This window comes from Triticum urartu, chromosome 7A, assembly GCF_056163025.1.
Source record: "Triticum urartu cultivar PI428250 chromosome 7A, HENAU_Tu73, whole genome shotgun sequence".
NCBI lineage: Eukaryota > Viridiplantae > Streptophyta > Magnoliopsida > Poales > Poaceae > Triticum > Triticum urartu.
Genome location: NC_141879.1, coordinates 509056343 through 509200521, shown reverse-complemented (window position 1 = coordinate 509200521; position 144179 = coordinate 509056343). Strand labels below are relative to the sequence as shown.

Genomic DNA, 144179 nt, shown 5'->3' with positions numbered 1-144179 from the left:
CCAATCCCTTCGAGTGAAGCCATTGGAAATCTCATATAGTCCAGTCATATTCTTTAGCGACATAGACGAAGTTCTTCTGGTCTCTGAGGAATTTGTTCTGACTGAGGAGTTAGGAATTCGCCAGTGCGGATTTCCTACACAGTGAGTAACATCATAACCCTAAGGATTTTGCTACTCAAAATTCCAACCGTTGATGTGCTATGCGCCAGCTGTCCCAAAATATCTATCCATCTAACAGTCATATCATTGAAGGGCATTTATGTCTTATCATGTCGGGCTGCTCCCTAGGCTATAAATAGCCGCCCCCTACAACCACTAGCTGGTTGGCTGCTCCGAGAGAAACTGACACTTGTCATTTGAGAGCAACCCATCCTTTAAGGACTTTGAGCGAAAATCATCAAGTGAGGAAAAACCCAAAACCCAAACACCTACAAACCCTAAGTGATTGAGCATCACTGAAGAGATTGATCCTGCGTGGATCCGACGCTTGTTACCTTTGAAGACTGTGCTTCTTCCAGACGGTTAGGCGTCATGTTCTAGAGCATCCAAGAGGAATTGTGGATCGCCGAGTGACCAAGTTTGTGAAGGTTCGGTAGTCACCTAAAGACTTACCACGAGTGATTGGACGAGGTCTGTGTGACCTTAGTTCAAGGAGAATACGGTGAGGACTGGGTGTCCTGAGCTGCGTGTTCAGGACTGGGTGTCCGGGACTGTGTGTCCTCGAGTTTAAATACTCAGCCGCTCCAACCAGACATACAACTGAGACAGCAGTTGGAACTGGTCTACCAAATCACTATCTTTGCCAAGCTTACTAGTTCTATTTCCTCAACTCTTTCATTTCCTCATAACTGTGTTGTGTGCTTGTTCATATCTATGTTTGAAGACTTTGACTGAAGACTTTCTAAATTTCCTCAGTTCAATTTCTTCAGTCTGTTTGTCTTCATCCTGTGTTATCATGTGCTTACGCTTCATGTACTCTGTGCATGTCTTCATTTCATCATAATGACTATGCTTGTATTCTGTTATGTTTACTTTTGAGTACTTATTCCGCTGCTAGTAGTTATTCGCTAAGGAATTTCCTCAACGTCAATTTCCTCAGTGAAGAATTTCATAAAAATCACCTATTCACCCCCCTCTAGTCGATATAACGCACTTTCAATTGGTATCAGAGCAAGGTACTCCCTTGTTCTGTGTGATTTTGGTTTAACCGCCTGGAGTTTTAGTTATGTCGACCGCAGGTATGAAGAAAGTGACATGCCCCATCTTTGATGGTCACGAGTATCCCAAGTGGAAGGCCATGATGAAGAAACGCCTCATGGCGATGAACAGCGAGCTGTGGACTGTCACTGAGATTGGTCTGACCGATCTGTCCAAGAGGCGGAAGCAGATGACATTCGCAAGTACACTCTTCTCAACCTCATGGCGAAGGACGTCATAAGCTCCTGTCTGTCTCAAAATCAGTTCAGGAATATCATGCATCTCGATTATGCGAAGCTTATCTGGGACCGTCTCTCTGAGGTCTATGAAGGTCATCGAACCTGTCATGATCCTTGGTTTGAGGACTTCAAGGAATCTCTCAAAGAAATGACATTTGAACCAGAATCATCATCTTCTGCATCATGCCCTATGGCAAAAGATGCTGAGGTAACTGAATGCTACCTATCCGAGTCTAGTGATGATGAACCTCGTGATGAATTTGGACCCAGCTATGTCAAACTTGCTTCCCTTGCCACTAAACAACAAAGAGCTTTGGAAAAAGTTCACTACATGCTAAATAAGAGCGATGATATGTTGGGTGAAGAAATGGATCAGTCAAAAGCTTTGGCTGAAAGTCTTCAGAGACTTCATACTAAGTATGACACCCTTCAAGATCAACATAACACTCTCTTATCCGATCATGAGAAGCTTTCTTATGAATTTCTTCAAAGAAAGCAAGACCTTGAGAAGCTAAGAGTGAGTTATGAAGATCTTCAGAAGGAGCGCAATTCATTACTTGCTCAACAAATCAGCGCTTCTCAGGAAGAATTTGTTCCTCCATGTTTGAAATGCATTGAACGTGAATATGCTAATTCTTCACCTGAATGTTCAAATGCTGCTAATGTTTCAAATTCTTCACATGCCTCTGCTATCACTAATTCCTCATCTGAGGACATTGCTAGTATCACTGATGATGCAGGGCTGAAGGAATTGTACATGACAAGCATGTACAAAAGCCTCAAAAGGCATCAGACTCTTTGTGACGTGCTTAAAAAGCATATCCTCAACAGGAACCCTAGGAAAGAGGGTATTGCCTTTGAGAGGAAACTCAGTGCTGATGGTACATATTGGAAGCCTGAGCAGTACCCCAAAACTACATGGGTTGCTGCAAAGGGACCTCCAGTTGATCCATCTAACTTATCTGGATTTGCATGTGAATCTCCTTGTTCTGATGATGAGTCATTTGACTCCAACTATAAACCATTCAAAAATCAGAATGGTGAAGTATTTGCTAGATATGTTGGCACTAACTGCAGGAACGGTTCCCCTATGAAGAAAATCTGGGTTCCCAAAAGATGCCTTGAAAATCTTCAGGTGAATGTCATCATGACGCCGCCTGTGAAGAATAGGAACCCTAGATCAAATTCTTCATATGAACCAAATTCTTCATATGGATCCAAGTCCTCATATGGACCAAACTCCTCACATGGATCATACTCCTCAAAAGGATCAAAGTCCTCATATGAACATCATCGTGCTAACTCGTCTGTTTCGCAGGGAACATCATCGTGCTAACTCGTCTGCTTACTCTTATGCTTACTCTAACCCCTCTTATGTGAAACGAAATGGACTGGCTTCTATGCCATCCTTCTCGTATGGAGCTCGCAGAATGATGAACTCTTTGCCACCCCTTCAAATGTGGGTGGTGAAGAAAAAGAACTAATCTCTTCTGCAGGGTCAGGTCTCCAGACGTACGTAATCGTCTGAAGAATTTGCTGGAGACCTGAGCATGCCTGATAGGACGCAGGCTAATCATGAAGAAATGAACTTTCATTTCTCACGTCCTCATATTGCTTTATCTGTTCTTTTGCTTGATGAAATTGATCTGATGACTTAATGACATATTCTTCACTGATGAAGTATATGAGTTTGTAAGCTGCACTAATTCATCTGCAGGATGATCAACCCAAAGCCACTGAGTGGGTCCTCAATAGTGGATGTGCAAATCACATGACTGGTGACAAGAATCTATTGATGGATGCTCCATTATCTCCATCGCATCTGAAGCATATCATCTTTGCTGACAAAGGCAAAAGTCAGGTATTGAGTCTAGGTAAGGTTGCGATCACAAAGGATCGGCACATGGCCAAAGTCACGCTTGTTGAGTCCTTAGGATACAACCTTATGTCTGTCTCAATGCTTTGTGATCTTGATATGGTTGTTGTCTTTGGCAAATACCGTTGTGTTGTGGTTATGGAAGCTGACAATTCCAAAGTCTTTGAAGGCTTTAGGAGAGGAGACCTGTATATTGTTGATTTCTCTACAGGACCACAACCAGCCGTGTGTCTACTTGCAAAAGCTTCAGAAGGCTGTCTCTGGCATCGACGACTCGGTCATGCAGGCATGAGGAATTTGCACACGCTTGCAAAGAAGAAGCATGTCATTGGCATCGAGAATGTCAAATTCCTCAAGGATCACCTATGTGGAGCCTGTGAAGCTGGGAAGATGACAAAGGCCAAGCATCCAGCGAAGACTATCATGACCACTACTCGCCCATTTGAATTGCTTCACATGGATCTCTTCGGTCCTAATCATTATTCTACTGTTTCAAATGAAGCATCTCAATATGGATTTGTTATTGTTGATGATTACTCTCGTTACACATGGGTACACCTTGTTACTTACAAACATGAAGTGTAGGAAGTCTTCAAACGATTTTCCTCGAGGGCTTCAACCAACTTTGGTGTGAAGATCAAGCACATCAGAAGTGACAATGGCACTGAGTTCAAGAATTCTGGTCTCGATGACTATCTTGATGAACTTGGTATTACTCATGAATTATCTGCTCCTTATACTCCTCAGCAGAACGGCGTCATGGAGCGTAAGAACAGGACTCTTGCTGAGATGGCTCACACTATGCTTGATGAATATAACACGCCTCGTTGTTTCTGGACTGAGGCAATTGATACTGCATGCCACATCATCAACAGAGTATATCTTCACAAATTCTTCAAGAAGACTGCCTATGAACTCCTCACTAATAAGAAACCCAATGTAAGTTATTTCAAAGTCTTCGGTGCTAAATGTTGGATTAGAGATCCTCATCACAACTCAAAACTTGCACCGAAAGCACATGAAGGTTTTATGCTTGGTTACGGAAAGGACTCGCACACCTACAGAGTCTTCAACAACGTTCTTCACAAGGTTGTTGAAACTGTAGATGTGCGGTTCGATGAAACTAATGGCTCGCAAAGAGAGCACCTACCTACTGTGATAGATGAACCAGCACCTGAGGAAACTATCAAGTTCAAGGCTTCTGAGGATGTCATTCCTACTGAAGAATCTGCTGAAGAATTCATTCCAGAACATGAAGAACGTCGAGCTAATGCACCTGAAGAAAATGGTGCTGAAGAGAATGCTGATCAAATTCTTCAACGACAACCAGCTCATCCTCGCATTGCAAAAGAAGTGCAAGTTGAAAAAATCATCGATGACATCAAAGCACCAGGTCCTCTCACACGCTCAAAAGCTTCACATTTATCTAACTTTTGTGGGCACTATGCTTTTGTCTCTATTACAGAGCCCACTAAGGTAGATGAAGCATTTCTGGAGCCTGAGTGGATTCAGGCCATGCAAGAAGAATTACATCAGTTCGAGCTCAACAATGTCTGGGAAATGGTCAAACGTCCAGATCCTCGCAAGCACAATATCATTGGCACAAAGTGGATCTACCGCAACAAGCAAGATGAAAATGGCCTTGTGGTGAGGAATAAGGCACGGCTCGTAGCTCAAGGCTACACACAGGTTGAAGGAATTGATTTCGATGAAACTTTTGCACCTGTTGCTAGACTTGAGGCTATTCGCATATTACTTTCTTATGCTAACCATCATGATATCACTTTATATCAAATGGATGTGAAAAGTGCATTCCTCAATGGTAAGCTTGAGGAAGAAGTATATGTTGCTCAACCCCCAGGTTTTGAAGATCCAAAGAATCCTGACAAAGTCTTCAGACTCAACAAGGCCCTCTATGGCCTCAAGCAGGCCCCACGGGCGTGGTATGATACCTTGAAGGAATTCTTCATGAAGAAAGGCTTCAAACCCGGTTCACTCGATCCTACTCTTTTCACTAAATCTTATGATGGTGAATTGTTTGTGTGCCAAATATATGTTGATGATATTATCTTTGGCTGTACTGAGCAACGTTATAGTGATGAATTTGCCTATATGATGAGTGAAGAATATCAAATGTCTATGATGGGAGAGTTGAAATTCTTCTCAGGTCTTCAAATTCGTCAACAACGCAATGGCATATTCATATCCCAAGAGAAATACCTCAAGGATGTACTGAGGAAATTCGGCATGCAAGATTGCAAAGGCGTCAAAATTCCTATGCCCACAAATGGCCATCTATGCACTGATGAAAATGGTATTGACTTCGATCATAAGGTATACCGCTCCATGATTGGTTCTTTATTATACTTATGTGCATCTAGGCCAGATATAATGGTTAGTGTTTGCATGTGTGCCCGATTTCAAGCTACACCGAAGGAATCACACCATAAGGCTATGAAACATATTCTTCGATATCTAGCTCACACACCAACACTTGGATTATGGTACCCCAAGGGCTCGGCTTTTGATCTCATTGGATATTCTGACTCTGACTATGGCGAATAGCGCGTGCGTTGGCAGGCTTTCCTTGCCACGTGGCCCGCGGGGTGACGCGCGGTCAGCTCGCAGGCCGACCCACGTTCCCGCCTACAAGATACGGAGCTTCCCGAAGACGGCGCGCATAAGCAAAGCCGGCTCCTCAGGATAGGAAGCTGACCAAGCTTCTCGTCCCTTTGTCAGCCTCGAAGCTCGATTAGCTTCGGGGACTACTGTCGGAGTAAACAACCACGGGTAGCCTAGCCGGCTCCCCCTGGCCCTTCTGAAAAAATTACGAGCCGATCCGACCCTCAAGAATCCAAGACGTGGGGCCGCCTTCCCCTTGTCGGCTGTCTCCCAGGCCGACTATCGGAAGGCGGCCCGGCTTTAGCCCTCATGAAGAAAGCCGCGGGAGGGCCGGCTCCAAGAAGCCGGCCGCGAGAAGCCGACTCCCACAAAGCGGTCAAGATCGTACCCTCGAAGCCTGCATCCACATAACGGCGATGTGGCAGGGCGCGGCTACAGTAAAGCCTGCCACCCCCGAATCCCGGAGCACGCCTAGCACAGTGCACCGTACGGGGTGGCCATGACCCGTCCGGCGCGGCACTGTTGCCATGTTGACCCTGATGCCACCCACGACAGGCTGTCAGCACGGCCCACGGGTGGTGGGCCCCTTCAGGCAGAGAGACACCCGAAGGCGGCCAGGCCTCCCCCAGTCGGCCCAAGACAGGGCCGGCTCCCCCCAGCCGGCTTGCTTCCTCCCTCAAAGGAGACGCCCCATTAAGGAGACAAGACGAGGTGAGGCTACAGCGGTCGCCCGCCGGGCGGCGGCACTGTAGCCACGCTTACCTCAGCGAAGCCCTCGTCACCAGGTTTGAGGCAACAGTAACCAGCCACCGACAAGGCCCTTGACAGTGGGGCCTGCCTGTCGACCAAGGAGCCGGCAGCCAGCGGGACCCACCAGCCGGCGGGCCCCAGCAGCCGGCGCAGAAGCCGGCGAGCGTAGACATAGACGGCTAGGGCCCACGCCCAACCGGATTACCATTGTACCCCCGGGGGGTGGGCCTATATAAACCCCCCGGGGCACCCATGCAAAGGGTTGATCTGAGCTAGTTTTAGACACCACGTAGAGAGGAGAGGAGAGCTAGCCGTGCCCTTCTTCTTCTTCTCGCCAAACAGCTCAAGGAGCATCTTGTAGCCACTCGTTCATCTAGTGATCATGCGGAGACCCCGCAGAGCAGCAGTAGGGGTGTTATCTCCACGGAGAGCCCTGAAGCTGGGTAAGATTCGCCGGCGTGCATGTCTTCGCCTCATCCCGCTTCCAGGCACCGGCGACGTCTTACTGGCTCCCACAATGATAAGCCACCCATTGGCATATGTCGCACCTACCACCCGACATTTGGCGCCCACCGTGGGGCCAGGTGCACCGTTGTCCGGAGACCTGTTCTAGACGGGAACCCTCTTCCTCCCCAGCGAGCGTAGTCAGCCCGGCACGCCCGATGGCGCTTGCCATGACGCGCTGCAAGGCGTCACCAACGTCTGCGCAGCGAGCGGCCTCGCCGATCTCCTTGACGAGACCCTCATCTCCGATGGGCCCGCCTCTTACGCGGGCACCGACCACCTCGTCAACCTCCTCGGCCAGCTCCACGTCTCTGGCGAGCCTGCTGTGGACATGGAGTCTGTTGGCTCCACCGATCCGATGCCTGTCGACTCCGACACGGCCTCGCTCGACGCTTTCCCCACCGACATAGCGATCTTCAACAAACCGCTTCCCCGGGCCGATGGCTGCAATGGTGCCACCACCGAGGTGATGGTCATCGGCCACGGCGGCACTTCTGGCGAGAACGCCCTCGACGCCCTGCATGCGGCGGTCCACGACTTGTCCATCCCCTTCCCGGCCGATGCCGACGCCGAAGCACTGGAGGCTCGCCGCCTCGCCCTACTCACGGAGGGCCGGAAGTTGGCTTCCATGAGACGCCTCACTGAGGCCCACCAGCGCGAAGCCGACCGCGCCGCCTTTGGCACGCCGCCCCCAGGCGGGCCAAGCCGAGCCGGCGTTGTCAGACAGCGCGGCGCTGCCCTTGCCAACACGCTAGGAGTCGACTGCCAAGTCTACGCCACTCCACTCAAGAACCTGTGCGCCGCCCAGGCGGCCGTAGACGAGCTAGACGGACTGGGGGCCGAAGAACTCCCCCACATGACCAGACGCATCCAGCAACTAATCGATGCAGCCGCACAGCGGCATGAAGCCGACGCCCGCGCGGAAATCCCTCCCCCGCGCTGATAGCACGGTGCGACGTCCCGGACGCCGACTGCGGGTAAAACCCGCGCGCGACACGAGAAAGAGTCGGCTGCCAGTCGAAGCCGAACCCGGATCTCCATCGAGCGAGACACAGAAGGCCGTCCCCGGGCCGTGGAGCGGCGGGGCAACCCGCCTCCGCCTCCGCCTCGTGGGGAGAGATATCCCACCCCGCCGCCTGTCACGCATCCGACTCTCGGCGGCCGACTAGGTCGCCGCGAAGGAGTCGGCGAGAACGACGCCCGCCATTGGATCGACCGCCTAGCGCGATCCCTGGCGCTAGAAGAAGAAGATGATGTCGGCCCGCCTTGCTTCGTCCCCTGCATCCGCGACGAGCCTTTCCCCAAAGGGTTCTCGCTCCCAAGAGACACGCCCAAGTACAACGGCTCCGTGAAGTCGTAAGATTGGTTGATCGACTACTCCACAGCGGTTCGCATAGAAAACGGCAACAGGCGCGTTGCCGTGAAGTACGTGCCCCTCATGCTGCAAGGCACGACGCGGACCTGGCTCAACAGCCTCAGCCATACAGCATCAACAGCTGGCTAGACTTCATAGAAGCCTTCGTCCGCAACTTCACCAGCACCTACAAGCGGGCTCCCAAGCCCACACAGCTCTCCTTGTGCGTACAAGGCCCCGCCGAATCCACTCGCGACTACCTCACGCATTGGGCCGAGCTCCGCAACTCTTGCGAAGGGGTGCACGAGGTGCAAGCCATAGAATACTTCACTGTCGGGTGCCGAGAAGGCACCCTCCTCAAGCACAAGCTCCTCTGCGACGAGCCGACTACCCTCGACGAGCTTCTGGTCATAGCGGACAAGTACGCCACCGCCGACTCCTCAATGAAGACTGAACTCCGGGTAGACGCATCCGGGAAGGTACTCAACCCGGCGCCCAAGACGCCGGCTAGGGACTCCGGCCGACGCCTGTACCAGAACGACCACAAGAGCAAGGGCCCCGTGCCGCTCTCCACCAGTCGGCAGGTGGCCACAGTCGAAGACGAGCAGCCCGAAGGGCGGCCCGCACCCAAGAAGCAGAGGGGCAGCAGGCTGGCTTGGCAGCCGGCCTTCTCCTACGAGCAAACTCTCAATGCCCTATGCAAGTTCCACAGCGGCGCGAAGCCGTCCAACCACACAACCCGGAAGTGCCACTGGCTCACCCGAATCTCCAAAGGCGAAGGGCTCGCGCCGCCTCCGCCTGCTGGTCCGCCGCCTCCGGCTCCGCAGCTGCCGACCGCTCGGCCAGCAGTCGGAGCTGTGCACGATGAGTTCCCCGACGAGCATGCCGCCTATGTCGTCTTTACAAGCCAGCCCGAAGGCCGGCGCAGCAGACGCCGAGAGCACCAGGAAGTCAACGTGGTCGCTACCAACCCCGCCGAGCACATGCACTGGTCAGAAAAGCCTATCAGCTGGAGCCGGGTCGACCACCCAGAGGTGATGCCATCTCTCGGCTCTTATGCATTGGTTTTGGATGCCACCCTTGCAACGGACAGACGTGCCGCCCGTTTCTCCCGTGTGCTGATAGATGGCGGGAGCAGCATCAACATCCTGTACCGTGACACCCTGGAGAAGCTGAACGTCAAGACGAAGCAACTCATGCCTACTCGGACTGTGTTCCATGGCATTGTACCTGGCCTGTCCTGCGCCCCCATTGGCAAGATCAAGATTGATGTTCTCTTTGGGGACAAGGATCATTTCCGCCGGGAAGCGATCTGGTTTGAAGTGGTGGACCTGGAGAGCCCCTACCATGCATTGCTTGGCTGTCCTGCCTTAGCCAGATTCATGGCTGTTCCCCACTATGCTTACCTCAAGATGAAGATGCCGAGCGCCAAGGGCATCATCACCATAGCCGGCGATTACAAGAAATCTTCCGAGTGTGCAGAAGCCAGCAGCCGGCTGGCCGAGTCCCTTGTGATTGCCGAAGAAAAGAAGATGTTGGACCGAGTCGTGGCCATGGCCGGCAAACAGCCGGCCCTATCCCCCGATCCCAAGGAGTGTGATGCCCAAGGATCTTTCCAGCCGGCCAAGGAGACGAAGAAGATACCTCTTGACCCCGAGCACCCAGAAAGGTTTGCCGTCATCAGGGCAAACCTAAACAGCAAATAGGAAGGCGAGCTCGCCGATTTCCTCCGCGAGAATTGGGACATCTTTGCATGGTCCCCTAAGGACATGCCGGGTGTTCCGAAGGAATTCGCTGAGCACAAGCTACACGTCCGAGAAGGCGCAAAACCAGTCAAACAACCCCTCCGCCGACTGTCGGAGGAGAAAAGAAGGATTGTAGGAGAAGAGATAGCCCGGCTTCTGGCAGCCGGCTTCATCATGGAGGTTTTCTTTCCAGAGTGGCTCGCCAACCCAGTCCTCGTGCTAAAGAAGAAAAACAAGTGGCGCATGTGCATAGACTACACGAGCCTCAACAAGGCCTGCCCCAAAGATCCCTTTGCCCTGCCAAGGATTGATCAAGTGATAGACTCCACGGCCGGATGCGAGCTGTTGAGTTTCTTGGATGCTTACTTAGGATACCACCAGATAAAGCTAGATCCGGCTGACCGCCTGAAGACCGCCTTCATCACGCCATTCGGAGCTTTCTGCTACCTGACTATGACATTCGGCTTAAGAAATGCCGGTGCCACTTTTCAGCGTTGCATGCAGAAGTGCCTCCTCAAGCAGCTTGGCAGAAATGCCCACGTCTACGTAGACGACATTGTGGTGAAGACGGAGAAGCGCGACACCTTGCTGGAAGACCTCAAGGAAACATTTGAGAACCTGCGCGGTTCCAGATCAAGCTCAACCCCGAGAAATGCGTGTTCGGAGTGCCAGCCGGCCAGCTCCTAGGCTTCCTGGTCTCCGAACGTGGCATCGAATGCAACCCAGTAAAGATCAAGGCCATTGAGAGAATGGTGATTCCCACCAAACTTCGAGACGTCCAGAAGTTCACCGGGTGCTTGGCCTCCCTGAACCGCTTCATCAGCCAACTCGGAGAGAAAGCTCTCCCCCTCTACCGCCTCATGAAGAAGACCACTCACTTCGAGTGGAACGACCAAGCCGACCAAGCTTTTCACGAGCTGAAGAAGATGCTGGCCACGCCGCCTGTCCTGGCGGCGCCAACTGAGAAAGAGCCCATGCTCCTCTACATTGCTGCAACCAGCCGAGTGGTCAGCACCGTCACCGTAGTCCAGCACCCAGAAGAGGGCCGAGCCCAGCCGGTCCAGAGGCCGGTGTACTATTTGAGTGAGGTGCTGTCTACCTCGAAGCAGAACTACCCGCACTACCAGAAGATGTGCTATGGCGTGTACTTCGTCGCCAAGAAGCTGAAGCCCTACTTCCAAGAGCACCCCATCACGGTCGTATGCACCGCCCCGCTTGCCGAGATCATAGGCAGCTGGGATGCATCTGGCCGGGTGACGAAATGGGCCATCGAGCTGGCCCCCTACATGATCTTCTACCAGCCTCACACCGCCATCAAGTCCCAAGCATTGGCCGACTTCCTCGTCGACTGGGCCGAGACCTAGTACCTGCCGCCAGCTCCCGACTCCACTCATTGGCGCATGCACTTCATGGGTCCAAGATGCGCACCGGCTTGGGAGCCGGCGTCATCCTCACCTCTCCCAAAGGCGACAAGCTCAGATACACGCTGCAAATTCACTTTGCCGCCTCCAACAACGTGGCCGAGTACGAGGCGCTCATACACGGGCTCCAGCTTGCCAAAGAGCTCGGCATACGCCGGATCCTATGTTACGGCGACTCGGACTTGGTAGTCCAGCAATCATCCGGCGACTGGGACACCAAGGACGCAAATATGGCAAGCTACCACTTCCTCGTTCAGCAGATCAGCGGGTACTTTGAAGGATGCGAGTTCCTCCACGTACCGCAAGCCGACAACGAGCCAGCTGATACCCTGGCTCGAATAGGCTCCACTCAGCAGGCAATACCAACCGGTGTCTCTCTGCAACGCCTCCTCAAGCCGTCTATCAAGCCATATCCAGAGTCCGATTCCATCTTCGTACCGTCTGACCCTGACGCAGGCGGGTCCAGCTCGAAGAACCAAGTAGGTGACCCGGGGACTTCGATAGTCGACCCGGGGACGTCAGTAGGCGGCTCGAGGACTTCCGTAGTTACATCCGACCCGGGGACTGCCACACCCGGCTCGGGGACTGCGGTAGTCGGCCCGGGGACTGCACCAACACAACAGGCGGCGGCCGACTCCAGCATTTCACCACCCAGCCCGCCCGCCCTGGTCGCAGTAGCCGTGTTGGCAATAGAAGAAGTCGCAGCTCCATCATGGGCCCAGTCCATCCTCAACTTCCTAATAAACCAAGATCTGCCGGCTGACGAAACAGTGGCAAGACAAGTCCAACGCCGAGCCGGAGCATACACAATCGTCAACAGAGAGCTCGTCAGGCGTAGTGTCACTCGAGTCTTCCAGCGATGCGTCGAGTAAGAGAAGGGCATTGCAATCCTTAGAGACATCCACCAAGGAGAATGTGGCCACCATGCGGCCTCAAGATCACTCGTCGCCAAAGCTTTCCGCAATGGGTTCTTTTGGCCGACTGCTTTGGATGACGCCAAGGAGTTAGTTAAACATTGCAAACGGTGCCAAGTCTTCAGCTCCAAGCAACACATGCCAGCTTCGGCACTCAAGACCATTCCCCTCACTTGGCCCTTCGCCGTTTGCGGACTGGACATGGTGGGCCCATTCAAGACGGCGCACAGCGGCATGACACATCTGCTTGTCGCCGTGGACAAATTCACCAAATGGATTGAGGCAAAGCCGATCAAGAAGCTGAATGGGCCGACTGCCGTGACATTCGTCGCAGATATAACAACTCGGTACGGCGTGCCACACAGCATCATCACCGACAATGGCACGAATTTCGCCAAGGGAGCATTGGCACGTTTCTGCGTGACGCAGGGCATCCGGTTGGACTTAGAGTCCGTTGCCCACCCGCAGTCAAACGGCCAAGTCGAGCGAGCCAACGGCCTCATCCTTTTCGGCATCAAGCCCCGACTGGTCATACCACTGGAACGTTCGGCCGGCTGTTGGCTCGATGAGCTGCCGGCTGTCCTCTGGAGTCTGCGCACTACCCCAAACAAGTCAACCGGCTTCACTCCTTTCTTCCTCGTGTATGGTGCCGAGGCGGCCATCCGAACTGACATCGAGTTCGACTCGCCTCGGGTAACCATGTACGCGGAGGCGGAGGCCAAGGAAGCACGAGAAGACGGCGTCGACCTGCTGGAAGAAGGTCGGCTATTAGCCCTCAGCCGGTCCGCCATCTACCAGCAGGGCTTGCACCGCTACCACAGCCGGAAGGTCCGACCAAGATCTTTCCAAGAGGGCGACCTCATGCTCCGGCTGATCCAGCGAACAGCCGGCCAGCACAAGCTCTCGGCCCCTTGGGAAGGCCCCTTTGTCATCAGCAGAGCGCTGGGAAATGACTCCTACTACCTGATCGACGCACAGAAGCCGAAGGTACGAAAGAGAGACGACTCCGGCAAGGAGTCGGAACGACCATGGAACGCCAACCTCCTCCGAAGATTTTACAATTGAAATGCAGTATGTATCACGCTAACTTTTGTACTAAGTACGAGACAATAGGCCCCCCGAGGAGAGCTCGGGGACTGCCATCTTTTATCTATGAATGAAGAGTATCATGCTTATGATCATGTCATTACATTCACTTTTTTCATCCGGCACCGGGTTCGACTAGTCGTCCCGGGGACTGGCCGCCTTGAGTTATATTAGAAGTCCTACCCGCGGTCAGACAAGTAGTGTGCCGGCACCCAAGCCTTCTCTTGCCAAAAGTCGCAGTTCGAAGAACCGGCTGTCCGGCTGGCAAGAGTTAAAGGTAGGAAAGGACGCCCACACGAAAAACGGCTAGGGACTAACGGACTAATATAACAAAAGCCGGTTTTTCTCCCACCACCGACCGACTACCAGAGTAGCCAGCCGGCCGGCTTCCATTCACCTCACTTCAATCTAAGAAAGCTCGAGTACTTGCCTTCCCTAAAAAAATATAGCCAAGTTCTTCCCTAGCCACAGGCTGCAGAGCAGCTGCCGGTTGGGAAGGCAGCAGCCAGGGAAAGGCGGCAAAGGAAACAGCCTAAGGATAAAAAGCATACGCGAATGAAAGCCAAACACACACACGATCATATTTACAACAAAAGACCTTCGAAAGGCCAGCATTCAACATAGTTTGAATACAACCCCAGTGGGTGGAACTGCGCAAGTTTAATAAAAATTGTTCAAAGAGTAACAAGCAGGAAAAGCAAGGACGGCAGATTAAGCCAAGGGAACGACTAGCGAGTCGGGCAGGTCGGTAGAGACGGCAGTGCTGGCTGGAGGAGTGGCTGGCTGGCGAACATCGGCATGATCACCACCTCCCGCAGAGGGCGCGCTAGCACGTGCCTCGTTGCTGGAGGCACGGTCAAGCTGAGGCTGGCGGGCCGCTTCACCGGTCGGCTCGACGTCTTCGCCTTCCTCTCCTTCGTCCTCTTCACCTTCATCGCTGGAAGCGATCTCCTCCGCCGAGTCCTCCCCCTCTGCCGGGTCTAGCACGAACCATTCCTCCGGCTGGGCAACGCCGTCGTCATTTATCTCAGGAGCAAAGGCGCTGATGTTAGTGCACTCGGCGATCGTCGAGGCACGCTGAGCGACAGCCGGCCGCACCTCCTCCATCTCCTCGTCGGCTTCCAGCCGCCAGGTGCGCAGCTGGTCCAGGTTCAGCCCGGGATACCAGGCTCGGACGAACTCCAGCACCCGCCCAGCTCCAAGCCGGGCTGCCGATGCTGTCCAGGCCTCGAAGCGGCCAACCGCAACCTCCGGCCAGTCGGCAGTCCGACTCAGGGTGCGGGGAATCGCTTCGCCTGGCCAGAGGGCGGCCAACACCTGCGCCCCGGCGTGCTGGAGGCGGCGGAGCATGCGGTGAGCCGGCTGCAGCCGGGCTTGGACCACCAAGAGTTGCTCCTCAAGCGTCCGGCTCACGTCCAGCGCGATTTCAGCCCCCGCCTGCCGGCACGCCTCGCGGTGGGCCTCGATGGTCTGGGTGGCAATGACGGAGTAGCCGGGGAAGTAGTCTGCACAAAGAACAAAAAGAAGCACAAGTCAGGACACAAATCAGGGGGCAAGGGGCAAGCAAGGAGTGAGGAAGGCGGCTTACCATCGATTAGATCCTCAACCCGGCCATAGCCCTCGCTCAGCGCTTGTTTTGCCTCAGCCCAGCCCGCCGCTTCGGTCTCGAACTCAGCTTTGAGGGCGTCCTCGCTGTCCTGCGCCTTCTTCAGGGCCGCCTTGTGGCTCTCCTCCTAGTCGGCCAACTTCTTGGCCAGGCGGTCACGCTCCAGGACTAAGGCGTTGCACCCGGCTTCCTTGGCGCGAAGGGCGGTCTGGGCCCCGCTGAGCTGCTCCCTCAAGTCGGCATTAGCTCCTGCAAGCATGAAGACAAAGGAAAAATCAATAAGGAAGAAGTCGTCAGGGAAGATCCGACCCGGCTGCTCAGCAGTCGGCCCGAATCTCGGGGACTACACCTAGTGGGTGCGCTGACGCGCCCCACAGGAGATGAACGAGACAAAGCACGCAATCCGGCTGTTGGTCAGGTCCTCGGTTTTCTGGCCCAGCTCCTGAGCCTGGGAGTTGAAGGCAGCAGCGCAGAGGTTATGGTATTCCTGGAAGATCAGACAGGATGCAAGAATAAGATAGCTGTCAGGACCTAGTAAGTTCCAAGCCGCCTGCTCAGTAGCCGACTCGGAACTCGGGGACTACACCCAGTGGGTGCGCTGACGCGCCCCCACAGAAGAAATCAAAAAAGCAAAACAACCAAGGCCAGAAGGCTCACCTGAATGACGGCCCGCGTCGTGAGGAACTCTTGGGTATATCGCTACAGCGAAGCGGCCTGGGCTTGAAGCCGGTTCCGGACCTCCTGGGCCGCCGTGTTCAGCTCGGCCGTCCCCCCGCTGGGTGTCCACTCGGACGTGCAGGCGCTGGCCGCCTCCAGGGCCTCCTCCGTCCGGCTGGCGCCCGCATCTTTGTGCGGCTCCGGCGCGGAGGTAGCTCCCCCTGTGCGCCGGCGAAATGCCGGCTGCACCTCGAGGCCGACCCCTACCTCCGGCTCGCCCCCGGCCGGCTGCTCTGGCGCCGCGGCTGGTTGGCCGCTTTGGCCCGACCTCCTCCACGAAGACCACGTGGTCCTCCCTCCTCTCCATCACCGGAGGGTCTCGGTCGACCTCCTCCGACGGGGGCACGGGGATGTCGGGGGCCACGGCGCAGAGGGGAACGACGAGCTGCGGAGGCTGGTTGCGCGAGGCCTCCGCCTCCTTCTCCACGGCCGCCGCCTCCGCCCGGGCCTTGGCCGCCGCGTCGGCCTGCACCTTCGCTGCCTGGGCGGTCATTCGCTCCGCCGCATCCCGCTCCTCCCGCGCCTCCCGTGCGTTCCGCTCCGTGGCCTCCATGAGGTCGGCACAGGGTTCCACGCGGTAGGAGCCTGAGGACCCTCCAGTTGGCCTGACTACGGAGCCGCCAGGACCTCATTCAAGGAAAAGTGGTGCCCTGCCCGGCGAGCAAAGAAAAGTTTAGAAGAGCCTCAATTGAAGAGGACAACAAAAAATACAAGACATTTGACGCTTACGCCGAGATCGCCTGCGGCTGTTTCACCGCCTTGCGGAAGCGGGCCGCCTCATCCCGCTTGGTCGCCGCCGTGGAACCCTAGGATTTCTTCGGCCGGCTGCCGAAGTAGGTCGACGCGGCCCGGCGCTTCTGCGCGCCGCCACGGGCAGCCGGCGCGGCAGACGGGCCCGTGCCTTGATGATCAAGCGCCGGCTGGCGGTGCGGAACGACTTCGACCTCGTCATCGTCCGCCCAGTCCTCGAGGCCGGCCCCCAGCCCCGTGCCGCCTGCCTCGTCGCCTTCCCCCATGATGGCATCTTCCATGGCGGTCGCTCCCAGGTCCGGATCATCGACGTCGTCCACCATGCGGTCGGGGAGGAGCTGGCGCTCTACCCCTGCGGCCCTGGCCGTCGGTGGAAGAAGAGGGTTCTGCTGAGGACAAACCAATTGATCAGAAGTTGGCCATCATGAGGCCGGCTACAAAAAGGAAGAAAAGAAGAAAAACTTACAGCAGGCAGAGGGTTGGCGCGAGAATACGGCCCCTTGCCGTATCGCCAATCCTCGGCAAGCTTGCAGTTGGAGATGTAGTTCACCATGTAAGACACCTCGACATGAGGCATCTCCCTGGTGCTCAGCCGGCACGGGTCGAAGCGGCCGCTCATCTGACAAATCATGTGAGGCCGGCCTTGGAGTGGAAGTACTCGGCGCTCCATGAAGGCGGCCACAAGGTCGGCTCCGATCAGGCCCTCCGACTGGATCATCACCCGGAGCCGGGCGATGGCTGCGTTCCCGGCCTGAGACAACGACCTAGCCCGGTAGCTCCACGAGGGTTGCCTCCCAGCCGGCGGGCCGGCTACGTAAGCCGGCAGGTTGACGAAGTCGCCTTGCTGGGCGACGTTCTTCACATAAAAATAGGACTTCTGCCAAAGCTTCACCGACTGGATCAGCGGGATGGGCGGGAACGGATTGTTCTCGCCCGTCCGCCTCATGGCAATGAAGGCTCCGCAGGGGGCGGGCACGCCCGCGACAACGGTGCCGAGCTTGCACTGGAAGAATTCTCCACAGAGCTCAAGAGTGGGGAGAACCCCAAGAAACCCTCGCACAGGGTGACGAAAGCCGACAGCAGCATCACCGTGTTGGGTGTGAGGTGATGCGGCTGGAGGTGGTAAAACTCAAGAAAAGCACGAAGGAATCCGCTCACCGGGAGGCCGAAGCCGCGCAGGCAGTGCGAGCGGAAGATTACCCGCTCGCCCTCCTCCGGTGCCGGCGAAATCTCCCTCGCCGGCGCACGACGAACCCGCACGTAGTTCTCGCCCGGCAGACGCCGCGTCCGGCGGAGGAACTCAACGTGGTCCTCGTGGACGTTTGAGCCGTCCCACGAGCTCGACAACGCCATGGGAGCGACGCGGCGAGGAACAAGGCGATGCGACGGCGGAGACGCGCACGGCCCCGCCACGGCGGGACCGAAGGAACCGAGAGGTCCGACGGCAGAGCGGCGCGGCAATGGGTCGCTGCGGCGGCGGAAGGAAGGAGAAGGAAGGTGAGAAAGGGTGGAGCGAGGGAGAGCGTGCGAGCCTCTGCCGCTCCCTCTCCTCTCCCTATTTATAGACCCGCGCGGCGGAGCCGAGGAGGCGTGGTGTGGGGGAACGTGGGATCAACTGCGCCCACTCCCCCACGTCCCGCGATTATTGCGCCCTGAGGACGAAATGAAACCGCCGCGGGAAGGCGAGCGGTCCGTTGTGGGCCGCAGAAGATCCGCGCTTGGGCCGAGGCCTAGAAGTGGCGGGCCCGGGCCTGCGTCGGAGTCCCATCGCGCGCGTGCGTTGGCAGGCTTTCCTTGCCACGTGGCCCGCGGGGTGACGCGCGGTCAGCTCGCAGGCCGACCCACGTTCCGGCCTACAAGATACGGAGCTTTCCGAAGACGGCGCGCATAAGCAAAGCCGGCTCCTCAGGATAGGAAGCTGACCAAGCTTCTCGTCCCTTTGTCAGCCTCGAAGCTCGATTAGCTTCGGGGACTACTGTCGGAGTAAACAACCATGGGTAGCCTAGCCGGCTCCCCTTGGCCCTTCTGAAAAAATTACGAGCCGATCCGGCCCTCAAGAATCCAAGACGTGGGGCCGCCTTCCCCCTGCTGGCTGTCTCCCAGGCCGACTATCGGAAGGCGGCCCGGCTTTAGCCCTCATGAAGAAAGCCATGGGAGGGCCGGCTCCAAGAAGACGGCCGCGAGAAGCCGACTCCCACAAAGTGGTAGAGATCGTACCCTCGAAGTCTGCATCCACATAACGGCGATGTGGCAGGGCGTGGCTACAGTAAAGCCTGCCACCCCCGAATCCCGGAGCACGCCTGGCATAGTGCGCCGTACGGGGTGGCCATGACCCGTCCGGCACGGCACTGTTGCCATGTTGAACCTGATGCCACCCACGACGGGCTGTCAGCACGGCCCACGGGCGGTGGGCCCCTTCAGGCAGAGAGACACCCGAAGGCGGCCAGGCCTCCCCCAGTCGGCCCAAGACAGGGCCGGCTCCCCCCAGCCGGCTTGCTTCCTCCCTCGAAGGAGACGCCCCATTAAGGAGACAAGACGAGGTGAGGCTACAGCGGTCGCCCGCCGGGCGGCAGCACTGTAGCCACGCTTACCTCGGCGAAGCCCTCGTCACTAGGTTTGAGGCAACAGTAGCCAGGCACCGACAAGGCCCTTGACAGTGGGGCCTGCCTGTTGACCAAGGAGCCGGCAGCCGGTGGGACCCACTAGCCAGCGGGCCCCAGCAGCTGGCACAGAAGCCGACGAGCATAGACACAGACGGCTAGGCCCCACGCCCAGCCGGATTACCATTGTACCCCCGGGGGGTGGGCCTATATAAACCCCCCGGGGCACCCATGCAAAGGGTTGATCTGAGCTAGTTTTAAACACCACGTAGAGAGGAGAGGAGAGCTAGCCGTGCCCTTCTTCTTCTTCTCGCCAAATAGCTCAAGGAGCATCTTGTAGCCACTCGTTCATCCAGTGATCATGCGGAGACCCCGCAGAGCAGCAGTAGGGGTGTTATCTCCACGGAGAGCCCTGAAGCTGGGTAAGATTCGCCGGCGTGCATGTCTTCGCCTCATCCCGCTTCCAGGCACCGGCGACGTCTTACTGGCTCCCACAATGATAAGCCACCCGTTGGCATATGTCGCACCTACCACCCGACAAATAGTATCACTATATATATATATATGAGTTTATGTCCTCTACAGCATTCACTTATTGCTAATTCTTCAAGTTGGTTTTTCTGCTAAGTGAATGTGATCGGACCCTTCCCCTCTATGCTATACTCAACCCAAACTATTCACAAATTCTTCATGTGCGTTCTATTTGAAACTCGTTCAAAATCTTCACTGTGTCCTTGTCAGCTGAAGAAATTGCGAACGGAACTTTAAAACCTATATTATCTAAATTTTCGGCTTTGCCGCTCAAACCACTCTGCATCCCACGATATACTTATCCTTTCACCCACGATCGCACATGATCTCCACCTCTCAGTACGTGGGTGACACATGTCAAGCGAATGAGAAGGGTCAGGGACACATTCGTCCAAGTTCTTCAGGCGAACAGTTTTTCACCGTGGCTATAAATACCCCTCCTTCCCTTCCTCACTTCTTTTACTCCGCTCGACCTCTCTCCAGCTCGAGCTTCTCAAACCCTAGTGCCGTCGCTACTTCATCATCGCCGGTGAGGAAGAGCTTCACTGCCTCGACCTCGTCGCCGCCGTACTCGCGCTGACCGCAGAAATCTTCACTCCGCCGCCGCCGTAGCCGTCTTCCTTCACCGAGTTAGGGCGTGGAAGATCTACACAGACGAACTTCACCTCTCCACTTCACTGTTCATCATGTTCTTCATCCAGGGTAATTAAAAGTTACTTTTACTGCCCTCGTTGATTTGAATGATTATCTACAAAATCTTCAAAGGTGTTTTTCTTCATATCTTCACACATTAAACACCTCACAAGTCATCTGCTCTTGATTTGCTTCTCTAAGCATCATTTTTCTTGAAGATTCCTCAATTGTGTGGATCTTCGATCTATACAACTCTGGAACCTAAGACAAAGAACGCTTAATGAAATTCTTCAAGACTCCTCTGGTCAAATTCCTCAAACTGGTTCTTTTTGAAAAACCTTCTGAGAACGCATATGACCTCTCCAAATTCCTCGCAACTATACTCTGTTCACACGTACTCATGTCAGTTGCTGAATCACTAGGTTCTCATCAACTTAACTCATTTGCAGCGTTCCTCGAAGAAAATTTGCATACTTCTTTAGAAAATTCAATTGTCCAAATTCCTCAACTGAAGAAAATGGCTGACGGTAAGAAGCCACAGAAAGGAGGAAAGAGGCCTGAGGTCAATACAGCGTTTGAGGTCCCTGATGAAATATATGCTGGGTACTGCACACCTACTGAGGAAACCAAGAATGAGCGCAAGGTGCGCATTCAGAAGATAGAGAGGAGATGGGCTAGAGAGTGGAGGGAGTACATATATGTCACTCCCAAGTACATGAAGAAATTCACACTCAATCCTCCATGCCCAAGACCTCCATTGGCACCTGGCCAAATAGCTGATCCCACCAGCCTCAAGTGCGGTGAGGACTATCCTGATGAATGGGCCAAGCGCCAAGCCAAGTTGGCTAAGCAAGCCAGAGAAGCAGTGAGGAAATTCAATGAAGACTCTGCTGCTGCCTCTGCTGAGGCCTCTGTTGTCAAGCCGAAGAAGGCTATGTCAAAGAAGCCTGCGTGCAAGCCAAGTGCTTCATCAACAGTGCCCTCAAGGCCAAGTTACTCAGCAATGCCCTCATGGCCAGAATCCTCAAAGCCCTCACGGCAAATTCCTCATGCTGCTCCTGCTCCTTCAAAATCCTCAGCTCCTCCAAAGTCCTCAGCTGTTCTGACAAAGTCCTCAGCACCTGTGCATCTTGCCTCGTGCCAAAGGACTACAGGCATCTCAATTGCCTTAGGTGTCTCACCTAGTTCCTCAACGGGACCCTCTCTCCTGAAGACAAAGGCCACTGCTGGACGAGGTCCTCGCCCAAGTCCTCAGAAGAAGCAAGTCGCTTTCCAAGTGCCGTCTAAAGAAGACGAAGCTGATGATGATGAACTTGCAGAAATCATCAGAGATAGGCAAGTCAGGGCCGCTAGAGCCAAGGGAACAAATGTGCCACTTCTTTTGGATCCCAAGTTGATCCTCGAATACATTGACGTTTGGCACAAGGACCCCAACACTCCCATGCCTGACTTCAAGCTGACCCCTGGCCAAAGTCACATGCTGACTCACTTCATACAAGAAGATAAATGGAAATTTGAATAGGGGAGGAGGGTGAAGAAAGCGCAGTACAAGAAAGAGCACTTTCTGAAGAAAAACATTCTGAAATTTTCACCTGAAGAACTTGTTGCTCTCCAATCAGAAATCAAGAAACTGGGTGATGAATTTGATCGCTATTATGCTGACTGGCTGGGAGCCAAAGTCAGATCTGTAAAGATAACAGAACAGTTCACCTCCAATGTTGCAGCCCCAATGCAACAGGAAATTCCTCAGGCTGAAGCATCTGCTCAGCCTACTGAAGAAAATGCCAGCACCGCTGATGACAATCAGGCTGCTAAAGAAAACGTGAGTTCCAGGGCTGATGACTGCATTCCAGCCGCTGAAGAAATTGCCAGGGCATCCACTAGTGGTGCGCCTGAAGAAACTGAAGAAATCAGGGCAACTGCATCAGTTGTGCATGAAGAAAATCAACCAGATTCCTCTGCTCCTCCTGCGCCAACACCAACTCCGATCCTTCCATCTACATCAGATGTGAAGAAGACCAAGGCTGCAGAGCGTGCAGCAGTGAAGAAAAGGAAAGCATCAGCTACTTCAGATTTTTCAGCTCCAAAGAAGATGAAGCCCTGGACAAGTTCATTTGCTAAGCCCATTGATGTTGTTCCGATCTCAACCTTGCCATCAAAGGACCTTGTTCCTTTTGCTGAAGAATATGAGATCCCTAGCGGATCTGATGAAGAAAATCATTCTGCTGCTTCGTCAGAGCAGATTGATGAAGAAATTGAAGTGGATATGATCCCTTCAACACATATCATCTCCTCGCCCATGCCTCAGTTCACAGCTGAAGAGGCTGGCATTAAAGAAATTGAAGATGAAGATGTGGACGTTGGCTGCTCCACACCCGTAATAAGTGATGAATTCTGGGAAAATCAGCATCCAAACTCTCCAATGTTCACACCGTTGCAGCAAATACCTCAGTCACCTGCACACACTGTTCAAATGGGCTCTGAAGAAACTCACCCCACTTCATCTGTACATGAGGAAATTCCAGCCACTAGTGTTGAAGAAACTGCTGCTGCTGAACATCTGAAGACGCAGACTGCCACTGAAGAGGAACCAGAAATTCCTCAGCCTGAAGAACCTGAGATTGCGATTCCTGAGGTCATGATGCAACTCACTGACACTCCTTTGCCAAAGCCAAAGGATCCATCCTCACGCAAGAAAAATTTCAAGGCTGATGATTTCTTCGGCGAGCACGTATTTTTCGAAGACTACAACCCATATAACTCTGCTCGCATTAGGAAGAGGCATTTCTGGACTACTAGTCAAGCAAATTTCTATACCTCAGTGTTGTTCAACAAAGAGAAAATGTTCTACCATGAGCACATTCCTCACGTGGATATGGAATCTCTGTCGTGCTTCGCACCAGTCCTCAGTGTTCTTCACGATGCTGGACTGTTAAACTTTTGCTCTGACATCTGTGATTGGAATTAAGAACTGATTCTTCAATTCTATGCAATGCTGCACATCACAGGAGATTCTGAAGATGTGAATTCATGGGTGCTGGACTGGATGTCTGAAAACACCCACTACAGTGCACCGGCCTCTGAATTGCTTCGTGCCTTACCACTCAGCCCTCCCCTTGAAGAAGCTCGTTGCATCTACAGTGAACCTGAGCTTACAAATCACTACATGCAGGTGCTGAAGAAACCTTTGAAGCCAGGTCAGGTACCAAGAACCAAATTCCTCATGAAGGAATTGCTTTATGTGCCAAGAACTATCTATCGTATTCTTACGAGGACAATAAGTCCTATCAAAGGCCACGACTACTCTAATGAGGAAATTGTTGGCATCATAAAGAATCTGGTATTCAACATCATTCATGGCATTCCTGTCAATTATCACGATTTCTTCATGAGGACTCTGGCAAATGTTGCACTATCTCCGTTTGAGCTGAAGCCTTATGCACCTTGGATTATGAGATTCCTCAGGACAAGGTCTTCACTCAACTACAAAGCTGATTTTCAGAATCACCTCAGCTACTTTCCCCCGATTGAAGTCCTCAAGCAGACCTATTCCTCAGTTGATGGAAAGGGCAAGGCACCAACTATTATAGATGAAGGCATTCGTCCATTGGATGGTCAGTTTCGCAAAGCTGCCTCTTATTCCACCAATGATGACTCTGCCGCACATGACTCTACCAATGCACCCAAGTCTACTCCTCAAGCCACTGCTCCTCGTGTGATGACTGATCGTGAGCTTCTGCTTAGTCTTCACCAGAAGGTGGATCAAAATCATAAATGGGTTAAGCTCAGTTTGGTTCATTTCTTCACAACATGACTGCTACACACAATGCAGTGAAGAAAAACCATTACTACCTCCATGAAGTCTTCGATCGCACCTGGGCCATTCTGTCACATTTGTATGGTGAAGACGATATGAAGAAAATGGGTCTCAAGGAAGATTTTGACTGGTCTGCACCCCCACCGAAGAAATTCAAGAAGGTCAAGGTTCCTTCTCTGGTGGCCAACTCATATTCCTCATCACGCGACACTGATGAGAATGAAGACTTGGACAACACTACGGCAGGCCCTACTGCAACAAACGACCCCAACAACGCTGGCACTCCTTCATCAACTTGACATTCTTCAGGGGCGTTTAGTCCTCATATTCGATCCTTTTGGTCATTTGATGACAAAGGGGGAGAATTTTGAGTTAGTATTCAAGCGGGTCTTTCTATATGGGCGTTTTTTTTTCAAGTTACAACTCTCATTCTGCTGAGACTTTACTGGATCGAGTTGTAAACTTAAACCAGATGGTGCTCTGATACTCTTGAGTCATTTTTCTGCATGCTTATTCCTCGCTAATATTATTGCACGCATGCTGAATTATATCAGTCACCATATTTCATCATGCATTTCAAATTCTTCACTATTATATGTAAAATGCGTGTATGAATTACAAGATATAGGGGGAGATCTCCATGATTCAACTCTTCAAGTGTGCATTGCTTCAAAAGAAAATTCCTCACTATGCACATCTTCAGGGGGAGTTCTTCTATATCTTGCAATCAAATTCCTCAATATCAGTATTTACACTTCATATGTTTATCCCCGTTGATAACTTAACCTATATTGTCATCAATCACCAAAAAGGGGGAGATTGTAAGTGCATCTAGTGCCCCTTAGTGATTTTGGTGTATTGAAGACTTATAGGTTAAGGGACTAATGCGTTTGTGAGTGTACACATGTCCATAAGTCTATGAGGAGTTTGATATTTACAGAGAAAGTCGACCACTAAAAATGAAGTTCTTCGACTGAAGACTTTGGATTTCTGAAGACTTTCTTAAGACTTTGAAAGTGAAGAAATTGGTGTGACATTGAAGACTTGGTATTCATTCGAGGAACATGAAGCGTGAAGACTTTTGTTTTTGTAGTTTCATTTTCTCTTTCTTGAGTCATAGGAAACACCGTACTGTTAAAGGGGGTCGAGGAAATACTAAGGAAAATTTTCCATGTGATGATCAACGCAAAATCCTACACCTACCAATCCCTTCGAGTGAAGCCATTGGAAATCTCATACAGTCCAGGCATATTCTTCAGCGATAGAGACGAAGTTCTTCTGGTCTCTGAGGAATTTGTTCTGACTGAGGAGTTAGGAAGTCGCCAGTGCGGATTTCCTACACAGTGAGGAACATGATAGCCCTGAGGATTTTGCTACTCAAAATTCCAACCGTTGATGTGCTATGCGCAAGCTGTCCCAAAATATCTATCCATCTAACGGTCATATCATTGAAGGGCATTTATGTCTTATCATGTCGGGTTGCTCCCTAGGCTATAAATAGCTACCCCCTACAACCACTAGCTGGTTGGCTGCTCCGAAAGAAACTGACACTTGTCATTTGAGAGCAACCCATCCTCTGAGGACTTTGAGCGAAAATCATCAAGTGAGGAAAAACCCCAAACCCAAACACCTACAAACCCCAAGTGATTGAGCATCACTGAAGGGATTGATCCTGCATGGACCCGACGCTTGTTACCTTTGAAGACTGTGCTTCTTCCAGACGGTTAGGCATCATGGTCTAGAGCAACCAAGAGGAATTGTGGATCGCCGAGTGACCAAGTTTGTGAAGGTTCGGAAGTCACCTGAAGACTTACCACGAGTGATTGGACGAGGTCTGTGTGACCTTAGTTCAAGGAGAATACGGTGAGGACTAGGTGTCCTGAGCTGCGTGTTCAGGACTGGGTGTCCGGGACTGTGTGTCCTCGAGTTTAAATACTCAGCCGCTCCAACCAGACGTACAACTGAGACAGAAGTTGGAACTGGTCTACCAAATCATTGTCTTCACCAAGCTTACTGGTTCTATTTCCTCAACTCTTTCATTTCCTCATAACTGTGTTGTGTGCTTGTTCATATCTGTGTTTGAAGACTTTGACTGAAGACTTTCTCAATTTCCTCAGTTCAATTTCTTCAGTCTGTTTGTCTTCATCATGTGTTATCATGTGCTTACGCTTCCTGTACTCTGTGCCTGTCTTCATTTCATCATGATGACTATGCTTGTATTCTATTATGTTTACTTTTGAGTACTTATTCCGCTGCTAGTAGTTCTTCGCTAAGGAATTTCCTCACCGACAAATTCCTCAGTGAAGAATTTCATAAAAATCGCCTATTCACCCCCCCCTCTAGTCGATATAACGCACTTTCAGAAAGGCCAGGATGTATGTCCAATGAGATCAACACTTGTTCATGTTGGCCAATGTGGCACTGACCGTCGAAGGAGATAAAGATTGATACTTGTTCATGTGGGCCCATATTTTTTTTATATTTGGTGTCGATAGAACAAAAAAATAAACATGACTGTATGCTTTTAGGTCTTCACCCTCCCCAATTTGTTGGCCAACTCGGCAGGTTTTGCCTTAAGATGCCACCTCTTTCTGTAAGATGCAATTGTTGTGGTTTTGGAATGCTGGTTCTCTTTCCTGCAGAACAGGTATTTATAGCGACCATTATGCCGGTACACAGTCTTTGCAGGCACAAGCCACTTGAAGATTTTATTTCTGAAAGCTTCCCTTAGCTGTAGGTAGTTCTCCCATTCTTCCAAATCTGCAATCTGGTATTAGAAGAAAAAAATCTCATGCCAGCGAATTGTACATTATATCAAAGGCAGGCATAAATGGATTGTTTTTTCTTTGTATTGGTTTTCTAAAACTTTGGTTATATGAAAGACAGGCATAAAATGGAATAGAAATGATCCATTCATCTAAATTTGCAAACCCTTGGACTGATAACCGTACGATTAATAAAAAAAGCGAACAGTATGATTGTCTGTAAGAATAGCGAGGAATAACAAGAGAGCAATTTCTAGGGTTAACTTCGAGAAGGAAAATTCTAGGGTTAATCTCTATAGAGACTAACCGATTGGTCGTTGTTGGTGCTATGTTGGACCAGCTGCGGCTGCGAATCGGTGGCGATGACGTCCTTGTCGACCAGTTCCTTCATGGGGTCCAATTCGCCGCACGGAGCACACCAGCCACGCCCCCTCCTCCGGCAGGTAGGATCATCCTCGCCGGCAAAATGTGGGCTTTTTACCGACGGCGAGTAGTGGGCGGCGACGAATACGTGGGTGTATAGGCAGAGGCGATCGAACGCTAGAGGCGGGAGCGAGATTTGGGGAGTGAAAATTCAATTTGTTTGGGAGAGAGAGGTCAAGGCCGCGCACAATTCGCCACTTTTGAAATTTAGGTACGAACATGCACGTATACGGCATCGTGCACACCCAGAGATTTGCCCGAACCAACCAATCAACCAACCAAGCAAAAGAAAAGGCGCACAATGTCGGTCCACAAACGTGGCAACATAAACCGAACACCAAAATAGGGTGTTCAAAAAAAAAGAACACCAAAATAGGAGGGACATTTTTTTGTTTTGCGCAGTACTACTAAATACTAGAAGGGAGAACTACTGAAAAACAAAATACTAGAAGGGACAGTTGGCACATTTAATTTCACATGGCATCTAGCTTTTTTGTTCATCGCTAGCTATGTTGTACCAATTAGGTAAAATGAATGGATAATTAGTAAACCCTAGCTATTGTCAAGGTTTATCGGTGTGTGTGTCTACATGGCCAAGTGTGCTTGCACGGTGTGGGTCCAGGTGAGTGTGATGCACGGGACGGGCCTTTGTGGTTAGGGCCCACATCAAGCGGCACCGAATTTTGAAGAAAGTGAAGGAACGAGCCCCGCACACCGTCCGCATGCCGGACTTGTTCCCTCCCATTGGCTAGATCCAACATGCGATATGGCCTCGTTTACACTTAGCACGTGTGAGGGTTTATGCATGTCCCTCTCGGTGTTTGACCATACCCTTCATGGCTCATATGATGAGACCACGCCAGGCCCCCTGATGCACCGCCTAGGCACAAACCGGACGCGTTACCTCTCGGTAGCTAGATCCAAACCATGCACCCCCGCTGTTTAGACCCAAGTGGAGTAGCGCCTAGACACATGACCCGCGGCACTTGTGCCAGCCACCGAACCATGCATCCCCGCCGTGTAGACTCATACATGGCCATGTGTGCATGCATGTTGTGGTTCCAGCTGAGTGCGATGCATGGGACGGTCCTTGGTTACTAGGTCTAACATCACGCGGCAACGAGATTTGAGGCAAACTAAGGAACGGGCCCCGCACTCCCTTCATAGGATGGACGCATTCCCACTCTGTGGCTTGATCCAGCATGGGATATGGCCCCAGTTGCCCACAGCCTATGTGAGGGCCTATGCATGCTGCTCTCGATGTTTTACCACACCCCCTAGTGGTCGTATGATTACACTTGCGCTAGGTCCCGTGAATTTTTGGCCCCTCGTGAATTTGCATGGATTATAACGGCAGCTGGCGAGCATCATAGCCTAGGGAACGGCGTCGAGGCCACCCCTCCCTTTGGTACCATATGGTGCATATATGGACCAAAGATCTTAACATGGGCCTTTCATCCCAATCCTTGCTATGATTTCATGTGGCTGCCATAGATCTTGAAATTTCGAGGTTACAACCCTAGAAATGCGGTAAATGTCCCGAATATGGGAGTGAGGGGGGCGAGAAAGGCCATGCAATAAACTATCCCCATAATTTATGTTTGTTTTATATGGGAAGACAAACAAGTTCTTTTAAATAAGGATTTTTAGCATGTTTTAATAAGGATTTTAAAATTTCACATTATAAGGTGCTTATTTTTTCCTAAAACAATGGTGTTGTAAACGCACAAAGCTCCTCATTGAGCCTCTCACCATCATGTTCACGTTGAACTCACCCTAAAATCAAGGAGAGGTGGATCGAATCTCCCCACGGGGGGCAACCTCCACCTAGTAGCTAAATATGGTTAGTTGAGAATTTCCCCCAAGTCGTTTTTTGAGGCAAAATCACGTTCTTCTTTTTTCCTCCAATATTGTGGCGAAATACATGGAAGACAAATCGTGGGAGGCACGATGGAACGAGTGCACCTGTTTTCCCCCTCCAAAAGTGCACTAGTTGCCATATTGCATGTGAACGTGTCACCTGTACAAACAATTAAAATGTTGTTTTTATTTTGTTAACAATTCCTAAATATTGAATTTCAGCATGCACCTACCCCATGGTGGTTAGGTCAAATTTGTCTTATCCAAGCTCCACCAGCGACCATGCAAATTCTTGTACCATGCACGTGCTGCTCCGGGCCTCCGGCATCCGGTACCGGACAGGGGAATCTGGATATGATGCAATACAATTCATGTTGACCCATATCATGCACCCTTAGCCAACTAGGCCGACAACATGCACCGCTAGCGACCTCGATCTAGGCCATGCAGTAGTGTCCACGATGGGCAAAGATGCTCAGCTGGACATGTTTGCTGGCACTAGTGCATGATGCCCAATCTCGGTGTGCAAGACGGGTAGCCATGTGTCGCTTTGACATGCTTGGCATACGGAGGGAGGGACTTGTTGGAGAACTAACGAACTGATGTGGGGTCAAGGATGGTTGGATGGTGTAGGTTAACTTGGCTGAAGGGGAACGGTTTGAGGCCATTTGAACAATGTATGCCATGGTTATGGTCATGAGCTAGCTCACTTGCCTTGCCACAAAATTTTACATAAGGGGACAGTGTAAACTTAAACATTTTGAGTTTTATTTTTGGATATCCTATTTGTTACATTTATGGCACCGTGTACAACAAATTTGGGGTTATTTTGGAGATGGTCAAAAAAATCACTTCATTACAGACGGACCATTTGGTCTCTTAAGCGAGTTTTTCTAACAAGGTGGTTTTTTGACCACATCCAAATCACCTGAAATTTTGTACACGTGATCTCTTTCATTAAAATAGACAGAATATGAAAGTTTTCCATTTTTTAGAATTTTATATAATTTATAGTGGCTCAGTGAAACTCAGGTACATACCTCTGACTTTACCTTAAGGGGACAGTGTAAACTTCATTATTGTTGAATTTTCTTTGATAATCATGTTCATTACATGTATGTGACAATGTAAAAAAATGGGTGATTTGGAGATGGTCCAATCATAAACATGTGACCATATACAAAAGAAAAATCCCACCACTATTAGGAGATTTCAGACCCCACAACCTGCATACGACTAGAAACCCAACCATATGGGCCAGGATGCAGGCCCGTGGGATATTGATTTCTCCTGCTAGTAGGCCCCAACAGGGCATACACGGAACTGGATAGGGAACATGCTGTTTCAGTGAGAGAGGCTCATGCAAATGGTCTCTCGGCCGCGTATATAAGTAGGTGCGTGCGCTTCTCGCTTGGCGAGGTGGGACTAAACTCCCACCACCCGTCAGTTGCGCCCGGTGCGTCTCGTAGTTGGGCTATCCCAGGCAAACCTCACCGGTGTGCTGGACCACGCGTCCCTGTAGATGGTTGGCCTGGCCCATCTTGTATGCATATCCTTTTTGTTTTTTGATTTTCACATATTCTCTTTCATTTATTATTATACAGTTCTAAAACAAAGGTGCTCCTGGGTACCAGCAAGTCTGGCATGAGGATTTCCCTCTGAATGTAAATTGTGTCGTGACCGCCGATTTGGTCGGTCCTAGTAACTGGAATGCAAGGTGTTCCACGTCAAAAAAAAAACAAAGGTTGTTGTAAACGCACAAAACTCCTTCTTCAACCTCTCACCATCACATTCACGTTGAACTCACCCTAAAATCAAGGACAGGTCGATCTAATTCCCCATGGGGGGCAACCTCCACGGAGTAACTAAATATGGTTACTTGATATTTTCTTCCCAAGTCGTTTTTTGAGGGGAAAATACATTTTTCTTTTTTTCCTCCAATATTTCTGGTGAAATACATGGAACAAAAATCGTGGGAGGCACGGGGGCTGCCTATATTTTCCCCTCCAAAAGTGCACTTGTTGCCAAAATGCATGTGAACGTGTCATATTCCACATTTTCCTTACAACATGTTGTACACCTGCACAAACAATTGAATTGTCGTTTTCATTTTGTTATCAATTCCTAAATCTTGAATTTCAGCATGCACCTATCCCATGGCGTCTCATCCAAGCTCCCACATCAACCGCGCAGATTCTTCTACCATGCACGTGTGCTGCTCCGGTGTCCAGTACAAGAGAGGGGAATCTTGATCCGATGTGATGCGATTCATGTCTACCCATAGCATGCACCGCTAGGCAACCGGGCCGACAACATGCACCGCTAGCCGCCTCGATCCAGACAATGGGCAAAGATGCTCAGTTGGACATGTTTGTTGGCACTAGTGCATGATGCGGCAATCTCGGTGTGCAAGACGTGTAGCTGTGTGTCGTTTTAACATGTTTGGCATATCGAGGGAAGGGACTCGTCGGAGATCCAACGAACCGAGGTGGGGTCAAGGGTGGATGGATGGTGTGGGTCAACTTGGCTAAAGGTTTATGGTGGGTGTCTACGTGGCCAAGTGTGCATGCATGGTGTGAATCCAAATGTGTGTGATGCACTGGACGGGCCTTTTTGGATAGGGACCACATGAAGCGGCAACTAATTTTGAGGAAAATGAAGGAACAGGCCCCGCACTCCGTCTGCATGACGAACTCGTTCCCTCCATTGGCTAGATCTAGCATGTGATATGGCATCGTTTCCACATAGCCCGCGTTAGAGCTTATGCGTGTCGCTCTCGGTGTTTGACCACACCCTTCATGGGTCATACGACAAGGCCACGCCAGGCTCCGTGAAGCAACACCTAGGCACAAACCGGACGTGTTACCTCTTGGTAGCTATATCCAAACCACATGCAGACCCATCGTCTAGACGCACGTGTGGAGCATCACATAGACGTTTAGACTCATACGTGGACATGCATCCTCTTGGTAGACGTTTAGACTCATGTGTTACCTCTTGGTAGCTAGATTCAAACTGGACTCACACCACTTACGCCAGTCCCCGAACCATGCATCCCCGCCATTTAGACTCATATGTGGACATGTGTGCATGCATGTTGTGGGTCCAGTTGAGTGCGATGCATGAGATAGGCCTTGGTTACTAGGTCTAACATCATGTGGCATCGAAATTTGGGGCAAATGAAGGAACGGGCCCCGCACTCCTTTCATGGGCCGGACGCATTCTCTCTCGATGGCTTGATCCGACATGCGATATGGTCCCGTTTGCACACAGCCTATGCGAGGGCCAATGCATGCCGCTCTCGATGTTTTACCACACCCTCTAGGGGTTGTACGATGACACCATGCCAGGTCCGGTGAATTTTTAGCCCCTCACGAATTTGTATTGATTATAACGACAGCAAACGGGCATCATAGCCATAGAGAATGGCGTCGAGGCCATGCCTCCCGTTGGTATCATATGGCACATATATGGACCAAAGATCTTAACATGGGGCACTCATCCCATTCCCTGCTATGATTTAATGGTGGCCATGTAAGATCTTGAACTTTCAAGGTTACAACCATAGAAATGCCATAAATGGCCTGAATATGCGAAAGGGGCGAGAAAGGCGACACAATTACCTACCCCCATTATTGAAGTTTATTTTTTCTGGAAAGAAACATTTTTTTTATAAATAAGGAATTTTCAGCACTTATTAATAACGATTTTATAATTTCACATTCTAAGGTGCATTTTTTCTCTAAAACAAAGGTGTTGTAAATGCACAAAACTCCTCCTTGAGCCTCTCACCATCACGTTCACGTTGAACTCACCCAAAAGGATTTCCCTCTTTTTTACGATTTGTATTTGTTTTTGTTTTTTAGACAAAAGGATTTTGCTTTGTGTTTTTATTAGTAACATAGGGTTTTACTTTGTGACTAGTAAGCGGCATGTGGGCCTGTTTGGTTGTTTCTTTACGAACTGGACCCATGGGCCATTATTTTCTGTGCTTGACACGGATAGGGTCCGTTCATCACCCCATCGCCCACACACCCCCGCCCCCTCACCCCCACCCTCCCCACAAACCACCCTGCCGCCTACTCTCCTGGCCACTCTCGACGGTTGGAGCAGAAGAGCGTGGAATGAGATTGGGAGGCCTCCAGCAAGCACCTAGCGACTACCGGCGACTAGGTGAAGTGAGAAACCCTAACTTGTAATCTTCGACTTCTTTGTTCCTTGTTGTGTTGCCGTTTCGGAAGTTGGATATGGTTTTCAAAGTCAGAGATTAGATAGTTAGGATTTTTAAATCGGAGGTTAGATGGAAGGCGATGCAGAGATTGAAGGAAGTTGTCTACATCAGTGGCTTGCTGGGTATTTTTTTCTAGGGTTTTAGTATTCCAGGGTTTTCATAACAATGAACAAGTGCAGATGCGTAACACAATAGCAGAAAATTTCAGCAAACAGTCATTTAAAAACTTAAAAAATATTGGCCTTGTGCAGTGGCGAATCCAGGAAGAAACTAGAGGGTGGGCTCAAAACTTATAAGTTGGGCTAGTGGATTAAATTCCTTTTTAGGCCGAAATTAGGTTGGGTTTAGTAAGGTAGCCATTAACTTGTAGTCCTAGATTGCAAGTCAACTAAACATTTCTCAGAATAATATTTACTGCAGTGTTCGTTTTTTGCAGAATATGAAATTTTGATCCAAATATTTATATCTTTGTAGGGAAATAACAATAACCTCTTAATTCTGTTGCCTAAATTAGTTCATATTTTGAAGATTATAAATGTGAGGGCGTACAATATATCAGAGTTTTTAGGAATTATTTTAATCTTTATTTTGTGTGGTTATGTAGTACCAGGAAAAAGTGAAGTAAGTTCATTTTCTCCAATATGACACACAAGTGGCTAATTGAGTTGGTTACCCTGACGATCCTTCGTCCGTCCAGAACAGATTTTCTTTTCTTTTTCAAGGAACATATTGTTGGATGCGGATGTATGTAGATGGGCTGTATGTTGAAGCCGTGCGTGTGTACATTCGGGTGGGCCGAGTAACAGCATTAGTAGGATTTATGTTTTGATAGGACTTTTCTCAGAGATTACTGCTCAGTCTCAGGCACTACCTCATTTGTGCTGCAGAGGAGGAGGGGCCAATTCCGCGTGTCAGCGCTCGGGGTGAGCCCATGTTGCCAGTCGAGGATCAAGGGAAGGACATGTCTGAACAAGCTGTGGTGCGGCGGGCACGTGCTGCGTTGCGGGGTTATGAGGAGTGGAGGGCGAGCCACCCGCTCAGTTCAAGTATATGATTGTTGATTACTGATGCAGTACCTTCGTTGATTATACTATATGATTTTTGCCTAGTGTGTTTACATGCATAAGCCCTTTTCTTAAATTCTCATCCTTTGCTTTTCTTCATTTTATTTTGTTTACACAGGTGGTGTGCATAGCCTGTCGACAGGACTGCAACAGGCCCGATGCTGATGGGTTGACATTTACCATTAGGCTAGATGGGGACACTTCAGCTATGGTATAAATAATCATGTCAATTTTTACTTGTATTGTGTTTGTTCCCCTCTACTTTGAAGATTAACAAAATGTAGGAAATAAATATAAATTAAATTCTACATCTACAGATCGTGCCATGCTACGCATGGCACCAGTTCAGTGCCATCCCAGACAGTTCATTGCTTTTTCAAGCGACAGGGAGCCGCACATATGATTTTGGCGTGTCCAAAGGGAATTCAAGGGCGATCATCTGTGGTGAAAACTGGTGCAGGTTTGTTGAAGACTTCGACCTACGAGAAGGCGACCTTGTCTCCTTCGATTTGACTGAAGACATTCCTATGGTGTACTGCTGCAACCTGCCAAGGACATGCGATCAAAACAAAGAGTATAAAGATCCTCTAGAATAAGCTGTCATAACGAAGGGAATTAATCTGACTAAGCAAGAGGAGTGTAACCTACATGACCTTTTGGCGATGAAGAAAGGTTATATAGGTGCATTTTTTGTCCACCGCTTCACCAAGTCGAACATAGCAGGAAAGACAATGGTATGTTTTTGGTGTACTAGTATTTTCTATTTTGTATGCAATTTTCTTTGTTTTTTCATGGAGAGAAAGATTAATGATATGCTATTGTAGCTGGAACCAGTGAATACTAATGTGTGTTTTTGCGTATCCTTTTGTTTCCCGTAACTGAAGATCCTTATGTAATATATGTAGATGTAGCTGAAGATCCTTTTGTTTACTGCTCCTTCACATATTTGATAATTTTTCTTCCTATGATGGTGCATACAGAGATTACCGGTGAAAGTTGTCGATGCCCTGAAGACCCCAGGAGACGGTGAGATACCGGGAGATGGGCTTGCTGGCATTTGGCTGTGCAAGGACAGTTTCATGCCGGTCAAGTACCACAAGTGTGATGATGGCCGCACCATCTTCGGCAAGGGATGGAGTGCTTTTGTTGACAGTGAAGAGCTCAAGGTTCATAAAGCCGTTCTTTTCGGTTTCAAGACCACCACCCATTAAGATCTTCAGATCGAGGTGGTTATGAACATGCTAACCGAGGAGCCACAAATGTAGCACAACAACGCAAGTGTCCTTTACACTAGGTATAGTGCAAAAACTATGTTGATAGTAGTTATGCATCTATGGGGTTACGTCTGCATTATGTCTTGGGTGATGATGACTATGAAAGGAGGACATGTTGCCGTTAGAGGAAATGCTAGGATTGGGCCGTATTCAGGACTCAAAATAGGGCTTACATAGGTGGTTGCTTTATTGGCTGTTGTTTCCCTGGCTATAATCATGAACAATGGTAATGCAAATGGAATCGTTAAGGGGGTTTTATTAATATTTTAAATCATGGAGTTAAGATGTTAGAACTACCTATGAGTGTTTGCGTAGGAGATGCGGGAAAGGCATCAGTTGTGTTCTTGACTCTTTGGTAATGCAGGAATAATGTGAGATTACAAAATAAATGGTATAGTGATCTTATGATTCTTGTTTAGCTAATTTTCTTGTGGATCATGGGATGGTCTATATTGCAGATGAAGGTGGTAAACAAAGAGGTGCTGATGTTGGGAGCAAAGAGGTGCTGATGGTCTATATGCGCAGGCTAGAGCATGTAGCAGGTGAATTTTATACTTCATCGCAAGTGTGGAGTCACAGGGTACTGCGGTGTCGCTTGCGCATCTCTCAACTATATTTTCTATCCTCTGCCGTAGTTTTATTTTTTGGACCTTAACGTTAAGTCTGGCTGGGCTTGCTACCATGTATAATTTGTGCTGCTAGTTGATTACTTTAGTTTCTAGCTGTGGTTTGTATCAGAGGCTTGAAAGACCATGTGGTTTCTGTTAATGGAAAATCAAAGGGGGCGACCCTTCTTTTGATTAAAAAATGAACTTTCTCTATGCAATTAAAAAATAAAATTTCCCTATTTTCAAACCCAGTTGAGAACAGTATTCATTATAAATTTGAAATAATCTTTTGGTAAAAATGGCTATCGCATTCTGTATCATAGCTAGCGAAACCAAAACAAAATAAACGTCTTGATTATTCATTCATTATAATATCTTGTGAACGTGGATCAAATTAGGCAAGACAATTAGGATAAAGGATGATTCAACTTGCAGGAAATTTGAACTTACGACTTACTAGCAGTATAATAAAGTTTACATACTATTAGCTAGATAAATAGAAGAAACATTTTAGGTTGATTCATTCTTGCTTCCGGACTTCCTTGACCGCCTAGATGGTTTGGCGAGATGCTGGCACTGACTCTCGAACCCCTTCTGGAAGTTCACCAAGTGCCTGTATACATCGTAGGTGGCATACACGTCCCTGGAAGCATAGTAGATGTTCTTCAAGGGCAAGGGTGCTTCTGCCCATATATGGTGGTCATCTTCTGTGATAGCATCCTTCATCTTGTTGTAGCTGTGGTGGATGATGGAACCAGCGTAGTCAGCCAAGCCATACTTTGACTTAATCGTCACTGGATCAGGCACTCTCCACATATTTTGAATATCCACAAAGTTCTGTACCACCAGACCAATACGCTTGAGTTTTTTCTCTTCATTGTTGATGTCCACCCCAACAAAGGTGTACTCCTCGTCGACCAGGAAGGCGGCAAGCAGGCTGCAGTGCTCATCAGCAACGCTTATGTGGTACACGAGGATGTAGATGCCAACGCATAACTGGACCACGGCAGCCATCTGTGTCGGGCCACGAGTCTAGGTGTACTCCACAGCCAGTGCAACTATCTTCTGGTCGTCGTTCTACATGCAGTATTTGAATCTGCGAATGTTGTACTGAACACAACTAGCCTTGTTCTTGTACTTCACAAAAATTTCGGTATTTCCATCTGCCCTGACAGCATAATCTTCCACGAACGCCATGCCGAAGGACTTTAATTGATGAAACCAGTATAAGACATGAAGCATGACAATAACATGATAACAATAAGTCGAGATGAATATGACGGCAGATAGTATAGTAATTATGGTGCTATTGGAAGTTTATGTAAACAAGTGCATGAACAATTTAAACTAAACAAGTACTCCCTCTGTAAAGAAATCACTAAAGTAGTGAACCAAAAGTTGTTATATTTCCTTGCAGAGGGAGTATATGCGAATTAACAATCAAAATTTACGCTCTTGAAATATTTATCTAAACAACTGCATCAACAATCAAGAATAAACATGTATCTATGAATTGTTCATCACCCATGCAGATGAAACTATGTGTACAAACTAAAGAAGCAGGGGAAAATAAGAAATTGACAAGACAACAGACTGGATGTTGCATGCAGATGAATCTATGTGCAAAATTCTCATAAGGCAACAGACTACATGTTGTAGGCAGATGAATCTGTGCGCACAAAATAAAGAAGCAGGAGAACAAGAAATTGACAAGAAGAAGGCCATCGTATGTGCTTCTACCGGAGAACTACTAACAAAATTGACAGGAAGGAGAACTCACCGTTCTAGAAGCCAGATTGTTAGGAGAGTGGGCGACACAGAGGAAGAGCGAATCGAGAGGACACAGAGGTAGAGGAACCATTTTTGGAGAGTCGTGGCAGTGAGGACGAAGCGCCCTCACGCATGCCCGCCCTAAATAATTGGGATGGGGCTCGTCCCGCCTGTTGGAGTCCCCGCTTCCTTTCTCATGTTCACATTTAAAATGGGACCATCCCATTATAATAGGCCCGTATAAGAAAGCACAACAAGCACAAACGCTTCACGGTTGAGATTACTGATCTAAACTTGCTAAAAAATTCTCAAAATAAAAAAATAGCTAAAAAAACATTACGTGATCTAAAACTACCTCTTCGTGAGATCTCAAATTCCCAATATTTCCTTGTGGTCGGTTGTTAGAGAATCCCCTATAAATAAACATTACGTGATCTAAAACTACCTCTTCGTGAGATCCCAAATTCCCAATATTTCCTTGTGATCGGTTGTTAGAGAATCCCCTATAAATACAAAGCTTTTCATGGCATAGATCGTATACTCCACCCCATGCCTCCCACCCCACACCTCCCATACCTAGCCTTCCATGACTACACTGAATTACCACCCCACGCCGCCCAAAGTAGCTCCCAGGTCGGTGAAGCCGACGGAGCCGTCATCTTCGAAGCCTGCGTCAGCGAATCCTGAGATGAAAGAGAAGGGCACGTCAGAGAAGCCGACGAAAGAGATGGGCACGTCAGAGAAGCCGGTGAAGCAAAAGATGAAAGAGAACGACAATGGAGTCGGTCGCCATCGAGAGAATCCTCCGGTAACGATCGAGATCCTTATATTCTGTATACTCCCTCCTTCCCAAGTCTGCATGCAATCCCATTATTTATGGCGCACTTCCTTTTGATCTCATTTAGTTACAGCCATAATGAACTATCCCTATTTCACCGAAGGGAGATGGGTGTGTCTAGAAAGAAAAGAAAAAAGGACAAAAAAGGCTTGCACGAATCTTAGCGTAAAATCAATGACATAGGACTTAGATGTGCAATACTTAGAGCACATCTAGATGTGCTTTAGCAAAACTTAAGGGATATCGTGGATGCCTTCCTCTCTTAGGTTTTAGTCATGAATGCCTCTCTCTGTAATGAAACTTGCGCTAATTTTCGTGCTGGAAAGTTCTACGTGTAACGATATGGAAAGGAAGGACTAGTAATTTAACTTTGTTTAAACCAGCAACCGAATCAACAAAATAATCATAGTACTCCTAAATGCCTGATCAAATACGCAGTAGATAGAATACAAAGTAGTTTTGTACGTAAGTTGTTTTCTCTTTTTGTTGATTGGCCTGTTTTACACTAAACGTCTATAAATTCAAGACTAGTGTATGTAGTTAATTTGTTCACTATGAATCTGTGGTAACTGGTCCAATTTGTCAGTTATGCGTGTTTCAATGGTCACAATGTACATGATTTAGTAAAAACATGCAGAATTATGAGACATCTCACTTATTTGGCATTGAGAACATCAAATGTATGTACTATATTAAATTTTAGGTTGACGAGAAAGAAAGGAGAAAACTAAAGAGAAAGATGGACAGTAGGCTCACATGTTTCGGTCCATGTCAACATTTTTAGGCTGCTTGATGATGCCTAGTTGTGTTTTTGGTTTCTCGGGTCACTACTATGGTCATGTTTACTGGACATAAGGTTATCTTCTCTGTTTATATGCCTTAAAATTTGGAAATTGCTAATTTTTTGGCATAGGATTTCTAAATGAGTTCTTAGTCTCTAGTCATTGAAACTGTTGGTGATTGCCATTGAAACTGTTGGTGATTGCCCTTAATTTTGCATGGTCTTTACAAATTGATCTTTATGAATCTGATGGGAACTAAGGAGTATGTGCTCTTGAATGCTTGCAATGGAACTGCTACATTCTTTTTTTGAGATTATCTATAAACTATTGATCTTCTGATCATGTATGAAATTATTTTCGTAAGCGTGACGCCTGAAACTTTAGTAGTGTACATAGACCAAAGTCTGCTCTTTCTACTAAAAATCTATACTATTATCAGCAAATTTGCCGACAGAGATAGCTTGTTTTTCTATGTCTGGTGTTCATTATATGGCCTAGAAGCTCTATGATTTCATGCAGTACTGTAGATCATAATTTTGATATTGGCATAGATTAGATCTAGTCGGTTCTATGTGTGTTTAAATGAATACCATACAGAATCTAATCACACTATTTGTACATTCAGGGAACTCATGTTGCTTCATTGCTGCAATACGAGAAGTTCATAAAAGAATTAAACGCACAACAACTGACGTACATCAAGTTGATTGGACTGGGTGAACTTCTCAAGACTCCTGGCATGAGAATGAGACATCTACTATGCCAGGCCATCGCTTATTCATATGATGCAGAGCAGGATGCCTTTATAATTAATGGGAGATCATGTAGGATCACACTAAAAGATGTGGAGCATATAACAGGCCTGCCCTGCATGGGGAAGAATCATGTCTCTTCAAATCACAATGATACTTTGGAGTTGTGGAAGGAACTGAAAGACCCCAATGACACAAAAGTAACTTTGAAAGGATTTCTTGCCAAGATGAAAGGCGACAGCACACCTAATTTTGTCAGGCCATTTGTCTTGTACACCATAGGCAAATATGTATGCCCGACAACACAGCAGTATGTGGACAACAGATACCTTGGGATTGCTAGAAACATTGAGACAATAAAGAGCACCAATTTTGGACAGCTTACACTTGACCATCTTATGGCTAGCGTCAGGAAATTTGTAAATGGTGAAGCAAATCTGGAGGGCAACCTACCACTGCTGCAAGTAATACACTCATTATTAACATACCATACATTTAATTTTATGGAAAATTTTCTAAAATGTTTTTGTTGTAATGCAGACGTGGTACTACGAGAAGTGGAGGGTGCACCAATTGGACTCTACCATCTCGTATGCATCAAGGTTAAGGACGTTGATCCAAAACTGGAGTGACGAGAAGGCACAGAAGGTTGACAACATAATCAACAAAAATTATATAGGGGTTGGAGAGGTAAAGTGTTAGTACTATGTGACTGGATTATCTACCATATGTTTTGAATGATACTAACGACACTAACATGCAGTATGTCGATGACCTGTTGCGGCCTTTCAATCCTCCACTAGTTGGGACGCCGATCAAACCAAAGACTAACGGTCAGGTAAATGATGAACATCAGGCAGAAATATATATTGTAACTTTGCAAGTACAATCGAAGTCATATGCTTCTAACTGCTTGTAATTTGCACGATAAGGCACTCATGGGCCGTGTATTGGCTGATTTGAAAGAAGTTGCCTCCATTGTGCAGGAGGCCAGTGCACAACAATTTGATAGGATGTGCACCCTTGAAAAAAAATGGACGAGTGCCTTAGGCGTCCACTTGCGAACGACAGACGCACGGGCGACCTCATCACATAATTCAATGTAAGTATACCATTATGAGTTTCTATAAATAGTTTTACTATCAATACTCTCCACACTAACACATTTTTTTAAAAGAGCCGCCGCTATGGAATATTTGATTCTGATCGCCCAGGAGTAGAGGACATACAGCTATCTGACCTAGGAGTACTTGCGGACCCAATGGAGGTCCCATGAGAGAATACTAGTCACCAGCAAAAACAAAAAGATGACACGAAGGTCATTGCCAAAGGCATTTCTATTAAGGGAATACAAAAAGATAACATGGATCCCCCCATGAAGAACGTGGCTGAAGATTTGCAGCCTGCTCCTAGTTTGCAATCGCAAAAGCATTCAAAAACCACCGCAAGCCTTGAAGCATTCATGGTGATACACATTTCACATCTAACTGATTTTGTTTTAAGTTAATGCAGATTCATAGCTAACATATGATCTTCCATGTTCAGGATGAAGAAGACAGAGTTGTTGCTGCAGCTTGCAAGGAGAGTCTCAAGAATATTTCACAGCTTTATAAAGAGTTGGATGCTTCGCAGGGTGCTCCGAGTTTGGATTCACGAAAGCATTCCAAATACACCACAAGCCTTGAAGCTTTCTTGGTGATGCACATTTTACAATTAACTATTTTTGTTTTTTTATTTTGCATAGATTGCAAGCTAGCTAAAAAGTGCTTTATTTCGAATAACAGGATCCTCTGAATTTGAGGCACAATGAGAATGTGCAAAAGGCTGAAGAAAGAAGAGATCAAGATGATGAAGATGTCAGTATTGAGGTGGGGGGAGAGGCAGGTACCAAAAGCAATCACCGGTCTGCCAAGGCTAAGGGAATAAGGGAGCCGGAAGAGCCCCATGTCTTCCCAGTTGATGAGGACAACTATGATGATTCTTTAGCAAAGCAGCGACAAGACAGTGTGGTTGATTCCATGCTACCAACTCGTGCGAGTATCCGTAAAAGAGTGGCATCTTCATTATTGTGCAATGAAGATTATGTTCTGTACGATAGTGATAAGAAGAGAAAGAAAAACAGGACTCCATCGGAGTCTACCAACGATTCCAAGGACACAAAGAATACAAAGAGGAAAAATCGTGCAAGAAATTTAAAAGATACAGACATAGGTGCTTCGGGGCTGGAGACCGACCTTGACAAGTTTCGACAGATTTACGTGCCCGAAATTGTCAACACCTCAGATCTTGATAAACAGTTGGTGGTAATTGATGACATTGTTCTGCTACAGAAGCATTTGCAATGCCTCACCATGACAGATGGAGGCAAAGATGACAAATGGTTGGGTGACGAAGTAAGATATTTGCCAAATTATTTTATCAGTTTTCTTTTGCACGGTACAATTAACTTGATTTTTGTTTTAGTTGGTTGATGCTGTGATTCAAATCATGTGTCATGATCATCCTAAGGACATAAGGGACGGGTAACTAGTTTACATTGAGAGGGTGGCTGGCGTCGCTATGCTTGAAAGAGATGGTAAGGTAGAGAACTGCCACGAGGCCGCTTTGGTGGGCAGTCATGGAACAACAAAAGGAGACAACTACCTCAGACATGATCTGGTACCATCTAACCATGACATAAACACATTTATTTTTCTAATTATTATGCATGTTGATGTAATCATCTTTGCTGTCCAGGTTTTTCTACCTACAAACATGGCGAACACCCACTGGTTCCTTGTGGTCGTAAACCCCAGAAGGAGGGAGATTCAGATTCTTGATTCACTTTTCAGCTACGTAGTACGCACACAAGTGGTTCACGTGGTGAGATTTTAAACGTCTTTCAATATAACACAGGATTTAGCATCATACCTAACCATGAACCGTGAGCAACTTCTCATACCATGGACTTTGGCAGATATGTGGGGTGGAAGCACATCTGAGAGCATCGCTGCGAATCAATGGACCACAAAGCCATGTATGGCAAGACATTAACGTGACCCAATGGACAGTAAAGCATGTTCCTGTGCCAAGACAAGATGACAAGTCGGTCAACAGTATTAGCTTCTAATTATGTTTTTCATTGTTAATACGTAAAATTCTGCTAACAGAATTAATTGTTGTAGTTCTTCTTGTGCACTCTACATGTTGAAGAACATCAAATTCTTTACGGGAGAAGATCTTACGCTGCGTTATGACCAAGTACGTAGAGTAACACCTAAAATTCTGTCAATTTTGTAAACATATGGAACGATACTAACATATCCTCCCATGCAGGCATACATTGACAATTATAGAAGAGAGCTGCTTGTTGTCCTTCTTAATTCGCCCTACAACAAATTGAAGTCCATGAAAAGGCTGAAGACGTACAATGCTAGCCTATCGGATGCAGCTGCGATTAAAGATCACGAAGATGCAAGCAGTTAGTCCAGCAGTGGTTGATACTTAGATCTGGAGTGTACACTTGGTTATGAAGTGGTAGAGTAGGGTGTGTTTTGGTTTTAGTCCCGAAGAAGGTTTCGTAGCCATGTTCTTAGTCCAGTGTGGATTAATCAAGTTGTAATATTTCACAGTACTGGTTCCAAAATACTATTCTTGAAATAAATTTGGTCTGCATGGCAGACGCTAAAACATATATTTACTTTTCACAACCAAAACTTTTGAAGCTTAGGAAGGTTAACTGAATTCTTAAATTTATATTTAAGTTTCGTCGGAGTCTGGACAAGATTCAGAACAATTACATCGCTAGTTAGAAGTTTTAGAATTTTTTTAACATCGCTAGTTAGAAGTTTCAGAAAAATTTCAGTGAGTGCTGAAATATTTTGGCCGAAATTCAGTGGGGCTGAAATATTTTGGCTGAAAGGCAAATATTGTAGTTAGTACTGAAATGAATGAAGTTCAGTTATTTCATCGAAATCTCACCTAAATGAAAACCATGGTGTCGTGCCATCTTGAGCAGCACCAGACATGATTCAGTATTATTAACAAAATTTGGTCTCACGTATACGAGGAAAAAAGGTATGAGCATGAGCATGCAAGATCGGATGGGCAATAAAATAGCTTCACAAGAGAGTAAAATACTTCATGTGTGAAGACTCAATCCTAGTTGACTTTAGAACCAGATTTCATCCTAAAAGAGGTCCAGTGAACTACTTATAACCAATAATAAAAGCGGTCCAGTTCTTTTGGCTGATTTTCAAAGAAACGGGAACTATATCTTTCTGATGATCGTGATTCTCAGGAGACCTACGTGTTGTTACGCAACTTACCTTGGTTTTTTAAAACCATAACTTACCTTTGCTAAACTCTCCACGCCCCCCCCCCCCCAATATTCAACCAGGTGGGTCCCCTCCCTTGATTTCCTCCAATGGAAGAAATCTATACGTAGATATATGCCCGTGTTGTTACGATCCCTATAAATAGGGATCCTTTGAAACCTCATAGATCATAGTTCATCCTTCTGCGCCACCCAAACCAGCAAGACCGAAGGACGGAGCAACCCAAGAATCCAGCAAGACCGAATGAAGGAGCCAAACATGAATCCTCTGGTAACTCCCCACGATCTCCTGCTGCAGCCGCTGCTATTTTTCGTGCCACGATCTTCCTCCCATGATCTCTTGCTGCAACCCCACTCGTTGTTTGCATATTCATGTAACTTAGCATGTTTTTAAACAAATTAAGTTGGGACGTTAGGGGAGGGCCCTAGGATTTGTTTCCTACCAGATTGGCAGTTCATTGATTAATTCTAGGCTAAATCTTAGCGTCTGGTCTTGTCGATGCCAATTGGTGCAGCGGGCGATTGCCTTCTTTTTTTCCTTCTGCGCGAGTTATGGAAGGCATCGATGGCCCATGTTTTAATTCCATACTACTGACCATGATCAGCGCCTAGAGTTGAGGAGAGCACGGTTGGATAGTTTTTTATTTTCCAATCATTATTTTATTTCAGATAAGTGCCTTGCAATGCAGATTACCTTATATGACCATTCAAACGTTACCAAGCTGAATCTAATGATAGTATTTGCACATTCATGAAACTCAGCATGCTTGTACCTCATGAAGTAGCATAGAGCACAATTTTTATGTTGGTATATATAAGTTGTATTCGTTTGTATGAGTGTTTAAATTGTATACCATGCTGAATCTATTCACACTTGCACATCCATTGAACCCGGGATGCTTCTTTGCCGCCATATGAGGAGTTCATAAATGGATTAAACACGCAGCAAAGGATGTACATCCAGTTGATAGGACTGGGTGGACTTCTCAAGACACCAAGCATCAAAATTAGACGTGTACTGTGCCTGGCTATCGCTAATTCATATGATGCAGAGCAGGATGCCTTTATCATCAATGAGAGACCATGTAGGATCACACTAGAAGATGTAGCGCATATAACAGGCATGCCCTGCCATGGGAAGAAGCACGTCCCTTCAAATCTTGATGATAATATGGAGTTGTGGGAAAAACTGAAAGACCGTAATGACACCAAAATAACTTTCAAAGGGTTGCTAGACAAGATAAAAGGCGACAACACATCAAATTTTGTCAGGCCATTTGTCTTGTACACCATAGGCAAATATGTATGCCGAACAAAAGAGGAGTATGTGGATAAAAAATATATTGGGATTGTTGGAAACGTTGAGACGATAAAGGGGACAAATCTTGGACAGCTAACGCTTGACTATTTTATAGATAGCGTGAAGAATTTTGTAAATGGTGAGGCAATTCTGGAGGGGAATCTACCACTACTGCAGGTAATTCGTAGTAGTACAATTATCAGTTACCTAACATACATTACAAATGTACGATAACGTTTGTAAACTGCTTTTGTTGTCATGCAGACATGGTACTACGAGAAGTTCAAAGTTCACTAATTGGACTCTAGCATCTCATATGAATCAAGGTTAAGGCCGCTGTTCCAGAACTGGAGCGAGGAGAGGGCAAAAAGGTTGACAATGTAATCCAGAATAATTATCTAGGAGTTGGAGAGGTAAAATGTCAGCACAATTCCTGGATTATGTAACATATATATTTTCTAAATCATACTAACGACACTAAACTACAGTATGTTGAGGACCTGATGAGGCCTTTCATTCTAGCACGAGATGGTACGCTGGCCAAACCAAAGACTGGCGCTCAAGTAAATGAGTTACATCAGGCACAAATATATATTGTAACATTCCAACTAGTATGAAGTTATATGATTCTAACTGTTTCAAAGTCTCAGATTAAGGTACTTGTCGGACGTGTATTGACTGGTTTGCAAGAAGTTGCCTCCCTCGTGCGGGAGGCCGGTGCAGAACAAGTCGATAGGATATGCACCCTTGAAAATAAAATGGATGAGTGCCTTAGGCGTACCCGTACAAATGGCAAGCTCACGAAGGACCTAATCAAAGAATTGAACGTAAGCCTAGAATTATGATATTAGTATATATAATTGGAAATTTATGTGTACAAGTTTTTTTTCTAAATTAGTTTACTATGAAAACACCCCAGACTAACATGTATTTTTTAAAAGAAAAAACGCGATGGCATATTTCCAGGAGTGGAGGGCATACATCTATCTGACCTCGGGGCACCTTCACACCCAATGGAGGCCTCTGTTGAGAATGCTGAGCAGGCTTTTGACCAGGGGAAACAAAAGGATGTCACGGAGGTCGCTGCTAAGCACAATTGTAAGCAGGGAATAAAAAATGATGACATGGAGCCCCCCATGAAGAACCTTGATGAAGATTTTGACATACGCATGCATGTTAACTTAATTATGAAACAATCATTGTCGTTTCAAAAATAACATGTGGTCTTCCACGTACAAGATGAAGCATTTGAAAGAGCTACTATAAAAATCAAACAGGATTTCAATGGTGTTCATAAGCTTTTGAAAGAGATGGATGATATCCAGGGAGCTCCTAGTTTTGATAAGCAAATGCATTTCAAAGCCACCACAAGCCTTGAATATTTCCAGGTGATGCACATTTTACCTATAACTGAGCAAGAATCTGCTAAAGGCTAACTGCTGTCTACTACACAACCTTCCTCTTGTAGACGTTCTTGGGCCTCCAAGTGCAGAGGTTTGTAGGACAGTAGCAAATTTCCCTCAAGTGGATGACCTAAGGTTTATCAATCCGTAGGAGGCGTAGGATGAAGATGGTCTCTCTCAAGCAACCCTGCAACCAAATAACAAAGAGTCTCTTGTGTCCCCAACACACCCAATACAATGGTAAATTGTATAGGTGCACTAGTTCGGCGAAGAGATGGTGATACAAGTGGTATATGGATAGTAGATAATAGTATTTGTAATCTGAAATTATAAAAACAGCAAGGTAACTAATGATAAAAGTGAGCGTAAACGGTATTGCAATGTGTTGAAACAAGGCCTAGGGTTCATACTTTCGCTAGTGCGAGTTACCTCAACAATAATAACATAATTGGATCACATAACTATCCCTCGACATGCAACAAAGAGTCACTCAAAAATCACTAATAGCGGAGAACAAACGAAGAGATTATGGTAGGGTACGAAACGACCTCAAAGTTATTCTTTCCAATCAATCAGTTGGGCTATTCCTATAAGTGTCACAAACAGCCCTAGAGTTCATACTAGAATAACACCTTAAGACACAAATCAATCAAGACCCTAATGTCACCTAGATACTCCAATGTCACCTCAAGTATCCGTGGGTATGATTATACGATATGCATCACACAATCTCAGATTCATCTATTCAACCAACACATAGGACCTCAAAGAGTGCCCCAAAGTTCCTACCGGAGAATCAGGATGAAAACGTGTGCCAACCCCTATGCATGGGTTCATGGGCGAAACCCGCAAGTTGATCACCAAAACATACATCAAGTGAATCACGTGGTATCCCATTGTCACCACAGATACGCATGGCAAGACATACATCAAGTGTTCTCAAATCTATAAAGACTCAATCCAATAAGATAACTTCAAAGGGGAAACTCAATTCATTACAAGAGAGTAGAGAGGGGAGAAAACATCATAGGATCCAAATATAATAGCAAAGCTCGCGATACATCAAGATCGTATCACCTCAAGAACACGAGAGAGAGAGATCAAACACATAGCTACTGGTACATACCCTCAGCCTCGAGGGAGAACTACTCCCTCCTCGTCATGGAGAGCACCGGGATGATGAAGATAGCCACCGGAGAGGGATTGCCCCCTCCGGCAGGGTGCTGGAATGGGTCTTGATTGGTTTTCGGAGGCTACGGAGGCTTCTGGCGGCGGAACTCCCGATCTATTGTTCTCCCGGATGTTTTAGGGTATATGGAGATATATAGGCGGAAGAAATACGTCAGGGGGCCACGAGGGTGGAGGGCATGCCCAGGGGGTGGGCGCGCCCCCTACCTCGTGGCCTCCTTGAAGCTTCCCTTACGTGGACTCCAAATCTCCCGGGCTTCATCTGATCCAAAAATAAGTTCCGTGAAGTTTCAGGTCAATTGGACTCCGTTTGGTTTTCCTTTTCTGCGATATCCTAAAACAAGGTAAAAACAGAAATTGGCACTAGGCTCTGGGTTAATAGGTTAGTCCCAAAAAATGATATAAAAGTGTATAATAAAGCCCATAAACATCCAAAACAGTTGATAATATAGCATGGAGCAATCAAAAATTATAGATACATTGGAGACGTATCAGCATCCCCGAGTAGGTAAATGATAAAAACAGAATTTTTGATGCGGAGTGCTACTTGGCATAATTTCAATGTAATTCTTCTTAATTGTGGTATGAATGTTCAAATCCAAAAGATTCAAGAAAAAAGTTCATATTGACATAGAAACAATAATACTTCAAGCATACTAACTACGCAATCATGTCTTCTCAAAATAACATGGCCAAAGAAAGTTCATCCCTACAAAATCATATAGTTTAGTCATGCTCCATTTTCGTCACACAAGAATGCTCTCATCATGCACAACCCCGATGAAAAGCCAAGCAATTGTTTCATACTTTAGTAATCTCAAACCTATAAACTTTCACGCAATATATGAGCGCGAGCCATGGACATAGCACTATGGGTGGAATAGAATATGATGATGGGGGTTATGTGGAGAAGACGGAAAGGAGAAAGTCTCACATCAACGAGGCTAATCAAATGGGCTATGGAGATGCCCACCGATTGATGTTAATGCAAGGAGTAGGGATTGTCATGCAACGGATGCACTAGAGCTATAAATGTATGAAAGCTCAACAAAAGAAACTAGTGGGTGTGCATCCAACTTTCTTGCTCATGAAGACCTAGGGCACTTGAGGAGGCCCATTGTTGGAATATACAAGCCAAGTTCTATAATGAAAATTTCCCACTAGTGTATGAAAGTGACAAAACAAGAGACTCTCTAACATGAAGATTACGGTGCTACTTTGAAGCACAAGTGTGGCAAAGGATAGTAACATTGTTCCTTCTCTCTTTTTCTCTCATCTTTTTTTGGGCCCATCTCTTTTTTATGGCCTTTCGCTTCTTTTGGGCCTTCTCTTTTTTATGGCCTTTTTATTATTATTCCTCCCTTGGGACAATGCTCTAGAAAATGATGATCATCACACTTCTATTTATTTACAACTCAATGATTACAACTCGATACTAGAACAAAGATGACTCTATATGAATGCCTCCAGCGGTGTACCAGGATATGCAATGAATCAAGAGTGACATGTATGAAAATTATGAACGGTGGCTTTGCCACAAATACTATGTCAACTACATGATCATGCTCAGCAATATGACAATGATGAATGTGTCATGATAAACGGAATGGTGGAAAGTTGCATGGCAATATATCTCGGAATGGCTATGGAAATGCCATAATAGGTAGGTATGGTGGCTGTTTTGAGGAAGATATAAGGAGGTTTATGTGTGACAGAGCATATCATATCACGGGGTTTGGATGCACCGGCGAAGTTTGCACCAACTCTCAATGTGAGAAAGGGCAATGCACGGTACTGAAGAGGCTAGCAATGATGGAAGGGTGAGAGTGCGTATAATCCATGGACTCAACATTAGTCATAACGTACTCACATACTTATTGCAAAAATCTACAAGTCATCAAAAACCTCGGCACTACGCGCATGCTCCTAGGGGGATAGATTGGTAGGAAAAGACCATTGCTCGTCCCCGACCGCCACTCATAAGGAGGACAATCAAATAACACCTCATGTTTCAAATTTGTTACACAATGTTTACCATACGTGCATGCTACGAGACTTGCAAACTTCAACACAAGCATTTCTCAAATTCACAACAACTCAACTAGCACAATTTGATATTATTACCTCCATATCTCAAAACAATCATCAAGCATCAAACTTCTCTTAGTATTCAATACTCTATATGAAAGTTCTTACTATTCTTGGATGCCTAGCATATTAGGATTATTTAAGCAAATTACCATGCTATTCTAAAGACTCTAAAAATAATATAAGTGAAGCATGAGAGATCAATTATTTCTACAAAATAAAACCACCACCGTGCTCTAAAAGATATAAGTGAAGCACTAGAGCAAACGACAAACTACTCCGAAAGGTATAAGTGAAGATCAATGAGTAGTCAAACAATTATGCAACTATATGAAGACTCTCTAACATTTAATAATTTCAGATCTTGGTATTTTTTTCAAACATCAAGCAAAGAAAAAGAAAATGGCATTCTAAGAATAGCAAACATCATGTGAAGAAGCAAAAACTTAGGATCAACCGAAACTAACCGATAGTTGTTGAAGAAGAAAGGTGGGATGCCAACCGGGGCATCCCCAAGCTTAGATGCTTGAGACTTCTTGAAATATTATCTTGGGATGCCTTGGGCATCCCCAAGCTTGAGCTTTTGTGTCTCCTTAATTCCTCTCATATCACGGTCTCCCTAAATCTCAAAAGCTTCATCCACACAAAACTCAACAAGGACTCGTGAGATAAGTTAGTATAAAACATTCCAAAAACCTTATCATACTCTACTGTAGAAAATCACTAAAATTATTATTCAACATTTCATACTAAATGTCTCTGCATATTTAATAGTCCTATCCTTAAATAGAATCATTAAAGAAGCAAACATATGCAAACAATGCAAACATAACAGCAATCTGCCTAAACAGGACAGTCTGTAAAGAATGCAGCAACATCCATACTTCTCTAGCTCCAAAAATTATGAAAGAAAATTCCCGCTGTAGTAAATTTTATCAGATCTTAATATGCAAAAGGTTTCAACATTTTATCACATTCTGACTTTTCTAGGGAATTATTGCAACAGCGGGAAACTTTCTGTTTTCAAACAGCAACATGTGGGATTCTAAAATAGGCATAGTAAAGGCTATCAATGCCACTTTTATGGAAATAAAAGACGAAAAATATTGTTATGAATAACAGCAAGCAAATTCTAACAAAATAAATTGACGCTCCAAGCAAAACACATATCATGTGGCAAATAAAAATATAGCTCCAAGTAAAGTTACCAATGAACGAAGACGAAAGAGGGGATGCCTTCCGGGGCATCCCCAAGCTTAGGCTCTTGGCTATCCTTGAATATTACCTTGGGGTGCCTTGTGCATCCCCAATCTTAGGCTCTTGCCACTCCTTATTCCATAGTCCATCGAATCCTTACCTAAAACTTGAAAACTTCACAACAGAAAACTCGTAAGCTCCGTTAGCGAAAGAAAACAAAACACCACTTCAAGGTACTATAATGAACTCATTCTTTATTTATATTGGTGTTAAACCTACTGTATTCCAACTTCTCTATGGTTTATAAACTCTTTTACTAGCCATAGATTCATCAAAATAAGTAAACAACACACGAAAAACAGAATCTGTCAAAAATAGAACAGTCTGTAGTAATCTGTAACTAACGCAAACTTCTGGAACCCCAAAAATTCTAAAATAAATTTCTGGACGTGAGGAATTTATCTATTAATCATATTCAAAAAGAATTAACTAAATACCACTGTCCAATAAAAAATGGAAGCTGATGAAGCTACGTACCTAGGGTAGGGGCACGGACCTGTCTAAGGAGCCCTACCCAAGGACGTCCCTAGAGGAAGTCACCTTTCAATCGACTTGAAGGTATCCCACTCGACGGATTCAAGACACTCGACCAAGAAGCTATCACTCGACCACGAAGCCAACCACTCGACTGCCAGAAGACCTAAAGTCACTCCGCAGGCAAACGGTCGGCTATTGAGTAGTCTTTATGGTCATTGTAGCACTTTATTAGGGGCGTTACCAGTAACGCCCAACCTTAAATGTACCTTAAACCCTGCATTACTGAGGGCAGGAGGAGGCCGGCGAACTCTATATAAGCCACCCCCCTCCTCAGTATGAAGGGTTCGCACCCCTGTTATTCACACGCCAGTAATACAGTCGGCCGCCTCCGGGCACCGAGACGTAGGGCTGTTACTTCCTCCGCGAAGGGCCTGAACTCGTACATCTTGGTGTGTTTACAACTTCCCAATAGCTGAGATCTAGCCTCTCCATACATACCCCCCTACATCACTGTCAGAGTTAGAACCACGACAGTTGGCGCCCACCGTGGGGCAGGAATCTTAGCGCCTAGTTGGAGAAGTTGCGATTTTTCCGATCCCTTTGATCATGGTTTCATGCGGTGTTTTGGTGGAAGACCGCGAGATCCGCCTCGGCGCGCTCACGTTCATCGCCGACGACTCCGCCTGGCTTCAGGAGGCGCCACTCGACATTGACGCGCTCCCCGTCCGCGGTGCGATGCATTTCCGCGCATGCGTTCGTGGCGTCCTCCTGCGGCAGCCGTCGACCCAGTATCGGTCGGCCCCCGTATCGTCTCCCCGCTCTGTCTCCCACCGGCGCAAGCGCTCCGGTCAGTCGAGACTTCAGAGGTGGGTGAGGCATGTCGTGGCTCGCCAGTCGGCCGCCCCGCAAGTCAAGGCAATCGAGCCCGACGAATCCCTCTGCGGCCTGTTCGACCTGTCGACTAGCTCCGCGGAGACCGCATCTGAGTGCGACAACAGCGATCCAGCGGCTGAGATTCTGGCAGTCGATGGAACGCACAGTCCTCCCGGTTTCCCTCGCGCTGATGGAGGCGTGGGTGGGGGCGACCCGTCGCATCCCCACGATGAGTATCTCCCCGAACCTCTCACGTCATTACAGCGGGAGGAGCTTCGCCGCCGGAACATGGATGCACTCCGCACTCCTATCGTCGGAGAGACCCCCGAGGCCCGGGCCTTGGAGGACGCGCGCTTGGCTAACTTGGCCGAGCGCACTCGACTGGAGAATCTCCAGCGAGCACTCGACGAGCAAGCGCGTCAGCGGGCTCCCGAGTCTAGTCGACGCTAGCTCTTCCCGCCGACGCAGGTATATCGAACCCAGTTCAGAATTTGGCCGTCGCGGCCCGTATAGCAGAATCGATTCAGCCCTCCCAGTCGGAGGCTGGCAGGGGCTTGTTGCAGATCAGAGCGTTGCTCCGGGCGGCGGGAAACCAGAATTCCGCTGTTTCTCAGTCGCGGAACAGGATCCACAGTCGATCCGTTGTGACAGATACAGTCCAGTCGGCTCACAGCCCGAGGTCGCCCCCGAGGCGTGAGGGACGTGGTGACCGGCATGATTAGTACAGACGGAATGAGCAGTATGATCACCGATCCGATCGTGATGATCGACGTCGAGTGCCAACCCCTCCCCCGAGGAGTGGGTCATATGCGCCTCGACATCGAGATGACAGGCGCCCTCATAGCGTTGGGCAGAGGATTCCAGTCGACCCCAGGGACCCAGGCTTTGACGCGAGATCTGTCCTCGTTCAAGGCTTGGTTGACAGGAACAGGGCTCATCGGGAAGGCCAGAACAGAGATGCGCCCGCCAGCAGCAGAGTACGTGTTTCAGGGCCAGAGTGTTTCAGTTGAGCCATCAGGGCCGCGGTGATTCCTCCCAACTTTCGGTTGGCGACTGGAGTCAGCAAGTTCACCGGTGAGTCTAAGCCTGATACTTGGCTCGAAGATTACCGAGTGGCTGTACAGATTGGCGGTGGCAATGATGAGGTGGCCATGAAGCATTTGCCTCTCCTGTTAGAGGGCTCGGCCAGAGCGTGGTTGAATCAGTTAGCACCCAGCAGCATCTACACTTGGGAGGATCTCTCTCGAGTGTTTGTCACAACCTTTGAGGGAACATGCAAGCGACCCGCAGGCCTTACAGAATTGCGGTCTTGCGTGCAGAAGCCGAGTGAAACTCTGAGGGATTACATCCAGAGGTGGATCACTTTGCATCACACAGTCGAGAACGTACCGGATCACCAAGCAGTTTGTGCCTTTAAAGAAGGCGTCAAGAACAGAGAGTTGAACCTAAAGTTCGGTCGGACCGGAGAAATGTCCCTGAATCGGATGATGGAAATTGCCACCAAATACGCTAACGGAGAAGATGAAGATCGACTCCGGAGTGGCAAGCAGAAAGCAGTCGCCCAGGAAACGGGAGGCAATTCCAGTCGGAAGCAGAAGCAGAAGGCCGAGCCAGCCGCCCCTGGGGAGGCCCTGGCCGCAACCTAGGGAAATTTCAAGGGAAAACCCAAAGGCCCCTGGAAGCCCAAGAAAGTCAAGGATCAAGATGGAAATGATGTTTTGGATCTGCCATGTCACATCCACACCAAGAAAGATGAAGAGGGTAATTTCATTTACCCAAAGCATACCACTCGACAGTGCCGGCTCCTGATCCAGCAGTTTCAGGGCAAACAGCCCAAAGATAAGGAAAAAGAGTCGGGCAGAGTCGAGGACAAGGAAGATAGCGACGACGGATACCCCCAAATCAATTCCACCCTGATGATTTTTGCTAATGTCGAAAGCAAAAGTCGACTGAAAGTCATTAACCGTGAGGTGAATATGGTTGCTCCGGCGACACCCAGTTATCTGAAGTGGTCTCAGACTGCCATCACATTCGACCAGTCCGATCACCCTACGCACATTGCCACCCCTGGGAGGCAAGCTTTGGTGGTCGACCCAGTTGTCGAAGGCACTTGACTGACCAAAGTCCTGATGGATGGTGGCAGTGGCCTGAACATATTGTATGCTGAAACATTGAAAGGGATGGGCATTCCGATGTCCAGGCTCAGCGCCAGCAACATGAGCTTCCATGGAGTCATTCCTGGAAAGAAAGCCGAGTCACTCGGCCAGATTGCTCTCGACGTGGTTTTCGGTGATTCAAAGAATTACCGCAAGGAAAAGTTGACATTTGAGGTTGTGGACTTCCAAAGTGCTTATCATGCTATTCTGGGCCGGCCAGCTTATGCACGCTTCATGGCTCGACCGTGCTACGTGTATCTCAAGTTGAAGATGCCCGGCCCCAGAGGTGTGATCACCGTTACCGGCAATCGGAAGAAAGCAGAGGAGTGTTTTCAGAAAGGATCGAAGATTGCTGACGCTCAGATGGCAGTTGTTGAGCTACAAGAATACCAGAAGACTGCTGATCCGAGTGAATTGCTACGAGCCAAGAAGCCTGCTTCAGAATCTTCTTTTCAGTCGTCCGGTGAAACTAAGACAGCTCACATTCACCCGACCGACCCCGACGCTGCTCCGACTCACATCTCGACGACGCTCGACTCCAAATAGGAAGAAGCGCTCATCCAGTTCCTCCGTGAGAACTGGGACGTCTTCGCATGGAAGCCTTCTGACATGCCTGGAATTCCCAGGGGGCTGACTGAGCACCGTCTACGAGTCGACCCAAAGTTCAAGCCTATGAAAGAACATCTTCGACGGTCCGCCGTCCAGAAGAGGAAAGCTATTGGCGAGGAGGTGGCTCGGCTCTTAGCAGCGGAGTTCATCCGAGAGATTTACCACTCCGAGTCGCTCGCCAACGTTGTCATGGTCCCCAAGAAGGACAAGTCACTTCGCATGTTCATTGACTTCAAACACATCAATCGGGCCTGCCCGAAAGATCGTTTCCCTCTCCCCCGCATCGACCAGGTAGTGGACTCGACCGCGGGGTGTGAGCGTTTGTCTTTTCTAGATGCTTATTCAGGGTACCATCAGATCCGTCTGTATGGACCCGACGAGATCAAAACGGCTTTCATCACCCCATTTGGGTGCTTCTGTTATGTCACCATGCCCTTCGGCCTCAAGAATGCTGGAGCCACGTTCATGAGGATGATTCAGAAGTGTTTGCTCACTCAGATCAGTCGGAACGTAGAAGCATACATGGATGATATTGTGGTTAAGTCACAGAAAGGTTCCGACCTACTGACTGACCTTGCCGAAACCTTTGCTAACCTCAGGAGATATGATATCAAGCTCAATCCATCAAAGTGCACATTCGGAGTTCCAGGTGGAAAGTTACTCGGTTTTCTCGTTTCCGAACGAGGAATCGACGCCAATCTCGAGAAAGTTGGCACCATACTCCGGATGAAGCGCCCTGTGCGTGTACACGATGTCCAGAAGCTTACAGGTTGCTTGGCTACTCTAAGTCGATTCATTTCTCGTCTCGGTGAAAAGGTGTTGCCTCTTTACCGACTGATGAAGAAGTCTGACAAGTTCGAATGGACTCCAGAAGCTGACGCAGCGTTTGCAGAGCTCAAAGCTCTGCTCTCCACCCAGCAAGTGCTTGATGCCCCAATCAGTAAAGAGCCTCCGCTGCTGTACATCGCGGCAATGGGACAAGTTGTCAGTACAGTACTCATGGTCGAGCGGGAAGAAGAAGGAAAGGCCTTCAGAGTTCAGCGCCCAGTCTATTATGTGTCTGAAGTTTTGACCCCTTCAAAGCAAAGATATCCCCATTACCAGAAGCTTGTATATGGGATCTACATGACCACGAAGAAGGTTGCACACTACTTCTCTGACCATTCCATTACAGTCGTCAGCGACGCTCCACTGTCAGAGATCTTGCACAACAGAGATGCAACTGGTCGAGTGGCTAAGTGGGCGATTGAACTCCTTCCCCTAGATATCAAGTTCGAAGCAAAGAAGGCTATCAAGTCCCAAGCAATCGCAGATTTCGTCGCCGAGTGGATTGAACAGCAACTTCCGACTCAAGTTCACTCGGAGCACTGGACCATGTTCTTCGATGGATCTAAGATGCTGAATGGTTCCGGTGCTGGGGTAGTATTGGTCTCCCCCCGAGGAGATAAGCTCAGATACGTCCTCCAGATTCACTTCGATTCCTCCAACAATGAAGCAGAATATGAAGCACTCTTGTACGGGTTGCGCATGGCCATTTCACTTGGCGTCCGGCGCCTCATGGTCTACGGCGACTCAGATTTGGTGGTCAATTAGGTGATGAAGGAGTGGGACGTCAGAAGCCCAGCTATGACTGGCTATTGCAACGCAGTAAGAAAGCTAGAAAAGAAATTCGAGGGGTTAGAGCTTCATCACATCCCCCAACTGAAAAATCAAGCAGCAGATGATCTGGCAAAGATAGGCTCCAAGAGAGAAGCCATCCCCAGCAATGTGTTTTTGGAGCACATCCGCTTGCTGTCTGTCCAGGAGGATCCTTTCACAGAAGAAGCCCCGCAACCGAAAAGTGCCACAGATCCGACTGAAGTCGAAATTCCTGCTGTGGTCGACCTAGTCATGGAGGTCTTGGCTATCACTCCCGACTAGACGGTACCATACATCGCGTATATCTTGAGGAAAGAACTCCCGGAGGACGAGGAAGAGGCTCGACAGATCGTCCGCCGATCCAAGGCCTTCACAGTCATAAAGGGACAGTTGTATAGGGAGAGCGCGACTGGAATCGGTCAGAAATGCATAACACCAGAAGAGGGTCAGATGATCCTTAATGATATCCACTCGGGGACCTGTGGTCACCATGCGTCTTCTCGGACCATTGTGGCTAAAGCATACCGAGCAGGGTTTTACTGGCCAAGAGCAAATGAGATGGCAAAAGAGATAGTCGACAAGTGTGGAGGTTGCCAGTTCTACTCCAACATGTCACACAAGCCTGCATCAGCCCTGAAGACCATTCCACTCATCTGGCCCTTTGCTGTCTGGGGACTGGACATGGTCGGTCCACTGAGGACAGGCAGGAGCGGATTCACGCATGTGCTTGTGGCAGTCGACAAGTTCACCAAATGGATTGAAGCCAAGCCTATCAAGAATCTCGATGCTTGCACTGCTATCAGTTTCGTCAGAGGGCTAACGTTCAGATATGGGGTCCCGCATAGCATCATCACCGACAATGGGTCAAACTTCGATTCAGACAAGTTCAGAGATTTTTGCGCCTCTCAAGGCACACGAGTCGACTACGCGTCAGTCGCGCATCCTCAGTCGAATGGACAAGCTGAAAGAGCAAATGGTCTGATTCTCAAAGGATTGAAGCCTCGATTGATGCGTGATCTCAAGCACACAGCAGGCGCTTGGGTCGATGAACTTCCGTCGGTTTTGTGGGGGCTGAGGACCACCCCGAACCGGTCGACCGGAAGAACGCCATTTTTTCTAGTTTACGGAGCCGAAGCCGTCCTGCCGAGTGATCTACTTCACAACGCCCCCAGAGTCGAGCTTTATAACGAAGACGAAGTAGAGCAAGCCCAGCAAGACACAGTCGACCTCCTAGAGGAGGAGAGGGAAATGGCTATGATCAGATCGACCATCTATCAGCAAGACTTGCGTCGATTCCATGCCAGAAATGTGAAGAGCCGAGCCTTCCAGGAAGGAGATTTGGTCCTCCGAGTGGATCAACAGAAACCACACAAACTTGCTCCTACTTGGGAAGGCCCCTTCATCGTCACCAGAGTCCTCCACAATGGAGCATATCACCTCTACAATGTTGATCACCAGATCGACGAGCCACGAGCTTGGAATGCGGAATTGCTCCGCCCCTTTTACACTTGAGTTCTCCCTTGGACGAGATGTAATAAGAAAAAATTTCTGCAGTTCATTTTTACCAAAGACAAGAGTGTCCCAATAATTGCTGTCACTCTTGTTTGCATACGAAATCCCCCAGTGGGTGACTTGGCTGCGAATCCGTTTTGCCTAAGTTTGAAAAAAAATCCTACCGAGTGGAGAGCAATCCTCCCACTCGGGGGCTTAGCTGCAGTCCAGTACTCGCCTAAGTTCTCCCACTTAGAGACTTAGCTGCAGTCAGGCACTCGCCTAAGTTCGAAAAAATCCTACCGAGTGGAGAGCAATCCTCCCACTCGGGGGCTTAGCTGCAGTCTAGTACTCGCCTAAGTTCTCCCACTTAGAGACTTAGCTGCAGTCAGGCACTCGCCTAAGTTTGAAAAAATCCTACCGAGTGGAGAGCAATCCTCCCACTCGGGGGCTTAGCTGCAGTCCAGTACTCACCTAAGTTCTCCCACTTAGAGACTTAGCTGCAGTCAGGCACTCGCCTAAGTATTTGAAAATCCTACCGAGTGGAGAGCAAACCTCCCACTCAGAGGCTTAGCTGCAGCCCAGCGCTCGCCTAAGTGATTAGAAATCTTACCGAGTGGCGAGCCAGACTCCCACTCGGGGGCTTAGCTGCAGCCCAGTGCTCGCCTAAGTGTTTAAAAATCCTACCGAGTGGAGAGCAAACCTCCCACTCGGGGGCTTAGCTGCAGCCCAGTGCTCGCCTAAGTGTTTAAAAATCCCACCGAGTGGAGAGCAAACCTCCCACTCGGGGGCTTAGCTGCAGCCCAGCGCTCGCCTAAGTGTTTAAAAATCCCACCGAGTGGAGAGCAAACCTCCCACTCGGGGGCTTAGCTGCAGCCCAGCGCTCGCCTAAGTGTTTAAAAATTCCACCGAGTGGAGAGCAAACCTCCTACTCGGGGGCTTAGCTGCAGCCCAGCGCTCGCCTAAGTGTTTAAAAATCCCACCGAGTGGAGAGCAAACCTCCCACTCGGGGGCTTAGCTGCAGCCCAGCACTCGCCTAAGTGTTTGGAAATCCTACCGAGTGGCGAGCCAGACTCCCACTCGGGAGCTTAGCTGCAGCCCAGTGCTCGCCTAAGTGTTTAAAAAATCCTACCGAGTGGAGAGCAAACCTCCCACTCGGGGGCTTAGCTGCAGCCCAGCGCTCGCCTAAGTACAGGACACAACCCAATCCGCGAGTCGACTGCTACCTTCTCCTTCGGAGCTGCGCCGCAAATACAAGGTTATTCCGAGTGAAGATCAAGTTCCACTCGACGAATCAAACCATGAAGATATTCAATGAGAAATCAAGATCGGATAAAGCCTAAAAGGTCCCAGACCTCAGATCAAAGTACTCGAGCCCTCGGCTCGGCGGAGTTTAATGGTTAAAAATCCACTCGGCATTCCGAGGCAAATTTAAAGTGAAGCATAAAAGTTTTTCATTCCTCAGGAGGAGGACTGGAAGGGGCGACGAACTCGTCCAAGTCGATCCCGTCTGCAATACGAGTGACAGCAGCAATAAAAGTCTCCATGAAGTCCTGAAAGTTGTGCTTCCTGGTATTGCCTACTTGGATGGCGGCCAGCTTTTCTTCTCGCGCCTCCTTGCAATGGACGCGGACCAGAGACAGAGTGACATCAGCACCACATCTAGCAGAAGATTTCTTCCATTCCGCCACTCAACCCGGGACTTCATTCAGTCGGACCATCAGGGACTCGAGGTCGTTCTGAAGTGTCGTTCCGGGCCAGAGTGATGTGTCGATCCGCGACATCGCAACCTTCAGCCGAGCAAGATAATCAACAACGCTGGTAACACGAGACTCCAGTCGGAGCACGTTCATAGCAGCCTCGTCCTTCACGAGAGAATTGGCGGGATCCAAGCCTGGCTCCACTCGACTGGTTTCTTCTTCGAAGCTCTGGCAGAATTCTGCAAACACAATTCAAGAATAAGACAGTGGCCGTACGCGGGCTCGGCAACTACAAGACAGCCGGGTTGGAATAATTACCTTCGAGCATGACGAACAGCTTCTTGGCGAGTCCACCGAGATAAGCCTCCAGATCTTTTACCTTCCCCGCCAGCTCGCCTGCCCTGTCGTGCAGAGCCATCTTTTCTTTCTTCAGTCGACTGGCATCTCGATTAGCTGTCTCGAGAGCAGTTTTCAGTCTGGAGTTCTCCTGTTCAAGAGTTCCGACCGAAGCCAGTTTCTCTTCTGCGAGCTTCGTTTTGCTCGAGGCCTCCTTCTGTGCCTCTGCAAGATCTTGATCCTTCTTCTTCAGAGCTTCCTTCAGTTTATCTGCGGGGCGTCGAGTGGAACCAACATCAAGAATGGACAAGAAAGGAAAGCCACCCGTTAAGAATGGAGAACCTCACCAGCCATACCTTTTGCTTCTTCTTGCGCCTTCCTCAAATTCTCCTGAGCAAGCTTCAAGTTAAGGTTGAGCTGGATCTGCTAATTCTCCAACTCAGTATAGCGAGCTACAAGTTCGCAAGATTTCTGTAAAAAGAAAAATCAGTCGACAGGCGTCCAAGACAAGTTGCTTCCGAGCAACCAAGAGACAATGATGACGTTTCTAAGACTACAGCCGAATCAAGAACATTCGACAGTAGTCTCGGGGACTACACCCAGTGGGTGCACTCAGCGTGCCCCCACTGTAAAAAAAAGGAGAAGAAGTCGACTGCCCGCAGTCGACCGGATACAGTCCCATTCGACATGGCCTGACCAGACCGAATGAAGAAATACAGCTACAGCAACACAATATAAAGACTACAGTCGACTGCCCGCAGTCCACCGTAGTCTCGGGGACTACACCCAATGGGTGCACTTAGCGTGCCCCCACTCGTCCAAGAATTGGCAGACACACCCAGTGGGTGTACAGATACAAAGATCTTCGGAAAAGAGATTCTTCAAACAGCATATCATAACAGACCAAATGTTGAGTCGACTGACCTGGACGTTGCTCCGAAGGGCCGAGCTTGTGTCATAAGATGCTTGGCTGGCCTCCCGAGCCAACTTCACTTGCTCCATCATGATCCCCGCCTGACGTATAGCCTCTTTTGCAGCAGCCACTTGGTCCTCAGGGACGGGGTATGCGGCAAAAAGCAAAGACGGATCCGCACTCGACAACGAGGGCCGCGCACTCGCCAGAGGAACGGCGAAGGTCACAGAAGCCCGAGTGGTGTCACCACCACCCCGAGCCACGGCCTCGGACGCCGGAGCGGATTGGGGGGTCTTGTCAGCCGACGCCCTCTTGTGCCTCCTCACTCTCAACGGACCGTTGTCGTCGTCATCCGGGAGGTCGATAACATGAGGAGGGGCTACAAAGGAAACGTTCAATCGACCAGGGTTGCAATAAATGTTTAGTCGACTCGAAGCGGAACGTCAGTAATCATACCAGGGTTGGAGGTAACAGCATCCTCCATCTCTTGGTCGTCGTCCTTGGCGGAGATCTCAGAAGTAGCAGCACTGCAAGCCTCGAAAGTCAGTCGGTTGGCTCAATGGATCGACCAAGGATCCGTCCACGGTCGATAAAGGAAAACAAGTTTTATTATTACCCAGAAATGGTGGGGACGGCCATCTTCATCTTGGGCAGGGCCTTGGGCGGCTTGGACGGCGCTGCGCGCGGGTGCTTGGGAGCCTTTCCAGTTGGCGTAGGAGAAGAGGTCCGGGGGCGTTTCGACGACTGCCCAACAGGAGCAGTCGCACTACCACGCTCCCGCGCTGGATCGTGTGTGAGCTTGGATCGCCCCTCCGGGCGGGTGGGTTCAACCTCCTCCTCCTCCTCTTCGCTGGAGTCGACGTCGTCGCCTCCCTCTCCTTCACCGTCGGACTCCCACTCGCCTTGATCGTCCCTGCTCTCACCTCCACTCGCCTCCCCTTCCTTAGTTGGCCCCTGTGCCCCATTGGGCGTCGAGTACATCTCAGTAGTCGCCTGAAAAACAACAGATAAGACAAAGGTCAATCGACCAACTCAAAGAAGACCAATGAAGAAAAACAAGATCTCAGTCAGGAGCATAGAGACATACTTGGTCCACGTCGTACGAGTTGTCGAGTGGAATTACCCTCCTGGCTCCTCGGGGGTTGTCCTTGTTTCCTGTGATGCTCGACAGCCACCCCTCCAGCATCTCATCAGTGACCTCCTCCGGGTGGATCCGAGTGGTGTCGTCAAGACCCGAGTACAGCCACATCGGGTGGTCACAAGCCTGGAGCGGTTGGATGCGCCTCCGGAGGAAGACCTCCAACAAATCCATGCCCGTCACACCCTCACGGACAAGCTCAACCACTCGACCGGCCAGCACTTTGACTTGGGCCCTTTCCTCCGGCGCCACTTTCAGAGAAGCAGGTTTTTCAGCTCGGTCGAGGGAGAAAGGAGGAAGACCAGTCGACTGTCCTGGGGTCGCCTGGTCCTGACAGTAGAACCAGGTCGCCTGCCAGCCATGGACCGACTCCGGGAAAGTAATGGATGGAAAACAGCTCTTCCCCCTCGTCTGGATCGCCAAGCCCCCGCACAACTGGATCACCTGCGTCCTCTCGTCACTCGACTTGGCCTTCTTGACCGATTGAGAACGGCAGGTAAAGATGTGCTTGAAAAGTCCCCAATGGGGGCGGCAACCCAAGAAAGCCTCACACATGGAAATGAAAGCGGCAAGGTATACAATGGAGTTGGGAGTAAAGTGGTGGAGCTACGCTCCGAAGAAGTTCAAGAAGCTCCGGAAAAAAGGATGGGGCGGCAGAGAAAACCCTCGGTCGATGTGGGTGGCTAGGAGCACGCACTCACCATCGCGGGGCTGAGGTTCGATCTCTCTCCCCGGAAGACGCGCAGCCTCGTGGGGAATGACTCCCCCCTCGACCATGTCGTCGAGATCCTCTTGCCGGATCACTGACGGCATCCAATCTCCCTGGATCCAGCCCTTGGGCAGAGCGGACCTTGAGGAGGATCCACCCCGAGCAGATCTTTTCCCCTTCCCCTGCGTCGCCGCCTTCTTCACGCGCTCCAGAGTGGAGGTCTTGCCCTTCGTCATCGTCGCCGGCGAAGTCTCGCATGGGCCTGCTGCGCTGGGGCGAGAACGGAGGTGGCGGAAGGACTTGCGAAGGGAGAGAGGAAGAAGAAAGGAGGAGAAGAGAGCGCACTGCTTGGAAACCCCGAGCCGGCGATTTATAAGGGGCCGCTCCCGAGTGGCTGACTGGTAGGCCCAAACTATCCAGTCAAATCCCGCAGCGGACGCGCGTGCAGTACGTGGCGAAAAAGGCGACGCGGGGATCGAGGAGCTTCCGCTTTATCGCTTCCGATTACTGCGGCCGCTCCCGTCCCGCGCGCTTCCCAAAATCCGAAATCCCACGACATCCGCGAGCTGCAGAACAACTTGTCAAAACGGAAGACCCCGCCCGCGCCGACGCTTGGTATGTCACAAATAAAGAAATTCACTCGACGAAAGGCCTGGAATGGATCAAGGCGACTGAAAAAGGTTGACAACGTCATCCGTGACGATTGACCCAAAACGAGGCACTCATGTAGCCCAAAGAGCCAGTCGGAAAGTTCTCCAACCCTTTCCCCACTCAAAACCTCGATCCATTCGGGGGCTAATGATGAAGCTACGTACCTAGGGTAGGGGCACGGACCTGTCCAAGGAGCCCTACCCAAGGACGTCCCTAGAGGAAGTCACCTTTCAATCGACTTGAAGGTATCCCACTCGACAGATTCAAGACACTCGACCAAGAAGCTATCACTCGACCACGAAGCCAACCACTCGACTGCCAGAAGACCTAAAGTCACTCCGCAGGAAAACGGTCGGCTATTGAGTAGTCTTTATGGTCATTGTAGCACTTTATTAGGGGCGTTACCAGTAACGCCCAACCTTAAATGTACCTTAAACCCTGCATTACTGAGGGCAGGAGGGGGCCGGCGAACTCTATATAAGCCACCCCCTCCTCAGTATGAAGGGTTCGCACCCCTGTTATTCACACGCCAGTAATCCAGTCGACCGCCTCCGGGCACCGAGACGTAGGGCTGTTACTTCCTCCGCGAAGGGCCTGAACTCGTACATCTTGGTGTGTTTACAACTTCCCAATAGCTGAGATCTAGCCTCTCGATACATACCCCCCTACATCACTGTCAGAGTTAGAACCACGACAGAAGCAATTCTCGTGAGCGCTAAAGTTTCTGTTTTTTACAGCAAGATCAACAAGACTTTCCCCAAGTCTTCCCAACGGTTCTACTTGGCACAAACACTAATTAAAAGCATAAAACCACATATAAACAGAGGCTAGATGAATTATTTATTACTAAACAAGGAGAAAAATCAAGGAACAAAAATAAAATTGGGTTACCTCCCAACAAGCGCTATCGTTTAACGCCCCTAGATAGGTATGATGATTTCAATGATGCTCATATAAAAGATAAGAATTGGAACATAAAGAGAGCATCATGAAGAATATGACTAGCACATTTAAGTCTATCCCACTTCCTATGCATAGGGATTTTGTGAGAAAACAACTTATGGGAACAATAATCAACTAGCATAGGAAGGCAAAACAAGCATAACTTCAAAACTTTAAGCACATAGAGAGGAAACTTGATATTATTGCAATTACTACAAGCATATATTCCTCCCTCATAATAATTTTCAGTAGCATCATGAATGAATTCATCAATATAACCATCACATAAAGCATTCTTTTCATGATCTACAAGCATAGAAATTTTATTACTCTCCACATAAGCAAATTTCTTCTCATGAATAGTAGTGGGAGCAAGCTCAACAAAATAATTATCATGTGAGGCATAATCCAATTGAAAACTAAAATCATGATGACAAGTTTCATGGATATCATTATTCTTTATAGCATACAAGTCATCACAATAATCATCATAGATAGCAACTTTGTTCTCATAATCAATTGGAACCTCTTCCGGAATAGTGGATTCATCACTAAATAAAGTCATGACCTCTCCAAATCCACTTTCATCAATATAATCATCATAAATAGGAGGCATGCTTTCATCATAATAAATTTTCTCATCAAAACTTGGGGGAAAAAAATATCATCTTCATCAAACATAGCTTCCCCAAGCTTGTGGCTTTGCATATCATTAGCATCGTAGATATTCAACGAATTCATACTAATAACATTGCAATCATGCTCATCATTCAAAGATTTAGTGCCAAACATTTTAATGCATTCTTCTTCTAACACTTTGGCACAATTTTCCTTCCTGTCATACTCACGAAAGATATTAAAAAGATGAAGCATATGAGACAAACTCAATTCCATATTTTTGTAGTTTTCTTTTATAAACTAGACTAGTGATAAAACAAGAAACTAAAAGACTCGATTGCAAGATCTAAAGATATACCTTCAAGCACTCACCTCCCCGGCAATGGCGCCAGAAAAGAGCTTGATGTCTACTACACAACCTTCTTCTTGTAGACGTTGTTGGGACTCCAAGTGCAGAGGTTTGTAGGACAGTAGCAAATTTCCCTCAAGTGGATGACCTAGGTTTATCAATCTGTAGGAGGCGTAGGATGAAGATGGTCTCTCTCAAGCAACCCTGCAACCAAATAACAAAGAGTCTCTTGTGTCCCCAACACACCCAATACAATGGTAAATTGTATAGGTGCACTAGTTCGGTGAAGAGATGGTGATACAAGTGGTATATGGATAGTAGATAATAGTATTTGTAATCTGAAATTATAAAAACAGCAAGGTAAGAATGATAAAAGTGAGCGTAAACGGTATTGCAATGTGTTGAAACAAGGCCTAGGGTTCATACTTTCGCCAGTGCAAGTTCCCTCAACAATAATAACATGATTTGATCACATAACTATCCCTCAACATGCAACAAAGAGTCACTCCAAAGTCACTAATAGTGGAGAACGAACGAAGAGATTATGGTAGGGTACGAAACCACCTCAAAGTTATTCTTTCCAATCAATCCGTTGGGCTATTCCTATAAGTGTCACAAACAGCCCTAGAGTTCTTACTAGAATAACACCTTAAGACACAAATCCATCAAGACCCTAATTTCACCTAGATACTCCAATGTCACCTCAAGTATCTGTGGGTATGATTATATGATAGGCATCACACAATTTCAAATTCATCTATTCAACCAACACATAGGACCTCAAAGAGTGCCCCAAAGTTCCTACCGAAGAATCACGACGAAAAGGTGTGCCAACCCCTATGCATAGGTTCATGGGCGGAACCCACAAGTTGATCACCAAAACATACATCAAGTGAATCACGTGGTATCCCATTGTCACCACAGATACGCACGGCAAGACATACATCAAGTGTTCTCAAATCTATAAAGACTCAATCCGATAAGATAACTTCAAAAGGGAAACTCAATTCATTACAAGAGAGTAGAGGGGGGGAGAAAACATCATAGGGTCCAAATATAATAGCAAAGCTCGCGATACATCAAGATCGTATCACCTCAGGAACACGAGAGAGGGAGATCAAACACATAGCTACTGGTACATACCCTCAGCCCCGAGGGAGAACTACTCCCTCCTCGTCATGGAGAGCACCGGGATGATGAAGATAGCCACCGGAGAGGGATTGCCCCCTCCGGCAGGGTGCCGAAACGGGTCTTGATTAGTTTTTGGTGGCTACAGAGGCTTTTGGCGGCGGAACTCCCGATCTATTGTTCTCCTGGATGTTTTTAGGGTATATGGAGATATATAGGCGGAAGAAATACGTCAGGGGGGCCACGAGGGCCCATGAGGGTGGAGGGCGCGCCCAGGGGGGTGGGCGCGCCCCCTACCTCGTGGCCTCCTCGAAGCTTCCCTTACGTGGACTCCATGTCTCCCGGGCTTCTTCTGATCCAAAAATAAGTTCCGTGAAGTTTCAGGTCAATTGGACTCTGTTTGGTTTTCCTTTTCTGCGATATTCTAAAACAAGGTAAAAACAGAAACTGGCACTGGGCTCTGGGTTAATAGGTTAGTCCCAAAAAATGATATAAAAGTGTATAATAAAGCCCATAAACATCCAAAATAGTAGATAATATAGCATGGAGCAACCAAAAATTATAGATACGTTGGAGATGTATCACTAACACGCGGTTTATTTCGTATGACAGGATCCGCTCAACAGACGGAGTAAGCAGCACTCTGTGAAGGCTACGGGATCACGAGATCCTGAAGAGCCCCGTGCCTTCACAGATGATGACAGCCATGATGAATCCTTTCGAAAGCAGCAACAAGTAAGTGTGGTTGAATCGACGCCACCAAATCATGGGGGAGAAAAGAAAAGGGTGGTATTGCAATTATTTAAGAATGACGAGTATGCTTCGTACGACACTGAGAAGAAAAAAGGAAAAACAAGACTCCATCAGAGTGTATAAATGATTCCGAGGACACGAACAATAAAAAGAGGAAAATCGGCTCTAGCAACTTAAAAAAGAGGTCAGAAGTTCCTGAAACCTAGAGGGCCCAGCTAGACGTGGTTCGACAGGATTTCGTAGCGTCACTGATCAACACTACAAATCATGAAAAACAAATGGTCTTAGTTGATGACATTGTCGTGCTATCAAAGCATTTGCAATGCCTCACCCATAAAGATGAATCTGAAGATGGCGTATGGTTGGGTGATGAAGTAAGATAGTATTTCATAAATTAGTTTATGAAGTTTTATTTTTGTACAATACAATTAACTTGATTATTGTTGTAGGTGGTTGATGCGGCAATCCAGCTCATGCGTCATGATGAACCAATTGACACAAGGGACGGCCAACTAGTTTACATTGAGAGGGTGGCTGGCGTCGCTAAGCTCGAAAGAGATGGTAGGATAGAGGAGTGCTACGAGGACGCTTTGGCAGGCATTTCTGGAACAACACAAGGCACCACCTACCTGAAACATAATATGGTATTTTAACCTGACGTAGAACAATTTTTTTATTACTATAAACGTTGATATAATTATCTGTGCACTCCAGGTTTTCCTACCTATGAACAGTTTAAATGTCCACTGGTTCCTTGTGGTCGTAAACCCCAGAAGGAAGGAGATTCAGGTTCTTGATTCACTTTTCCACTGTATGGTACCCAGAGAAGTAAATAAAGTGGTGAGAATTTCAACATATATTTAATTATAAGAAAATATTTAACATCGTATGTAAGTATTAGTCGTAGGCAACTTCTCATTCCATTGGGCTTGCAGGTACGTGGGATGAAAGCACAGCTGAGAGCAGCGATGCGAGTCAATGGGATTGAAAGCAATGCATGGGAAGACATTAACATGACGCAATGGCCAGTACAGAATATTAATGTGCCAAAATCCGATGAGACGTCAGTCAACAATATTAGCTTTTGTTTTTGTTTTAGATTGTTAATATCTGAAATGTTGATCTAACAACATAAAATGTTGCAGTTCTTGTTGTGCACTATACATGCTGAAGAACATCGAATTATTTACGGGAGTAAAACTGAGGTTGCAATATGATGAAGTACGTAGAGTAACACCTAAAATTCTGTCATTTTCTGAAACGTGTGGAACGATACTAACATATCCTCGCATGCAGGCCTACATCGACAGATTCAGAAAAGAGCTACCTGTTGTGCTTGTCGATTCACCCTACAACAAAATGAAATACAGGAATAGGTTCAAGCAGTACCATGCTAGGGTATCGAATGCAGCTGCGGTTGAAGACGATGAGGATGCAAGCAGTTAGTCCAGCATTGTGGTTCATTCTTACATGTGGAGTGTACACTTGGCCATAAAGCGATAGAGTAGGGTGTGGTTGGATTTTAGTCCAGAAGAAGGTTTCCTACTCGTGTTCTTAGTCCATTGCGGATGAGTCAAGTTGTGAAACTTCAATAATATTGGTTATAATACTTTATTCAAATAAATTTGGTCTCTACGGGATCTCGTAGAAATCTATATTTGCTTTTTACAACCATGTGATAGTAACAGTACCTGGGCAAGGTTCGGATCAATTATAGTGCACGGGCAACCCTAGTAGAGTAATGGATTATGATATGTCTATTTTCATACGAGAGAAAAAGGTATGAGCATGAGCATAGCCTCACAACAGAAGAAAAAATACTTCATGAATCAACACGCAATCCCAGAAAACGGCACAGTCAATGTCTCATAGGCAGGCCGCAAAGCCAAAAAACAGAGCATCGGGATAACCAGAGTAAAGCACGTACCATAGGGGGCCTCTGCAGGTGCTGCAACGACCATGGTGTGGCACGGTAGGACGTGCGCTGAATTGAAGGGATCACCTTCAGGAGCACAGTAGGGTGGCCATGGTACATCCATCTTGCCTCAGGGAATCACATAGCATGTTCTGTCATAGCCCTACAAAACAGAGAAAAGATTACTACTTGTACTAACCTTGTCAAGTGTGTGCATGTAACAAATGTTGGACATAACTAAAGACGGAAGAATGGAATGCAACATATGTAAGAATGGAATGGTCATTCCTTTCTCTCTGCTTTTTGCGAGGATCATTACTCTCCCTTTAACAAGGCTAAATCATCATAATAAGAATTAACACCAATCTTCAAACAGTGGATATCCTATGTGAATCTAATTTTTCTTATAAAGCACATGCCAAGTCTGTTGATCCCAGTCCAGCAATTGCACAAGAAGAAGCGAGCATCATAAATATTGATCAACATAAACTATGAATTGTTTATAGTACATTCCAAAATTAATAGCTTATCATCTCTATTGATCTCCAAATCTCACCTATCAGCCAAATTAAAAGAATACATGTTGAATGAATGTATAAGTGTATGAATGCAACGATTGAACCTTCGTACATCTTACAGTCGGGGCTGGCCGTCTAGGCCGGCGGCCGGCTTCATCTAGTCCCGCAAAACATAATCCATACCCAACCACCTTGTCTTCGGACGAGATGCATAGCCAGATCAAAGTGCGGCCATAGCGGAGAGGCGTAGAGAACACAAACAACCAATTGGGATGTGGGAAAGAGGTTGCTATAACCTTGTGGCTATAGGCACCCGCATGGAGGACTGGGAGGTGGGATGGCGCCGAATCTTCGCCGGCGGCCGCCGCGGGGAGGGAAGTGCGCCTCCTGTCGTGTTCTTCGTTGAAAAGGTGATGCGAGATCGCGAGGGAATTGGGGTGGAGGGAGGGAGGGGCCGCGACGCGCGGCTAGATCCTGCCGGCGAGGATTTAAACCCTAGCGGCGGCGAGGAATAAACCCTAGCGAACGGGATAAAAATCGAACCGAAAATAGCCCTGAAATTCGTACCGAGAATACCCTCGAAATATTTGGAAGGGAAAATTTGATCAGTTCGAAATATTTTCTCTCTCGAAAATGCCCCTCGGGGTCTGATATAATACACGTGACATCAGCGTATTGCATCAGATCTGGACCATCGAATTCGCTCCGACAGACGGTCCATATTGTCTGGATGCACTGTAAAATGACTCAGTTTATATGGATTGTAGCTAGCACGTAAAGTTCTTGTAAAATTAATTACTATGATGATTGCTAAAAAGCACATGATATGTTAAAAACAACATGATTTTATGAAACGTTTCTAATTCTTAGAAGTCGGAGAACAATTTAATTGTCGTTCTACAACCATCGAATTCTACCATAGTTTTAGATAGTGGGTTGTGCCAAATAACGGCGGTCCTTCCAAATGAGCTATGGCGGGACTATAGCAAGGCTATAGCCGGCTATTTCATAACTTCATCAGATATACATGTTACTAGTCTAAATTACTCCCCACTTCTGTTAGTAGAATCATGTCATATTAATAGAAATCACGACAATATGATATCTCTCTTTTAATTATAATATATTTTATTAAAATATGTCAAATACATTAAAATTAGATTTTGAGCCCATTTCATGTCCTCTCAGAGGTTAACCATGTAAATAATGCATTTATAGTTGCCAATCTTCAATGTCTGGTGACCTATCTAGTTTAAAGTCCACACACATGAATGGCTGATGCTTTCACGGGGAAAGCTCATATGTTGTTGGTTTTGGTGTTATGGCTCGACTCGTTAAACTCGTGCTCGTTAAGGCTAAGCTTAATGAGCAAAAAACTCTCATCGGCTTTGTCCATTTAAAAATCGTTAAGCGTGTCAGTATTGGTTCACATTACCCCCTTTTGCTTTAGTTCTGTCCGTCTTTTTACAAAGAAAGATAGCAATCACATGACGAGGTATGCTAGTTATTATCTCATGTGGACTCGGTTGGATCGGTTGGATTGAACAGATAGATTGAAGTGCCAAGAAATGTTGCCACTTATAACATAGAAATATGTATTGTGTTGTATTAACGTGGCGCTCATGAAACTCGTTAGCTCACTTGTTAAGTTTAACGAGGAACCTGTGCTTAGCTTTGTTCATTAGAAAACGGACTATGAGCTTAACAAATCAAGTAACTCGTTAATCCGCCCTTAATCCTTAATCGACCTCCACCAAGGAAAAGGCATCTTTTTTTTCTACAGACAAAACGAGTGGCGAAGTATTGTTCTAAAGAAAATCTTTTCTCGAATATATAATAAAATAAAGAAAAGGAAGAAGAAAAAGGCGATCGCTTAGTGGGTTGCTGCCGAAGCCCACCACCACAGGTCGAGGTCCAACCCAGCCCAGCACACAGGACGCACCAATCCAAAACCACTTATTACTCAAAGTTGTCTCAAAAAAACTTATTACTCAAAAATTCCCTAAAAAAACCTTATTACTAAAAAAACAATCCAAAACCACTTTCCCTTTCCCTTGTCCCTGCCCACCCCACGCCGCGTTGCCGTCTCCGCCGCACCGCCGCCGTCCCGCTCCTTCTCCTCCGCCGGAACCCACCGGAGCACGCCTCGAAGAGGAGCAAATCTTTGTGCGCCTCTCTGCCGGATCTGTATCGGCTCCCGCGACTCCTCCCTCTGTCGGTAAGGAAACCCCCTAGCTTTGGTACAGCCTTTCGCGATGAAGAACCGAACCGAATCCAATCCAATCCAGGCGGATCTCTTTCGTCGAGACCGTCTGCTCTCACTTCCCGTCCGCAGTGTAGGCAGGGCTATCGTAACGAGGGGTTCTGAACTTCTGATGATGCATCCAACGATGTTAGCTTAGGAATCAAGGCACTTGCTCTTGCATGCATTCTATGCATTCGATCCCAATCCCGATCACGGGTTCGGTCTGCAGATGCTCTCAAGACGGGGAGGAAGGAGCCAAATATTTTTGTAGCACTGCATCGTAGGGAAGGGAGTAAATTAAATAACTTCACCCCTTGCAATAGCATATTAGGTTTCAAATTTTCATAGCACCAACGGCAAGGGGGACTGTGCAACGGTTAACCAACGTGGATTATAAATTTGCAAGCTCCCAAAAATGTAATCATGTTCTGTGCGAAGTGCGAACGACTGAACGAGGAATCGTGGAAGAACAAATATTCTAACTTCAAATTTTCTTTCAGTATGTCACCATGTCAGAATGCCAATTATCAGCGCTATGATAAATTGCATCATGTGTCGTTCACACATTTCAGCACAGTGGTCTATATAGATTTTCTTTTTCAACTTACATGTGCTCTATCGAAAGGGAATTGCTCTTCTCTGTACGTAGCATATGGAGAAACATGAAGAACTTAAGCTGGGGTCTCGAGTGCTTCATTTAGTCTTAAAAAGTTCACCCAACAAATCTCACACATGGCCCAGGTGAAGCTTTGAAACTGCATGTACAGTATTATTTAGTTTCCCTCTCGACTCATTTGATCCTTCTTGCTGACAAGTTCCAACACTATTTTTCACTCTGAAGTTGCTAACAAAGTAACAAGTAGACAGACCTTGTTAGAGTGCTCTGTACTGTATACACGAAAGCTGTTTCAGTAGTTCCTGTTTTGATATACAAATAATATTTATTTTATCTGGAAAGGCTACACATCAGTAATACCTCGATAAAACAGAATATTCTTTTAGGGTAACACCGAAGTCACATTTGAGTTGCTGCAGAACTACGAGTGTTAAAATTGTGTAACTGCTAGAGGGGAGCCAGAAGAAGGAAACCGAAGTCATGTGCTTGAATCTCTATGTTTATACTGTCACACATTTACATAGCCTTTGCATTTTGAATTGATATCAACATGTCCCACAAGTTGCCATAACATTTCCATATCTGTGTCCTGCATGCAGCAGCGCCGAGTTGCCGGAGCAGATGGTGGGATTCGGTAGCCTTGCTCCCAAGACCAAGAACCTGGTGGTGGGCGGTGGGTTGACGGGGTTCGTCTTTGGGGTGTACTATTACACCATGAGAGCAGTCGGCAGCACTGATGAGCTGCAGGTCGCCATCGACAAGTTCGAAGACCTGAAGAAGAAGGACGCCGACACCAACCCCGCCGCACACCCCTCCACCCCAGGCTCATCGTAGGAAAAAAACATGAACTTAAATTTTGTTTACCTGTACCAAGCTTGTAAACTAGTTACCTCACAACTAGAGCCCAGAACCATGGCTTGGTTTCTTTGATGATAATGGGTCATGTTAGATAGAGCTTTTTATGGCATGGGTGGAGTCCAGAATTAGTAATGCTTTTGTGTTTATGGTGGCCACGGTGCCTGGAAGTTTGATATACTTTTTTTTTGAAACGGAGGAAGTTTGATGTACTAGTACTGGAGTAGAATTTTTGGAGGCACATTATTGCAATTTGTTGCCATTACATCCATTCCGTTCTTTATCTCCAAGAACCTTGCAGGAACTCCCTGGCCAACCTCAGCTCCTGTGCAACATTTCGCCTCTCTAGAGGCCATCGAGCGTCGCTGCTAGGCTAGCCACGCTCCCACTCCCGCCGCTGGCTGCTCTGGGCCCGGTGGCCACCAAAACCGGCTGTATGGCCCGCTCCTCCGCCTGCAGCTCGCGGAGCCCCCCCTCCCCCCCCCCCCCCCCCCTGCGTCGCTGCTCCACCTCCCTGGGCGACCCCCCTTGGTACGGCGGTCCTTCACGGCCATCCACCCCTGGATCCGTTGCATCCACGACGGCTGCGTCAGATCCGGCCTCGACGTCGCGTATCCTGCAACGAGACGGCCGGCCATGGGCGGGGGCGCGCCTCGGACCGGCGGATCTGCGTAAGCCCCCCCCCCCCCCCCTCCCCCGCAGGAGGGTGGCCGCCTCAAATCCATTGTGGCTCTCCCTTCACCCCCGGTCAACCATTCCCTTCCGAGCCAAGCAGAGGGGGATGGCGAGGGGTGGACAGAGGTCACCTCGAGGAAGAACCGGAAGGCTGGCTCCCCCCCCCCACCCCGCTAGGTCATGCGCAGCGCCGCTCATCGCAGCGCTCGGACCGGCGCTGGGGCTTCAATGCGGTCGGCAGCCGGCGAGGCCTTCTTGAGCCAGTTCAGAGGCAAGTGTTTCCGCTGCCTTAGCAAGCTCCACCGCCGCGTCGACTGCAGAGACCCGCTGCGTTGCATCATCTGCAAGCGAGCCGGGCACTTCGGCAAGGAGTGTCCCCAAAATCCAAAGAACGGCGGTCCAGGAGGCTCCGCTCGTGCCAGGCTGGGGCCGCAGCCTCCTCGGATCCCCGTGCGAGACCGCCTGCGCTTCCCGCCGGCCCCGGTGCCGACGCCGATGGACCGTCTGCTCCACTGCGACCCCGCGCGGCGGCCACGCTTCAGCAACAGGGTGATCATGGCGACGCCGGCCCTCGAGCACGACGAGTTCATCCTGCACCAGCACGCCGTCACGCTCACCGCAGGTGACCGCCGCCACTCCACCAACGCGATGGCGGTCAGCAAGGCCATCATCGAGCAGCTCAGCACCCCGGCACACCTGCTCCGCGTCACTGCGCACCACCCGGAGGCCTTCCTCGTCCACTTCGACCTCCCTACGCACCGAGACGATGCGGTGCGGCGCGGTGTGCTCAAGATTGACGGTGGCAAGTACTTCGTCAGAGCATGGCATGAAGACGATCACGCGACGATCCTCAAGATGAACCTGCATGTGCGCGTCGTCGTCGAGGACCTGCCCATGCAGTTTTGGTCCCTGCAGGGGGCCGAGGAGGCCTTCGGCGACTTCGGCCGCATCGATCGCCTGGACTTGCACACGCTGGAGCGGGGGCACACCAAGCATTTCGCCTGCTAGCTCTGGGTCTGGGATGTGGCTCACATCCCCACGCAGCGCGCGCTCTACATGCTCAAGCGCGGAGCCGGCCATGTCGATGAGGTGATCGCACTACAAAAAAAAGACACATCCGTGACATTTTGGGCCGAACGATTTTTTTTCTGTCATACATATGACACTTCTATGACGATAATTGTGACAAAACCCGGTATAATCATAGATGTGGTGGGCTCCTACTTCTATGACAAGAAATCATGACAGAAAATGAGCTTTTCGTCCTAGGCGGGCCGGAGACGCAGCTGCATGACATTCTTTGAGTCGTCCATGACGGAAAAAACCATGGTAGAAGCGAGGGCGAGGAAAATTTCGGGGAGTTCCCGGTTACGGTGGGAGGTCGGGGGCCGAGCGATGCGCTCTTCTCTCGTACACGTATGCGCGTGTGTGCGAGGCGTTGGCTCTAACTGAACCCGAGTGAGGCGTTGGGCTCTAACTGAACCCGAGCGATTGCATTGCAGGCTACGCGTTACTGAACCCACGCGATTGATGGATGACTGTTAACTGAACCCGATCGAGCGATTTCTTTGCTACTGCTGCTAACTGAAGCTGATCAATGCTGCCTCTGGATGAACAGTGAGCATTGCCGGGGGGTGGATGAACAGTTCCCGGTGGGGGTGGATGAACAGGACCCCGTGGTGTTGCCTCTGGATGAACATGACCCCGATCGATCGAGCCGGTTGGGGCTGGATGAACAGGACCCCATGGAGGGCTGGATGAATAGGACCACCCCATGGAGGGCAGGATGAACAGTAGACGGTGGAGGGCAGGATGAACAGTAGCTCGTGGAGGGGTGGTTGAACAGGAGCCCGTGGAGAGGGCTGGTTGAACAGTAGCCGGTGGAGTAGCGCGCGGTGGAGGCTGGATGAACAGGAGCCCGTGGATGAACAGTCGCAGGTGAAGGCTGGAGGAGGTCGATGGTGGATGAACAGTAGCTCGTGGAGGCTGGAGGGGGTCGACGGTGGAGATAAAAAGTATCCCTTGGAGTCCCGTTTTGCGGTACCCACACCCCTCCCAATGAATAGGACCCCTGTTTCGACCGTAGCACTCCAACACAAGTCCGTTTCATCCGTTTTGCGGTACGCCACACCCCTCTCGATCAACAGGACCCTCGTTTCGACCATAGGAGGTCCGTTTCCTCCGTTTTGCGGTACGCCAGACCCCTCCCGATGAACAGGATCCCGTTTCGAACGTGGCCGGTCGAACACAAGGCCCTTTCCTCCGTTCTATGGTACGCCAGGCCTCGTTTCCATCGTCTGTTCCGTCCAAGCCCTCCCGATGAACAAGACGCATTCCGTTGCCTCCCCATGAACACGACGCATTCCGTTGCCTCCCCATGAACACGATGCACTCTGTTGCCACCCCATGAACACGATGACGATACTATTTCTCCGTTCCGACCCAGCCATGTACACGAGCCCTGGCCGTACGTATGCGCGAGTAGGCATTCGAGACCCCGCCCGTATGTACACATACGTGGCCGTATTTTCTTTCTTGCACCCTGGACGCTGTACGTACGTGTAAATGCTACGTGCGTGCCTCTACTACGACACGTGGCGCCTCTACATCGACCAGTATGTACGTACACGTTCGCGACCAGAATGACAACGCTACGTACGCTTCGACCAGGTGGGTCCCGACTGTCAGGCACTTCCTTGCGTGCGAAGATGTAGCTGGTGGGTCCTAGCAGTCAGGGGCAAACGTTTTTTCACGAAATACGGTGGCCCGTCCGGTGGGTCCCCGCTATCATGTGGAGGAATAATTATTTTGCGCGTGATAAGGAGGCACTTCCTTGCTGCGGCCGTGGACCCAGCTGTCAGTGTCTCCACGCACAGTACTCTTCCGATGGAAGTCGGTCATTGACCACATTGACCACGCCGCGCTGAGAGCACCACGACGGTGGACGACGGCGAGGCCTAGGAAGGGGACGACGCGGAGCCGGGGAAGACGCGACAGTGGAAGCCCGCGCGGAGAGGAGTACGAGGGTTCACTGGTTTGGCTGCGGTGTGAGGCTGCCGTCACCGCAGGGCCTGGCCAGCGGTGGGAATAGTAGGGGCGGTGAGGCCTTCGCGGCAGCACAGCCGGCCACGGGAGGCAGGAGCATGCGGCACGAGCGGCGCTGATTTGGGCGGCTGGAGCAAGAAGACCAGAGGTTGAAGAAGCACTACGGCCGTTGGATGGACATCGTACGGTCACTGGAGCTAGAATCGTTCATATTGACTAAGTTGACAAAGCCCTTCGTCCCCGTCAACTTAGTAGGCCCACAAGTCAGCCTCCCACCAAGGTGGGTCCCAGCTAGCTGGGGGAGTATTCATTTTTGTGCGTAATAAGGAGGCACTTCTGGTGGGTCCGAGCTGACAGCGGGGGGAACGTTTTTTTCACAAAATACGGTGGCCCGTCCGGTGGGTCCCAACAGTCAGAGGGAAACGATTTTTTTCACAAAATACTGGTGGCCCGTCCGGTGGGTCCCCGCTATCAGGTGGAGGAATAATTATTTTCCGTGTACTAAGGAGGCACTTCCTTGCGGCTGCCGTGGACCCAGCTGTCAGCCTCTCCACGTACAGTACTCTTCCGTTGGAAGTCGGTCGTTGACCACATTGACCACGCCGCACCGAGAGCACCACGGCGGTGGACGACGGTGAGGCATAGGAAGGGGACGACGCGGAGCCGGGGAAGACGCGGCAGTGGATGCCCACGCGGAGAGGAGTACGAGCGTTCACTGGTTCGGCTGCGGTGTGAGGCTGCCGTCGCCGCAGAATAACAGGGGGTGTGGGTGAGTGGAGGGATGCCCTGGCCAGCGGTGGGAGTAGTAGGGGCGCTGAGGCCTGTGCGGCAGCACAGCCGGCCACGGGAGGCGGGAGTAGGCGGTCCCGCCGGCGCTGCTTTGGCGGCTGGAGCAAGAAGATCAGAGATTGAAGAAACACGACGGTCGTTGGATTGACATCCAACGGTTACATCTGCTAGAATCGTTTGTTGACGTATATAATAACTAAAAAAATCTTGCATACGCGTCAACTAAACAGGCCCACAAGTCAGACCACTCCCTCTTTTTTTAATAGTTTATATATAGCTCATGGCAACTTCTTATGCAATTTATTGCAGTCATTTTTTTTGGTTGGCCAGGGCCAATTTTGCATATTTCTGTGGGTTCCAAACTATTTTTAATACCGAAATGTCCAGTCAGATTTAAAGTACTTTGAAGATATATTTAAATTAGGTTAATGCCCAGTGAAATAGGAATCTGAAAATGTAATAACATTCAGAAATTATAAAGTAATTGCCAATTTGTCATCTGTTTTTATATTTACAACCCATTTCATATTACTTTCAAGATTTGCAGGCGTCTTGAAAGAGTTGCAGCCCATCAGGGCGCAGAAAAATAAGTAGGCCTAGATTGGGTATTCTTCAAAAAAATAAACTGGGCTCATTTTCACAAAGAAAAAATAGCTGGGCTGGTCACATGGTGAACATAAAATATAAGCCTGGGCTAGACGGGCCAGAGCCCAGTTCAAACCCTGATCCGTCTCAACAATACCAAACAAAAAAAATACTGCTCGAGTAGCTACGTCCCAGGTGTCAGCCGATCTTGTGCTGTTCTCTTGTCTATTGACTATATACGCTCACAATGTCGTGGGTCCCAGATGTCAGGAAAACACTAGGAGGAAGCATTTTATTTTTCCATACGCTAACGTGGTGGGCCCCTACTGTCATCCTCTCCACGTACTTCTGTCTATTCCTGTTGTTTGTTGACCATGTTGACAACGCGAGAGGGCGGCGCCGCGGCGAGCCCACCAAAGCGCGCGGAGGACGTCGGTGTTAACGATTTAGGAGATGGTGGGGGCGGCGATGCGTGCGCTGAGGCGCAGCCAACCGTGGGAGGCGGAAGCAGGCGGCCCCGCCGGCGCTGGTTTGTTTTTGGCGGCTGGAGGAAGACAGGACTGAAGAAACACGACAGACTGTAAAAGCAGCAGGAGTACTTAACAACCTTAACTGAAACCAGCAGGGGCACTTAACAACCAAAGCTGAAAGTAGTATGAGTACTTATACAGGTTCAACCGTACAAAGCACGCCTCGAACAGTGCTACTTTGCCTGTAGTTAACCAAGGGTGAGGCCGCCAAGCCCCAGGACAAGGCCTAGGCGCCACCCCACGCATCCACAACCTTCTGAAAGCGGCTTCATCTCACAACGTGGTCAATAAACAGGATATTCGCTTTAGAGCCATGGAAAAGCATGAACATAATCTTATGTCCTATTCTCCAAGATGGACGGGCCTTCATTATTTGAGACCACCCATGAATAAGTATGTTTTCACCTCCAAGGGGAATTGAGTAGGTCGACATAAACATCATGTTGTGACCAAGCGCAAGTCTGACCCGGCCATGGTCAGGCATCTATATAGGAGCAATAGAACTCGGCAGTTCCTGTTTCAAGAAGATCACAACTGTAAAACTGTGTATAAGCAATAGTTTATGAACAACATATATAACAGAAAACAGCTCGTACCATAAGTTTCTCGACACAGTTGGACCTGTTCAACGAGTGCAGCAGTGACACACATATCCCACGTGGCCTTCCACCATTGAAACGCCCCACAGGGACCTCAAGACGATCAATAAAGTGTATGAACTTGTGGATGTCGATCCAGTCAACTTCAGTGCCATTAGTAACAGCCGAGTTATTACCAAGTAACAAACGAGCAGACTGCTTAACACTGAAAAAACCTACACGTGCCACCAATTATAAGAAAATATTAGTTAGAAGTAGCATCTTCGTGAGAGATTCGTTGCTACTTCTAAAGTTAAATTGTGATTAGTTAGATAGAATAGGTGGATTAAGAAGTAATCGAGGCAACAAGCAAGAACCAGATATAAAACTAACATGGATGAACAACTGGAACGACGCAGGGGTTGAAGATCGCAATGAAGATGAGACCAGGTTCTGCTATTTCCATCAACATTCGTGCGCCAACTTTCAGTCCGTAACACTTGAGAAAGTTTATCCAAGTTCGGCCATAAAAAAGCAGGGATCTTCTTGGTTCATGAACCCAACTCGGAACTTATATCCATGGCTTGTCTTCACTGTGACCATTAAACTAGTGTATTCGGTTATGGCAAGGCCGAGCATCTTGAGTACATGTGTTCTGGTAGAGCAAATAATACACTGTAGGAAAAATAATATGAGAACACAGCATGTTCAAAAAAACCCCACCCTCCCGGATAGAAAAGAGGATTCTAGGAACATACTGTGCGCGTTTCGAAATGCTGTGTTAGGATGAGAAGGAACAAGTGTGGCGTCTCGCCGAGGGCGCAGAAACCTGTAGGGTACTCGCACTTTGGGCACTGCAAATGAAACACACTAGATTCAATAGGAAGAAAAATTCATCAACAGCGGCAGCTGCCATCCTAGGATTACCTGCGACCAAGGGACTTGGGTTTATCGGGGATGGATGAAGAATTTGTACCTAGTTCTCCATGAGAAAACCCTATACAATCACCGAGAGGGGGTTTTCTCTAAACAAGCAGACGAGGGAGAAGGGGATTCAGGCCCAGTGAAATATTGCCGCTTCGTCCGTCCAGCTTACTGCTAAAGCTGGAAAGGGGGGTTGTGATTTGACGGCTCATTGGGCATTACTACGGCGCTATGACCGGGGTGTGTATACCGTGAAGTTGTGCACTCTAATTTGTGCATATGGCACGTGGACCCCGTTGCCTGTTGCCCCACATATCAGCGAAAGGAAGTAGAAAGACAGGAGTAGCTAGTTATACATAAATATATTTTTTGACAGAGAGATACTCCCTCTGTAAAGAAATATACAAATCTTTTATATCACAGGCTCACCTTGCCGAGAAATATACTCCCTCTGCAACGCACGGGCATTATGGGGGTTCAGCTTTTTGATGGGGGTTCAGCTGAGAATATAATACTCAAATAGGCTCACGGTTCTGGACTTTGGGCCGCAGGCCGACCCTGCATGTTTGGGGGCCCATGTGTTCTACCTCAGCGCTTTTCATATTGCAAGCGATCGGTACGATGCTGGTTTTAGATGCTGTCGCAAGGCGAATACACAAAATTGAATAAAGCACGGCAGCTGTTGGAATGAAATCGAACGATAGTTCCTAACCAGCAATCAGAGTTGCAATTCTATCAACGATATACCATGTGATAAATAATATTGTCATACTACTTATACACACAGGACACTTGTTTCACCATGCCAGATTATTACATCAAAATCTCTCGGAGGATAGATCAGTTCGGCAGTTGCGTGCTGCTACTGAAGAATTTCAAAGTTGATTTGGACCAGCTCTCCTTGCCGAGAAAGATCGATTTTGACATCATCCCCTACCGCAAGATATGATTTTGAATTGAACCTTGACCATCCTTTAGCATCAATCATCATGTGACCATCCTTTGTACTTATGGTATATTGAGTAGGTTCATTCACACCAAGGCTGCGCATGGTAAGAGAAACTTGGCCGCGATTGCCCAGATTGTTGAACGATTCCCTCGTTGCTCTAGAAATTCTTTGTTTGCAAACAAGAAGACATACCCAAACGGTTAGATCAACACAGTGAATCATGTGAAACAACATGGAAAGAAAATAGAACGAAGCACTTGGGCGGCCAATACTTACCAAGAAGGTGGACATGTCGGTTTTTGTAAGGACTTTGGTATATGAAGTGCGAACTGCATCCCAATCTGTTGCCGGTGCAACTGCACGGGTCGGAGCAGATGCAAGTGCAAGTGTTGGTGCAGGTGTCGAAGCTGCTGCTGCTACCGGAGATGGTGCTCCTTGTAGAGCTGGTGTCGGTGTCGGAGCAGGTGCCGGTGTCGATGCCCGATCCTCCGGTAGATCAGACTGATCCACTGACGCGGTCGATGCCCGATCCTCAGCTGGATTAGACTGAGTTGCTGGCGCTGTCAGTGCTAGAGCAACTGCCGGTGCTCGATCTATGCGAGACAGCGGCGATCGTGTCTGGTCTGCTATGATCAGCTTTCTAACTTGACTAGGATCCGTCACCATGATCCAGTCTTTTTCTTCATTTCTTTTAAATGCGAGAAGGACTAATTGTGGCGTTTTTGTTAAACCAAACTGCAATTCATCATAGGGATTCAGCTTGTACTCAGACAACAGACTGATCCAATTTTTTCCAGTAATATAAGTGATGGACGATGCCTTCGTTACTGACACGGCATAAGAAGTGAAAGCTGCAAAAATAGCCATTGTAGAGCAAACCAAACGGTTTATTCTGTGATGAATGTCACATGGCAAAACCTGCATAGTAAAATTGCAGGAAAAGAAAGAAAACATGACATTAAATCAGTAAGATTTAGACAGTAAATCAATAAGATTTACTTGATGTGACACGAGTGAATCCTTACCAGGAAATCACTATGTTGAAGTACTAAGCAGAAGATTGATCGTCCAACTACGCGTGGCATGCAGGGGCCCCACCTACTCCCACAAGCAGGACAGTTCAAAGGTCGTGACAAATCGTATGGACCGAACATCCATGGGGCTGGAAATCCTGGTGGGTGTGATAAACCCTGCAATGCATACAGATATTGGAGTGTAACCATAATGGATAGACCGTCCTCACAAAAAATATGATATGGATACTTCAAAATATACAGACTGAATTGAGTGGACAAACATTAACATAGACCGTTCTTAGGACTGACCACACACCAAAAGCGGCAGTACTAATAAACAATACAGGGTTCACAAACACAAATCAAGTACTGAACAATAGTACTTACTACAGACAAGCAAAGTTGCACTAACTAAACTCTGCAGACTATTTTTTGCCACCGACCTACGGGATGAACCCCGCATAACTGACTAGGCCATGGACTTCGTGTGAGATGTCTACATGCACCATCACCATCTTGTCAACCTTGGAGAACCTAACAGAGTGCTCTTTCCACTCATAAACATGATGATGACGACAGGCCGCATCAGGTTTGTTGGGAAGCTTTACAAGAACCACACCCTTCGTAATCGAAGGCACAGCCAGGAAATTGCTGTGGTCAAGTACAGCCTCGAGAACACGCCTGACAACAATGCTACAGGAAAACACTAGTTCAGGACACGTGGCGACAAGGACACAACAGTTGGATAGTTCAGCAGTAGAACTCATCATCAGGTCTTCCAGTTCACACGGCATGACTTTGAGAACTTCATCTCCACCGCGGACCTGGTTCTAATTCAAACAGAAACCATATTTTATTACTACCTCCGTTCAGAAGTATAAGATGATTTTCGATATTGTACTCCATATATGACTACATATACGCACAGAAATGAGTGAACAAAGACACCAGAACATGTCTTCAAAGGCATGAGAGCAGAGGGATTACATGCAATATCCATAACACAAGTTACTGAGGCAAATATACCCTCTTAAAAGTTAGCATTGATGTTCATAAAGTACTCCCTCCGTACCAAAATTCTTGTCTTAGATTTGTCTAGATACGGATGTATCAAGTCACATTTTAGTATTAGATACATCGGTATCTAGACAAATCTAAGACAAGAAATTTGGGACAGAGGGAGTAGTTGAAAGTAATCTATAAGAAATCAGTGTCAACCTCTCGCATGTTTTGGTCAAAAGAGGAATTTAGAACTGTCATTTGGCACACAAAAATCACATGCAAGATCACCCAAAAAGTTTTACTACTAGTACTAGTACTGCGTGTTAGATGAAAAAACACGATCAAGATCGAGAAAAAGATCGTCAAGAAGAGATATTACCTGGACTTGCTTAATGAGGGATCCCGGAGAGGGGGGCTTGGACAGGGCGATGGCTTTGAGCTTGTCTGCGGTAGTCTCGGCGGGGTGCTTGCGCTTCTTCGTACCATGAGCGTCGACGGTTTTGGCCAGAGCCATAGACATCACTTCGGCCGGTGCTCCAGCGTCCATCAAGAAACTGTCAAATAGAAATAAAATAAATTAAATTAAACCATAATCACAAACCCAAAAGAAGAAAAGAGATGGAGTTTTAGGATCAGTCTTGGGGTTGCAAGACCGGGCCTTGGCCAGAATCAACACCATTGATGTGCTCACCTTTCCTTCTTTGGGAGAGAAGAACAATGGCAGAAGCAGGTCGGGGTTTTCTTGAAGAAATGAGGAACAAGATGAGGCAGAAGCGAGGGTTGGATAGAGAGGAAGCTGAGAGAGAAGAGTGAAATGATGGTTGCTTCGTTCGTCCAACTTACTGCTGGAAAGGAGGGGGTTTTGTGATTTGACGGCTCATTGGGCATTACTGTGGCGCTTCGATCGGGGTAGTCTACCATCACTCTACTACGGAGTAATTTAGTGCATGGCTGGTGGACCCCGATGCTGGCCGTCCCACACGTCGGCGAAAGTGAGTAATTTAGTGTATGGCTGGAGGAGGATCCACACGGTAGAGCGTGTCCACTGTTTTTCAGAAGAAAAAAATGATTACAACAAGCATTTCCACTCTTACGATGGAGGAGTGCGAAACACGACAGCCACTTGAACATACACAGTGCTCCTACTACTAGGCATGTGCAGTGGTTCATACATCAGTACTACACAATCTTGTTGCTAGTGTAGTAAGATATGATGATAACAAATGATGTTGTGCGCATGTCAACTACTCCTATATGTAACATAGTACCGCTTTTTCGACTGTCCGGTCGAGAATGAACGGTGAGATCAATGTTAACAGAACTAGGTCCACAGCGCACGGAGAGTACGGTGCTACAGTACTCCATGAAACATGAACCATATGAAGCACGAATAGTGTTAGGCAGGGTGTATGAAGGGTGCACGGGATGGGAGCAAAAGTTCCCTTCTCAACCCACTTTTGGGTGTTTGGTAGAGTGCATGAGTCCACACTAGTAGGTTGACAAAAATACACGAAGAGGAAACTACTATATTGAGATGAGAATGCAACCAAACACACCCACACGCTTTGTGCTACAGTGACTGATCTGCACCGTCTGAGTTTGATCCAACGGTCATGTTGCGCCGAGACATGGACATGCCCATGCAGAGGGCGCCTAAACACCATCGAAGTCCCTCTGCTTCTCGAGGCGCACGACGTTGGTGATGCAGGGTGCAACCGCCCGCAGAGCCCGTTCCCGGTCGACGGGAGCCAGCTCGTCAAAGATGGCGTCCAATGGCACGTATGGATTCCGATGACGGAGCCCTGAAAGGATTCGCCCGGCAACGGCGACGGCAGCCCGCAACCCCTCCTTGTCCAGCTCAGCCCCCACCATCGCGCGGAGACGGCTCAGCTCCTCGAAAAAATAGATGAAGGAGACCAGGTCAGGAAGCCGCAGCTCATTGAAGTCGACCGGGTGGTCGAACGGGTTTAGCCCGATGGCCGGCATCGCCGCGCTGGCACAACGGTAGGCATAGCGCAGCCGCAACACGTGCGTGGCAACTTGGTTCACCAAGTGGCTGAGGCGATCCTGGACCTCGTCATGATCGGCCCGCTCGTGCTCCAGCCAGCTCCCCTGATGGCCTATCGTATCTCCCGCTTTCTGCAGCAATGCCGCCGATGCCTCGAGCATCCTTGTGGTGGACGCCTGCCGCTTTTGAAGCTCCGTGAACTCCCGCACATAACGGAGGAGCATGGCACTCCTCTTCTCCTTGAGCTCACGGAGCTCCACGTCCTTGGCCCTGAGCTCCGCATCCTTGGCATGGAGCTCCTGTGTCAGGAGCCTCACCTCGGACTCCGTGATCTGCTGCGCCGCCATGGCACCAAGTAGAAGCAATGGGGAGAGGAAGCAAAGGGGGCGAAATGGCTGAAAGGCAATGCAATCTACGGGAAGGCGGAGGGAGCGGGGAATCTTTTGGTTTTCACCACGGTAAAACACCAGTCGACGACTTCTCACATCAGGGAGCAGTGGGTACAAGCGGAGTCATCGTGACTAATTGCTGCCCGCCTGCTCCCGTCAATCAAAAAATTAAAAATCCTGTCGCGCCTACTCCCGTCAATCAAAAAATTAAAGATCCTGCCGCACCCAAACACCAGAGCAACGCCCCAGTGGATATTTAAATTTACCTGCCGGCAAGTAGATAAAAGAGGGGTGAAAAAACAAATGTGGCGGCGGCCTAGCTAATCGGTCGAACTAGCCCAACTAGCTAGCCACCGTGCTTCACTGATGTACTCAGCGGGAAAGGTGGTCTTTCGTGATTTGACGACTCATTTACTTGCTTCGGCGCTACGACCGAGGAGGACCCATAAAACGCGTGGTAGGGTGTCCCACGTCAGGAAGAATATATGCGTGCACCACCCGGGAGGACCCCGAAACCGCGCGGTAGGATGTGCCACATCTCGGCACGGAGGAAAAATGTGCGTGTAAAAATATACTGTATCAGACGTAGTACCTACGGTTCAACCTCGGGACCCAGCCAGTCGGTTGAAAACACCCCACTAGCCACACAGCTTCATCATGCAAACGTGGCACGGAGGATAGATGTGGTTAGCTCCGTCTCGACCAGCCACAACGTCTCTTGTTCTAGGCGATTCTTCTATTTTCCAAGTTTGTTTTAGTTGTAATAACACCACGGCAAGCTAGCGCCGCTCTTCGTGTGTGCCCGTGCAAAGGTTAGACAATGGAGAGAAGAGAGATTGAGATCGCACACTTGGGACCCACCAGTAAGTGAGATAACGGTCATGCACGTGTTGACGAGGCACTCCCTCTACTCTACTCAATGCAAGTACTGTATAAAATCAAGTTATGGGACAAAGCCAACAACCGTTCGTTTTTTAGGCTATCGACTTACGCTTTGTAGTCCAGGTTTCCAGTTCGAATCTCGTCTTTCAGATTTGTTAGTTTTAGGTCCAAATTTGATTAATGACAAGTGGGACCCCCGTGTGTTGTTCCGATATTTCAGTGTAGGATGGTTCTTTTGAACAAACACTTTGCACGGTTAGACAAGTAACGGCACGAGTTACACGTTTTTTGCAAGTTTACGAACAAAAATGACAGCGGCATAGAATATCACATCCACTCCGCAGCTTAGATACTATGGTGATACGAGTTTTTACACCGTTGGAAGTGAGATCCAATGGCTTGGGAGTAGTCTTTGTAATTATGCGCAATTTCCAAACTCTCCAAAGGTTTTTTTGCAAATAAAACATTCAGGCCTCGTGTGTGCAGCTGCATCTTCGATCCAACGGCTCCCCGATGCTCATATTAGGTGCTCCCCGTAGCTTAATTACCCTCTACGGTGATTGGAGTAGTTGTGGGCCGAATGCTACGAAAATATAATCTAAACTGACCGGAATAAATGCCTACACAAATTAATCCAAGGTTGGAGTGCCCCTCGCAATGTAAATAGCTCCGGCTTTGCGAGGGATGGAGAGGTAGTAGCTTTAACGCGTGGAAGATATGGTGTGAGAAAGCGATGTCAATCGAGAGACATATAGATAGAGAGACAAAGTGAGTGTGGTCCGACATTCGTTGAACAAATATATATGCTCTGGAGAGATATTGTCCGATTGAGCTTTTTGGCAAGGGTGAGGGCTGTAAGATAGAGCTTGAGAGATGATCCAGTCACAGACATGTAGATATATTTTGTGCGTGGGAGGAAGCAAGGTCAACCGATCACATAGGGTTGTCGTGCGATCGAAAGAGTGAGACGAGTTGGAGAGAGTGACCTAGATAGACGGTGTGCGTGAGAGAGTATACAATGTGAATAGGTCGAATTGGGCTCAAACATGGTGATATGTCGTTTTTGTCCGAGAAAGAGCGAGGTCAATCGAGACATACAAAGAGAGAGAGAGAGAGATATTGAGTAAGCGTGGCCCACCATGAGGTCGAAAGAGTGGTGGCGGCTTGGATGGACTGACCTAGATAGACAATCTGCGTGAGAGAGTATAGAGTGTGTCGATCGAGGCCCGAACAGGGAGATATATCATTTGTGTGTGAAAGAAAACAAGGTTAAATGAGACTCAGATAAAGAGAGCGAGATTGAGCGAGTGTGGCCCGCTGTGCGGAAGAAAGAGTGAGACAGTCTCGAGGGAGTGACCTAGATATACAACGTGCATGCGTGTGCATGCATGAGAGGTTGGGGGGCTAGATAGGCAATGCATGTATTTAGTGCGAGAGGGAGAGGGGAGAGAGAGAGAGAGCTCGGCATGGGGTGCAATGGCGGGTGTGTGAGGTAAATACATTTGGTAACAGAGTGGAAAAAGGGGTTGTGTAGTTGAGAGACTTAGATATCGAAACATGGAGAGAAAGAAGAACGTGTGTTGGAAACCGATAGCTTCCTAAGGTGGTTAGGAGAGGAAGATTGACCGATACAGGAAGTTTGTAGCGTTTGTGCGGGGGGGGGGGCTAAAAACAACATTTGAATGTACATAGTACGAGACTTAATATCGATGTTTCAATTCGGTGTACATTGTAAGATTTGAACCGAGGACCAGGCATACAGGTAATTATTTCAAATTCGTGCCATACTAAGTTTCGAAAAGTTGACATTGACTCAGTTTGTTGTGCTACTTTGTAGGTCATATGTTTGAATCCATCCAAAAGTTTTCTCACTACCATGGTGTTCATCATATACATATGAATTTGTATAAAAAATTAGCATGGATAAAGTGAAATGCGAAATCCACGTTAGAATTGGAGATCGCTATGTGACACACACTCTAATTCAAATAACTAACTACGCGACACACACTCTAATTCAAATAACTAATTATGTGACACACACTCTAATCCACGTTAGCGTGGGTACCTTTTCAATTTTTTTTCAAATAACTCCTCATTAATTAAATTATAGTACTCCCTATGTTCACTTTTATAAGACCTTGAAGACATTTCAAACAATGTGCAAAACAGTTCATTTTAAGTTGTCTGAAATGACTTACAAAAGTGAACGGATGGGGTATCTCGTTTCGAATGACTAATTATTGCAAGGAAAACACGGGCATGGTAATACATATAGATTCGTTTGCAAATGAAAGAAGATTCGTTTGCATTCTCAAATGTAGGCGCACCAGGCAAACCAGGGTTGTGTCGGGGTGGACGCTGCTTCGGTGCCTTAAAGGCAACTGCCTTTGGGTCACTGACATGTGGGCCAGCCACCTGTTGGGCCCATATGTCATGGACACAGAGGCAGGTACCTTAAGGCACCGAAGCATAGTCCTGTCGGGGTGGTTGCGTGTGTCGGACGGACGCGTAGCACCCAGCCACCCACCCCCTCCCCCCCCCAAAAGGACGACGACAATATAAGTTCGCGCTTCCACATTTCGGATTGAAATATCTGGCGGCCCCAATTCCAGCCCTGCAAAATCTCTCTTCTCCACCGTCCCCTTCCGCACCCAGATTGCTCAAATCCCTAATTCGCCGCCAACCCTCGAATCGCCCCTCGTCTCGTCTCTTTCCCCACCGTTCCCCACCTCTGTGTCGGATGAGAACGACGAAGACGACGGTCATGCTTCACCACCGCACCGGAGCTACCTCATCTACGCCCTCGTCCACCGCACCGGGTGGTCCACCGACAACGTCGGCCGCCGCAACCGACGTGCCTCACAGACACCGAGTTCCACCGCATCAGGTGCGCTTCACCGACGCCTTCTCCCAGCTCACCGGGGCTACTTCACCGAGCACATCGTCGCACCTCCGCCCCCCGAGGCCGTTGGGGCTTCACCAATAGTCTCGTCCACCGCATCGTAGCGCTCCGCTGCCACTCAAGATCTGCATCCGTGCGCGGCCAGCCAACGCCAGCGCATCACCCTCAACGGCTCTGAAGTGACCCGCACTCTAGCTAGGCGAGCATGCCCAAACGCCGGTCTGAACTAGGTATCCACACATCACTCCCTTGTGCACTGTTCCGACGATGTTTGGATATCCTTTCACCGCTCTCTTAGCTTACACGCCTATGCAACTCTGACCTTAACTCTTATTTCTTCTGGAGATATCATCTGAAACAAGCAAATCCATATTTTAGCGAAGCATGACGGCGCTACAGGATCTTGTACACATCCTGCACACCCGTATAACCTTGTAAGTATCTGTCCTCCGGTACAACATCAAGGTCGATTCCTCTTATTTGATCAACCATTCACCATGTCAAAAATGCAGAGGGGGATGCAAGGAGCACAAGGCCTGCACATCCAAGCAAGTGGTAACATGGACTTGTACATGGAACATCCCAAGCACAAGCAGAGCTGTAGTGAGCCTGTACAATGAGCTAGCGTAAGTCCCTGCATTTCATTTAATTCGTACTGGCATTCGTGTATGATTTGTGTGCAGTGGCTGATGCACGAATTCAAGTTTCCAGGGGCGAACATTTAACTTAAAAAATACGAAGGCACTTGCACTCCGGAAATCAACATAACTTGAGAAATGTGAAGCTACATGCACTTTGAAAACCAGGTAATGATCCAAAGTAGTTCAGATTATAACACTAAATGATGCAAGCACCAAAAAACACAAAATGCAACATGGTGTACAAGGACTACAAACATGGTCTATACCTGCTTGAATTATTCGTTCTTTTGCTGAAAATATCGAAGTGTAATTGCACGTATAACCAGTGCGCAAACTGCATATCAATATATCTATCCTGCACAAGTATGCCAATAGTTTCGAACAACAGATTAGAAAAGTATTTATGCTATGTTATCATGATACGGGGACTTTCTGGTAGATGGCCTCGATGTTTCCTCAAGCTATGAAAATGCACTATAATTTGCTTGTCATCAATGCCTGCAAATCTCTGTCTCTCTCAACATAGTAGATCATCATTAGACACTAAATCCTTCAATGAGCTTGCAAAATGCTTGCATTAGATCCCTCATTAGACACTATATGTTCATCACCAGGAGCATGTAAAATGTTTGCATCAAATCCTTCATTAGCAGTCTGTTCATTAGACACTTCAGGCTCAAGAACAACATGAGCTTGTATGTTTGCACCCGAAACTTGATTAGATACATCAGATTCAGTCAGTTCAGTATTGATTGGGGGAGTTATAAAATAAGTAGAAATTGGTTTCATTTTCTCATAGATTCCCTACATACAAGCAGTTTTACAACACCGCCAGGTTTAACTATTGGCCAGAAATTGAAGAGTTAAATTAGATATAATCAGGGATGTGATGTACCTGCTCGTTGCACATGCTACTCTTGCAAGCTGCAATTGTCCGTTTGCGCAAGCTCGATGCCATGCCCGTGCTGCCGCCGCTGCCTCCCACGCAGGCTACACCCAGGGTTGGATCTTCATCTTCTTGTCCTTCCGTTTGCTTGAAGCCCAGCGACCGCCCTCCAACGAGGGTGCAAGGAAGTGCTGTGTCGGTCTGTCCAGCGGCGGCTAGGTTAGGAGCGAACCAGACTGGAGGCTGGAGCGAATGAATTGGGATTTTTCCTGGTGTCGATCGATATGGGAGGCGCTTGTTTGGGCCGCGAGCTTGCTATAGGGCCTGCCTTGCACTTATGTTATTGGCCCATCCAAATTGAAACATTTTTCTTCATTTTTTACATTGCATGCTCGTGCGTTGGGATGAACAAAACTAGTGTGGGCCAACCTGGACGACTCAAACTAGGTGCACACTTTCCAGCCACCTGAGGCGGCCGCCCATACCAGCCCCTATGGTGGTGTCACCCCTTTTTGCGTGTATGATTGGATAGTGAAAAATATTCCGGTGGCGCTTTTGATTTACCCACAGAATGGTTGAATTGCTTGTTTCTATGAACTGAGTTCGCCAATAATGTGAAGGATGCCAGTCTTTTCATCCTATTATAGATTGCTTAGATCTTGATATGCCAAAAGTAATCGCATGAAATATACAGTAAAAGCCAGTGTGATGTGGTTGGCTACAACTAGTCTGACTACACATCCTCATATAACATATCAAGGACGCACCATCTTACCAGATTAACCATTCGACTTACCCATGCAATGTGGGAAGAAAGAAGTATTGGGACTGCGTATCCAATCAATTGATGCCATGGACTCCTTCGTACAACCTTGTAAGCGAAAAAAGAAGTTGCAGTGTGCCTGTACAAAGAACTAGCGTAAGTTCAGTTACCTGCTTCTCGGAATTTTAGTTAGCCACTTATTGCAAAATTGTTCAATTACGTTGCTTGGCTTAATTTAGTTTGCTACTGATTACATAATGGCACAGCCTGTTAATCATATTGTAGACTGCGCCTATCTATGTGTTTGATACTTACTGTTAAGAATTACCTGTTTGTCTTAACTTAAATATCTACTTGTTTGTTTAACTACTTTGCTGCTGCAACAGCGGGTTACAATGATGTTAATAACTACTTTTCAGCATCCAATTGAAACTCTTTAATTCCTTGTTTGTTTAACTGGTTTGCTGTTATAACTCCCAGTTGAGATGTTTTGCTAACTACAACTTTTCTGAATCCAATCGGAACTTTAATGGCAAAACAGGTTAGCCCAAGATCAAAGAGTGAGGTCCCCATGGACGTTGAATCATCCCGCAGCAGTGGCACCAGCCCAATCGTGCATTATGAATTGCCAACTTCTGATGCTCTAGAGGCTAAACTAGTGGTAGAAAGAGATTCTGCTTCTGCACTTAGAGATGAAGTTGACATGTTGAGGAAGCAAACAGCACAATCACAAGCAGTACTCAAGACAACCATTAAATACTTGGTGGATTTCAAAACGAAGCAAGCTGAGACTGACCAGATTGTTAAGGTCCTGAAGGAAAAAAGGAAATTAAATTCCTACTTGGTAAATCATAGGTGAAATGTTCTTTCCATAGTTGAATAACCTTTGTGTTGTCTGTTCATGTAATCAATCAAACCATTTGTTTTAGAGATCATGTAATGATTGTTTTTTTTGTTTGTAATTTTATTTGAGCATAAGTTTGTATTAATTGATAAGACTCGGAGACATTTCATTTGGATTGTTGTGCCAGACCTACAAATATGCCAATCGAGCTGAATGTGCATTCAGCAATAGTAGTATAGATGGACCATAAGTGGCACGCATCGGAAAGGGCCAAGATGCTGGCTAAAAAAAGGATGCTGTTGTAGCCAAAAAAAAGTACAGCGGCCTGGCTTATGTATGTTAGTTGATATTATTGATCCATATACTCTAGAAGTGTTTATATGTTTATTAGTTTCGTACATTCTTGGTTGATTGACTCGGTATTTGAATCTTGATACATCGCTTGTGTATATATCTAAATGGGAGTACACATTATGCTGCGTGTGACATTTGAGTTGGACATGAAGTGTTCCAAATATTCGAATTCACCTTAAACTGGATTCTAGTTTCTGAATTTGAGTATCCGCATTTGTAAACCATATTCATATATGACAGTGGACTACATCTTTGTCGTCCTTTTGAAGATATATAAAAACACATAGAATGATTTATAAAGATTCATATAGGAATACAAAATGGATTCGAATTTAGTTGCCAGGGTAAACGTGGATGCTTATTGTCCTAAAATTCGAAAGAAACAGCAAAATGTCCAGTCCCACATCGGCTTCCCGAAGCCAAGTGTTTGGGAGATGGACATTACTGTCTACCCATTACACGGACAATCCATCGGCCCAATTTCCACTGCTCTAAATAGGGGTAGGTTAGTAACTTCAATTAGACGTGACACGACCGCCTCTGAGCCCATTCCGACACGGTGGGCGTCAAACATGGGCAGCAAAACTCATTTGATTCAAGATCATCCGAAAGACCTCTGTTTCTCCCTCCATTCCCCATTCATACAGGGTGGGCGGCAAAACACCCTCTCCTCGTCCGAAATAGATGTAGGCTAATATTTTAAATAGGGGCAGATGTGTAACTTCCATCAGACGTGACACAACCGCCCTACCTGTCAGCCTCGTTCATACACCATGGGCGCCAACCGTGGGCGGCAAAACACCCTCTCCTCGCCCAAAAATCGATGTAGGCTAATATTTTAAATAGGGACAGATGTGTAACTTCCATCAGACGTGACACAACCGCCCTACCTGTCAGCCCCGTTCATACACCATGGGCGCCAACCGTGGGTAGAAAACCACCCTCTCCTCGCCCGAAATAGTTACCGGCAAATATTTGGGAGATGCGAGATTACCGTCCTATCCCCAACCGACGAGACGTCCATATTTGAAACGGGGGATAAGTTCGTAACTTTCCCATATTTCAGACAAGCGCGTCCCAAAAACATGGTTCCCCGTACCTCTCCCTCCATTTTCCCATTCATACACCATCCGCGCTAGAACACCCCATTCCCACACCAGCCTCCGTCCGCCACCCCATCCATCGCCGCCGTCCTCCACCACATCCATCGCCACCGTCCTCCACCATGCTGGAGCGCCTACCAAGACCGTGTCGTCCACTTCTAGAGATGGACGTTTCTCATCCACGGCGACAGACCAATAGCCTTGCATCGCGTCCTCTCGCTTCATCGGCGTCGTCGTCCTCTTTGTCGGGGCCGCTCACACGACCTTCTCTTCCACTGCAACGGGACTTATCCCCCGGTGCACCCGTCTACCGTCGCAGATCTGCTTCAACGCCACCGACAGCCATCGCACCCCCGATGCCTACACGGCGCCGCAAGAGAGGTGGTACTTCATATCTCCTCAACTTTTTGATCTCAACCAGAAAATAGATCTTAACTTGGTTACTCTACTTTCTTTTCAGCTCTTAGAATTTAGTTCTTAGTTCGAAGCAAACAATGGATGCTAAATATCATTTCTCCGGTTTGCAGCTTCAAATCTGCCATGGCAAAGCCATAATACGGTTTAATTGATCATGCTTAGGGTTTAATTGATCATGTTGGTTCCGTGGTGGTTTCTTTAATAGAAATCAGAGGGGAAACCCTCTTTTGCTAAAAAATATATGCTTAGAGTTTCCCCCTTTTATGATCACTATACGATCAGAATACATGCTTCGTGTCATAATAACACTGCTCCACCCATCAAGCTAAACAAGTTTAGTTGTTCAAATACGAATCTGATATTATTAAAACAGAGTTGTTTAATTGGTCAGGTAAATGTTCCTAAATTAGTTTCGAAAATGCATGTTCGCCGCTCGGGTGTGTATCTCTGTGTGGTCTGGTCAGCACCGTTGGGGAGGTGAACTTTGCATATGCAGGGGTTTATAGGGAGACACTCTCCGAGTTGAAACCGCAATGCATTCCATTGATAATCTGACTACTTTTTAGGTTTTCATGAATCTCAGATTCTGAACAACATCATAATGATTATGAGCTTGCGCGCATGAAAAGGATAAAGCAGAACAATGCCATGGCTGTCAAACTTGGCATTAAGGGACTGAAATCAAGTCTGGATGCAATGCAATGCAAACACTCTCCACCTACAGATTCATGCTCAGAATATGATCCTAACAGTGATTCTGAGCTAGAGGGAGACCTAAGTCAATGTAGCTCCCTAGTGGAGGAGTCAGAGGAAGATGCCCTATCTTATTCACCCATCAAGGTACTTGCTCTAACTTTCCAAGGTTACATTGCTCGCACATATCTTGCAACTAATGCTTTGCATTGCTTCTACTTTGTTGAACTGCCATTAGCTTAGTTTACACATCGTGTATGTCAATACGCCCTGCCTATCTATTTTCAGTACATATTCCATCTGCCATCATACCATATTTATCCATTCAAATGCTATTCTTGTGTATCAGACATTCAAAAAGAAGAGGGCAATTGCTGATCGTGGAGGAGCACAAGCAAAGTATTTGGAAAAGGTAGTGGCACCTGATAAATCAAATAGCCCATTAGGTGTAGTTGCAATATCACCTGACCCACAAAATACCCCAACTCTAGCAGACTCTAGCCCTACTACACTGGTCATTTCTGATGCCCCAACTCAGCAGACCACAACTGCAGCAAACAGTATGATTATGCCAGTTGACATAGCACCAGCTGTACGACGCAAAACCCCCATTCCAGCAAAGAGTACACCAAATCCAGTTGCCAAATCCCTTTTCGAACCAGAGAGAGTCCCAATTGTAGCAAATAGGACCCCTGTTCCATTTCTACCCAGTTTAGAAGACGAAGCTTATGTTGTTGTCAGGAACTTTCTACCCATCTTTCCTTCATGGAAAGATTATACCGCAGACACGGAACAATTTCAAGTCTTCCTACGTAACTTACGCGTAAGTAATGTACTAACGTTACTAGTCGTCAACCCGTGCATTCGCACGGCTAGGCCCATAGAAATTAATTGTAGTTGAATTTTACCTAATAATCATTTTATTTGAAACTATGCTCAAAGTTATGCAATGGTATATTTAAGTTGATTTTGCAACCAACTGGGATGGCTTTATACTTATTTTTGTTAGCCATGTGATGGAAATGTTTCATTTTTATGTAGAATACATTAACTTAGATGCTTCACATTCGGTTATAGTACTGCTACGGTTGTTCCATCTTAGTAGAATCAACATCATCACGCAATAGCTTTTGTGGTTCTAAAAAACAACAGTAGACAATTATCATCTTTTCTTCAACAAATTAATAAACCAAGTCAATCTAATACCAAAATTTATGCACCATATAAACTGATGCTAACATTAAATTATTGAATAATTTAGCACTAAAAATATGCAAGATACCATGCTTGTGTACAATATTGTTAAAGTTTACAAAAGTTGCAATCTTCTCATTAAATGATGTTGTGACCAAAGTCATCTTTGATGATAATTGTAACCCACAAAAGCTCAAAAATTAGTGCTGCTCAATAGATTTCTGTATCCCTATGTTTATTCATGAATATAATATAGCAAGAAACTTGTTGATTACTAATATTGTGGAAGTTGTCGGTCATCGTCAATTTTGTCTAGTCTATATGCACAGAAGCAGCAGAATTCGCAGTGTTGTTGTATATTCTAATATTAGTATAACCAAATCATTCTGCAATAGTTTGTGTTGTGGCAAATGCTTAAAATAATCATAATCTTATTAAACTTCATTTGGTAAATTTGAGCCAAATTGATACTCTTATATAATCTGATGCCAATATATGAATTTCATGAACAAATTAGCACACCGACCGATTGCACATAAAATGACCACACTTGTACACAACAATATTTGCAAATCGTCAAATGTAACAACCCAATCTAAAAGAAAAGTATACCTACATTTTTTTGTATCACAGTGTTTCATCATGGATGTCAACAGAACATTCTATCAACATGCACCAAGGAAAATGGCTATTAATACATAAATGTGTATATTTTCTGCTAGTTGACAATGTTCATGTAACAAAGTTTCAGGTAAAACCTTCACTGATACTATGTTTTACCTTCTCATGCCATCAATTTGGTTGCATGGAAACACTGTTGGTATAGAAATAGATAGCAATGAGGCATGCATATAATATATTGCCTGTTTCATTCATAATCAGCTATAAAGATAAAACAATACATCTATTGGAGAGCAGGTATACTTGATATGAGTGCCAACAACATCAATAGGTATGCTCGAAAAAATAATACTGGATTGATATTGTTTCCATGAAGTATTGCTTGTGTCCAGCTAGATGTACTAGCCGCCAACTTGTACGTCCAAGTAAATAGGAGGTACCTCCCGTAGCAGGTAGCTGTGTAGCAGTGCAATGTTAGATATCCGCCGGGAGAAGCTGGAGAAGTCAGATTTAGCGACATTAGGCAATAGAAAAAGATCAGAATGGCAGATGTTGACAGCGAGAAGAGAGGATTTTGGCACAGGGTACAACTCACATTGCACAGAAAGGCACGTACATGTAGGCACTACCCAAGCAGCTTGAATGATTCTGTCCAGATGCGCTAGTGGGTAAGTATGTACGTAACGACGACGGTGGTCAATTTCTTCCGGCTCGAAAGGCCTCGACGACGGCAGCAAAATGGCACGACACAGCGCCGAAGCAGCTTGTCGCCGGCATCCTGTCTGACGGCTTGTCCATGGTGGAAACATGCCACATTGTTGCCTCGGCTGACAGGAATACAGGATGTTCACGGCGGCTGTGCGTCAAGGTGTCGTTGCGGATGGCCGGACCAACTCCCCGTTGACAGCCCGCCCAGGCGGCAGCTGTATTGCTCTTTGCAACTACACCCGCTCGCGCCAGAGCTCGTCGCCTCCATAGCGGTGAAACGGACTGCAGTTCCATGGCGGCGCATGCCATGACTGCTGTCTGGCCGCACATTGTGTTTTTTCTTCTCATGAAATCATAATGAAATTGCTCGTGTCATTGTCTTTGTTGGGCGTCATAGGCTCACGGATTGACTCGTCCACCGTGTTGTTCGTCAATACAGGATGCAAGACTTCGTTATGCCTCGTCGCCATCAATGGTTTTTCCTGGGCATAGGTTCGGAAAATACCATATGTCCTTCCAGGCACTGGAACTGCATAATCTTTAACATCATTAGCTTAATCTCTTTCAAGATTAATTCTAGAACATCACGAAGTAGGCATGCATGAAGTCCTCTAATTGATCAACCAAGCTAGCGAATGGCTATTCACATGCATATTCTATGCGGGCATGCATCTCACGCTCACCCTGAGGAGTACGACCAGCCATCAGCATCGTCGTCTCATATCAGCATGCCTGCCGTCTCATGCTGTAGCAGTACGCACCTGCGGTCTTGGCGCGGACGCGTCGATGGGGAGTTGGTCCGGCCGTTCGCGACGACACCTTGGCGCACTGCCGCCGTGAACGTCTTGATCACCGGCCCAACAACTTGCCATGCATCCGTCATGGATGAGATGTGCTGCCGATTTGGATTGAGTCAGCAGCAACATGTGCTCACCTTTTGTTTCTTTCCTTTGCATGTACTGATCGCCACGATTTGGTTTTGAAGATGTAACAACAGAAAGTACCGACCATGCATGTTTTAAAATCAGGGCCAAGATATTAGAGATAGAGAAAAGATTACCATAATAAGTACCAATCAATTGGGGGCAGGCAGGGTAATAGCAGATTCTTTTTAAGGGATACGATGCTAGCCATCCTACGGATATAGATATATCATTGTTTAATTTGATGAAAAAATTGTCCTCTCGAAAGATCTACACCGTAATAATTTGGTCCCACCAGATTAACGGTCCATAAATTCTAATTAACGTGGGAATTTCTTGGAAGTCTGTAATTAGTATAGGTATAGATAGATAGATAGATTCATGGTCATTACTGCATATGTTTCTGCTGACAGAAGACACAAGATTTCATTCTTTTAAATAGGCGAGGCGCAAACTGGATTGTGATGACGAGTAAGGGTTGGTTGCGCTTTTCAAGCACTCGTTGATGAAGTATCGTTCCTACCTGAGGCAAGCGCACTTCGATGGCAAGCCTCTGAACGAAACTTCTGTAAAGTCTTCGGTGCTACATTTATCCGACGGTGACTGGAATAATCTTGTTACACATTGGTCTCGGCTGCAGCGTAAGGTACTGTCTATGATATCACATCACAATTTGAACTACATTTCTGCATTTGCCTTAATGTCTCACTTGTACAAAAACTGTTAGCAGAAGAACATTCGTTCTCAAGGGACCACAGAATCTCGCAACTATACTGCACACTGCATTGCTCTTGTGAGTACCACTTGCCCTGTATGACCATACTTACTTGCATAGCTGTTTGATTATATAGCATCACTGCACATGTTAGCCTCGTAATCGTCCATTTGGTGGACATTATAAGATCCGTATGGACTCTTACATAAATTTAGAATCAGCCCAATGCTTTTGAAGAGGTTTAGCTCTGTAGTCCTCTTGTAAGGACTGAACGTGGTCTATCACTGTACTTACATTAACAGCTACTCCCTTCGTCCCATAATATAAGAACGTTTTGTACAGTACACCAGTGTTCAAAACACTCTTGTATTATGGGAAGAGAGATTGGTTCGTTTTGTAGCATTCTGCATCTTATCTCCCTCGCCCACAATTTACTAAAAAAGATCAGATCTATATTTAATCTTACCAACAAGTAGAATACACAGACAATGCCAGTGCAGAAGTGTAGCCCATTGCTCTTGTCAGTACATTTTGTCCTGTAACGCTTGTACTTCCAGGGATTGGTAGTTGATTATGTAGCATCAATCTGCATCTTATCTTCATTATCCTCTATCCCTTCCAGTATTATCATATCTATAATTACTCTCTACAAAATGTAGAGTACATGCAATGCTTATGAAGAAGATTCTGTGCTGAAATTCTTGAGTTATCCTTCCCTTGCCATGGAGAAGGACATTGTAAAGCCGGTGTTAACTGTTAATGTAAGTCAGTCCTTCTAAAGCCTTTATCCTCAACTGCTGTTTAATTTTCTCATACTCCCTATCGTTTACTGCTGTTTAGTTTGCTGTTTCTACCAAAATGCATGTTCGTAAGAACCGTAAGTTCTAAGTTTTACTTGTAAAACCAAATTCCTTATTCATACCATGCACATTACTTAATACTCCCTATATGTATGCTTGTTTTTGTGGATCTATAATCCAGTGTGTGGTGAAGCAGCCCACGTTTGCACCTTGTCATCTCCTATTTTATCTTACTGATGTGGCTGATGATATGAACAACATGCCATGCACATTATCCAAAATAGATATAATGATTTTATTTGCCCTTCATCTATGCTTGTTATGTTGACATGGTAATCCAGTAGTGTGGTGAAGCTCCCCGCATTATGAACAATGCCAAATTATGCTATTGATATTTTGAACATACTCTTTATTTTCTAATTTGAAATTGGATAGAATTGACAAAACAGTTATCGTCTTTGTTTATACACGTGCAAAACCTGTCATCTCTCTGCTTTGCTTCAGGGTGATATGCCTGATGGCATGCACAAGTCTGCTGAAGGCTGTGAGACAAACCCAACATATATTGCAGCAAAGATGGCAAAACATCTTGAAGATAGCAAGACAACCCAAAAGTCTTGTCTTGATGCAGTGTTCAAGTTACTTAAGACTAACAGTCAGACAAGCTCACAGAATTCGTTGTCTGAATCAGTTCGACTTCTTCAGTCCCAAGTTCTAGCAGAAAGGCATTCTGCAACTCAACTTCGATTTGAAGTCCTATCTCTAAGAAAGATTGCGGAGAACACCAATGAGAACCTCATCGCTAAACAGCTACACCTGGAAGTTATGACCGACATGCTAGGCCGGTCTCACAGCCTTGCTCAGCAGCTTGCGCAGCAGTTCCCCCACAAGGCTAACCTTTCTTGAACTGTCTTGGAAGTGGTCTCGATTCAGTATTATTTTGTTACGCTGCAATGGTGCCCAGTTTTTGTAATCTGCTTCTTCGTTGCGCTTTATGATCACTGGTGGCGAACTTTGATGCCCAGTGGATGTAATATACTTTAAATCCTTTATTGTGTAGTGTAGGTTTATTCTTAGTTACTATGCCGTAATTTCTTCTTTATTGTATAGAGTAGGTTTGTTCTTAATTCCTACTAGTTACACAGCAGCCCGAAATGAACCCCGGCCCATGATTATGCGAATCAAATCACAGGCTTTTAACAGGCCAAAATTGTCTGGGTCCTTGTTTGGCCCAATCAGATATCGGCTGCGAGCAGGCCGGATGCAAACCGGGCCGTAGTTAGGCCCAACTATATGACGGGCTTTTAACAGGCCGAAATTAATATAGGGTTGAAATGTTAAACGGGCCCTTAACAGGCCAAAACTAATATCAGGCTGAATTACTAAGTGGGCCTTTAGCAAGTGGGCCCAAAAGCATAGTGTCCAGTTCACGGGCCGAATCTGATATGGGCCATAATTGAGCCCAAAGCCTCTTAAAGGGCCGAACCTGATCTGGGCCGTAATTTGGCCCAGAACGTGGTAGGCTTTTAACGGGCCGGATCTCATATGGGCCACTATTAGGCCCGGAGCGTGGCAGGCCATTAATGGACCGGATCAAATATGGGCCGGCATTTGGCCCAAAACATGGCAGCCAGTTAATGGGCCGACCTACTAGGGTCCTCAAAATCTTGTGGGCCTACAGCTGGGCCGGCCCATTAATGTCAGCGAAATCTCGTGGGCCTTTAGCTGGGCCGGCCCATTATGACCCGCAAGAATCTTGTGGGCCTTTACCTAGGCCGGCCCATTATGGCACACAAAAATCTTGTGGGTCTTTACCTGGGCCGGCCCATTATGGCCCGCAAAATCTTGTGGGCCTTTAGCTAGGCCAGCCCATTATGGTCCGCAAAATCTCGTGGGCCTTTAGCTGGGCCGGCCCATTATGGTCTGCAAAATCTTGTGGGCCTTTAGTTGGGACGGCCCATTTAAACTTGTTGGGCCGTGCCACGTGTCGACGTATCATAGGCGCCTTCTGTCCAGTGAGTGGATGACATCTGTCCCGACGATGAGCCGACACGTGTTTCCTCTAGCCAATGATGATTTTACACGTGGAAAATCCCCATTGGTCGGGGCTGTTAACGGGTTATCGGATCCAAAATCCAACCCGATAGCTTAACGGCGTTTTGTTACGTTGGATGCCACGTGTCGGTCACCCTTAACGAAAGCACTTCTGTGACGCGCGATTTATCGTCATGGAAGTGGACACTTCTGTGATGATAATTTTGGTAATGTCATGGAACACTTCTACGACAGCACAGGTATGACTATCTTGATTCTGTCATAAATTTGTCATGGATGTACATGCATGACAAAAAAGCGACCTACTGTGACAAACACGTATCATCACGGAAGTGTATTTTTTTGTAGTGTCGGCTTCGCCCTGCCGGATCGCCGTGTCCCTCCGCCTCCAGGCATGCACCGCTATGACCTCCTGGTGCACGTCGACTTGGTTGAGGACTGGACCCCCCCTCGCCACGCTCGTCGCACTCCGGGCAGAGCGGGCTCCCCTCCTCCTCCTCCTCTGACGACCGCCCCATGCCGCGCATCGAGCCGGGCACATGGGTGGCCCATGTCAAGGACGGCCAGGGCCCAGGCCGCCGCTCGATCCAGCGCGCCCCGGCCACTGGCTATGCCGGCTCTATCCTGGGGGCGTCAAGGCGCGACAACGAAGACGGCGACAACAACAGTGGCTCGGGGCGCTCTTGGAGGGACCACCTGCTCGGCCACGGGTGCCATGCCAAGGACAGCAGGGCAGATGTCATCAAGGGCGCCCACCGCCACCGCAGTCGCACGCCGGTGGGCAGGCGCCACGGGAGGCTAGATCGTGGCCAGTCGGCGTCGGGCTCGAGAGACGCTGCGCCCCCGCTACGCGCGACCCCACCGCTGCCCCTCCGCTCGACTCCTCCTCCAGTTGATGCTCCAGAAGACCCGGTGGCCCGTTTCTTCAGTTTCTCCAACTCAAGCTGTGCGCTTTACCCGCCCCCGCGCACGGACTGCATGCAGATGGAGCTGGAGAACGTCATGATCGACACGCTTTAGTCCCCGCTGGCCTTCGAACACGGCGAGCGATCCCCTCCCCTCCATCTGCCCGCGCACCAGGCCCCCGACAGCCCGGAGATGCTCCCCTGCCTGCTGCCCTGCATCAACACTCCGCCAGCGTCGACTGCGGGTTTCGAGCTCGCCGCGGTCACAGAGCGTGTGGGCGTCATGCAGGTCGAAGAGGGTAGTGGAGCGGCGCAGGTTGCCGCTGCCCTCTTCGCTCCCGTCCCCCGCTGATCATCGCCACTCAGCCGGCGCCGCGTCCTCGCCCCGCTGCGCCGCCCAAGTCGAGGGCCGTGTCGACTCCTTCGCGCCGTAGTGCCCGCCAGGCCGCGGCGGCAAACCCAACGCCGGTGCCCCAACGCGTAGTTCTCCGTCTGGTGCAAGAGCTGGGAGCGCTCGGCCCCAAAGACAAGATGACGCCGAAGGCGGCGGCCCTGCTCATGTAACGTTTCTAGGAGCCCCTGTCCGATGGCGACATTGCAGCCATTGCAAAGCTCACCGGGCTGGACCAAGGTGCCCTCAAGATTGCCGCCGGCATGGCTGGAATCGTCGGCGTGGAAGAGTCCATTGATGGTTGATCATGTTAGCTGCTCTTATGTTTAGTCTCCATCGACGTCTGGTCTTCTACCGGCTAGAGTTAGGTTTACCTTCCATGTGTAGTGCTTCGGGTAGGCGGTGCGCTCGACGACGACGGGGTTTTGGGCCTATTGGTGGCCGTCGTCGCCCCCAGGCTTGCTGTAAGGTGTTTTGTGCTTCTTCCATTAGTATGATTAGTCGATGGAGTAAGGATCTGTGTCTCCATGAGTGACAATAGCTTGATCTTCATGTCCTGGAATGTGCACGGCTTAAACTGCCCGGCAAAACGAACGGCGATCAGCGGCGTAGTGAAGGCAAATCGAGTAGTGATCCTTGCCTTGCAGGAGACCAAGGTCGAGACCTGGTCGCTTGGCGTATCAGCTTAGATAGGAGGTGGCGCTCTGGAGGGTTGCATAGTTCTGCCGGTGCATGGGACGAGGGGAGGTGCCACGTTCTTCTGGGATAAGTTAGTCGTCAACGTAGTTTTGCATTTCTTAGGCCGCTTCTCCATTACTGTCAGGGTAGAACCCTTTCGAACGGGCGATCCGTTTTGGCTTACCACTGTTTACGGGCCGATGGACGATGCTTAAAAATACGACTTCCTCTGAGACCTTGCGGCTGCTGCCCCGCCGGCTGGCGAGGCCTGGATGATCAACGGGGATTTCAACATGATCTACCAAGCAAGCAACAAAAACAACAACAACTTGAACCGAAGAATGATGGGTAAGTTCAGGCGCGCTCTTCACTGGGCCAGGATGAAGGAGCTGAAATGCAAGAATAGAAGATACACATGGAGCAATGAAAGGCAGGATCCCACGCTATGCAGCATTGACAAATTCTTCTGCAACGATCGGTGGGATCTGCTTCACCAGGATTACATCCTCATGGCAGCCTCGACGTCCTTCTCTGATCACTCCCGTTAATCCTTGCAAGGGCGACTACCCCTTTCAGGTAGGCACGCTTCAGATTCGAGAACTTTTGGCCCAAATTCCCTCATTTCAATGAGACTGTGCTGCGTGCGTGGCATCGACCAGTTTAGCATGACTATTCGTTCGTCAGGATCAAGAGGCGCATGGCGAGAGTGGCAGATGATTTGAAGATTTGGAGTAGAGGCATGTTTGGCAAGAGCAAGCAGCAGCTGCAGATCGCCAATGAGGTCATCTTTCAGCTTGACAGAGCGCAAGAGAGTAGATCATTATCAGACACTGAATTTAGCCTACGAAAAAAACCTGAAGCTGAAGGTACTCGGTATGGCAGCCATTGAAAGGGTTAGGAAACGCCAGGCCTCAAGGATCAGTTGGCTCTGAGCTGGGGATGCTAGCACCAAGCTGTTCCACGCAAAGATGAGGTCGCGCAGACGGAAAAACTTCATCCATGCACGCAACGTCAACAACAGAGTGCTTGTAGATCACAAGGCGAAAGAGCAGTCCATCTATGACCACTTCTCCGCCTCCTTAGGCCAGGGAGAGAGGCGCAGCTACACCCTGAATTGGGAGCAGCTCCATGTCCCGGTGGTGACCGCGCCCGAGCTGGACGACCCATTCACTATGGCCGAGGTATGGGCTGCGATCATTGCATCGCCGGCAGAAAAGGCGCTAGGCCCTGATGGTTTTACCGGCCAATTCTTTCGCTCATGCTGGCATATCATCAAGGACGAGATCATGGCTGTTTTTCAGAAGTTCTACCACATGGCATGAAGAAACTTCAGCGACATTAACACCGCTCTGATCGCTCTGCTACCGAAGCGCAATGAGGCCTCGGAGATTGGCCATTACAGGCCCATCAGCCTCATCCATTCCATCGTGAAGCTGATCGCAAAGGTGCTCACTTTAAGGCTCTCGACTGCCCTAGATGGAGTGATCTCGCAGGCTCAAACGACATTTCAGAGAGGAAAGTGCATACATGACAGTTTTCAGTACGTTCAGGGCTGCGTCAGAATGTTGCACAGAGAGAAAAGGCAAGCTTTGCTTTTCAAATTGGACTTCGCTCGAGCCTTCGACTCCGTCTCTTGGGCGTATTTGATCGAACTGCTGTGGCAAATGGGCTTCTCGCAGCGCTGGAGGAACTGGATCTCCTTGCTGCTATCATATTCGTCCTCCTCGTGCTTGCTCAATGGCATGTAGGGGCCAAGCTTCATCCACGCGTGTGGGCTATGGCAGGGTGACCCGCTATCACCGCTGTTGTTCATCCTGGCAATCGACCCCCTATACCGACTGCTAGAATCAGCCACTAGACAGAATTTGATCGCGCCGCCGCTAGGGCGGGGAGCAAGCATGAGGGTCAGCCTTTACGCTGACGACGCGGTAATCTTCGCAAACCCAATAAAGGAGGAGGTGGACTGCCTGCTGGAGCTGTTGCACGCCTTCGGAGAAGCCACTGGTCTCAAACTCAACCAGACCAAGTCCTCGGTCATCCCGATGAACTGCGATGCCCGGACGTTGGTGGAAGTGCTGCATGGCTTCGGCGGCCCCATAGCTAGCTTCCCCACATCCTACCTGGGGCTGCCTATCTCCCCTAAGCGATTGCGGATCGTGCACTTCCAGTTCCTTATTGACAGGATCAAATCATGCCTCGCAGGATGGAAGGGAAAGTTGATGTCGCTGGCCGGCCGAGGCGTCCTGGTGCGCGCAGTGCTCTCCGCCCTACCCACCTACGCCCTTTCTGTGCTAAAGGTGCCGAAGAAGGTTTTGAAGGAGATCGACAAAGCGAGGCGACACTTTCCGTGGGCGCAGGACGAAGAGCTGACGGGTGGCAAGTGCAAGGTGGCGTGGAGCTCTGTCTGCTCGCCGACGGAGAAGGGAGGGCTCGGGATCCTCCACCTACAGCTCTTCGCCTCTACGCTGCGGCTATGATGGCTCTGGTTGGCATGGCAACACCCATAGTGGCCATGGACGGCCTTTCCTCTTCCCTGTGACAAGATGGACCTCGCGGCATTCCAGAAGGCCACGCATGTCCTGGTCAGGAACGGCCAGCGGGCATGCTTCTGGACAAGCCACTGGTTGGGTGCGGCCCCTCTGGCTGCTGCCTTCCCGAGCCTCTACAACCACTCCAGGCACAAGAACCGCACAGTGGCCGCTGCGTTCGCCAATGACCAATGGATCATAGACCTTCATCATGGCAACACATCGCTTATTGTCGTCGAGTATCTGCAACTCTGGCGGCAAATTCAACAAGCTGGACTGATCCTTGGCAGTCACGTCCCACATCGGATTCAGTGGATAGCGGGCGGCGGTGATCGCTACTCAGCAAGGGTGGCGTACCGCATGCTCTTTCAGTCCAGGCCGAGCATGAGTGACGACAAGGTGATCTGGAAAAGCTGGGCACCGGGGACTGCCAAGGTGTTCTCATGGCTCATGCTCATGAACAGGATCTGGTGCAACGATCGGCTGCAAAGGCGAGGTTGGCCAAATGGATATTTCTGCAGTCTCTGCCTCCGAAACCTGGAGTCTGCGGTTCATCTCTTCTGGGAGTGTTCATTCTCCCGCCAAATTTGGGCGTACTTCTCCGTCAGAGCTGGCTACGAGGAAATGGCCACCTTCAAATCACCACTCCACTCTACCATGCAGCACTGCCTGCAAATGATCCGTCGCATGCCAGCGGGGGTGCGAAAGGGCTTCAGATCAATGCTCATCTTGATTGCCTGGAACATATGGAAGGAGAGAAATGCCTGCGTCTTTAGGGGGAAGATGCCATGCCTGAACGATGTCGCCCGTGCCATCATGCTCAACTGTGTCCAGTGGCGCACCGTCGGTGCAGCCTTCCTAGAGCCCCCGTTCAGGGTCTATTCTGTGAGATAACATCCCCACGATCGCTCCTAGTGAGCTCTAGTTTCTCTTTCCAGTTTTTTTCTCTCCTTTTTTCGCCCATGATCACTTGATCCTCCATGTACTTCCCGCTGCTTTCTCCTACATCAATGTAGCTGGCCAAACCGGGTCTTTCAAAAAACCTCAGCTCACACCTAGCAAGCTTGGATAGAAAACTGTTCCACCTCCATGAAACATAGCTCCCCATGTGCAAAGAAGTCTTTTGGAGATCCATTTCCAAACCAACATGGAAACACTCCTAACGCACTGACCAGAGTATTCACGCCAAAGCCTCGCCAGAAGATCTTCAAGAAACCTCCTCCGATCTTCAAAGGTTTGGCATGCAGCTCATCCTGGGGAAATGCGCCCTTGGAATCCATGGCGGAAAGTTCTTGCTTTTCTTGGTAATGAAGCAAGGAATTGAGGCCAGTCCTGAGAAGATCCATAGCATACTTGCATTGAGCAGCAATGCTAAGAGCATCTCCAGCCGTTCGGCTCCCAGGGGCTTAAAATAGTGCCGCCTGGGGGCAAACCGGCGATAAATTCGGCGTGGGGGCAGTACGTTTTCCAGCCATCGCCCCAAGGTCGCCTCAGACGATGTTTTTTTTTAAACCATACTCGACCAAAATTCGGCCGAACATGACACATAATTGGGCGGAATTTAGGCGTTCCATTGTTTGTTTACATATTGTTCCATTGTTTTTACATATTGGAAACATAATTTAAAAACAAAATGAAAACAACAACTACTACTATGCTGCGCCGCCTACACGCCGAAGAGCTTGCTGAAGGCGCTGTAGTCGCCGCCATCGTCGGCCTCCTCCTCCTTCACGCCGCCGCCGTCCTTACTACATCCCTGCCCTGGGTCATCTTGGCAGACCGGTTTGGTTGGCAGCGGTGCCTCGTCATCGTTGTCCTCGAGGATGATGACGACGTCCTCGTCGTGGCCGCGGCGCCGAGTGGCGATCTCCTCGAAGGCACGGCGCTTGCGCTCCATCTCCAGCCGGACGTAGTCCTCCTGCGCCCACTTGAGGCCTCGTCGGCGGCGGCCATGTCCTCGTGCTCCTTCTTCACGACGACGAGCCCCGACTCCGTCTTCGGCTTGACGAGGCGGGAGGAGGGAGCAGAGGGCCCACGGCTGCCCTCGTTGATAACGAGGGCACCGACGCGGGTGCGCTGCCCCCGCAGCGTCTCCACGGGCTCGACGAGCTCGGGGTTGACGTTGACGAGCGTCGGTGAACCAGAGGAGTGGGAGGAGGAGGAAGAGGACCCGCCCGCCATGTGCCTCGGCAGCTAAGGGCTGCCGCTCTGGCAGGGGACCGGGGCATGGGCCTGTCATGAGAACGGATCTGACAGTAGAGGTGAGGGGTACATAGGAGAGGGAAGAGCCTAGCTACGGTGAGGTTGTACACTTGGATTTACGAGTTCAGGCCCCTCTCGAAAGAGATAACAACCCTACGTGTCGGTGCTGCGGGTGCTTTGTTGTATGGAGTGTTGAGTTCCAGGGGATGCGAACCCTTGTGCAAGAGCGGAGGGGTGGCTTATATAGAGTTCGCTGGCCACTCATCAACCTCCATTGCGCAAGGGTTCAATGAGGCATTAAAAGTGCGAGTGTTACTAGAAACACCTATACTTAATAATCTTTACATCAACGCACTGATCGTCTGACCGTTGCCATCCTGGAGCGGCTCTAGGTCTTTTGTTCTCGAGTGAAATCAGGTACTCCGAATGAATTAGGACTGGTTGAGTGGTGGAGTAACCAAGTGGATCTTGTGTCGAGTGACTTGCATGCTGCAGTCATTCCAGTCGACACCTCCTTTCTAACTATGTAAATCTTGATTCTCATATGCAGTGTCCTTGGGTAGGTCATGTAGGTCAGGCCTAGGACCCTACCCTAGGTACATGTCATCGTCATTAGCCCCCAAATGGATCGAGGTTCGAGTGAGAAAGAACTGAAGCTGATTTCGACCAGACTTCACACCTTAGAGACATTTCTTTAGAGGTCTGTAAGTACACAAGCTGGTTAATCCTTTGTCAATCGCCTTGATCGATTCTGGCTTGTTAAGTGTCCAGGTGAGATAAGCTTCGAGTTGTAGAGCACTGGATCCGACCCAAATGAACGTGGATATCTCTAATGTGATCGGTTGCTCTGCTAGATCCCAAATTTCGTGGGATTTGAAAATTTGGAGAAGCGTGCGGGCCGGCTGTCGCGTTGTAAGTGGGGCAAGTGGGGAGAGACTCCTCAATTTTCGCTCCCCCTTTATTGCCACGTAACAAGCAGGCGCCGGTTGTGGGTGGGATCCTGCTGGCCCATAGGTCAGTGACTCGGGCGTGCGGGTATAAAGGATGACGCGGCCGAGGTGTGCAACTGTGCTCTCCTCTTTTCCCCTACTTCGGGCCGCCCCACTTGGCTCCGACGACCACCGCGGAGATGGTGAAGGACAAGACGGCAAAGCTGGAGCGGGCCAAGAAGGCAGCCAAGGGAATAAGGCGTCGAGCTCCCATCCCACTCTGCCGCTGGGCTAGATCCAGGGCGACTGGCTGCCCTCGACGGTCACGGCGGAGGACCTTGAGGGGCTCACCGCCGACGGCCTGCTGGCCCCTGGTTCTTGGAGGCTGCCGGAGGGGGAGGTCGAGCCCGCACCGTGCCCTGAAGAGCGGGTCCTCCTCCTCATGTGGAGAGAGGTTTTTCCTTGCCCCCTCATCTGTTTTTCTGTGGTTTCTTGAATTTCTTCGGTGCGCAATTCCACCACCTCCCTCTGAATGCCATATCATACCTTGTTGCCTTCATCTCAATGTGCGAAAATTTCTTGGGTTGTCGCCCCACTTGGGGTTGTTCAAACACATCTTCACACGCAGCTCTCAGTCGGTTGAGAAAGCGAATCCGAGTGATGCGAGGACCCATGTGATCCAGCTATGTGGGGGCTTACGTGTCCATATGAGAGGTAGAAGTGCCTTCCCTTCCATGACCATTCCCGAGCCAGTTAGGGGTTGGCAGTCGACCTGGTTTTACTGTAATGACGTTCCGACTCATGGCTCGTCGACTGGCCTTCCTCCTTTCTCGTTGGTGAGACTCAGTTCTCCTCGCTCGCTGACTGTCGACGAGGAGGAGAAAGCTGAGGTGGGGATCTTGGTAGAAGCTGTAGTTGAGTTGATTCGGTATGGGGTGACAGGTTTGGATCTGTTGGAGGTGTTCCTCAGTCGACGCATCCAGCTTCTACAAGCATGCGACCACCCCATGTGGTTATATTCAAGTGCAGACGACACCGCTCGGAACCATCTAGAGGAAGTCAGGGAGGAGACCATGGCACAGTGGCTCAGGAGCATCATTGGATCCCGTGACAACCCGCGTGGATCCAAACGAATTCTGCCCTTCGATGCCGAGCATCTTCTAGGGGAGGTGAGACATACCTTTTGTTTCCAATACGCAACTGTATTGAGAATCGACTGACTTTGATATTTGTGTTCTGTAGGCATTCACGAAGATGTATTCGCCCGTGCCAAACGGAGAACAACCCATTGAAGGATTAGAGAGCGAGGGCGGGAGTGCTAATATCGAGTACGCTAACGACAGTGAGGATGGCAGTGATGACTCTGATGACAGCAAGGAAGTCGAGTCACCTCCCCGCACCAAGCGTCGTACCAAGGTGAACCAAGACCCGATTGCTAGCCAGAGTAAGGCCCCGGAGTCGAGTGTCAGGAACCCCAAGCGCACTCAGATGGCAACCCCTGACCCGATTGAGAAGACTGCAAAGCAACCCATGACCGTTCCACCGAAACCTCAGAAGGCCTTACCCAGGATTAAGTTCGTCATGCCCAATGCTTCAACGTGACCGTCCTTTGCATCTTTCCTTTCTTTATTGTTGTAGGCCTTCATTGCTTTACTAACCGAGTGAAATTTGAATGCCAGAGTTGCCACTTCTGCGACGTCTCCCATGCAGATCGACAAAGAACATGCCGAAATGGATACTATGGACACAACCACTTCTCGGCCAGGTATGATCAACTTATATTCCACTCTGTCTCACTATTTGACCTGATGGTCGATTGAGTTTTCGCTGTCGGGTGACTGCAACACCAACGAATGTCATCCTCCTCGCATATGATGACGAAGACGAGCCTCAGAAGAGCACGGGAGGAGAAGGTAGAACCTCGACCGCCTCCCGAAGCTTCACTAGGAGAGTGCCGTTGGGCCAAACGTCTCGTGCGCTGCCTGAAGTTGTTCTTCAAGAGCAAGGTGGTTCATCTCAAGCTGGTGCTATCTTCGTTGCTCCTCTGTCGACTGCTTCGCCTTTAGTGTCGACTGCTACTGCTTCGGGTCCGACTAGACAACCTCAAGTGTTGATCCCTCCAGCTGCGTCGCCAACTCCTACATCAAATGTGTTCACTCTACATCATGTCCCTGAGGACCAGACTAGGGCTAGCTAGGAAGCTATGATTCAGGCTGACTTGATGTGATGTAGTGTTTGAAGGAAGGGTATGAAGCCAGCAAGATGGCTTATGATGCTAGTGCAGCTCTTTAGGAGAATGTCCGAGTAAGTGCGATTGTAAGTTGATTTCTGATTGGGTTTTTTCTTGCTCATCTTGACTCTGTACACCCACTGGGTGTTTTTTCAGTCTGTAGTCCTTCCACTCGGACCGGTCAGGCTGTGCCGAGTGGGAAATTGATCCAGTGGGGGCACGCTAAGTGCACCCACTGGGTTTACTCCTCGAGACCGCCATCGAATGTCTGATTCGGTCTCTTAGAACATTTTTCTCTGTAGCTCCCCACTCAGGCCGGTCAGGCCGCGCCGAGTGGGAAATTGGTCCAGTGGGGGCACTCAGCATGCCCCCACTTGGTGTAGTCCCCGAGACCGCCGTCGAATGTCTGATTCGGCGGAGGTCTTAGAACATTTTTTATGGCTCTTCACTCAGATCAGTCAATCTGAAGCCGAATGGAGATGAGTTCAGTGGGGGCATGCTGAGTGCACCCACTGGGTGTAGTCCCCAAGACCACGGTCAAATGTTCGATTCGGCAGGGGTCTTAGAATTGTTTGTTTGTAGCAGTTGGATTTGCTCTTCTCCACTCGGAAGTGGAGGAATATTTGAAACTCTTTATCATCGTCGACTGAATTGTTTCTTTGCTGATCTTAGAAAACTTGCGAGCTCAGGACCCAGTACGCCACCTTGGAGATGGACAAGATCCAACTTCAACTGGACTTGGATCTGGGAAAAAGGAACTTGGAGCGTGCTCAGATGGAGGCGAAGACCATGGGAGGTAAATCATGTTGACTGAACACATTGTTATTCTTTCTTTCTGTCCTTTGAGCCGAGTGGTTTCACTCGAACACATGTGCGTAATGAAAACTATAGACTTCAAGCGCAACTTAGGAATGTTATTTCTTTAGACACCATGAAGCATGCCTTGGAAAAGAAGGACGAAGAATTCGCGGGAGCTCAGAAGGTGGGTAAGGAGAAGACCGAAGCCGCTGAGGCAAAGTTGGCTTCAGTCGAAAAGCTAGAAGAAGAAAATGCATCTCTAAAGACTGTTGTTGAAGAGCTTAAGAAAGAACGGGCCGAGTGGGCCAAGAAAATGGAAGATCGAGGGAGTGCTTTTGAGTCTGAGAAGACTGCTCTAAACGACAAGGTGGACCAGCTCACATAGAAGAGGGATGCGCTGGAAAAATATCTGGGAGGTTTCGCGAAGATGTACGGCATGCTTGAATGTACTTCCCTTTGGTTGACTGAATCTCTATGGACTTTGAAAGCGATGACATAGCTAATCTTTTCTTTCTCCCTTGTGTAGAATTCTGTCAGAACTTTGAGGAGGAGATTGATTGGATCGAGACGGATCTAGATCCCACCAAGTCGTTGATACGTCCATTTTGCATCATGTTTTCTTACTATTATTTATGACGTTTTTATCGATAATAATGTTTTTTGGAGTAATTCTAATGCCTTTTCTCTCATAATATGCAAGGTACAAACCAAGGGGGAGAATTCTGGCAGCTGGAAATCTGGACCTGAAAAAGCTACGTTAGGCTACCTATTCTGCACAACTCCAAATGAGTTGAAACTTCATGAGGATTTTTATGGAATATATAAGAATTATTGGAGCAAATAACTACCAAAGGGGGGCCACCAGGTGGGCACAACCCACTTGGGCGCACAAGGGCCCCCTGGCGCACCCTCGGAGTTGTGGCCTCCTCGGCCCACCTCCGATGCCCATCTTTTGGTATATAAGTCATTTTGACCTAGAAAAAAAATAAGGGGAGGAATTTCGAGATGAAGCGCCGCCGCCTCGGGGCGGAACTTGGGCAGGAGCACTTTTACCCTCCGGTGGGGGGAACTTCCTCCCGGAGGGGGAATCATCGTCATCATTGTGACGCCCCCGGTTTGACCGTACACTAATCATACACACAAACGTGTATGATCAAGATCAGGGACTCACGGGAAGATATCACAACACAACTCTACAAAATAAAATAAGTCATACAAGCATCATATTACAAGCCAGGGGCCTCGAGGGCTCGAATACAAGAGCTCGATCATAGACGAGTCAGCGGAAGCAACAATATCTGAGTACAGACATAAGTTAAACAGTTTGCCTTAAGAAGGCTAGCACAAACTGGGATAAAGATTGAAAGAGGCGCAGGCCTCCTGCCTGGGATCCTCCTAACTACTCCTGGTCGTCGTCAGCAGGCTACTCGTAGTAGTAGGCACCTCCAGTGTAGTAGTAGTCGTCATTGACGGTGGCGTCTGGCTTCTGGGCTCCATCGTCTGGTCGCAGCAATCGGGTATAGGAAGGGGGAAAAGGGGGTAGTAAAGCAACCGTGAGTACTCATCCAAAGTACTCGCAAGCAAGGAGCTACACTACATATGTATGCATTGGTATCAAATGGATTAAGGGTATCATATGTGGACTGAACTGCAGAATGCCGGAATAAGAGGGGTATAGCTAGTCCTTTCAAAGACTACGCTTCTGGTAACCTCCATCTTGCAGCAGGAGAAGAGAGTAGATGGTAAGTTCACCAAGTATCATTGCATAGCATAATCCTAACCGATGATCCTCCCCTCGCCGCCTTGTGAGAGAGCGATCACCGGTTGTATCTGGCACTTGGAAGGGTGTGTTTTATTAAGTATCCGGTTCTAGTTGTCATAAGGTCAAGGTACAACTCCAAGTCGTCCTGTTACCGAAGATCACGACTATTCGAATAGATTAACTTCCCTGCAGGGGTGCACCACATTTCCCAACACGCTCGATCCGCTTTGTCCGGACACACTTTCCTGGGTCATGCCCGGCCTCGGAAGATCAACACGTCGCAGCCCTACCTAGGCACAACAGAGAGGTCAGCACGCTGGTCTAAATCCTATGGCGCAGGGGTCTGGGCCCATCGCCCATTGCACACCTGCACGTTGCGTACGCGACCGGTGAGCAGACCTAGCCTCCCTTATACAAGAGCAGGCGTTCCAGTCCAACCCGGCGCGCGCCGCTCAGTCGCTGACGTCACAAAGGCTTCGGCTGATATCACGATGTCGAGTGCCCATAACTGTCCCCGCATAGTTGGTTAGTGCGTATAGGCCAATAGCCAGACTCAGATCAAATACCTAGATCTCGTTAAGCGTGTTATTTTGAAGTAACCGCGAACGCCGACCAGGGCCAGGCCCACCTCTCTCCTAGGTGGTCTCAACCTGCCCTGTCACTTCGCCACAAAGTAACAGTCGGGGGCCGTCAGGAACCCATGCCCACCTCTACCGGGATGGAGCCACCTGCCCCTTCAGCCCCCAACTCCGAACAGTACCACAGGTAATGTAACAGTGTAAAGTATATAGCATATGCCCGTGATCACCTCTCAAAGTGATCACGGCTCAGTAGTATAGCATGGCAGGCGGACAAGAGTGTAGGGCCACTGATGGAACACTAGGATCCTATACTAAGCAGTAGGATAGCAGGTAAAGGTAACAACAGTAGTAGCAAGGACAGGCTATGCAGCAATATAGGATTAACTGAAAGCAGTAACATGCTACACTACTCTAATGCAAGCAGTATAGAGAAGAATAGGCGATATCTGGTGATCAAGGGGGGGCTTGCCTGGTTGCTCTGGCAAGAGAGAGGGGTCGTCAACACCGTAGTCGTACTGGGTAGCAGCGGTGTCGGTCTCGGTGTTTAGCAAGAGAAGAGGGGGAAAGAAACAATAAATATTGAGCAAATAGATGCATAGCAATGCATGACATGACAAGTAGCGATGCTAGGGGTGCCCTAACGCAATAAGGGGTGGTACCGGTGAAGGGGGGAAACATCCGGGAAAATATCCCCGGTGTTTCGCGTTTTCGGACAAATGAACCGGAGGGGGAAAGTTGCGTGTTTGCTATGTTAGGGAGGCGTGGAGGACGAATGGGCTGCGTATCCGGATTGGTCTCGTCGTTCTGAGCAACTTTCATGTACAAAGTTTTTCCATCCGAGCTACGATTTATTTTATATTAATTTTAAAAGATTTAAATCATTTTTAGGATTTATTTAATTAATTAAATCAACATTATCCAGAATAGTGTTAAATCAACATTATCATGACGTCAGCAGTTGACCTGGTCAACCTGACAGGTGGGTCCCGTTCGTCATACTATGTTTAATTAACTAATAGTTAATTAGGTTAATTAGTGATTAGGTTAATCTAATTATAATTAATTAACTTAATTAATTCTTTAGTTTAATTAATCAAAATTAATTCATTCATTCATTAATTAATTATTTTTATTATTCATTTATTTTATTTTATTTTTTTAACTGTTCTGGGGTGGGCCCTCGCTGTCATTGGCCTGGGGAGGCCTAGCGGGCATGCGGGCGACGGGTTAACGGGCGCGGGCACAGGGGAGCGCCCCTGACCGCACGGGCGCATGCCCAGGGCCGCAGCAGCGGCCACTGCAGGGGCGGGCGGGCGCCGACCGGCGAGCAAGAGGGGCGCGGGCGAGGACCGGTGACGTCGACCACCGTACGCAGCAGCACAGCGGAGGCGGGGCGATGAAGCAACGGCGGACGGGGTGGCGGGAGCGCGGGTGGAGGGGGCAGCGACGGGCGTGGAGCCAGGTGAGGTCAAGGCGAGGGGCGCGGAGGAAGGGATGGCCCTGGGTCGCAGTGACCACGGCCGGCGCAGGGGAAACGGTGCGGAGCACGCCTGCTGCAGCGAGGTGGGGCGCGGGCACGCGCATGAAGGACAGGGAGCGCGGCCTGCTGGCGCATTCGTCGCGAGCGTGGCACGAGCAGCGCGGGGCTTGGCCCGAGCACCGGCGTGGTCGGGCGCGGCGGATGGCGTCCGACAGGGGAAGAGGCGAGGCGCGGCGTCTCACCGATGGTTGCAGGGAAAAGGCAGTGGGCGCGGGGAGGAGGACGGGGAAGACGGCGACGAGGTCCAGCGACGGCGTGGTAGCTCCGGGACGGCAACGGTGAGGTGACGACGTCGGGGATGGGCGCCTGCGTCGGGGTCGGGTGCGACGGCGGCGGTTCACCGGGGTCGGCGAGGCACCGCGACGAGGGGGGTTCCGGGGAGCAGGGCGAGGCATCCGGCAAGGGGCGGCACCGAGGTGGGCGTCACTGTCCGGGAGCGGGGCGGCGCATTCGCCGGGGTCCTTGCCCCTCGATCTGGATCGGTGGAGGGGCAGCGGGAGTGAGGGGATCGTGGGAGGAGATCGTGCGGGGGGGGGGGGGGGAGTCACTCGAATTAGGTCACGGGGACCAGGGGATAAGGAGAGGGAGAGGTGGGTCGGCATCTTGGTTGGCCCATGGGGGTATGGTGGCCAGCTGGGCCGGCCAGTGGGGGGTGCTTGTTTCGTTTCATTTTCATTTTCTGTTTATCTATTTTTCCGTTTCTTTTAGTTTTACTTTATATTTAGTTTTATAATATATCAACTCAGTCCCTAAATTAGCATTATTAGTTAGGCCATTTTCATAATTAATTTGGCACTAAATAAAATAGTTTTACAATTGTTTATAATTTAGCCCCTGTTTAATTCATCTAGGAGCATTTAAAAACTTTATAAAAATGTGGTTTCAACCTGATAAATATCCCGGGATCATTTTCCACACTTTGAACATTTTAGTTTCCATGTTCGACAATTTCGAATTTTTGACTTTAACTTTGAATTTGAATTTGATCTCGGTTTGAAACAAGTGAGGTTTAGCAAAAGTTTAAATATGATGACCTGGCATGATTAGCAAGGGTTTACTGTAGCTTAACTATCGGGGTGTCACAATCATCATCACCAACAACTCTCCCATTTTGGGGAGGGCAATCTCCATCAACATCTTAAATAGCACCATCTCCTCTCAAACCCTAGTTCATCTCTTGTGTTCAATCTTGTTACCGGAACTATAGATTGGTAGTTGTGGGTGACTAGTAGTGTTGATTACATCTTATAGTTGATTACTATATGGTTTATTTGGTGGAAGATTATATGTTCAGATCCAATATGCTATTTAGTACTCCTCTGATCATGAGCATGTTTATCACTTGTGAGTAGTTACCTTAGTTCTTGAGGTCACGGGAGAAATCATGTTGCAAGTAATCATCTATATTTGATATGTGTTCAATATTTTGATAGTATGTATGTCGTGATTCCCTTAGTGGTGTCATGTGAACGTCGACTACATGACAATTCACCATATTTGGGCCTAAGGGAATGCATTGCGGAGTAGCAATTAGATGATGGGTTGCGAGAGTGACAGAAGCTTAAACCCCAGTTTATGCGCTATTCCGTAAGGGACCGATTGGATCCCAAAGTTTAATGCTATGGTTAGAATTTATTCTTAATACTTTTCTCGTAGTTGCGGATGCTTGCGGGAGGGTTAATCATAAGTATGAGGTTTGTTCAAGTAAGAACAGCACCTAAGCACCGGTCCACCCACATATTAAATTATCAAAGTAGCGAACATGAATTGAACCAACATGATGAAAGTGACTAGATGAAATTCCCGTGTACCCTCAAGAATGCTTTGCTTCTTATAAGAGAACGTTTTGGCCAGTCCTTTGCCTCAAAAGGATTGGGCTACCTTGTTGCACTCTAGTTACTACTATCGTTACTTGCTCGTTACAAATTATCTTGCTATCAAACTACCGTGCTACTTACAATTTCAGAACTTGCAGACATCACCTACTGGAAACTACTTGTCGTTTCCTTCTGCTCCTCGTTGGGTTCGACACTCTTACTTATCGAAAAGAGCTACAATTGATCCCCTATACTTGTGGGTCATCAAGGCTATTTCTAGCGTCGTTGCCAGGGAGTGAAGCGCCTTTGGTAAGTGGAATTTGGTAAGGAAACATTTATATAGTGTGCTAAAATTTATTGTTACTTGTTACTATGGAGAACAATCCTTTGAGGGGTTTGTTCGGGGTATCTTCACCTCGTCCGGAACCAAAATTAGCTACCCCTCAACCTACTGCACCTATTGAAAATATTGAATATGAAATTTCTTCGGGTATGATAGAAAAACTGCTAGCTAACCCTTATGCAGGAGATGGAACCGAACATCCTGATATGCACTTGATGTATGTGGAACAAATTTGTGGATTGTTTAAGCTTGCAGGTTTACACGGGGATAAAGTTATGAAGAAGGTTTTCCCTTTATCTTTGAAGGGAAAAGCATTGGCATGGTATAGGCTATGCGATGATATTGGATCATGGAATTGGAATCGTTTGAAATTGGAGTTCCACCAAAAAAATTATCCTATGCATCTAGTTCATCGTGATCGGAATTATATATATAATGTTTGTCCTCGTGAAGGATAAAGTATCGCTCTAGCTTGGGGGAGGCTTAAGTCAATGTTATATTCATGCCCCAATCATGAGCTTGAAGGAAATATGCCCTAGAGGCAATAATAAAGTTGTTATTTATATTTCCTTATATCTTGATAAATGTTTATTATTCATGCTAGAATTGTATTAACCGGAAACTTAGTACATGTGAATACATAAACAAACAGAGTGTCCCTAGTATGCCCCTACTTGACTAGCTTGTTAACCAAAGATGGTTAAGTTTCCTAGCCATGGACATGTGTTGTTGATAACCCACAAGTATAGGGGATCGCAACAGTTTTCGAGGGTAGAGTATTCAACCCAAATTTATTGATTCGACACAAGGGGAGCCAAAGAATATTCTCAAGTATTAGCAGCTGAGTTGTCAATTCAACCACACCTGGAAACTTAATATCTGCAGCAAAGTGTTTAGTAGCAAAGTAATATGATAGTAGCGGTAACGGTAGCAAAAGGTAATAGTGGCAAAAGTAATGTTTTTGGTATTTTGTAGTGATGATAGCAATAGCAATGGAAAAGTAAATAAGCGAAGAACAATATGTGGAAAGCTCGTAGGCAATGGATCAGTGATGGAGAATTATGCCGGATGCGGTTCATCATGTAACAATCATAACCTAGGGTGACACAGAACTAGATCCAGTTCATTGATGTAATGTAGGCATGTATTCCGAGTATAGTCATACGTGCTTATGGAAAAGAACTCGCATGACATCTTTTGTCCTACCCTCCTGTGGCAGCGGGGTCCTTACGGAAACTAAGGGATATTAAGGCCTCCTTTTAATAGAGTACTAGAACAAAGCATTAACACATAGTGAATACATGAACTCCTCAAACTACGGTCATCACCGGTAAGTATCCCGATTATTATCACTTCGGGGTTAATGGATCATAACACATAATGGGTGACTATAGACTTGAAAGATAGGATCAAGAACTCTCATATATTGATGAAAACATAATAGGTTCAGATCTGAAATCATGGCACTCGGGCCCTAGTGACAAGCATTAAGCATAGCAAAGTCATAGCAACATCAATCTCACAACATAGTGGATACTAGGGATCAAACCCTAACAAAACTAACTCGATAACATGATAGATCTCATCCAACCCATCACCGTCCAGCAAGCCTACGATGGAATTACTCACGCACGGCGGTGAGCATCATGAAATTGGTGATGGAGGATGGTTGATGATGACGATGGCGACGGATTCCCCTCTCCGGAGCCCCGAACGGACTCCAAATCAGCCCTCCCGAGAGGTTTTTGGGCTTGGCGGCGGCTCCGTATCGTAAAACGCGATGATTTCTTCTCTCTGATTTTTTTCTCCCCGAAAGCAAATATATAGAGTTGGAGTTGGAGTCGGAGGAGCTCCAGGGGGCCCACGAGGTAGGGGTCTCGCCCTAGGGGGGAAGGCGCGCCCCCCACCCTCGTGCACAGGTGGTGGGCCCCCTGGCCTTCATCTTTTGCAAAGATTTTTTTATTTCCAAAAAGTTGTTCCGTGAATTTTCAGGTCATTCCGAGAACATTTGTTTCTGCACATAAATAGCACCATGGTAATTCTGCTGAAAACAACGTCAGTCCAGGTTAGTTCCATTCAAATCATGCAAGTTAGAGTCCAAAACAAGGGCAAAAGTGTTTGGAAAAGTAGATACGACTGAGACGTATCAACTCCCCCAAGCTTAAACCTTTGCTTGTCCTCAAGCAATTTAGTTGATAAAGTGAAAGTGATAAAGAAAAAAATTTACAAACTCTGTTTGCTCTTGTTGTTGTAAATATGTAAAGCCAGCATTCAAGTTTTCAGCAAAGATTATAACTAACCACATTCACAATAATCCTTAGGTCTCAAGTTTACTCATATCAATGACATAATCAACTAGCGAGCAATAATAATAAATCTTGGATGACAACACTTTCTCAAAACAATCATAATATGATATAACAAGATGGTATCTCGCTAGCCCTTTCTGAGACCGCAAAACATAAATGCAGAGCACCTTTAAAGATCAAGGACTGACTAGACATTGTAATTCATGGTAAAAGAGATCCAGTCAAGTCATACCCAATGTAAACTAAGAATAATGAATGCAAATGACAGCGGTGCTCTCCAATTGGTGCTTTTTAGTAAGAGGATGATGACTCAGCATAAAAGTAAATAGATAGGCCCTTCGCAGAGGGAAGCAGGGATTTGTAGAGGTGCCAGAGCTCGGTTTTGAAATAGAGGTGAATAATATTTTGAGCGTTATACTTTCATTGTCAACATAACAACCAAGAGATGGCGATATCTTCCATGCTACACACATTATAGGCGGTTCCCAAACAGAATGGTAAAGTTTATACTCCCCCTTCCACCAACAAGCACCAATCCATGGCTTGCTCGAAACAACGAGTGTCTCCAACTAACAAGAGTCCTAGGGGGAGTTTTGTTTGCAATTATTTTGATTTAGTTTGCATAAAGCATGGGACTGGGCATCCCGGTGACCAGCCATTTTCTCGTGAGTGAGGAGCAGAGTCCACTCCTCTTGAGAATAACCCGCCTAACATGCAAGATACGGACAGCCCTAGTTGATACATGAGCTATTCGAGCATACAAAACAGGATATTTATTTGAAGGTTTAGAGTTTGGTACATACAAATTTACTTGGAACGGCAGGTAGATACCGTATATAGGTAGGTATGGTGGACTCATATGGAATAAGTTTGAGGTTTATGGAATTGGATGCACAAGCAGTATTCCCGCTTAGTACAAGTGAAGGCTAGCAAAAGACTGGAAAGCGACCAGCTAGAGAGCGACAATAGTCATGAACATGCATTAAAATTAATCAACACCTATCATTCAGAGGAGGATACCACGCTATCATACCACATCACAACCATTTTAATAGCATGTTGGCACGCAAGGTAAACCATTATAACTCATAGCTAATCAAGCATGGCACAAGAACTATGATCCCTAGTTGTCATTGCAAACATGTTTATTGATGACTCACAAGTATAGGGGATCTATCGTAGTCCTTTCAATAAGTAAGAGTGTCGAACCCAACGAGGAGCAGAAGGAAATGATAAGCGGTTTTCAGCAACGTATTCTCTGCAAGTACTGGAATAAGTGGTAACGGATAGTTTTGTGATAATATAGGTTGTAACGAGCAACAAGTAACAAAAGTAAATAAAGTGCAGCAAGGTGGCCCAATCCTTTTGTAGCAAAGGACAAGCCGAAACAAACTCTTATAATAGGAAAAGCACTCCCGAGGACACATGGGAATATCGTCAAGCTAGTTTTCATCATGTTCATATGATTCGCGTTCGATACTTTGATAATTTGATATGTGGGTGGACCGGTGCTTGGGAGCTGTTCTTACTTGAACAAGCATCCCACTTATGATTAACCTCTATTGCAAGCATCCGCAACTACAACAAAAGTATTAAGGTAAACCTAACCATAGCATGAAACATATGGATCCAAATCAGCCCCTTACGAAGCAACGCATAAACTAGGGTTTAAGCTTCTGTCACTCTAGCAACCCATCATCTACTTATTACTTCCCAATGCCTTCCTCTGGGCCCAAATAATGGTGAAGTGTTATGTAGTCGACATTCACATAACACCACTAGAGGCTAGACAACATACATCTTATCAAAATATCAAACGAATACCAAATTCACATGACTACTCATAGCAAGACTTCTCCCTTGTCCTCAGGAACGAACGTAATTACTCACAAAGCATATTCATGTTCATAATCAGAGGGGTAATAATATGCATATAGGATCTGAACATATGATCTTCCACCAAATAAACCAACTAGCATCAACTACAAGGAGTAATCAACACTACTAGCAACCTACTAGCACCAATCCCGGACTTTGAGACAAGAATTTGATACAAGAGATGAACTAGGGTTTGGAGATGAGATGGTGCTGGTGAGGATGTTGATGGAGATTGCCCTCTCCCGGTGAGAGGAGCGTTGGTGATGACGATGGTGATGATTTCCCCCTCCCGGAGGGAAGTATCCCCGGCAGAACAGCTCTGTCGGAGCTCTAGATTGGATCCGCCAAGGTTCCGCCTTGTGGCGGCTGAGTCTCGTCCCAAAAAGTTCCTTCCTATTTTTTCTCATCGAAAGACCTCATATAGGAGAAGATGGGTATCGGAGAGCCACCAGGGGGCCCACGAGGTAGGGGGCGCACCCTAGGGGGGCGCCCCCACCCTCGTGAGCAGGGTGTGGGCCCCCTGGCCTTCATCTTTTGCGTGTATTTTTCTTTATTTCTTTTAAGACGTTCCGTAGAGTTTCAGGACTTTTGGAGTTGCGCAGAATAGGTCTCTAATATTTGCTCCTTTTTCAGACCAGAATTCCAGCTGCCAGCATTCTCCCTCTTTATATAAACCTTGTAAAATAATAGAGAATAGCCATAAGTATTGTGACATAAAGTGAAATAACAGTCCATAATGCGATAAATATCAATATAAAAGCATGATGCAAAATGTACGTATCAACTCCCCCAAGCTTAGACCTCGCTTGTCCCCAAGTGAAAAGCCGATAACAATAAATATGTCCTCATGTTTAGAGGTAGAGGCGTCGATAAAAATAAAATACGGACATGAAGGCATCATGATTATTCTCATAACAGCAACATATATAGATTTTGTCATATGATTACTTATGTTCAAGTGATGATCTATTCACAATGCAAAAGTATAAATCATAAACCTTATTGGGCTCCGACAAACTATAATCTCAGTCATGAAGCAATTGCAATTTATCATAACATCGGAAAGAGTCTATGTCAGAGCTAAAAAGCAAGTCCACATACTCAACTATCATTTAGTCCTCCATAATTGCTAACACTCACGCGATACTTGTGGTTACGGAGTTTTAATCGGACACAGAGAAAGACAGGGGCTTATAGTTTTGCCCCACAACCTTTTACCTCAAGGGTAATGTCAACAATAATGGTTCATGCTCCCCTACATCCAATTAGATATATATATATCATGTTCTTTCCAACATGTTGAGCTTGCCAAAGGATAAAATGAAAAATAAAAGGTGAAGATCACCATGACTCTTGCATAAGGTAGAAGATAATAATAAAGGATAGGCCCTTCGCAGAGGGAAGCAGAGGTTGCCATGCGCTTTTATGGTTGGATATATAAAATCTCAATGTGAAAGAACGTCACTTTATATTGCCCCTTGTGATATGAACCTTTATTATGCAGTCCATCGCTTTTATTACTTCCACATCACAAGACCGTATAAAGCTTATTTCTCCCACACCAATCAATCATACATATTTAGAGCAATTTTTATTGCTTTGCACCGATGACTACTTACTTGAAGGATCTTACTCAATCCATAGGTAGATATGGTGGACTCTCATGGCAAAACTGGTTTAAGGATATTTGGAAGCACAAGTAGTATTTCTACTTGGTGCTGAGAATTTGGCTAGCATGAGGGGGAAAGGCGAGCTCAACAAGTTAGAGGATCCATGACAACATACTTTATCTCAGATATAAGAAAGACATGACTCATTACGTCGTCTTCCTTGTCCAACATCAACTCTTTAGCATGTCATATTTTAATGAGTGCTCCCAATCATAAAAGATGTCAATGATAATATATCTATATGTGAAACCTCTCTTTCTTTATTACTTCCTATTAATTGCAACAATGACCAAAGCTATGTCTGCCAACTCCCAACAACTTTTAATCATCATACTCTTTCTATGTGAAGTCATTACTCTCAATAAGATCAATATGAACTTTTTGTTTCTTTTTATTCTTTTTTCTCTTTTCTTTTATTCACCCAAGATCATGGCAAAATAATCAAGCCCTTGACTCAACACTAATCTTTATTATATATAGCTCACGGACTCGATTACATAGAGAGATCATAAAGCAAAACTCAAAACTAGATCATGCCATAAACTTTATTCTACTAGATCAAGATACTACTAATAGGATTGAACTAAGAAAAATGGTAAAGATAAGAGTTGTGATTGTGATACGATACCGGGGCACCTCCCCCAAGCTTGGCAGTTGCCAAGGGGAGTGCCCATACCCATGTGATCATGTCTCCTTGGTTGGTGAAGAAGGTGGAGGTGACGGATAATCGCACATCGAGCGTAAGAGGTCCTCCAGCTTGCGAATAATGCCCTTGAGTGCGACAATATGCTCCTTCAACAAAATATTTTCTTGTGTGAGATACTTGTTTTAAACACGAGCTAACTCAATCATCTTGAAAGCTTCAATCTCAGTTGGGGTAAGAAGGTTATGATCAATTTGAAGGGTGTCTTCTGCTGCTGGAGCTTGATCCTCCGTGGCCTTCTTGATCCTTTCATCCTTGTTGACCTTCGTGGGTTCCTCCCTCTTGAGATCTATTTTCATTAGCCAAGCATCGTTGTCACCATTGTTGGAGGAGGGAGACGACATGATGCCTAGCCTGGAAAACCCTGACAGAAAACAGCTCGAAACAAGAACAGAGGAGGTTTGCGTGATACGGGAGTCAAAACCTTCGGGAGAATATATAATGATTTTTTACCGACCAAAATACGTAATGTGCAAGAAAACGGAGTCCGGAAAGCACTCGAGGTGCTCACGAGGTAGGGGGGCGCGCCCACCACCCTCGTGGGGCCCTCGTGTCCTTCTCGGACTGCTACTTATTTTTTTATTTTTCTAAATATTCTAAAACGGAGAAATATTGCCTTAAAAACTGTTTTGGGGTCGGTTTACTTACCGTATCACATACCTATTCCTTTTCGGAGTCTGAAACGTTCCGGAAAGTGTCCCTTATGTATTCCTCCGGGGTTACGGTTTCAATAATATTGCTTTCAACATTTATGGGATTACCTAAGATATAATGTTTAATTATTTGACCGTTTACCACCTTCGGATTTGTGCCTTCGAAGTTGTTGATTTTTATGGCACCGGAACGATAGACCTCTTCGATAACATAGGGGCCTTCCCATTTAGAGAGAAGTTTTCCTGCAAAAAATCTTAAACGAGAGTTGTATAGCAATACATAATCACCTACATTAAACTCACGCTTTTGTATCCTTTTGTCATGCCATCTTTTAACTTTTTCTTTAAACAACTTGGCATTTTCATAAGCTTGGGTTCTCCATTCATCAAGTGAGATAATATCAAATAACCTCTTTTCACCGGCAAGTTTAAGATCATAGTTAAGCTCTTTAATAGCCCAATATGCCTTATGTTCTAGTTCGAGAGGTAAGTGACATGCTTTTCCATAGACCATTTTATACGGAGACATACCCATAGGATTTTTGTATGCAGTTCTATAAGCCCATAATGCATCATCAAGTTTCTTAGACCAATTCTTTCTAGACCTATTAACAGTCTTTTGCAAAATAAATTTGAGCTCTCTATTGCTCAGCTCTACTTGACCACTAGACTGAGGGTGATAAGGAGATGCAATTCTATGATTAACATCATATTTAGCAAGCATTTTATGGAAAGCACCATGAATAAAGTGTGAACCACCATCAGTCATTACATATCTAGGGACTCAAACCTCGGGAAAATAACTTCTTTAAGCATTTTAATAGAAGTTTTATGATCAGCACTACTAGTTGGAATAGCTTCTACCCACTTAGTAACGTAATCAACAGCAACTAGAATATGTGTGTATCCATTAGAGGCAGGAAAAGGTCCCATATAATCAAAGCCCCAAACATCAAACGGTTCAATAACAAGAGAATAATTCATAGGCATTTCTTGACATCTACTAATATTACCAATTCTTTGATATTCATCACAAGACAAGACAAACTTACGGGCATCCTTGAAGAGAGTAGGCCAATAGAAACCAGATTGCAATACCTTATGTGCAGTTCTATCTCTAGCGTGGTGTCCTCCATAAGACTCGGAATGACACTTGCGTAGGATCTATTCCTGTTCATGCTCAGGTACACAACGTCTAATAACACCATCTACCCCTTCTTTATAAAGATGTTGGTCATCCCAAAAGTAATGTCTTAAATCATAGAAAAACTTTTTCTTTTGTTGGTATGTGAAGCTAGGTGGTATAAACTTAGCAACAATATAATTAGCATAATCAGCATACCATGGAGTACTACGAGAAGTACTTATAACATTTAATTGTTCATCAGGAAAGCTATCATTAATAGGTGGTGGGTCATCAAGAATATTTTCTAACCTAGACAGGTTGTCTACAACGGGGTTCTCAGCTCCCTTTCTATCAACAATGAGCAAATCAAATTCTTGTAGCAAGAGAACCCATCTAATAAGTCTAGGTTTAGCATCTTTCTTTTCCATAAGATATTTAATAGCAGCATGATCAGTTTGAATAGTTACTTTAGAATCAACAATATAAGATCTGAACTTATCACAAGCAAATAAAACTGCTAAGAGTTCTTTTTTAGTAGTAGCATAATTTCTTTGAGCATTGTCTAGAGTCTTACTAGCATAATGAATAACATTTAATTTCTTATCAACTCTTTTCCCTAGAACAGCACCTACAGCATAATCACTAGCATCACACATAATTTCAAAGGGTAGGTTCCAATCAGGTGGCTGAACAACAGGTGCAGAGACTAATGCTTTCTTAAGTACTTCAAATGCTTCTACACAATCATCATCAAAGACAAATGGTATATCTTTTTGCAATAAATTAGTCAGAGGCCGAGAAATTTTTGAGAAGTCCTTAATGAACCTCCTATAAAATCCAGCGTGACCAAGGAAACTTCTTATACCTTTGATGTCCTTGGGACATGGCATCTTTTCAATAGCATCAACCTTGGCTTTATCAACTTCAATACATCTTTCAGAAACTTTGTGCCCCAAGACAATACATTCATTAACCATAAAGTGGAACTTTTCCCAATTCAAGACAAGATTAGTTTCTTCACATCTCTGCAAAACTCGATCAAGATTGCTCAAGCAATCATCAAATGAGGAACCATAGACGGAAAAGTCGTCCATGAAAACCTCACAAATCTTTTCACAAAAGTTAGAGAATATAGCCATCATGCATCTTTGAAAGGTAGCAGGTGCATTACATAAACCAAAAGGCATACGTCTATAAGCAAAAGTACCAAAAGGGCATGTAAAAGTAGTCTTTGATTGATCTCTAGCTGACATAGGTATTTGAGAGAAACCAGAATAACCATCTAGAAAGCAATAGTGTGTATGTTTGCATAATCTTTCTAGCATTTGATCAATAAAAGGTAAAGGGTAATGATCTTTCTTAGTAGCTTTATTTAATTTGTGGAAATCAATTACCATCCTATAACCTGTGATAATTCTTTGTGGAATCAATTCATCTTTATCATTAGGAACAACAGTAATACCTCCCTTCTTAGGGACACAATGGACAGGACTTAGCCACTCACTATCAGCAACGGGATAGATTATACCTGCCTCCAGAAGCTTTAGTATTTCTTTTCTTACCACTTCTTTCATTTTAGGATTCAGACGTCGTTGAGGATCACGAACTGGTTTGGCATCTGCTTCCAAATTTATTTTATGTTGACATAGAGTGGGACTAATGCCCTTAAGATCATCAAGAGTATATCCAATAGCAGCAAGGTGCCTCTTCAGAGTTTTCAATAATCTTTCTTCTTCATGCTCTGAAAGGTTAGCACTAATAATAACAGGATATATCTTCTTTTCATCAAGATAAGCATATTTAAGATTATCAAGCAAAGGTTTAAGCTCAAACACGGGATCACCCTTGGGTGGAGGAGGATCCCCTAAAATTTCAACATGCAAGTTGTGATGCAGAATAGGTTCATGTTTAAAGAATACTTCATCTATTTCCCTTCTTTCTTTCCTGAACATATCATTTTCATGGTCTAGCAGATAATGTTCTAAAGGATCTGTAACACCCCGAGAATCATGCTACAGTAATCTCCCCCTGATGGTTGCCATGTCACCATGTTTACCTTGCCAAATTTCCACTTGATTAAAATTCAAGTCAAATTCAAATTTGTATTGCAAGTCAAATATTTTACATCTTCAAAAATGCAAACAAAATAGTTCATAGTTTTGCAGATAATTCCTAATTGATTATGTTGGGGAAAACAACATCACCTAAACTCCCAAAATGCCCCTAGGATTTAAAACAGTGCCCAAAATAGCCCCGTTAATCTAATTTTCATTTATATAAGAACAAGATCATCTTGCCTCCAAACTTTTGTAGCAGTAGTACATAATGCCTAGTAGTTGTTTCAACAAGTTGCTTATTTTAAAAAAATTCGTTTTGGTGATCAAGTATTTTGCAACAGAAGTGAAAAGGCAAAACAGTAAAGATAAAAGAAAATATAACGCCCCCCTCCTTTTTGCACCTGGCCCAACTTGCATTATATCAGGCCTGACCCACCGCCCCGGCCTTTCCCTCACCTCTCGACATGAGGCAGAGGCCATGGCGCTGTCCGTCCACGCGCGACCGTCCATGCGTGGATCTCGCCCGTGTCAACCATCTGTCGGTGCCCCGAGACGGATAAGAGCATCCTCGACCCCCCTGCTAACCCTAGTGCCCCTTTTTCCTCTCTCCCGAGCTCAGCGTCGTCGCGCCGACACCGTTCACCGTGGCCACCGAGATCCTCTCGCAACGCTATCAATTCCAGAAGGTCCGCCGTGCTCCACCTCATCTCTCTGTGGAAGAATGTGAGCCGGGAAGCCCTGGTTCGTCGCCAGCGTCATCGTCTTCAATCTTCGGAGCCGACCACTGCCGCCTTCGATTCGCCACAAACAAGGCATCCCCGTGCTTGCCGTCCACTCCAGGAGTCGTGCCTCCTCCGTCTACATCGAGTACGCCAACGGGTCGGCCGGGATCGCCACTGCATCGACGCCACGATCCTCTTCTTCAACCTTGGTCGCCGGCGCCATCGCCCAATTACTCTGCTCCGACCACTCCGGCCTTCCCCGAGCACGCCTACGGCTCCGCTGTGAGCTCCTCTCCGTCGACTCTGACCGTCTCTGCGCTTCTAAGCCCTCAACGGGCCTCCATGTGCCTCCACGGTGAGTACCGCGTCCCAAATTCCCCTTCTCCTCTTCTATTTGGACACCGTAGGCTGCCATAACCGTCGTGCCTGAACCCCTCCTGTGTAGTGTGTACGCGTACGTGCGGCTGCTGCTCGTGCGCTGCGGCTGTACGCGCGCGCCCGCGTGTAGCTTCGCCGCGGCCTGCTGCTGCCGCGATGACCGCCGCGGCCCGTTGCTCCTCCCGTACTACTGCCGACGCCCGCGTGCACTGCCGCCCTGGTCGTGACCGCTCGCCGCTGCCTACCGCGCCTCACTGCTCGCGTGTCGCCGCTCGCCGCACCGGGCCGAACCCCGCGTGCGCCTACCCACGCTCTTGCCGCGCCCCGTCTCTGCTTGCGCCCGTGCGTGGCCTCACCATCGCCTGCTGCTGCTCGCAGAGCTGCTGCCTGTTGATGCACCTGCTACTGCATCCTACAGTTCCTACTACTACCGCTGCTTTCTATACTCTGTACTTCTAGCTACTGTAGCTACTAGCTAGCTTTTCTAATTTCACACCGTGTAACACCTGGACAGCCCCTAAACTCTGGCTAAACGACTACTAACAGGACTAAAACAATTATGGGGAGGTAGTACACTTGACATGGTCCAAATGTTTGCATTGGACCAAATCCATTTGATGCATGCATTAAATCCAATGAAAATCACAAAGTTCTATGTTCTGTTAATAGAAAAGCCGAAAACAGCTTTAATTTCATAGCTACTTCAGAGATGTTGATGATCAAGCAAATGCACACTAACAGAGATGAAAGTGCTACTATCTTGTAGATCACAGAAAAATGCTCAAAATTGATATAAGGCACAAAATCATAGGAGGTGCAGATCTATAGTTGTAGCCTTTTGAAAACAGCTAAAAGATGTTTAAAACTGGCGAATTCTCAGACTTAGCAGAATTTGAGGGATTTTCAGGATTTTGCTTAAAGCTTTGAAAATTAATAGAAAATAATCCGTAACTCGGATGAAAAAGTTTTATACATGAAAGTTGCTCAGAACGACGAGACGAATCCGGATACGCAACCCGTTCGTCTGCCACACATCCCTAGCATACCAAACACACAACTTTCCCCCTCCGGTTCATCTGTCCGAAAACGCGAAACAGGGGGAATACTTTCCCGGATGTTTTCCCCCTTCACCGGTACCACCTCATACCGCGTTAGGGCACACCTAGCATCTCGCTTTTTCATGTCATGCATCGTCATGCATTTGTTTGCATTATATTTATTGTCTCTTCCCCTCTTCTCTCGCTAGACATCGAGACCGACGCCGCTGCTACCCAGTACGACTACGGTGTTGACGACCCCCCTCTCTCTTGCCAGAGCAACCAGGCAAGCCCCCCCCCCTTGATCACCAGATATCGCCTACTCTCTTTCTATTGCTTGCATTAGAGTAGTGTAGCATGTTACTGCTTTCCGTTAATCCTATTCCGATGCATAGCTTGTCATTATTGCTCCAGCTATTGATACCTTACCTGCAATCCTAAATGTTTAGTATAGGATGCTAGTTTACCATCAGTGGCCCTACATTCTTGTCTGTCTGCCATGCTATACTATCGGGCCGTGATCACTTGGGAGGTGGTCACGGGTATATACTTATACATAATATATGATACTTGTGGTGATTAAAGTCGGGTCGGCTCATAGGAGTACCCGCGAGTGATTCCGATGTTGGGGGCTGAAGGGGCAGGTGGCTCCATCCCGGTAGAGGTGGGCCTGAGTTCCCGAAGGCCCCCGACTGTTACTTTGTGGCGGAGCCACAGGGCAGGTTGAGACCACCTAGGAGAGAGGTGGGCCTGGCCCTGGTCGGCGTCCGTGGTTATTTTTAGAATAACACGCTTAACAAGATCTTGGTATTTGATCTGAGTCTGGCTACTGGCCTATACGCACTAACCATCTACGCGGGGACAGTTATGGGCACTCGACGTCGTGATATCAGCCGAAGCCTTTGTGACGTCAGCGACTAAGCGGCGCACGCCGGGTTGGACCGCGTAACGCAACTTCCTTTGTAATGGAGGTTGCTAGGTCTGCTCACCGGCCGCGTACGCAACGTGTAGGTGTGCAATGGGCGATGGGCCCAGACCCCTGCGCCATAGGATTTAGACCGGCGTGCTGACCTCTCTATTGTGCCTAGGTAGGGTTGCGATGTGTTGATCTTCCGAGGCCGGGCATGACCCAAGAAAGTGTGTCCGGCCAAATGGGATCGAGCGTGTTGGGTTATGTGGTGCACCCCTGCAGGGAAGTTAATCTATTTGAATAGCCGTGATCTTCGGTAACATGACGACTTGGAGTTGTACCTTGACCTTATGACAACTAGAACCGGATACTTAATAAAACACACCCTTCCAAGTGCCAGATACAACCGGTGGTCGCTCTCTCACACGGCGACAAGGAGAGGATCGCCGGTTAGGATTATGCTATGCGATGCTACTTGGTTAACTTACCTTCTACTCTCTTCTTCTGCTGCAAGATGGAGGTTACCAGAAGCGTAGTCTTCGATAGGACTAATTATCCCCCTCTTATTCCGGCATTCTGCAGTTCAGTCCACATATGATACCCTTATTCCATTTGATACCAATGCATACATATGTAGTGTAGCTCCTTGCTTGCGAGTACTTTGGATGAGTACTCATGGTTGCTTTGCTCCCTCTTTTCCCCTTATATACTCGATTGCTGCGACCAGACGTTGGAGCCCAGGAGCCTGACGCCACCGTCGACGACGACTACTACTACACTGGAGGTGCCTACTACTACATGCAGCCCGCTGACGACGACCAGGAGTAGTTTAGGTGGATCCCAGGCAGGAGGCCTACGCCTCTTTCGATCTATATCTCAGTTTGTGCTAGCCTTCTTAAGGCAAACTTGTTTAACTTATGTCTGTACTCAGATATTGTTGCTTCCGCTGACTCGTCTATGATCGAGCTCTTGTATTCGAGCCCTCGAGGCCCCTGGCTTGTAATATGATGCTTGTATGACTTATTTTATTTGTAGAGTTGTGTTGTGATATATTCCCGTGAGTCCCTGATCTTGATCATACACATTTGCATGTATGATTAGTGTATGATTAAATCGGGGGCGTCACAAGTTGGTATCAGAGCCGACTGCCTGTAGGAATCCCCCTTCCACACTCCTTGGACGAAGTTGAGTCTAGACATTACAAAAAACTTTTACTAACATGGCTGTGTGCCTTACGGGCCCACGTCGCCATATGGGTGGTATTAGGATCTTTTACTCCTCGATCCTTACCCTGGGACTCTGATCTCTCTTCTATTCGGGTTAAATGATTTTGCTAAAATCTAACTCTAGGTTCTCATTACCACTTCCTGCCGGAGAACCCTTTCATTACGGATGGTCGTCTGCTTCAATAGAAGATTCTGACAATACTCTCCGATATTTTCTCGAGACCTTGTGCCTGTTGCTTTTGCAATTCCCTACCACCGAAAAATCCCTATGGATAAATACTTACACCTGTCGTTCTTACTTTTATTCCCAGTTGGTCTTGTTATTACAAGATACCCCGTAATACTCGTCGTTGTTTCGATAATCCTTTGGGCTTACTGCCTTGTTGTTCTTTGTCACCTGAATACCCCTACGGATAATTCTCGCACTTATCGAGTATCCGCTCATCCCCCAGTTGTTCATGTGTTTCACAATGGTCATCGAAATACTATTCGATCATCCAAAAATCCTTAGTAGCTTATTGCTCTGCAATACTTGTCTGCTTGCATGATGGATGCTTTCCATATGTCTGGCAATATTCATTAGTATCCTTAGGCACCGTCATTTTGATCCCTTTGATTCAACATGAGTGCGAATGCACGCAATCATGAGTTGATCCTTTTAAATTATCTTTCCGGCTCAGACGTCATATTAAACATGAGCTGCTTCTCAATAGATCCAATTGCCGTCGATTGCACCCCTAAGGCTATTCAACTTATCCATCCCTAATCAGAACATCGATTCTGATCCCTTGATTTGAAAATCATAATTCCTTTGCATTTGAGCTCTGTATTAGTCAGTTGTTTCCATAATCCAATGCCTTTGCATTGTTACTTCCTCTGGTTGTGTGCCGATGCTCACGTCGGCTCTGTTATGGACCGGCAGATCCTCTAATGGATTTTATCCGGCATCGTCCTTCATATTCTATAACCTTGTGAGCCTTCCCTCGAATACATAATGCCTTTGGTAAATTGTATCATGTACTTTCTCAACCTTGCTCTACTTTTGAGCTTGTGATATTTACCCTTGAAACTTGTGGTATATGTTTCTAAGAAGCCCCTATGGGTTGAACATATGCCTTCTCTAAACTGTGTGAACTCGAAAGTTTTCACGAGTCATACACTTCTGGTATTTTGCCAGATGAAATTTCAACACTACAACTTCTTCAAAAGTGAGAAGTGAATGAAAGGTTATGCATTGGAGAAGTGGGAGTCGACCTTGAACTTTGTGTTCATGCCCATGGACACGATGTAGATCTTATCGTTAAAGCTTCTCTTAAATTAATTTATTCCTTTGGTATAAGCTCATCTTATATCTGGGATCTGGCCTTTTGCAATCGTGGTTCCGACCATGTTCTCCTTTAAATACCATTTTGCGTGCAAGTTTAAGCGCTTGTCTTCTGTAGAGCAATACCCCAATCCAACCTCTACTTTGATCTGTCATCGAGTATTACCCCCTCTGGTATCTCGAGATTATCACGGAACTGCATAACTTCTTATGAGTTCTTCTTCAAGTATTATTTGACTTTCGCTGCATCATCATTTGACTTGATGTCATCGCCAACCGATTACATCTTCATGAAATCTCTCGACAAATGTGTCGTGGTCATCATCAACATCCCGAGCTCTTCCAAGTTATATATCGAATTCTTGATGAGAAATACCATCCTCGCCCCTCAATGGTTTGTGTTATCATCGATCACTTTATTGCCTTCCGTTCAACACAAACTTATTCGTGTTTTGTGTTATACCTTGAGATCCTTGCTATCCAGCATTTGTTCTTCTTTACCTTGGAATATTACCACCTTTTATGTCAAGAATGTCGTGGTAATTTTACCACCTCTTGAGAATTCTTGATATAGTAATATCTCTCGCCTTTTGCGTTCATTTCTTGGTCTCCGTGTTGTTTCTAACCGGAATACCGGCAAATGGTCTGTGATGTGTAAATTCTAAACTTCTAGCAACCCTATTGCTTTGAAGTTATTGGTCTACAGTTTCATTCTAAGTCTATTGCTTATTGAATCATCATTCGAACATTGATCATGCTACCTAGTCCAGATTCCTGGGTGCAGCCTTCTATCATTGTTCAGTTGTGTATGTTTCCCTCGAGCATACATCATTATATCATTTGATCCGACAAATGATATTTCGTTGTTCACATAATTGTGGAAATCAATCCTTTGGAAATCTCGATAATTTGTTGCTGAGCCTATCAGCCACCTCCTCATCCTCTCCTTGGTTTATTGAAGAACTCTTGTTTCAGAGCTCACTTCCATAGATCATTTCTGAGAATCTCACAATGTCATCTCGTCAAATCGTGTTGCACCTTTTCTTCTCAGGCATCCTGAGTCTGAAGTATCCTGACACCAATCAGATATGGATCCCGGTCAGATATGATGGTTGGGACTCATTTTCCAAGAGTTATAACATTGGTCTTTATATGACCTGGTAAGGTGATGTCATGCCTAGCACACCTGGCTGGAGGGCCTATTGTTGTAGTTCTTCCTTTTAGCAAGACTATCCATTCTTCCATGAGGAAATTGTAAGGCTTATTCTACAAGTTGTTCCTGATGGATCCTTCATGTATCCGAAGTGTAATCTTTGCTTGACGGCCATGTCAATGCTATCTCGAAGCATGTCTATGGTACTCCTATTTTCAACAAAAATGTTTGAAGCCCAATGCTAAATGTTTCCTGCTCGATTATCCAAACACCGTTGTATGGGTAATATCATGAAAATTATCTCCCCTACCTAAAGAGTTCACTACATTATATCATGTCATGGATACCATGCTCTCCTCGTCCTTCCGAAGGTTATACCTTTGAAATATGTGTTTAAACACATTTTCCTTTCCATTGTTCTGTTTAATTTGATAATCATATTTTTCTTTCCATTTGTTGGTTAACGTTTCTTGTGATCTATATGATCTAAGCAGTAATATTCTCCTGCTTAGGTAAACACCTCGGTTTACAACTCTGTTAGTGTGACCCTGTTACTATTGCTAACGACATCCTGGTAACCACCGATGGGCGAGAACCTTGCCTATTGGTCCGCCTCGTTTCAACGAGCAGGAAAATGGTTCTCTTTGTCCCTCGCCCTTGGTACTGACGTTGTTGCCGACATAATCGACAGGCTACCCTCTGACATGCCTTGCTATCATGACTATGCAAGATGTCACCGCTCCTCCTACTTTTAACCCACATGGTGGGCCCATAACCCACAGTTCCACATGATCGAAACCTGACTCTTCTGTACGCCCCTGTTTCCAAAGTTATTCCACCCGCTTGGCTTCGTATGTAATTCACGGGCCACCTTCCTAGTGATCTATTCTGGTATCAGATGCAATACTTTCCCATTGCTCTGAACCCCTTTCACATTTTGTAATCAGGCAACGAACGATTGCCTATGCGCTTGAAACTTCTATTTTGCACCTTCTTACTTTGCTCTCGACATCTTCTTAAGTTTCAATTCGAGAGTTACTTTCCGCCACCTTCCCCGATGTTATCGACCAGATAGTCGACCTTGCAGAGGTCTGTTCTCCCGGAATGCCCACCCTTTATTCTTACGTACATACGATGGAGTTCCTGAAGAAAGGACGCCGACTTCATCATGATGACCAGAAGCAGAGAAATGAAGACATCAATGTATTGGACCGGCCTCTTTGCGAAGAGCAAGCCAGGATGAGAAGACCCGCTAGATTCATTACCAAACCTTTCCCCCTTTCACTACCTCTTAAATCTCGGGACGAGATTTCTTGGAGTGGAGGAGATTTGTAACACCCCGAGAATCATGCTACAGTAATCTCCCCCTGATGGTTGCCATGTCACCATGTTTACCTTGCCAAATTTCCACTTGATTAAAATTCAAGTCAAATTCAAATTTGTATTGCAAGTCAAATATTTTACATCTTCAAAAATGCAAAAAAAATAGTTCATAGTTTTGCAGATAATTCCTAAGTGATTATGTTGGGGAAAACAACATCACCTAAACTCCCAAAATGCCCCTAGGATTTAAAACAGTGCCCAAAATAGCCCTGTTAATCTAATTTTCATTTATATAAGAACAAGATCATCTTGCCTCTAAACTTTTGTAGCAGTAGTACATAATGCCTAGTAGTTGTTTCAACAAGTTGCTTATTTAAAAAAAATTGTTTGGTGATTAAGTATTTTGCAACAAAAGTGAAAAGGCAAAACAGTAAAGATAAAAGAAAATATAACGCCCCCCTCCCTTTTTGCACCTGGCCCAACTTGCACTGTATCAGGCCTGACCCACCGCCCCGGCCTTTCCCTCACCTCTCGACATGAGGCAGAGGCCATGGCGCTGTCCGTCCACGCGTGACCGTCCATGCGTGGATCTCGCCTGTGTCGACCATCCATCGGTGCCCCGAGACGGATAAGAGCATCCTCGCCCCCCTGCTAACCCTAGTGCCCCTTTTTCCTCTCTCCCTCGCTCGTTCCCCTCACGCCACCATGCTCTCTCTCTTCCGAGCTCAGCGTTGTCGCGCCGACACCGTTCACCGTGGCCACCGAGATCCTCTCGCAGCGCTATCAAGTCCATAAGGTCCGCCGTGCTCCACCTCATCTCTCTGCGGAAGAACGTGAGCCGGGAAGCGCTGGTTCGTCGCCAGCGTCATCGTCTTCAATCTTCGGAGCCGACCACTGCCGCCTTCGATTCGCCGCAAACAAGGCATCCCCGTGCTTGCCGTCCACTCCAGGAGCCGTGCCTCCTCCGTCTACATCGAGTACGCCAACGGGTCGGCCGGGATCGCCACTGCATCGATGCCACGATCCTCTTCTTCAACCTCGGTCGCCGGCGCCATCGCCCAACTACTCTGCTCCGACCACTCCGGCCTTCCCCGAGCACGCCTACGGCTCCGCTGTGAGCTCCTCTCCGTCGACTCTGACCGCCTCTGCGCTTCTAAGCCCTCAACGGGCCTCCATGTGCCTCCACGGTGAGCACCACGTCCCAAATTCCCCTTCTCCTCTTCGATTTGGACGACGTAGGCCGCCATAACCGTCGTGCCTGAACCCCCCCTGTGTAGTGTGTATGCGTACGTGCGGCTGCTGCTCGTGCACTGCTGTTGTACGCGCGCGCCCGCATGTAGCTTCGCCGCGGCCTGCTGCTGCCGCGATGACCGCCGCGGCCCATTGCTCCTCCCGCACTGCTGCCGACGCCCGCGTGCACTGCCGCCCTGGTCGTGACCGCTCGCTGCTGCCTACCGTGCCTCACTGCTCACATGTCGCCGCTCGCCGCGCCGGGCCGAACCCCGCGTGCGCCTGCCCACGCTCTTGCCGCGCCCCGTCTCTGCTGTCGCCCGTGCGTGGCCTCGTCATCGCCTGCTGCTGCTCGCAGCGCTGCTGCCTGTTGATGCACCTGTTGCTGCATCCTATAGTTCCTACTACTACCGCTGCTTTCTATACTTTGTACTTCTAGCTACTGTTGCTACTACCTAGCTTTTCTAATTTCACACCGTGTAACCCCCTGGACAGTCCCTAAACTCTGGCTAAACGACTACTAACAGGACTAAAACAATTATGGGGAGGTAGTACACTTGACATGGTCCAAATGTTTGCATTGGACCAAATCCATTTGATGCATGAATTAAATCCAATGAAAATCACAAAGTTCTATGTTCTGTTAATAGAAAAGCCGAAAACAACTTTAATTTCATAGCTACTTCAGAGCTATTGATGATCAAGCAAATGCACACTAACAGAGATGAAAGTGCTACTATCTTGTAGATCACAGAAAAATGCTCAAAATTGATATAAGGCACAAAATCATAGGAGATGCAGATCTATAGTTATAGCCTTTTGAAAACAGCTAAAAGATGTTTAAAACTGGCGAATTCTCAGACTTAGCAGAATTTGAGGGATTTTCAGGATTTTGCTTAAAGCTTTGAAAATTAATAGAAAATAATCTGTAACTCGGATGAAAAAGTTTTATACATGAAAGTTGCTCAGAACGATGAGACAAATCCGGATACGCAACCCGTTCGTCCGCCACGCATCCCTAGCATACCGAACACGCAACTCTCCCCCTCTGGTTCATCTGTCCGAAAATGCGAAACACCGGGAATACTTTCCCGGATGTTTCCCCCCTTCACCGGTACCACCTCGTACCGCGTTAGGGCACACCTAGCATCGCGCTTTTTCATGTCATGCATCGTCATGCATTTGTTTGCATTATATTTATTGTCTCTTCCCCCTCTTCTCTCGCTAGACATCGAGACCGACGCCGCTGCTACCCAGTACGACTACGGTGTTGACGACCCCTCTCTCTTGCCAGAGCAACCAGGCAAGCCCCCCCCCCCCCCCGTTGATCACTAGATATCGCCTACTCTCTTTCTATTTCTTGCATTAGAGTAGTGTAGCATGTTACTGCTTTCTGTTAATCCTATTCCGATGCATAGCCTGTCATTGTTGCTCCAGCTGTTGATACCTTACCTGCAATCCTAAATGTTTAGTATAGGATGCTAGTTTACCATCAGTGGCCCTACATTCTTGTATGTCTGCCATGCTATACTATCGGGCCGTGATCACTTGGGAAGTGGTCACGGGTATATACTTTTACATAATATATGATACTTGTGGTGATTAAAGTCGGGTCGGCTCGTAGGAGTACCCGCGAGTGATTCCGATGTTGGGGGCTGAAGGGGCAGGTGGCTCCATCCCGGTAGAGGTGGGCCTGAGTTCCCGAAGGCCCCCGACTGTTACTTTGTGGCGGAGCGACAGGGCAGGTTGAGACCACCTAGGAGAGAGGTAGGCCTGGCCCTGGTCGGCGTCCGTGGTTATTTTTAGAATAACATGCTTAACGAGATCTTGGTATTTGATCTGAGTCTGGCTACTGGCCTATACGCACTAACCATCTACGCGGGGACAGTTATGGGCACTCGACGTCGTGGTATCAGCCGAAGCTTTCGTGACGTCAGCGACTGAGCGGCGCGCGCCGGGTTGTACTGCGTAACGCAACTTCCTTTGTAATGGAGGTTGCTAGGTCTGCTCATCGGCCGCGTACGCAACGTGCAGGTGTGCAATGGGCAATGGGCCCAGACCCCTGCGCCATAGGATTTAGACCGGCGTGCTGACCTCTCTGTTGTGCCTAGGTAGGGCTGCGACGTGTTGATCTTCCGAGGCCGGGCATGACCCAGGAAAGTGTGTTCGGCCAAATGGGATCGAGCGTGTTGGGTTATGTGGTGCACCCCTGCAGGGAAGTTAATCTATTCGAATAGCCGTGATCTTCGGTAAAAGGACGACTTGGAGTTGTACCTTGACCTTATGGCAACTAGAACCGGATACTTAATAAAACACACCCTTCCAAGTGCCAGATACAACCGGTGGTCGCTCTCTCACAGGGCGACAAGGAGAGGATCGCCGGTTAGGATTATGCTATGCGATGCTACTTGGTGAACTTACCTTCTACTCTCTTCTTCTGCTGCAAGATGGAGGTTACCATAAGCGTAGTCTTCGATAGGACTAACTATCCCCCTCTTATTCCGGCATTCTACAGTTCAGTCCACATATGATACCCTTATTCCATTTAATACCAATGCATACATATGTAGTGTAGCTCCTTGCTTGCGAGTACTTTGGATGAGTACTCATGGTTGCTTTGCTCCCTCTTTTCCCCCTTTCTATACTCAATTGCTGCGACCAGACGTTGGAGCCCAGGAGCCTGACGCCACCGTCGACGACGACTACTACTACACTGGAGGTGCCTACTACTACGTGCAGCCCGCTGACGACGACCAGGAGTAGTTTAGGTGGATCCCAGGCAGGAGGCCTGCGCCTCTTTCGATCTATATCTCAGTTTGTGCTAGCCTTCTTAAGGCGAACTTGTTTAACTTATGTCTGTACTCAGATATTGTTGCTTCCGCTGACTCGTCTATGATTGAGCTCTTGTATTCGAGCCCTCGAGGACCCTGGCTTGTAATATGATGCTTGTATGACTTATTTTATTTGTAGAGTTGTGTTGTGATATCTTCCCCTGAGTCCCTGATCTTGATCCTACACGTTTGCGTGTATGATTAGTGTACGATTAAATCGGGGGCGTCACAGGATCACTAGGAGGTACGGCAATAGAAGCAAGACCAATAATTTCATCCTTACTAGGTAATTCTTCCTCACAATGTTGTTTACTAAATTTAGAGAAATTAAACTCATGAACCATATCATCCAAACCAACAGTAACAATATTCTTAGTGCAGTCTATGGTAGCACTGACAGTGTTTAAGAATGGTCTACCAAATATAATTGGACAAAAGCTATCTTGCGGAGAAGTAAGAACAAGAAAATCAGCAGGATATTTAGTTTTCCCACACAAGACTTCAACATCTCTAACAATTCCAATTGGTGCAATAGTATCTCTATTAGCAAGTTTAATAGTGACATCAATATCTTCTAACTCAACAGGTGCAATTTCATTCTTTATTTCTTTGTATAAGTCATGAGGTATAACACTAGCACTAGCACCCATATCACATAAGCCATGATAACAATGATCTCCTATTTTAACAGAAATAACAGGCACACCTACCACAGGTCTATGTTTATCCTTATCACAAGGTTTAGCAATTCTAGCAGTTTCACCTTCGAACTGAATAACCTGCCCATCAATATTATCAGACAAGAGATCTTTAACAATAGCAATATTAGGTTCTACTTTAACTTGCTCAGGAGGTGTATAAGTTCTAATATTGCTTTTGTGAACAATAGTTGAAGCTTTAGCATGATCCTTTATTCTAACAGGGAAAGGTGGTTTCTCAATATAAGAAGTAGGAACAATAGGATCATTATAAGTGATAGTCTTTTCTTCAAATTTAATAGGTGCAGCTACTTTTACTTCTATGGGAGGATGATATTTAAAC

General features: G+C 47.5%; 3 protein-coding genes, 2 long non-coding RNA genes and 1 pseudogene across 6 annotated transcripts; 5 read left to right on the top strand and 1 right to left on the bottom strand.

The window, feature by feature from the left end:
* Positions 1-37097: 37097 nt before the first annotated feature.
* Positions 37098-37601, bottom strand: LOC147960185 (uncharacterized). The gene has a single exon (XM_087533199.1). The coding sequence runs from the start codon at positions 37599-37601 to the stop codon at positions 37098-37100; it is 504 nt and encodes a 167-aa protein (XP_087389325.1).
* A 35578-nt stretch (positions 37602-73179) lies between these two features.
* Positions 73180-75175, top strand: LOC125520983 (uncharacterized). Of its 2 annotated transcripts, none has more exons than XM_087535514.1 (2): positions 73180-73412; positions 74655-75175. In XM_087535514.1, the coding sequence occupies exon 2, from the start codon at positions 74677-74679 to the stop codon at positions 74887-74889; it is 213 nt and encodes a 70-aa protein (XP_087391640.1). In that variant the 5' UTR covers positions 73180-73412; positions 74655-74676; the 3' UTR covers positions 74890-75175. The 2 variants fall into 2 exon arrangements, with proteins under 2 accessions (XP_087391640.1, XP_048541978.1); XM_048686021.2 differs by having other exon boundaries at positions 73233-73412; positions 74658-75175.
* Positions 75176-76479: 1304 nt separating this feature from the next.
* On the top strand, positions 76480-105215 carry LOC125523848 (uncharacterized; annotated as a pseudogene).
* A 3206-nt stretch (positions 105216-108421) lies between these two features.
* LOC147960184 (uncharacterized) lies at positions 108422-109300 on the top strand. Its single transcript, XM_087533198.1, has one exon. The coding sequence runs from the start codon at positions 108422-108424 to the stop codon at positions 109298-109300; it is 879 nt and encodes a 292-aa protein (XP_087389324.1).
* Positions 109301-131479: 22179 nt separating this feature from the next.
* On the top strand, positions 131480-135087 carry LOC147960183 (uncharacterized). The gene is made up of 2 exons (XR_015610790.1): positions 131480-132081; positions 134779-135087. It is a non-coding gene; the product is annotated as an uncharacterized LOC147960183 (long non-coding RNA).
* A 4498-nt stretch (positions 135088-139585) lies between these two features.
* LOC147960182 (uncharacterized) lies at positions 139586-143267 on the top strand. The gene is made up of 3 exons (XR_015612095.1): positions 139586-140264; positions 141536-141610; positions 142970-143267. It is a non-coding gene; the product is annotated as an uncharacterized LOC147960182 (long non-coding RNA).
* The last annotated feature ends 912 nt before the right edge of the window (positions 143268-144179 follow it).

What these genes read in the sequence shown, in the direction of transcription:
- LOC147960185 (XM_087533199.1), bottom strand. Translation starts at nt 37,601, where the DNA reads ATGGCTGCCGTGGTCCAGTTATGCGTTGGCATCTACATCCTCGTGTAC.
- LOC125520983 (XM_087535514.1), top strand. Translation starts at nt 74,677, where the DNA reads ATGGTGGGATTCGGTAGCCTTGCTCCCAAGACCAAGAACCTGGTGGTG.
- LOC147960184 (XM_087533198.1), top strand. Translation starts at nt 108,422, where the DNA reads ATGGACCTCGCGGCATTCCAGAAGGCCACGCATGTCCTGGTCAGGAAC.